General features: G+C 41.8%; 5 protein-coding genes across 9 annotated transcripts; 3 read left to right on the forward strand and 2 right to left on the reverse strand.

Moving 5' to 3' along the window:
• Positions 1-14,099: 14,099 nt before the first annotated feature.
• nid1a (nidogen 1a) lies at positions 14,100-27,554 on the reverse strand. Its single transcript, XM_070915736.1, has 20 exons — positions 27,313-27,554; positions 25,170-25,472; positions 24,869-25,095; positions 24,461-24,759; positions 24,235-24,375; positions 23,383-23,634; positions 22,879-23,079; positions 22,470-22,703; positions 22,134-22,271; positions 21,521-21,649; positions 20,928-21,071; positions 19,860-19,979; positions 19,125-19,343; positions 18,812-18,984; positions 18,028-18,154; positions 17,750-17,921; positions 17,126-17,283; positions 16,918-17,041; positions 16,086-16,198; positions 14,100-15,449 (listed from the first exon to the last, which is right to left on the reverse strand). The coding sequence occupies exons 1-20, from the start codon at positions 27,514-27,516 to the stop codon at positions 15,319-15,321; spliced, it is 3,609 nt and encodes a 1,202-aa protein (XP_070771837.1). The 5' UTR covers positions 27,517-27,554; the 3' UTR covers positions 14,100-15,318.
• A 4,944-nt stretch (positions 27,555-32,498) lies between these two features.
• Positions 32,499-36,469, forward strand: gpr137ba (G protein-coupled receptor 137Ba). The gene is made up of 7 exons (XM_070915979.1): positions 32,499-32,885; positions 34,193-34,242; positions 34,390-34,612; positions 34,915-35,061; positions 35,275-35,403; positions 35,775-35,896; positions 35,992-36,469. Exons 1-7 carry the CDS (start codon positions 32,499-32,501, stop codon positions 36,104-36,106), a joined length of 1,173 nt encoding a protein of 390 aa, XP_070772080.1. The 3' UTR covers positions 36,107-36,469.
• A 1,118-nt stretch (positions 36,470-37,587) lies between these two features.
• egln1a (egl-9 family hypoxia-inducible factor 1a) lies at positions 37,588-57,935 on the reverse strand. 5 transcript variants are annotated; one of them, XM_070915664.1, is made up of 6 exons: positions 57,372-57,935; positions 56,942-57,272; positions 44,754-44,873; positions 38,454-38,590; positions 38,300-38,367; positions 37,588-38,187 (listed from the first exon to the last, which is right to left on the reverse strand). In XM_070915664.1, exons 1-6 carry the CDS (start codon positions 57,644-57,646, stop codon positions 38,132-38,134), a joined length of 987 nt encoding a protein of 328 aa, XP_070771765.1. In that variant the 5' UTR covers positions 57,647-57,935; the 3' UTR covers positions 37,588-38,131. The 5 variants fall into 5 exon arrangements, with proteins under 5 accessions (XP_070771765.1, XP_070771764.1, XP_070771762.1 ...); XM_070915663.1 differs by having other exon boundaries at positions 57,354-57,935; XM_070915661.1 differs by having other exon boundaries at positions 37,588-38,181; positions 56,942-57,935.
• A 2,134-nt stretch (positions 57,936-60,069) lies between these two features.
• On the forward strand, positions 60,070-65,930 carry tsnax (translin-associated factor X). Its single transcript, XM_070916211.1, has 6 exons — positions 60,070-60,295; positions 61,238-61,327; positions 61,410-61,524; positions 61,730-61,860; positions 64,717-64,838; positions 65,319-65,930. The coding sequence occupies exons 1-6, from the start codon at positions 60,280-60,282 to the stop codon at positions 65,694-65,696; spliced, it is 852 nt and encodes a 283-aa protein (XP_070772312.1). The 5' UTR covers positions 60,070-60,279; the 3' UTR covers positions 65,697-65,930.
• Positions 65,931-69,854: 3,924 nt separating this feature from the next.
• disc1 (DISC1 scaffold protein) lies at positions 69,855-109,627 on the forward strand. The gene is made up of 14 exons (XM_070916394.1): positions 69,855-69,991; positions 73,822-74,753; positions 75,562-75,631; positions 77,269-77,425; positions 78,373-78,469; positions 79,007-79,239; positions 82,528-82,582; positions 83,990-84,092; positions 84,259-84,447; positions 92,500-92,560; positions 98,590-98,833; positions 101,203-101,247; positions 107,248-107,371; positions 109,362-109,627. Exons 1-14 carry the CDS (start codon positions 69,928-69,930, stop codon positions 109,547-109,549), a joined length of 2,562 nt encoding a protein of 853 aa, XP_070772495.1. The 5' UTR covers positions 69,855-69,927; the 3' UTR covers positions 109,550-109,627.
• Positions 109,628-136,979: the final 27,352 nt, after the last annotated feature.

A 136,979-nucleotide genomic window follows, 5' to 3' on the forward strand; every position in this document is an offset into this window, starting at 1 on the left:
ATTGAAGGACACTTTACGCAATGGATAATATTCAAATGTTGTCTGGGTTAGCATGGCTCCAGCTCATATAAGAGCACATCATACAGTGTCTTGAACCAGGACTCCTGTGTGTACAGTGCACTGTTAATAGAGTGTCAAGAGAGCTATAATTATGTCATGGAGGCAAACATGGTTTATCCACGTGATTAACTACGTCAATATATCTGGTTTTACGGCAAACAATGAAAAATTTAGAGTGCTCGAACAAGATGTATAATTGGAGTGATTTTATTCACTTTTGTCAGATCAATTTAAATTTAAACAGAGAGTCATATATATGTTCTGTTCATACAAATCAACATTGCTTTTAAAAGGTTTTATGCCCTAATTCAGATTAATAAGAAGCAAGTGTGAGGCTAATCTGTGGTCATGTTCCTCCAACATCTTAAGGGTAACACTACACTAACTCTCAATTTTACAAAGTACAAATTACAACATCATACATTTTAAAAATCTACAACCTAGAGTGAGATTTTTACATCTCTTAGCTAAGTGCTTAATTATTGCAGATAATACAAATGGAACATTGAATTGATCTCATAGAGTGAAACATTAAACAAGGACATTATTTCACTGTAACCAAAACACCATTCAAACTAATCACTTTTCAGCTGAGGGAACACATAGCTCACAAATGCTAATTCGTTCATTTAATTCTAGGTAGCGCGTGTGTATGTGACTTATTTACACTGAACAGAATACAAACAAGAGGCACTTGAGGTGGTAATGTCCCACAATTTTCCTCATCAATATGTAAATCTATGCATCAAGGTACTCCAAAAGCTAATGCACCATGATTACATAACATCTGCAACCTCTACTACTACTCTCTACTCATTCCTGCAGTTACTTACTTACTTACTAGAAATAGTTTCATACAACTATTCAGATATATGATGCCACCTTTCATTCATTCAAAGTTTCAAAACTGACCAATACTGTTTGATCACTAATGATTTATAGCATCACTGTACTGTTTAGCCTCTATACTACTGATGCAGTCCACTACCATCACTGAGGTGTTGATGTAACATTATGTGCTCTCTGAGGCTGCAGTTTGTGATGCTGCTGTGAGCTGAGGTGTTACCCACCTTTAGTGTGACAAAACCTCCGTCACAGTACAGTTAAAGATGTTAAAAGAATAACGAGACCTACCAGAATTTCAGGGCATCTTTGGTGCTGTGGCTGGGGTGATGCTGCACATAGTGGAAGAGGCAGAGGAAATTCTCCAGACCCTGAAGGCTGACCTGATAAGAGACAGAGAGATAATATAAACCCAGATTATTAGTGGGAGGAAAAAACAAGAGGACTTGAAATTTCACTTGCTAAATTGTGACATTAATCCAAATTACTTTAGAGTAATGTTTTGTCATCGTTATACTTGACGGTAGAGTCAATTAGATAGCACCTAATGTCATTATGTTGAACAATTACTCCAATATTGATTTATCAGGTCAGATGTAGTGCTGAAAGTGGGTATAATTTATTTCTCCTCTCTAACCTCCCAATGCAAAAGCACTGGAACAGAAAAGGCACCGTTTTATACTTTTGCATACTTTAGAAATCTAAATTATAGAAAGAATCCAGTCCCCAGAACCATAAGCCATATTATCGCCAAAGTAAAGGCTCATTATTTTGAACAATAGTCTGGTGGACAGCATAGCATTTCACAATTTAAAATCACTATGAGCAGTAAAAGAATAGTACTGGAGAATCCCCTGAATCTGGGAAGACCATAGACTGTATATAAAGATGAAATCAGCCTTGTCACAGTGCTGCGGTCAGAGACTGAACATAGAGCAAGAATCTCTCACCACCAGATCAGGCAAGGCAATTGGGACTTTCTTAACAGTGACACAAGCCACCTGACCACTTTTAACTGCATTAGTGCTTTCAGGGTAGTGTGTTAATATCTTCCCGGCAGACGTGCGATTCTCTAAGCCAGCGTCCTGGCTTCCCTTACACCACTCGGGAGCTAGTTTTACACCTCTGCTAATCTGACACCACTGACTGGATTCATTCAGGCAATGCTGATCCCTGACTGATGTGGCTGCACTGAGTGTCTGGGTCATAAAGCCAAAGAATAGATACCACACAGTACCAATCACATTACATACGGTCTGACCTACGATGGCATTGATAAGATACTGATAAAATGGATAATAATGATTATTATTTTAAAGGGATGGCAACAGTGGTGAAGTCTGTGGGTTCATTATAAATCTGGCCAGCTGCTGAGCTTAGTCAGTATGCACATTCAATGCACTCTCTTTTCAGTTAGCAAGATCAGAAATGTTTAAGTCCGATATTGATTGCCCCGACTTCTACAGTTAGTCCTTTTAATGTAAAGCAACATATGAATCTTTTAAATTAATGCAAAAAAATCCCTTTCTCATTCAACATGTTTTTAATTTACAACAAACGTGTTTGCTGAAAATTGTAAGACTATCCTTGAAACTTTTAGAAATGAACCAAATGAATCCAACTTTTTTACCTCTACCTTGAGATTCTTCTAAAATGTAGAAAGTTAGTTTGGTAAAAACAAAATGATATTTGGCAGATAAATACATACTCAATTATTATTGACCCCATTACAAAATATAGTATTTCCAAATTGTGCCCAACACACTTAAAAAAGAACCTATACTTAAAGGCACCCTGTGGAGTTTTTGACCACTAGTAGCGCTATGGAGCAATGTTTTTACAAGTGGATCCCAATGTTGCTTGTATCATGTATGCACACACAAAACACACATCGACAAGCACCCGGGCGATGTGGTGCACACTCTTGGCGATAGTTTCACACTACGCTACTGTACTATATCGACAGTTGGTGGCGGTAGCGCCCAAAGAAGTGTAGAAAGGCTGTGAAGAAGAAGACAGCTCATTACATCATAGTGGCAGCATTCAAATTTTGCATTTCTACTTAAGTTAATGAGGCGGACATGCCAATTCTTACTATAATCCATCATATTTCATTATGTGACGTTGAATAATGTTTTTCATCTAAATGTGCATGTTCGTTTACCTTGTTATTGTTAACGCTTTTAACTCCCAATTAATATAGGACGTCTCAACAGAGATATTGCTGACTAATGTTAGCTAAACAAAGTGCAAATGCTAACTTAGTTCATTGACGAACAAAGTAACAAGTACCGGTAAACTCCAAAGAGCACTTTTAACTGCTCTTGCTTTGAAATAAAATATGCATCAACTGACACTGACACTTAACAGTGAGCATATAACCAGCACTGGTCATCCACAAAGATTATAATGTAATTATTTTTATTAATTTAAGCGTACTTCTACTCCAGTATTACTTTGCACCCTTGGATTCACCACAAAAAAAACCCCGGTAGTATAACTCCATTAAAATTGGGATACAGTAATATCTTTGTACAACCGAGTCATGTCACAGTGACACCACAGCAAATCATTTAGGTGGATGCACACAGATTTCTACATAGACTCAATTCTGGAATCTATTAGCATTAGAGAGCAGGAAGTGACAAAAACCTAAAGTAAGTGAGGTAAAGAAGCCCTTTAAAGAGTGAATATGGCATCATTTATAGTTATCGTGTGTTTACCATTTCCTAAAATAACTAAGACAGCTATGCTTAGCCATGAAACTGATTTTCTCACTCTCTTACTAAAACACAACAACAAGAGGGAAACTTTCAAATCAGTTATTCAGGTGCCTGCAGTTTCGTCACACCTCGGCTTTTGCTGCTAACAGCCATGGTGAGGACAGGGACCAAGTCACAGTGAGGACACGGACCAGGGCTACTCTTCTGTTGTAGTTACGTCGTGAGTCAACTTCCTTCCTGTGTCAGGAACTGACAACTGTGAAAGCAAGTTTTGTTTTTATGTTACTTGTTACCACTATGAATGGCACTGAAAAAGATGTAATTAGCAAATACACAATATTGCATATTTGCACAGATAAACACATCTATGTCAAGCGCCCTAAAATCTTAAGCTACAGGTGATGAAGGTGCAGAGTTGCCTACACTCACCAGGGTCAAGGAGGGGCAGAGAGGGTTACACTTCAACAGCTGAGACAACAACCCACCCAAGCAGTGAGGGGGTGGGTGGGAAGGTAGGTGGATGAGTGGGGGTCATTGCACACCAGGGGGCTGGACAACATCACACACGGGAGACGGGAAGAGGAAGAAGAAAAAGATGCATGGATCATGAGAGAGACGGGAGAGGACAGGGGTAAAACATAAAAGCTGACAAGAACATAAAGGTGAAAGAAATAAATGCAGCAACAGATGAGAGCAAAGATAAACAGGGGGAGTGACTGGCAGGAAATCAAAGCTACAAGGTTGCCAAAACTATTATTAGTTAATAAATAAGCCCTGGAGCTACGATGGAGCTGTGCACTCAGTCTATTGAAATTAATCTCCCAAAATGAGCATCTAAAATGACTTGGTTTGTCCTTGCCTTATCAGTGTACCTGTTGTGGCCGTATTCCTCAAATGGGAAAGGGAAACTGAGTGGTTCACGATTAGACTAATTTCCCAGCAACAGGCTTGTTTTTCCCTCTGAGGCTCTAATCCAATATTACAATGCACTCCACACAAACCAGCCAGAGTGATTTGATAATGGAGAGACTGCCAATACTGATTAATACGGCTTGGAGGGGAAATCAACAGTTCACAAAGCTCAGAGAACACATTTCTGTAACGAAAAGAAAGCTTTGACCTTTCCTCTGCAGTGATGAGCTTCTTTATTTGCTCATTTGTCATACAGTAGACGTACACAGCCTATCTGGGTGGTTGAGACATACAGCTACGGATTTCACTTATTGCCACTTGTATGCTAGGAGCTATTTTTTTTAGCTATTTTATGATTTGTTGACAGAAGAATTAATTTAATATAATTACACCATATATAATTTTTGTGAAGCAGACCTTTCCTTTCATCTTTCCTGGTTAACTGTTGCTGTGGAAGTTCAAAGGCTGTCTGGCCAAAGGGAAATGAACTCGCTACATGAATACACATTTAAGTTGGGTGATAAGGGAGACACAAACAGCAAAGATTCATCAGAATTGTGGAAAACAACATCACTCTGGCATTTGATAATATTTAACTCTACTTATTACTCTTGTTCTTGCCTGGTCCAGCACACCTGATGCTGGCACTTGCTAAAAGACACCTTTGAAGGAAATTTCTTTCGTTTGCTCACACTTGCTTTGTTTGTACACCTTAAGTCTGTGTTATCCTTTTATCAGGGGGTGGCTTTACACGAGAGAAATACATGTTTGAATACTGAAAGCCTGAGTGAAGTTTCGGTAATTGCTCAGACATGGTGGCTGTAACCTGTGTCTTTTACACTGCCTTTATCCAACATGGCAATCATGGGAGGCCTAGTCATGGGAGTCTGACGGCTGAGTCATCCACTGGTACAGACATTCCTCTCAAGCTCTCTTTGGATAATTGGGTAGACCACAACTTGGCAGAGGCAGTGAAAGCGATGTGATCCTGTCCTCGTGAGAGAGGACGTGGCGCGTTGGTTATGCAATGTTTTTTTTCCGGTTTGAGATCCCCACTGATCTAATTTGACATTTGGGTGATGAGCATCATGAGGAGCCCCTAACGCTCCGCATTTCCTCACAAACTTCGAGTCAGAGAGCAGAGCCGCTTCACACAACATCACAATAATTATTTTTTTCCCATTAAGACACATGACAAAATGTCAAGAGGCTACTATTAAAAGGCATGTTTGTGTTGTTGTCAGTGTCAGGTCCACACTGTCACAAGCAGTGACCTTTACTTGAGCATAGCCACTGTGGAGGAAATGAAAATGTGTCGCTCTCTGCTTCATTGTTTTTATTACAGAGAGATAGCGTGCAGGCTAGTGTTGGTCAGAATTTCAATCCAAACAGCCTGCTCTGGCCTTTCTCTTCCCTAGTGGACTGAGAGACTGTGTTTTTGAGGGAGAGATCTGACTTAATAACATGCCACTGGGTGGAAAAAGCTGAGACAGAGCAGGTTGGACTCTGACTCAACCCAGACCCAGAGAGATGAATTATTCATCCATTCAGCCAATCGTTTGGAACAGCCCTGGGGACCTGGGCGAGTAGGAGTTAGTTTGAAACTAAGGGCGGAACAAGAAATGCAGATGTGAAAAAGGTCCTGTGGTCAACCAGCAAGCCTAAAAATGCAACTTCACTAAATCAGAATCAGAATCAGTCAGAAATACTTCATTGATCCCCGGGGGGAAATTGTACAACTGTAACAGGCTGCATGCACGGTCGGCGCATGCGCACTAATAAAGACATATTGGTGAACAATGTCAGAGCATACAAGAAATCATAAAAGTCACACCACATAAAATTAAAATGATCAACAACCTTTGGTCAAAGTAGTGTGATGATCACAAGACATCATGATCAGAGCCTGAGTGCACGCTTTTTATGTTTGGAAAATAGCACTTAAATTTCACTCACAATGATCTTAGTCATGATGAATTAGGGTTAGGGTTAGTGTAGGAGTATTAATGGCAAATTACTGTGAATTAAATGAATCAGATTCATCATGCTAATGTGTTGCCAGAAAAATTAGTAGGTTTATAATTTCTACTGTATGTTTTCTCAGGACAGTGGTACATGTGACTTTGACATAGTACGTAGACTGTGATTGCTCTGAGTTATGAAAGAAGAGCTTTTGTTGTGAAACTCCCTCATCACTTGAGGTTAGGCATTACGAATTTCGGAACCCATCGGCTATTGTTTGATATAGCCTCTGGCTGCAACAGCCAATGTTTCAGGGCTTCCAGTGTTGGGACAAAGACTTCCTCTTCCGTGTGCCAGTCATTGTTTACAGTCCGAACCCATCGACTATCGCCTGACGAAGATTTGAATGCAGATCAATTCAAAAAAGCTATAAAAAGCTAATCGCTATGGTTCCACGACTAATAAAAAGCTAAATGGTGGGTTCCGAGATTGCATTTCAGCCAACGTGCTGCGCCTCTTTTGCTCTCCACACAGACTGTTCACCAGCATTCAACCAAAGCCTGCTCAAACGTGATTTGTAAATATTACTCAGACTACAAACAGAAACCAGAACGCTTCCAATACCAAAATCTTGTCCCTTGCCTACAGATTCTGCATTCATATGCATTCATATACACATACTTATATGAATCAGTACCGTAATTCTGCAAAACGCACTTAAGTGATGCCCAACTGCTAAGACAGGTAACGCGCTGAACTGTATGCTGAGAAACAGTGCTTCCTTTCTGCTATACATTATAATACATATACGTATATAGTAACACATTACCTAGGTTTAAACTGATATAATTTATAAGATGTAATAAATGTGGAATAAAGGCTATTCAATGTCATCCACCCTCAAAATAAAAACAATATCACAAATATTTTTTCCGTTTTACTAGACTGCTGTATGAAAATGACCAAGAGAGACCAATTAATGTAGCAATTACTTCCCACTTTACAGAGCTCTAAGTTGCTCACATGGAATATGATCCATACACATTATCGAAAATTGCTTTAGATAGCTAGAGCAGTATTACAGCTGCCCTTAATGCCAGACAAACTACACAGCATAACGTCTCATAATACATTCATTGATTCATGCAATGAGCACAGCACAGTCTTATTACCAAAATATCACAGAAAGTGATATGGTGCATCTGACATTGTTCAGCCCTGACAAGCCAAATAATTACCTTTGGAGATGAAGGTGAACCAGCACTTTGTTAGCTCCTCAGTATTCACCACATTTTGCCTCATGCTTTGCTCGACAAGTTTAATCTTCTTTCGACAAGGATTCAGGGCTTTACCACAGAAAGAATGTAAAGCATAGAACTGAGCTTAGAAAGCTAATGACAAGTACTGTGGGTGGCACGAGTGACCAGGGTTGTCCTTATTCCTTATCCAGAAAACCACTCTATTTAATTGGCTTTACACACAAGTATCTGTTGTTAGAGATTAAGTGACAATGTACAGACAATGGACATTTACATTACAGTCCATCACAGTTATAAACTTTCAACCACACGACTGATGTTAGAGTAGCAACAGAGCGATACTTACAAAATGAGTCTGATCACCTGATCATGCAGGTCATCCATTTTTATGCAAAAAGTTAAATTCAGCCAAATTAACATTACTTTACAACTGACTGAGTTTAAAGCGATATAAGAGTATATATAAGCACAGCCAACAAAGATCTGCCCATGGGTACCAGAAGACCAAAAAAAGTGAAGTGTTCCAAACACCTCACTTGTGTTTTGAAACATCCTGTTAGTTCATAATGAAACTGAACAGTCCACAAGCAACAAAACCTGGTCTCTTGCTTGGCTCCTGGCCATGTAACCATTCTACTAAATTGACTCTGCTCATCAAGATTCATAGAGATTGCAAGTGTGTCCGAGGCAAATTTCCATTGTAGTGGGACACACTAATATGGTAGTTTTGGCTTCATAAAGGAAGGAATCCTAAAGATTGGAAAGAAAGACTTGATGCCAGTAATCCCATCATACTGAAGTTATAATACGAATGTGCTTACTTAAAGTAAAATACAAAAAATATATTTTGACTATTGTGGATTCCATACAGTAAATGCTGTTATCTAAGGAGCATTAATGTACAGTGAATACATAGCAAGGAGGAAAGGTGCAACAAGTGGGAAAATGAACCATTGCTGTCCTTTTAGGCAGACCCACCACAGTTGGCTCCATCCCTATTGAGACTGTGGTTCTTTTGATCCATATCAAAAGGCAGTAAACAAAATAGCTTAATCTTTTTATGGCATTTCTGCTTTCTCAGAGAAGTATTTGTTGAGAATGATAGTCACAATGAGAAACAAAAAGAGGACAATCAAACATCACATCACGGTGAGACCCCACCCAATAGCCATCAAGGCATGCCAGTTCTGTTACTGTCCTTGGTCATGGTGCTGTGAATACATGACAGAAATACCAGCGAGAGATTAATCCTGACAGAAATGCAGACGAAAAAGCAGAGAGATGAGAGATCAGAATGCAAAGAATAAAAGATGAGGCAGAGAAAAAGAGGGCGGCTGCAGCACCAGTACTTTCACACATCTTTTGTCGTGGTACCGTATTGATTGCTGCAGGAGATGGTGTCTTTTTGCCCTCCACATTTCACTGTAAAGTGTGATCACAGAAATGGATACAGAGCAGCAGGGCAGGGACCTTTCAGTTTCCATGATCACTTTGTCATGTTTACCTCTATACAGCAGACGCCACTTTAGGTGAGATGGTAGGAATGTACAGCATACACTTGTACATTGATATGACTGGCAGAATGAGCTGGAGAAAAATATCGTGTGCAAGCAGTGCAGCAGTATCCATTTGAGTGCTACAGCCTGTCACTGTGTGTCCCCATCAGATTCAATCAGGAGGGAAAGCTACGGTATCAGCAAACTAGAGAGTACAGCTGTGCTCACTTAACCATCTTTCTGCATCTCTCACACACACACACACACACACACACACACACACACACACACACACACACACACACACACACACACGCTTTGATCTCTGCGAAGGTGACAAGCAGAGGAGCAAACACAGTCGTCCCAAGAGAGTCGTCACAACAAAAACTGACATAAAAAGTTACCAGTAATAGAAAGGCAGAGCCTGCTTGGTGCAGTCCAAGTGTTAGTATTACTATGGCGACGGAGAACGGACCGGCACCATTTCCACAGCTGATATCCTAATGCACAACAACATGATTAACAAAGCAACGAAGCATAATACCACCACAGACATGATGACTGTAGAGAAAGGAAGTCACTATTTCCAAGAAACAAAAAAACCCTACAGGCACAGCACTCATTAGCTTTAAAAATGATAGCAGGTCTGTCTTTTAAAGGGGACTCGCACATGATAAATCAAAAATAATGGACTAACATAATGGCTAAATCAGCTCATCTGTGTGTGTGTGTGTGTGTGTGTGTGTGTGTGTGTGTGTGTGTGTGTGTGTGTGTGCAGAGATCACTCTTAGCCTGCAGTCCAATCTTAATCTAAGTCTCGTGATCAGGCTGCTGTTAGTTCTCTGACCGGGGGGGGCTGCAGTGGCCTCACAGAGATTTAGAACCACTGCAACTCACAACTGTGATACGCCGACACAGGAACAAAAGTGCACTTGCGAAACACTCATAATGAGCAGCAATCTGTGGTTTACACCTGCCTCCACCTCTGCGCAGTGACTCACGACTGGTCCTGCTTTGTGTTTGTGCATGTATCAGACACATTTCTGACTCTAAAAAGTGGCCTCTGGGGACCTCCAGGGTCCTAAAGAGGATTCAGGAGTTATTCTTACTGCTTACTCCTACCACAATAACAGAATCTCCACCCTGTGGTTACCCCCTCATGCAATCATATATATATAATCTATACAAAATAAGTCATATCTGACGACAAACAATCTTCTCAGATACTCAGGAGGAAAGCTTATAAACACAGACATCTGTAGTCTCCTGCACAGTGCAGATGTTTCATTTGAATGTTTTGGGGGTCTGAATTGATTTAATTTTCTGCAGCTGCAGAGAATTTTGCAGTAGGCTCGTGGTCACTCACTGTGGAACAGCTAAGGCAAGAACAGGAAAGTAATTTAGGCAGCTTTAATGGAAAGGAGCAGACTATAAGAATGTCTCTGAACAATGTTATGCTATTGTTGGATGATATTATCTTAATGAACATTTTATTTAGCTTGGAATCATGCAAATCTCATACCGACACCAGCAACCTACATTTGTTTAGATGCAGTGAGGACTGAATATTTAGATTATGGCATGTCAAAATAAAATTCAGAACAGACAAGAGACCTTCATCATTTCAGAGTGGGCAATAATAAATTGACTTATACTGTATTTACAAGTTTTACCAAACACAATTTCCTGTTTCCTGTATATGACCAGTTCTGCAACTTAAACAGGAATTAACAAGATATACCTAACTGTATTCAAGACTTTCCAAATAAAACGTCAGGTATCTTCAGGCTTTTTCTTGCAGACGTGGAAATTAAAGTAAGCAACACCACCACCCACAGAAAGACCCCTGAGCCGAGTGTCTGCCAGCAGCGCCTACCTGCAGATCCGCTCCTTGCAGTCTACAGTCCATGTACTTTTCCCACGCGAATGACAGCTCAGTCTGATGTGGACTGGCCATGTCGTCCACACATACAGGTACAACACCAGTCAGGGCGTCGAGGAAGTCAGGAATGACAAAATTCTCCTTTTGGTTTCCTTCCTAATCCTCCAGGTGGCTGAAAGTGTCCCGGGCAGCACCGACCGAAGCCCCAACTGTTCTCCTGAGTCATTCATAGCAGATTCATGATTCACTGCGCTGCTTTGCCACTTATAAAATGTGCTTCTGCAGAAAAATACAAAGTGTCAAGGGTTAGCAAAACAGAAGTAGCTGACAAAGCCACTTTCGCTTTTGCCCACGAATTCAGAGACACTGACAGTTGTAACGTCAACGTTATATGACGCACTTGAACTTGACTTTAACCTGAAACTTTAGCCAAACGAGCTTGACACACTGTAGCATAACCAAAACAAAACGGACTCAAGAAATACACTCAGCTAGCTAGCTAGGTATCTGACAGAGCCTGCGTCAAGTCCACATGCATGTTGAAGCGACTCATTTCCGATATCGGATTTTATTTTCAAAATAAAAGCATATACCTTGGTACTAAAGGTGATTATATTTAAGACTATAATTTCACTAGAAATCTCAATAAAAACATTTCAATTTGATGATTACTACATTCAAACAATGAAGGCTTACAATGCTCACAAATATGTGTACTTGAAAGGCAGTAATAATTTATGTGTACAAGTCTAATTTGAAGGGTGTTAAGGATAATTAGAATGGCCATTTTGTCTCTATAATTACAAACGACTCATAGTAAATAAAGCTAAAGCAAACAATATGCATATAAAAGTAATAGTAAAGCATTTACTCCCATAATTCAAAATGAGTCAGTAGTGAGGTGATTCCCACCATGCCAAACCTGTGAACAGGGCAATTTCTTAAAATGATTAACCCAATAAGCATGGCGTTATACTACTGGGTGGAAGCCACTTGTTAAATGCATTTATTTTCTCTGCTGTTAAATGACAAAATAACATATCTTTCAGATGCATGGTCAAACCATCAAATCAGCAGTCATCTCAAATATTCAAGGTTTCTATTAATATGACTCAAAACATATTTTCAACACTTAGATACCAAAGTCTACAGATAAAACATATTTATTGTATGTCATGTAGGATGAACTTTATTAAAGCGATAATTATGAGAATAATAATAGTAATTCACCCAAGGGTATCACTCTTAATGTAATCAAGCCATTGTTTTTGGGAATACATGCATTCTAGTCTTCAATAGCATAGTTTATTGTTATTGTTAGCAATTCATGTTTTATTTTGAAAGTTCTGCTCGATAGTTGTGTTTATTGTTCTAGCTACCTTGACCACAAGATGCAGCAAGAAAGCTCGATAATTTTAACCATATTATTTGCATAAATGCAACATTAGCCTCAGAGCAGCTATACATAATATTTTCTACAAGAACTAGATTCATTTTCCGAAATTTTAGTTATTTTGCTAACAAGCAAATGTTAGCTGTTATGCTGGTTGTTGTATCGCATCGCACTGTGTGTATGGCAGCTGTCAAAACTGTGTAGCAGAGGGAAACACATCGTTAACGGCCTTTATATAAGCACACGGCCCGGCTATAGCTACATCTTTCTTACATTCATAATATCCATTTCCGAATGGGAAAAAATAATTTCCATACATACCTTGGTTTCCCATAAATTAAAGCCAGCTAATGCTAGCCTTCGATCAGCAGGGACAACGTAGTGTGAGTTTGCCCTCAGCGCTGACTGCAAGACAACCCCGTACAATACCGCCCTTTGCTTGCCGTTAGAACCTCCCAAGAACGTCAACGGCTGAGTGAGGGAAGCAAATGTCTTGAACGTTTCAAGTTAAGTTTGTCGGTGACATTTTTCATTTGTATTGAAATTCCAAATTTCGACAGTAAGTAACTTGACCTACAATTATCGTATTTGAGTCCTCTAGATAAAGAAAATCTGAGCTTTTAGTCGTCTGGTGAATCTGACACGAATGTGATTCAGCATGTTAAAATGAAAGCGGACTCTGTCTCCCATTTATAAATTAATTAATCCATAAAACTAATTTATACTTTTTTTTTAAAATCTGTGCTGGCCAGGGCAAAATATTCCTCGCAGACAAGTTTGAGGGTCATGATTTCATAAATCCTAACAGGCGCTCACAGCCGGTGACATGCCCACTGACTCCTGTTTTGCTTCCCATTGGATAACACACAACTAATTCCCCAATCAATCAAAGCATTTCGTCCAGGGACGGTGGTGCGTTTGTTGAGTCTCTGTAAAGTGTCCATGCAGTTGTTGCTTGTTTAGATTGGAAGATGTTAAGACTCTTTCAGTCCCAGTCGGAATAATACAATTATATAAAAGAATTATTGTTTTGTCAATATGTGTAAGATGATTGATGAAACAAGGAGATATTTTAACATTTCACATACAACCCACCACACACAATGATTATTCACAAAGTACAGCGTGTAGTTATGATTGAGTTCTGTCCTCCATCTTTGGAGTAGCACACGTTTACTTCCTGTTTAATGAGACATTAAGCTGTAAGTCTTAATACGTACTGTACATACCTTTCAGTTTTGGTGTGGAGAATGGATTTCCCAAGTTTGTGTGTAAAATCATTTATGATTGCATATTAATTAGAGACAAAACAATTGCTGATTAATCATTTAGCTGAATGACCGAAAATTTACTGGCAACTATTTTGCTTCAAGGAAACATTCCCTAGGTCCACTTGTCAATAGTGAGGATTTGCTGCTTTTATTTGTCTTATAGTAAACTGAAAATCTTTAGATTTGGAGTGATAGTCACACAAAACAAGCAATTTGATGAAATCACATTGGGCTCTACAACATGTTTTACATTTTGTGGGCGACAATAATCAATAATAAAAATTAAGATTTCAGCTCATGAGGTAAATGTACCATATTCCGAGTTTATTTACAGCCCCTTAATGCACCACTGACGTAAGCAAGTGTCTCCCTTTTTGCGGCAACATACAGCCTGTTGGGGGTGGCAGCATTTTGTGTCCTTTATTTTAACAAAGCAGAAACGCCAGCCCATTGACACATTGCATGCATTTGGAAGCAGGCCACATGAGAACAACAAAGCACATGCCTCTTTTTTTCCGCACTTACAGGCAGGTTACAGGTTACTGTATTACTTTTTCAGCAACATGATAGGCCTGGCCGTCAGTCCAGTGTCCTGGGAAATTAAATCCACTCAGTGTAACGTTTCGTCCCTTCTTCCAGCGGTCCGTTATTCGGGCAAACTTCTACTTAATGAATTAGAAATAAATGACCTTGTGGGGGGTAAAAACTACATTAATGTATACCGTATAACAAAGGAGAGGGAAAGTACTATAATTTAAAAAGTAATTCATGCTGCTTCATGGGCCACACACACTTCTATGGAAATATTTGAATAATAGCAGGATTTAGGGACCGACAAACATTTAGATATTCTACATTTACATAAATGTTGCTGTAGACAGGTCATTTGTTCACCCATGGTAGGCACTGTACATGACAAGCTATCACCTATTCGCAAGGTTTACTTTGGCGGCACCTACCGCAACACAACAAATATGGATTTGTAATTAACTGTACCCAACACACGGTGTCGCTATAATTGCACTAAAGCCACAGACACAGCAGACCAACATGTTAGAAAAATGTGTATTCTTTTACTGCCCAGCATGTAAACTCATCCCACCAGCGTGTACAGACACTAGTCATACTCCACAATAATACTTCCACGAGATGAGCTAATCCAAACATGCCACAGTGTAACACAGCTGACATGAGATGATGTCATGCATTGCTGTGATGAATTTCACATTAAATTATGTATCCCTTGAGCTTTGTTCTCAGTTTATGTGCACTCAGGAAAAGACAAAATAATAGTGTTTATATTTACAATTCTCAAAGGCAGCTGTGGTTTTATAAAGGCAATGGGAAATGTAAAAATGTAGATAAGCGTAACACTGAGCGATAAAAGGCACAGTAAGTTCATCTCTGGTTTTCAGTGGCATTTTCAGCAGCTATAGTTTAGTAATGCTGAGTGGCTCCTAATTTTTGCGGTCACAACATCCAAACAGTGTCAACTCTCAGAGCGCAGCCGCCTCCTTTCAGTACCCGCTGTCTCTCTCCACGCAGCCCACAACCACTGCGTTGTCGGGACATTTGCAGGAGCGGCCGGTGGGGGTTGCTAAACAGAGGTGAGTACAGCCCCCGTTGTTCACAGCACAGTAGTTTTGTCCTGGCGGAAGGAAAACATAAACTCTTATTAATAAGGGACATTCCAGGACATTTGTATAAATCATAAGCCACCATAGCAGGGAAAAGCAGGAAACGGTCTCTTTGCTGTTTGTTCAACCGATATATACATACTTAAAGGAAACCCATAGCAAACTCCAGATGTTGGAGGCCCCCCTCTCCCTTGGCTCCACATTCCCTGGCTTTATGCATGCTGCCTTATCTAGAAGGGAGGATGAGGCCTGGTGCTGCACAGTAACATCAGTAATCCCTTCACGTAATGATGAATTCTAGCTGCAGAATTCAGGTCGAGGAGTGAACCTGCGATTTTTCTTGTTACACACGACGGTCACAAAACTGGGCTGCTAGGTCCCGAAGAGTGAAGGCAATGGATAGTAAGCCTGACTCAAAGGTAGCCCCCAAATGTACAAGGGTCAAGCTATTTCTAGAAATGGGTCTGAAGTGAGGCTGCACATCAGTGCTAGATGCAGTAAAAAGGTGACTTCAGCCGTGGAAAGAGTGTTTTCTCACCAGTTGCTTGGTAAATAAAAATTTCACTGAAGACTTCAAGAGGAAACATTTTAAGGGGAATTCACGAGAATACATGGCCCTGTTGCACCCTCACAACTGGCATATTTACCTGAAGGACACTGGGCATAGGCAGTGGCGATCCCATATAGCTTGGTCCGTTTCTGAGGCTGGAACTCGTCTGACTCCCTGCCGGTTGAACGGTCCACAGCCACCACGGCATCCCTGTTGTAAACACAAGCGGCACAAGAGTTTAGCAATCCGGGACTATCCCAGCTTGAGAAATGTTAGCATCCTGCCTCCTTGTGTTTTGTATAAAGTCTGTCAAGAGTGAGTAAGGGTTAGTGTAGATTTCTTGGCCATTACTAACATAGTTTGTGTCCCTCCCCCACCACCAACACCACCACCACCTCTCAACCTTCTCTAGCCCTGGCAAGATCAGAGGGAGGCCCTGAGCAGGTCACTCACAGACGCTGAGGCTGAGAAATTGCAAGCAGCTGCCACTTTTTAAGATGCTTCCTCACCCCACACACACACACACACACACAAATAGTCACACCAACCCCCGCCTTTTTGCAGTGGCTAACATACAGAATCAGCCGCATGGGAAGAAAGCTCCACAGTCTTCAGAGTGGGAGTGTCCGACATCAAGGGCCCGTGCTTGAAGTGTGGGGAGCTTTTTAACCTCTGACCTACCCTCTCCTTCCTCCACCTTGACAGATCTGGATTCTTACATTGCACAGTGGACCATGGATAAAGCCTGCACTATGTCCTTGATGCTATAAATTCCAGTGTGTAGTAATTTAGGACCATTTAGAACCAAGCTACACGAGAACTCTGGCTAAACCCCCAACCACAAAATTAGTTTTACTTACATCCCATGTGTTGTCATTGGATAAAAAGCTAGACTTCAAAAATGTTCATGATAATACAAAAAGACAAACCTCCGCCAGTCAGTGTAGTAGATGTTCTTCCCAAAAGACGTGATTCCAAAAGGGTACTGGATCCCCTCCATAACCTTTCTGCGGTCACCCCTGCCAGGATGCATGCACTCCATTTTATGTGTGCCTGCAGGCGAGAGATTACTCTTATTGCTGATCACAAGGCAGACATCGTTTCATAGATGAGTCATCTGTCTGAAATCTACAGTACCTGCATCTGCCCAACAAAGCAGAGAGCTCTGAAAGTCGTAAGTCAAGCCGTTTGGCAGGCTGAGATCGTCCTTCACCAGCACCCTTCTGTTGGATCCATCCATGTAAGAGGTCTCGATCTTGGGGGCATCGCGGTTCCAATCGGCCCAGTATAGATTACTGTTGTAAGGACAGGTGTGGAGTCAGTTCACTGTCATCCTGAACAGATTCAAATTACTGGTAGATTTTAACTTCTTCTGCCAACAAATCAGATTCATTAACAGCTGCTGTACCAGTATCAAACCTGTTGCTAAGCTCCTCGTGAGTACCAAAGACGGATGATTTTTTGATTAATGTATTACATATTCACATAAACTTATCCTATCTAGGTGTGTATTTACAAAGACTAGTTCATTTTGGGACATACACTTATTTGCTGTCTTGCCAGGAGTTATATGAGAAGATCCTTATCACTCTCTAACTCTTGTTGAACTACTCCTTTAAATGTGTACAGCCCAATCAGAACTGAGGGGGGATGGATTTGCTTATAACAAATTAACTAAAAAAAGTCCCTTATCTCACTTGCAGTATGCTAAAGAAAGTAAGTAAAGTAAAGCATATACGTTTTATGTGAAACAATACACACCCATTGGGAGAGTCAGTGATAATAGCACGGGGGTTGACAAGATCAGAGTCTACAATGACACGACGCTGAGACCCGTCCAAAGAGGCCACCTCGATGCGATCCTTCACAGAGTCCGTCCAGAACATAGTTCGTCCCAAGTGGTCGATGGCGATACCCTCTGGGCTATCCAAATCTGGTGAGAGGTTACATATTGCTTTACGAAAACCGCCTCCTGATTCACACATGGCTGAAAATGAAAGAGAACCAGCAGAGAGGGTAAAAGTGAACAGCCACGCTACCTGATCTAATGACCGCAATGGGCTCTCCCCCCTGGATGCTGGCCTTGCTGATTGAGGGAGATGTGATTTCAGTCCAGTAGACCATTTTCTCCACACAGTCATAGGCCACTCCGATGATTACCTTCTCCTGCGGAGGGGTCAGCAACCAACAATCTTTGTAGTGCACTTCACTTGTTCAAACACGAGAGATAAAAACAGATGCAGCAGATGTGTTTTTGTGGACATTAACGTCTAGACATAAATCCAAACAAACAGAGCCACACACTGAGCGTGGCCAGACATCAGACCAGCTGGTTTGGAAATCAGCGTAACAAGAAATGCAGATTGCAATACCAAAGATGTCGGACTGATGTTAGTAATTAGGCTGAATGTCTCCATGTGCCTCCAATAAAGCGCAGGCCTTGAATGCATGAAGCAGATGGGGAAATCGCAGAGCTAGAATGCAAGTACTATTACCAGCAAGGGAGCGACCTGTGTGAGAGGCTGATCTGAAATCCAAACATACTGTAGACTCTTTTGATTGATGTTGATTTCTCGAGAAAAATCCGAATGATCACACATCCCAAAAAATCCTGACTTGACATTGTGCCTTTACTCACAAGTGCTTATTGTACAGCTGCGATCTTCTGTTTCATGAACAAAAAAGCCCATTAAAATCTCTCAGAAAAATATTGGCATCAAGAGGAAATAAAATTCCTGGAAAATCTACAACCAAAATAAAAATGGATCACACTGCTCAGACTGCTTTTAGAAAGTCCTCTCAAGTTCATTTAAAGAAACTTACAGGGAGATGGAGGATAGGCTTGGCATCGTCCTTTTTCATATCGTAACCCTCCAGCGGGACATGCTCTATCCTGCCGCTCTGGGCAAATAACAGGTGTGTTCCTGGAGGCAGGGGATGGACATCAGGTCGAGGGGTGGGTCCAACAGGTGGTGGCACACCACCATGGTCGATACCTACGGGAGACAAACATGTTGTGGAGGGGAAACCGAGCGCAAATTTCACCAACAGAAACATTTTCTGGTCAACAAAACGACATATTTGGTCTTTTAATACACAGTGAGAGACACTGTGGTCTCTTGTTGTCCACACTCACACATTGGTCTGCTGCCAGGCCCAGATTGAGTCCCAGGGATCTCCTGTCCGTTTCGGTCCACGCACCAGCAGTGTCCCGTGCTGCCGTGGCACTGCATGGGTTCATAGGCACCGTTCTCGTCACACACAGGGATGTACTGTCCAACGGGAGGCCGGGGGCCCCGCGGTGACCCACCCACGAGATTGTCTCTGTGGGTCTCACATTGTGTTTTTGTCCTCTCTGAAGAGAAACATTAAAAATAAGCTCCGCAGCAAACACAGATGCCCTGCAACAATGTCACAACCTTAGTCATAAGCTCATTTATATTTCCTTTTGTCCTCTGCTTTCAATTCAGTCACACAAAAACTCCCTGATCCCTCGTAAGACATGACAAATTCCTTTTGCTATCCAGAAGAAAATGAAAAACAGGTTCCAGCTGGCACCCATATACTCTGGTGAGGAACTCATTTCCAAACACTCCTCTTCTCCAAATGGGTGGAATAAACAATGCTGAGAAGGGAAGTTATCCGTTTTCCATTCTTTTATTCATTTTCAATTCATTTATTTATTACTGAGTCTGCAACAAAATCAAAGAAAACTGTTACCAAAACTCCCCCGACAGATATCCAAAATAAACTTGTAGCAGCACAGAGTGAATGTTACCAGACTGAACATGGAGTCAAGTCAACTGACAGCGGTGTGCAGTAAGATGTTGGGTTTGCTTGTCAAAAAGTGATGGCATTCCAAAAGACTTACCTGGAGAGCAGTAGAAGCCGTCGCCATAGTAACCTGGCCTGCACTGGCAGGTAAATGATCCCTGGGTGTTGTAACACACGGCGTCCTGATGGCACCTGCCTGGCTGGCACTCATCTATGTCTTCAGGCAGGATAAAAGAGGGTGAGTGAGGACAGCGAAGAAGCCGTCTTCAACCGTACAGCTAAAATATTCTTTGTGTGTCCGTTTTGTTGTGTCCTTTTATGGTCAGGGATCTACAGTGTGATCTGGATCTGTCTGTGCCCAGAACTGTCCTCGGAGCACAGAGCAACAAGCAAAGGCGTGGAAAGAATGGAAACTATGAATGAGTGCTACTGAGGACCAGCCAGAAAAAACTATACGCCGACCTCCACACATGAAACACCCATCTGCTTTTCATGTTTCACTGTTCAACCACTGCAGATGTATTATGTAAGCAGTCTCACCTCCCCCTGCCCAGAGCAGATGGTTTAACAATTATACCCTTAAAGTCCATGTAATGGATTTGAAATCTGGACTATTTGTGTTAAAGGACTATCCTGTTGACTAGAAATACTTCACATTACTGCCAACCATTATCAAAACATGTCATATGATTTTGGACTGAGATATACCTTGCAGGCAGCCATTAGCTTCAGCAGACCTTTGTTGTCGTTGTCACATGATGAGGCAATTACAAGGAGGGGCTTTTTAAAACTCTCCTTGTAGGTGTAACAAAGGATGCTCAAGATTTCTGGATGAATGTCAATAATCATCGCCAGCAGCTACTAAAATCACAACTAGAAATATTTTTTTCCTTCCACTATGGTGATTCTCTGACAACACAGCTTATGAATGCTAAGCTTTCTGGCAGGAAACTCAGATTTCACACTCTCCTTGCACACATCAATACGTATAAAGGCTGGAGTGTGCCACAGGTAAAATGATACATTCATTAATGTTGTATGTTACGTAACCTTCGAATGAGGCCCATTTTGTAGATATTCTGACACCTACGAACTGAAAGCAGTGTATGCCTGTGATCATTCTTCAGCACAAGCATGTACTGTGTTTGGTGTCTCTATGCAGTACCTTGGCAGATTCTACCATCTCCCACGAACCCTGGCAGGCAGGAGCAGATGTAGGACGAGCCTCCAGTGTAGCTGCACTGAGCACGCTCAGGAATGTCACAGTTATGGGTGCCTTGTTCACAGGCGTCCACGGGTCGATTAACCTCTGAGGAGAAGAAGACCAGAGAAGTACTGTTAATTTACTTTGGTATTTCGTAGTGATTAAGATGAGATCCTGATCCTGAAGTGACATCACATTAAACTTTTAGACAGTTGTTCTCTAACTCAATGGTATTTCCAAAAATGTTGAACTATTCCTTTAATATATGCGGGTTACAGCTGGTGACAAACAGAAACAGGACACCAGAAAAGTGAGAAAGGAAAGTTGAGGCCAGGCAGTGTGATGGACAGACTCACACTTACAAACAATCACACCTAATTACACTTTCTACTAGATAATCCCTGAAATTATAATCACTACACCGCTCAATTCAAAGTTGTATGTGTGTACATATGGTTAGTAGGTATTTATGTCTTGTACCTGTAAATCCCAACTACCAGGTGAGATTTTCTGAAATATGTAATTGTACTTGGCAGTGCACAAACACCACTTACCAACGCAGGTCTGCCCGTCACTGGCAAACTGATATCCATCTTCACATTCACAGCGGAAGGTCCCAGGCTGATTGTTGCAGATAGCATGGGAGCCACAGATCTGAGGATTCTCTCTGCACTCATCAATGTCTGATGAAGGGAACAGCCAATTATCACATGCTAATCACTACAACATTAGGCCCAAGTTTGGAGTTTGGAGATCTGAAGTCTGGATTTGTCAAATCAGTGTCCGTCATTATCAGGATGTCGGGAGTTCAGAGGAGAGCGCTTAATTAGATTTCTTAATTACAAACATTCCCAGATAGCATCTGTCTGAAATGCTTCCTTCCCTTTTTCTACTGTATGTGCCTCAGAGCTCTTCCTGTCTGGTCTCCAATGCAAAAGATTCTTGGCTGTATAGAGCGCAGGCTGGGGATGAGGACCACACTGGACATGTTAACCTGGTCTGGGAGTATGGGAAACTTTGTTTACCATGTGAGACTGATTGGAAAGGCTGCATCATTTAAGTCTGATTTACTTAAAAGCAGAAATTACACAAGTAGTGAGAATCAAGTGGCCACTACACCCTGCGAATTGCCAAAACCAATGGCATTATATCATATGTCAGTCTTACCATAACATGTGCGGCCATCACCATTGAAACCGGCAGCACACTGGCAGGTGAACTGAGTTCCCTGCTCAGGTCGGCACACAGCGTTGGTGTCACAGCCGTGTCTTCCAGTGAAACATGGGTTCTCCTCTGGCTGTCCTCCTGTGAATTAAGGGAGTATTTCATGTTACTACTATCATATTCGTTTATGTGATTCGATGAGACAAACTTATTTACCATTCAACAACCGCCCTAACTTTGAGTAAAACTGTCCTTGGTCAGGATGTTATATGTTGTTCTCCGGGAAGGAAGTGAGCGCAGACCGAAACAGGAAGACCAAAATAATCTTCATGACCTCACCATTGATATCCCCGATCTTGTTGCTCATGGCGAACCGGATGAGTTCATTATTAGCGTCATACAGGACAAAGACCTGGTCCACGCTGAGCATCTGAGTCGGACGAATGTCTCTCAAAAGCTCGCCATGCTGGCAGCTCTGGAAGGTGATGGTCTGACGCCACTGATACGTCCTGGTGTCAGTGGAGCCATCGGGCAAGCTCACTACATAGTCCCGAGTGGAGGATGAGGTGATCACTGGAAGGTAAGAAACATGTAGATGATGATCTCTCAGTCTTGACTTCTTAAGCATTTAGTTGTGATTACAAAATCATAAAAAGACTTGGACATTATTTTGTATAAAGAGGTTGGGCCAAAAGCAAAAGACAGGAGAAACAACCGAGTGACATTCTCTGTTCAAGCTGGGTCTTACAGTTGTTGCTGTACTGGTAGATCTCAGAGTAAGGGTCGATCTGCACAGTGGAGCCACGAGGCACCTCAGGAACCCGGCCTTCCAGGGTGGTGCTCACCACCAGGTGGTCGTGCTCATCGATGCCTTTGAACTCCTGCCTGATGGTCAGCTTCTCATTCCCCGGCAGAAAGGTCACCTCAGCCTGCCGTGTGAACTCCCCCCCTACAGAGGACAGAGAAGAGGAGGTAGCTTTAAGACCCTGGCCCTGGATGAACTTTGGCTTACCGCCGTCTGTCTCAGCTGAGGTAATGTGAGGGGAATTCAGCTGGACAGAGTGAGTAAAACTGCAGCTGTGTGGCAAACTGCTTGCAGCGGCAGTAACATGTGTGTGCAGAGACGTATGCTTCCAGAATCTTCACTCTAGTTGTTTTCCAACCAAACGAAGCATGAGAAAATCACATGAGAAGCTGCTGGGCATCACATTATCCGATATTGTTAGTGCAGTTATAGGAGTGTTTCCCTCACCAATAATACTGAAGCCATTCTTGAAGCCAGGCTGCTCCAGAGCAAACGCCCACCCAATCACACCACCAAGGGCTGACAGGGGCTGCAGTGAGGGTCCCAGGCTGTAAGGGATGTCACTGATGGCCACGTAGGAACGGCCATCATTTACCACGACGTATGAGTGGAGATCGTTGCTGGTGAAATCCACTGGAGAAGGAGAGTTGCCCACATGCACTTTTCCATACACTTTACCGTTCATCCTCTGTGGCTTTCCTGCGAAAACAAAAAAACCCCATCATGGCTGAACCCACAGATTTGCAGGAGCAGTGTAATGGACAATAATTTCTGAACACAAAAAGTGAAATTGCTGAACTGCTAAAAGATTTTCCCCAACATCTCCACATCACAAGCAAGGCTAAACTGTTAACACTGTGGCATTGCTGTAACATCACTAGCTATGTTAGCTAGCCACGCTAGCAAATTATTTGCCTTTAAATTAGCAAGCGATGCCAGCCACTTTGATTATAATTTCCGCCCAGGTATTTCTGATTCTGATTCTGATTAGCTAAGCAAAGCTGCAATTTCACAAAATAGGAAAAACCACTGCAGCATTACTAGGCTTAGGCAGCATAATGACTAAACAGTATGTCACAGTTTTCTGTGTTTATTGTTATCAAAAGCTCAAATTTCATAACGTTAGCTCAGATCTCATAAAATGTAGCTAAGATGAAACGGTCTGAAGTTTGCCAAAGGCATATATTTCATGCATTTTAACCAAACCCATTCCTCTCCCTTTCCCTGAAGCAGTAACACTCTCAGTTTCAATCTTGTTTCAGAATGAAAAGTCCACTTAAAGCAGAAGAGTGACGTTACCCTCTGCCACACACTGTATCCCATTGCCATAGAAGCCAGGTCTGCAGTGGCAGCAGTATCCACTGGAGTAGTCCTTGCAGTCAGCAAACTGAGAGCACTTATTTCTGTTGTTCGCACAAGTCCCGAGGTTGTATGAGAATACTGAAAACATGGAAAAAGAACAGTAAGAATATGACAGGAACAGCTAATTGATTAAATATCTGTAGCCTTTCTCCTGTGGACTCACCATCTACATTTATATCTGTGTCGTCCACCACCACCACTTCCGGGTTCTCAGGCTGATGTGGCTGGTACTGAACTGGGTGGACTTCGATCTGCCCCCCTTCATAAGGAGGGTACTCTACTTGCTGTCCATCAGTATACACAGGCCTCCTTGCATCAGTGGCCTCCTCATAGCCTTCAGGGGCCGCCTGCTGTGTGGCCTCAGTGGGCAGGTCAGTGACCTCACCTGGAGCTACGTTGCTAAAATAGGGAGAAGTTCCAATCTCGTACACCCATACCCCCCGCAGGCCAGAGTTGGTCTCCCTAAAAGGAGAAAAGAGACTGTTACAGTCACTGTTCTTGAAACAGTATCCAAACAGCAACACTGGTCAGGAAGTGGTGTTCCTGTGCTGACAGCCATTGGTTGACTTACTCTGCTAAAGCCCTGACAGATGCCTCATCATCAGTGGTGGTGCGGTAGTATGGTCCCTGACTGGAAAACAGGAAACCCCGGACCAAACCCTTATTGAAGCCAGCATGCACGATCACATTACTGTCTTCTACAGGCGTGGAGGAAAACTGTACCCCATCCCTCACATACAGGACAATAGCATACGAGGCGGTCTCCAGGGATGCAATAACCAGCTGGAAGGTGTTCCTCTGTGGAATAAAACAGAGAGAACGTGAGTGACCAGTTCCACCACAGATCACTTGAAAAACCCCGTGATGCTTACCTTCTTGTCAATGCCATCTCCTCTGCTTTGAGGTTCACGGGTGGCGACATCAACCCAGGTGATCACCACAGCATGGGTAGGATTGACTTCATCGTCCTCAGGGAAGGCCCTGTTGATGTGCTCGGTTGCCCGACGCAGGACATCAGGACTGGAGTCTTGGCGGAAGAAAACTTTCCCCACGCCATCACTCGTGTCCAGGTCTCCTTGCAGAGCTGCAATCATTCCGAAGTTTGGGGGCATTTTGCCAAGATATGTCGACTCGCTCGTTGGCTCTGTTGTGGCAACAAAACCATTGGTGTTGATCTGAAATTAAAAGCTCAAGTTGGTAATGGGGATAACAAGAAACAAGATGACTGTAACACCATATGACTGCCTTTATAATAACTAGGATAACAACACACGAAGAACTGTTTCACAGCAGAGGCAAACCCAGTCCAAGTCTGACCCACTTTGATCTTTATTCCAAACTCATTAGACTAATGATCCAAGTCAGCTGCCATGTCCTACAAAAGCGATAATGAACAAACAAGATGCCATTTAACACAGATTTTTACACACTTTAGGTTTAACATGAACACATGCAGGGCTTTTAAAAAAGAAAAGCTGAGCTTGCGTTGAAAATACACACACAAACACACACACACACACACACACACACACACACACACACTCTACACATGGGGCTCCTTCACTTCCTGACCAGGGGAAAACAAGAGCACTATTCCTGGCCCGGGCCACACTGTTTCCTGTCCTTACCCCTGACGAGCAGCCCCAGAGAGCCCAGAGATTGCACACTAATCTTCATTACAGAAACTTCCTGCCAACGTGGAAGATAGAGCTGGGAAAATGATCAGTGATTCTGATCTCGCAGACGTAGTGCAGAGAGAGAGCGGGATCTTTAAGGTTAGTGGCTGCCCGGACATATGGGGAATATGAATCACACTCAGGAGCAGACAATAAAACCTCCTAATAATTATAGTGTTTTTTTTCTTCTGTTCACCTACAGGGCACAGACAGTTCAGGGTAGACTGTCTCATAGAAGAAAAACAACTCTTTAGGCCATCTTGACTGCTGAAGAAAATATGTTTGTGGTGAGCGGTGTAGATAACTTGGAGGCAGTCAGCAGTGGGGAAACCCCTCCTAGACTTATTGTTATAACAAGGAATTCAATATTCATTTTCAACCCTGGGCTCATGTGTTAACCACAACGTCTTGCCTCTGCACATCTCCTCAAATAGATGTGCTCCTCGGGGGAGACCAGGCATGTAATCCACTGATTAAAGATGAAGCTGTCTTTGTAACACAGATAAATAATGGTTACTGAATGGTTATAGACTATTTACTTTTCTTTAATAAAATATGGACGAAGCTTAGGCAAATGTTGAGTCCCTGTTTTTCAAGGGAAATACCTTTTGTATGTAATTACTCTCTGATGGTATATTATCCACATGCAGCACAATTAAAACAGAGATGCAGCACTTTGCTTTGAAAAGGAGCATCACAGGGAATAATGGGCTGTTTGTCCAACACAATGCTGCAGCTTTCAGCTAAATGTTGCTATTGCCCTTTGTAAACTCATTTAAACTAACAAACACATTAAGTGTTGAAGGTTACAGACTAACCTTCAAAGTCACTGGTTTGCACAGTTTACATACTGCATGCCATTTAGATATTGCAGGATGAGAACATTTTAAACATACATTTGGTTCATATGAGCTTCTCTCGTTGACCCCACGGTTATCAGTCATCAGTAGAGGTTTTGGGATGCATTGCGAAATAAGTTTCCTGGAGTACACTGGTCTTTGTGTCAACAGCAAAATGATAACCTCAGGGGAAGCCGTAAGAATGCGTGGACGCATGCATTCCACAAGATACAAGATACAGCAGCCTCTGTGATAAGTAAATCAATATTTACAAATACTCCAGAGCGGCAGAAAAAGTCTAACCCTGCCCCAGATGTATTTTGCAACTTCCAGGCATTGTTTAAGGTTGCAACCACTGACCCCTTTTCACGTATAACTGCCCGGGGTTTCTAGCTTATGCGCAATTGCGCAAGATCGATGGACAGTCCACCCCGACCAATAAATCCCACGCGTGAGTTTTAAAGTACCATGACAGTGTGCCAAGTTATGGCTTAACTTACAAAGACGCGGTCGAAAGTGCCATCATAAAACAACACTGGTTTGTCCAGTTCCAGTTGGTGCGTCTGGTCATTCCCTGCCTCCAGTAACTGGTCTCTTGCGCTTGGCCCGAAAGGAAAAAGCTCTCCCCGCGTTATGCTCTGCGCCGACGCCACAAGTCCAAGAAAACTCGCACAGACGAGCCATCCTCGCTCCTGCCAACCCATTGTTCGCGTTTCAGGAGCAGTCGAGCGGTCCTGTGGTCTTCCCGGGCCAGGTTAGTGGAGAGTGACTTCACTCCACGAGAGAGTTCAGTCAGAGTTTGGGAGACGTACGTGGGGCGGAGTTGAGTGGGGGCGCTGAAACACTGGAGAGAGAAATGAGAGGTAGCCTATACTTTTCTTTTCATGCTGTTACTAAAACACATTCCTGAAGTGATGTGGTACTGGCTGTAGGCCGGCATGCTGTGGGTCAGTTTATTGGCTCTGATTGCCCACTTTGAAAAACAAGAACACTGCATGACAGGACTTATAAGGGTTGGTTGAGGACATTAGTAGACTTTGACAAGCACTGAGGTCAGTTTCACAACATATCCTTTGATTTAAACCCTGACTTGCCACTCATTGTTCCAGTATTGCCAATACAGTAGACGGCAGCCATCTCTGTTTGGATGATAAGGTACTATAATGCAGGGGCCACTGTGTGGGAGGTCCAAGGGTCTCCAGAGGGACAACACTGGACCTGTATTGGCAGATTTGGACACAGGCCAAGGGGCCATCAGAGCATAGACATCAGAGCATGGACCAGTTACCAGCAACAGAGCCCCACGGCCAGTTTGATTGAAACATTATGTAAAGGACAATATCACAGAGCACTGTAGCATACACTAATCATTTGAGGCATGCCGCTGTGGCTATCAGACTCGACTCAAGCTGGGATAATGAGGTGCATGCTGGTAATATGGTTCCACTTGGAGCTGTTTCTGCACTGCTAACGGACGGCCAGTCATCCATCCAACACTTTGGTCCACTTATCTGAGCAACTGTTGGCCACATAGCCATGACGTTTTAATATGGGCATTCACGGCCTCCATGATGACCTCTGACCTTTTGTTTAGTGCTAACGTCAGCCTTAAAGGGCTTTGGCCAACACACTGATCCATATGTATTTTGAAACACAAGATAATAAATCACCTCCAAATGAATGCCAAGATTTCCACTAGATGTGTGGAAACTAAGTACATTTACTCAAGAACTGCACTTAAACACAAATTTGAGGTACTTGTACTTGAGTATGTAACTTTATACTGCTACTCCACTACATATCAGAGGCAAATACTGTACTTTGTACTCCACTGCATTTGTCTGACAGCTTTAGTTACTAGTTTTAAGTTACAAATTCCCCCCCGGGGATCAATAAAGTATTTCTGATTCTGATTCTGATTCCAATCCCTTCCTGTCCAGTGAAAACCACATATGTCCAAATTGGGTGATTTTGAATGTTTGTGATAAACTGAAGGATGAAATGTTCTTATAGAATATGATGCATGGCTATAGATTAAACTACCCGACAGTATATAAAGTAGTTAAAATGAGCTCAACCTTTCTTTTGAAACACTGGATATTTTCACCAACTCCAAATGAAATAATCTAAGACGAAAAACCGTATTGAATCTGGTCAAACTCTTCACAGCTCATGTCCAACCTGAGGCCATAACTTCCCATGGGTCCCAAGAGGATATTGATTTGTTTAAGGGGTTGCAAGGCAAATAGGTTGGGAATCACTGCCCTAGAGGATGAGCCTTTTGTGGATACTCAAAGAGCTACGCTCTTGCACCACCCTCAGGCCAAAACGTAATGGTCAGATTGCTGTGAAATTTAAAGGGCACATTTGTGCTTCAGATGGGATAAATCCTTGTGATTTTAATGATTCAACAGCCTTTTCTTTAGCATCACCCTCAAACTTTCCATTTTCAGCCCCTCTACTTGTAGGGCTTTGACAGTAGCGTGCTGTAATGAACATTTCACCATCTAGTGTGGCTTTATGTTGCTGCTTCTCCATCTGCTGCTAATGTTCTTAAATGGTTTGGTAATGTCAAGACTCCAAAATAAACAGACAAGATGCCACAGATAAAATGTAAGATTTTGTCTCAGTCACCATGTGAAAAGATTATTTTTCATTGCAGATTTTGAACCATACTAGTAGTAAATAGCAAATAGCTCTACAAAGCAGTTCATTTTTGACAGGTGAATCATTTTAAATTATTCCATACAGCAACATTTCTCTGGATTTTAAATAATGATAATTAGATATTTAACTGGATACCGTGGTATTTTGGAAAGAGACTATTCACAAGTGAATTCATGAATTAAACATTTTGGCCTCAAACATTTACTTCCTGTGGATCCTTTCTATCTTTGTACAGTTGAACGGTGCCACCCTCTGGTCATATTATGAAGTTTGTATTTGCGCTGTCAGACTATATTCTCCTTAAAATTAAAAGGTTTTCAGAGATTAATATAAATGTATATACACACAGCAGGTGCATTCATATCATAGATGTATGTGTATTTGTTTATTTTATCTAAAAAAGAGTATGTTAAAAATATTTTTTTCACGGATGTTAAATAGCAAGGGCTAATTTGTGTTTATCAAAACAGAAAACATATTCATGACTGCAGGACTTACCAATAATGCTTTTATGTATGAAAGTAAAACTACTTCACCCAATAACACTAGTTGTCTTTATATATACACACTATCTATTTTATAACACTGTCGATTTTCACTGCACTAAATGGTGACACACATTGGGCCCTTGTTGGACTCTCAGTGGCTGATGGGATATTTACCCCGGGGCCAGTGATGTCATTAGCTGTACTGTTTGAGTGGGTCTGTTGTCTCAGACTGTGTTGCCTAGGGAACCAGCAGAAGACTGAGATCTGATGTGTGTGTGTGTGCCTGATAATCAGACTGAAGTGCCATTTCATCACCTCTCTATTATTATTCTTTTTTATTCAGAGACAAAACTGGAGACGTGGGCGAGTTAAAGGGCTGGAGCCAGGCTGAGGGAACTCTGAACATAATAAATATCTCTGTAAATATCACATTTATCCTTTCATTATTAGACTAAATATTTGGTTCCATTTATAAAAGGCTTTAAGCTAGTTGTCTGCCATCTGATTAAGTCCTCAGATTTATCATAACACAATTATAGTGTGTCTTTACTCAAAACAAATATGTGAAACAAGGCACATGATGATGTAATTGATATTGTTTTTACATATTACGCATTAGAGGCCAAATGTTTGAAATCTTTAATGATGCGGCTATTCAAAGTGAAGCCAGGAGGGAAGTCCTGCTGACAGCATCCTGTTTGTTGTGGCGCCTGGGTGGTAGTGTCCCTGTGTGTGAAAAGATTAATGTATCACAGCAGTCAAAGGTGAGCAGGAGTGACCTCCATCCTTGGCCTTCCTCATGTTCACATGCCCCAGCCCTGTGAAACAAAAACCCTACTTCTACTAACCATAACATACTTCACTGATGTTTGTGTGCAGATTAGACATGTTTCTTCTCGGATCATAAACCAAATCCTGCTTCTATGACCAGACCTGAAGCATTCTTGGTTAAATTAATTGGGAACTTCTGTTTTTATTTTATACATAACGCTCAGTTTATTCGTTGTGAGGAGAATTACTATTAAACAGTTGTATAACGTCTTCCTTGGCCCTGGAGGAGCTTTCTAAAGTCCATGACAACAACCCTGATAGTGTCGTCTCAGCTCGACCTTGAGACCTCAAATTTACTACTGATTTGAATTTATAGGGTCCAGCATTTTTGAAGCTTGACTTGTATTCAAGACAATAAAAAGTCAGAATATGTGGGCCTCTGCTGCATTAATCTGACCATTGTTTGACCATCTCATGTCTTGTCAAGGCTGGATTACCAACTGCCCCGGGGCCCCAGACTGCCCCTTGTTTTCTGGTTGCTGCTCAGGCAGATCACGCCGGCTCCTTCTCACCACGCTGAACCTTAGAAACTTTGACCCTCAGGGGCCCCAAAGACTCCAGGTTCCCTCTGTGACAATTACATTACAGTCATTTGATTAATTGGTTAATAAAAAGTGAATGAATTAATAAAACATTTGTAAGAATACAATTTTAACATATAAAGTCATATGATTAAGGATCTTTTATGAATTAATTTGTGTAATTAATAAGTGTAAAGCTACTTCTGCAAACACTTCTGGTTTATTTTTTGGGCTTTCTGCCTTTATTTAATAGTTTACACTGCGTTTACAGCACATGGTACGTGTCTTAAACCACTAGGCCACCTTCATTTGCAGTTATCAGCACCTTTTGTTCTGTAGTAAAGGTTAAAGGCAAAAAGCTAATTTCTCTTTATCTCTAGTTTTAATATAGTATTTTCTGGGGAACAAGGGGTGGGGGGATGAATAGGGGCCCCAAGCAGCCAACCCCAGCTTCATTTAAGTACATGACTTATCGTTCAACGTAAATTGTAGCTATTTTATTTAGGTACAAACTAGATTTTATAGCCATAACTCTAAGATGTAAAGTTTGCAAGTAATGTAACATCTTGCACTGCTTCATGGTATCTTTGTAAGTGCTTTGATCATGATGTTTAGCTTGTGCCCCTTTTTGTGTAAAAATGAGTTTACCAGTGTGGCTGTGTTGTGTAGATTGTTTTACGAACTTCCCTGTGTGGAAGGATGTCTTCGTAAAGTGAAAGTAAATACATGTAGCAGCTCTGAGCTGCTCTCTTGGGATCAGTGCTGCGGTGGGAAGTCCCATCACAGGGTTAAAGGTACAGTAGCGTGCGTCAGCTGATGCGTAGCGTCACGTAATGCTTGCGGGAGGAGGAGGAGGAGGAGGGGGCGGGGGCTGGTCCTCTCTCTGAGCTCCTGGCTGCAGCTCTCGGCAGCTTCCTGCCCGCCGTCGCTGCTGACAAACGGCTCATTCTCATCACTGATCATGTGCCTCGCTCCCTGGCTGTCTCTGGCTCTGCAGCAGGAAGTTCGCCTTGTTTTCTTCCCCCTGCATTGTCTCTCTCCCTCTTCCTGACAGCCTTATCTTCTTCCTCTTTTCTTGCCGCGGCTCTCACCTCTCCTCTGCCGGGCGTGAGAGCCGAGAGAGACCCGGCTGCGAACACCGGCAGAGGGCCCCTCCGCTCCGGCCAGGGAGAGCAGGTCATGGAGGCCCCTGTGGAGGAGAAGGAGCCGTCGCCGATGGACGAGTCCTTGCCCGCGTCTCTGCCCACCTTGGGCCCGGCCGTGCCCCCCTACGTCACTTTGGGCCTGACTGTGGTCTACACAGTCTTCTACTCCCTCCTCTTCATCTTCATCTACGTCCAGCTCTGGCTGGTGCTGCGATACCGACACAAGCGCTTCAGCTACCAGACCGTGTTCCTGTCCCTGTGCCTGCTGTGGTCGGCCCTGCGCACCGTGCTCTTCTCCTTCTACTTCAAGAACTTTGTCACAGCCAACACTTTGGGGCCCTTCCCCTTCTGGCTGCTCTACTGCTTCCCTGTCTGCCTCCAGTTCTTCACACTCAGCCTCATGAACCTTTACTTTGCGCAGGTGAGTTAGCAGACCTGGGAGCTGTTGACACTATCACGTACCATCTGCACCTGTGTGTTTGTAATGTGAGGGCGGTATTGTGCTCAAACACGTGTTTAACTTGTTATTACTCCACTTGGGTGTTTGACCTTCACTGTGCAGGATGGTGTATGTGGAGAGTTTGTTTTCACGTTTGTATGCAGAGAGGGGACGTTTCTCTCTGTTCCCATCTTAAATCTCAGTTCATGATGCTTATGGAGGTTAGAGCAGGACTTTGTGACAAGGTTATACTTTTTTTTTTTTGCGGAAAAACCTTATTATACATTAATTATTATTCCGTGAAGAGTATTTTTATATGTCATAAAGCATGTCTGGAGTGGATCTTTAAACGTACACTGACCTCTTGTGCACTAGGGGATGCAACCTTTTGGTGTTGTGCTGCCATTGGACCAAATATAAAATGGCTTCTAGTACCAATATGAAGTTGTACAGTATAAGATCATTTAGAGGTAGAGTCATTCAAAATTAGGACTGGGCGTATGGTTGAAGTGAATATCACAACAATATGAAGAATAGGGTCACAACTAATGATTATTTACTGTTATTGATTAATCTGTCAGCATTTGTTTCACTTATCATGATATTAATGAAAGATAAGATTTGCTTTACATCCAAAAAAGGTTCAAACAAAACCTTTAACAACTACTTTTGTGACTTTTCAATTACAATTTGCTTTAAATCTATTTGAATGTTTGAATTTGAATTGTTTAAGAAATTTGTAAAACAATAACACAATATGATAACATAGATATCAACACTGAATTATCTGCCAGGCATACCGGCTGCAACAAATACATTTGATGTGACACTCTAATTATCACTAATATTAACAGAACCGGACAGCAAGTACCCTGTAATATTCACTGACTGTCCAGTGAATTTTACCTGTTGCTATCAGTGTGATACACTCTCATTCAGATCAGCCACACAGTGCAATGCAGTGAGCAATTCCTTCGTCTGCTTACTTAATCCAAATATCAAATAATAGCTTCTCTGGCCGCTGCCTGGAGCTTATTTTTAGCATAATCCTCTTGTGCTGATTTGAGTCACAGTTGACGAGATTGACGGTGAGGCACGAAGCACTCCGTGTGGAGCTGTGCTGTGTGACTGTTGTGTATCTGAAGTTCAGAACGCTGCTGTGTTCAGCTGCGTGGTTCCTGTTTCAAAGGAATGTCTTTGGTTTTGCCTCGAAGAGCGAGAATACAGAAGTGAGAATGGGGCTGCTGAAATAGCGTGATGAATTTGCATGATTTGTTTTCTTTTCACAGGTTGTTTTCAAGGCAAAGTCGAAGTATGCACCGGAGCTTTTGAGATACAGGTGAGATCAGGCAGTGACCTTTAGGAGAAGGGGGTCACGCATTTACTAGATTTCGTTTCCATTAAATGCATTTTAATTATAGCAGAAAAAACAAAATAAACGAGAAGTTTTGGGGGATTAATGTGTTTCTCGTTTCCTGACCCACAGGCTGCCTCTGTACCTGCTCTTCCTGTTCATCAGCCTGGTGTTTTTAGTTGTGAACTTAGTGTGTGCCCTGCTGGTGAGGATGTCCTCTGCGGATGCCCACACCGTCGTGCTGGTGAGGGTCGCAATCAACGACACACTTTTTGTTCTGTGCGCCGTCTCGCTCTCCGTGTGTCTTTACAAGATCGCTAAGATGTCACTGGCCAACATTTACCTGGAATCCAAGGTAAGAAATACTCCCCCGAGCCTGTGTGGTGCACAGAGATTAGACATCCAATATGAATAGTTCAACAGAATAAAAGTGATTTGTTTCATAGTGATCCATGTAATTTATGCTTTGTACATAGTAATTGTGTCCGAGCAGCACAGTGTCTCCTTGTGCATACAGCTGATGTGCAGCTGTTCTTACCTTCAGTTTCCATGTAGTTTTTATATGATTTCTCAAATGTTTTAATCAGATGATGTCTCATTTTCTCCTGAAGGTAGACGGAAATGTAATCTCTTAATGCAACTCTTCACACTGTGCAGGGGACGTCAGTGTGCCAGGTGACAGCTATCGGAGCCATCGTCATCCTCCTGTACTCATCCAGGGCCTGCTACAATCTGGTCGTCCTGGGACTCTCAAACAAGAGTATCAACTCCTTTGACTACGACTGGTACAACGTTTCAGACCAGGTGAACCACCAGAGGCCGTAATGTTTTCAGAGTTATTAGTTCATGTGAAAAGTTTTGCTCGAAGGCAGACAGTGAGTTTTGTCTTATGTGGGAGAATGGTGGAGAATAACTTTTTTGTTCTTGGCAAATGATGATGATTGTAATTAGGAAATATAGTTTCCTCCATCTTTGGGTAAAACTGCAGGCTGTTATGTTTTTCTTTTTGTTTTTCAGGCAGATCTACAGTCGACTCTGGGCAACGCTGGCTACATCGTCTTCGGAGTGGTGTTGTTTGTATGGGAGCTGCTCCCCACTTCTCTCGTAGTTTTCTTCTTCCGAGTTCGGCAGCCTAACCAAGACAGGGTGAGTCAGCAATTTACCCTAAGCCAGCCTCAGGCATCCTCCCAGGGGTCACAAGATGAATCTGAGATGATTTATAGGACAGAGTATTAGTAGTTCACCTACACAAAATGTCTGTATGTGTTATTTTTCTTAATACTGGACAGTTTGGTCGTTTCAAAAATGTAAAATGTATTCAAATTAAACAATCTGACAAAAAGACAATCTCTTTGGTGAAACTGCTCACAAGTCATACACAATGGCAACGTGTGACGAGGGGTTGCAAGTACATATTTCTTTATCTCACGGGGTCATAAGCAAATTATGTGGAATACAGTCTAAAGAAACTACCATTTTCGTTCACCATTATATCTGTTTATTGTCTTGTCCTGCAGAGTGGCTCTGGGCTTCCTGGGCACGTCTTCTCCTCTAGGTCTTATTTCTTCGACAACCCACGGCGTTATGACAGCGACGATGACCTGGCGTGGAGCGTCATGCCTCAGAACATCCAAGCCAGGTAAACTAAAGCACCACGATCTGATCTCTGAAATACTGTACATGAAGTAGGACTGGTGAAAGGGCAGAGTTTAATGGATGGATCTGATTCTCCAGTCTGGCCGCTGACAGCTACGAGTGGGGGAGCCAAAGCAGCAGCATCGGTGCCTACATTGGAGGGGACGACGGCTGCCACCTCCCTCCTCCTCCAGAGGAGCTCAGCCATTACTGACCAGAGTTCAGTGACTCCTGCTGACCTGTGGCATTGTTTTTTTACTGTATATTTTTGCACAGTCTCTCTTAGTGACAGAGGCACATGGGGCTGAAAGTCGCCCCTCTACTCGATACATTCACTTTTCTATTCAGTCTAGAGAAGAACTAACAGGCTTTCCTCTCTGCCAGTATATGAAGGTCCACTGATGGGACATTAATTTTGCACACTTCTTGTACAAAGTATGATCTAATTTTGACTGCTCTTAAGCATTTTCATTGTATTATAGTTTATATTGAATACTGCTTAATATATTTCCTGACTTTTATAATAATGTACTGTATTACTATTTTATGTACTATGTCCTTTTTCATACAAATGTTTATATAGAGGAGATATTCATTTGATTCATATTAAAACATTTTAAATGCTGTGAAAAATGCAGTTCATTTTTAACATCACACCAATACTGTATGATGAATTGACAGTAGTACACTGCAGCGCCCCCAACTGTTAGTTATAGAGACATTTCTTTGAAACAAATGTGACCATCAAAAGTATTTGTTGTTTTCATAATTGCGATAAAACTGTCTCCTTCTGAGAACGGGAGAGGAAAACAGTGAAAATGGTTCAACCATGTTAACTGGTTGTAACTGAGGACCGCTGAAACTGGTTCAGAGTTGGACATTAAAGGAACATTTATTAGAAAAACCTGCAGGCCGGACATGTTTTGCACTTCTCTCCATTTTACTGTGAAGATGGTTGAATTCTAAAAGCCTAAATACATACAAGTAGTTAATTATTAATTTACAAAATGGGAACATTCTCACAATACACTTGGTTTAAGTTTAGAGATTGACTTGTTGTCTTGATGTCTTGTTGTTAGATTAAATTAGTGACTAAGCACTGATTTGTGTCTAAAGCAGAAAGTAATTGATTGCCATTGATACATTTAATCAAAGACTGAAAACATACTCTGGCACATAGTGCAGAACAATATATGACCTTAGAGAAATCCATTTGCAAAGCCATTTATATAACAATTTACTGGTTGATTGTGTCATTTACCACTTGATCAATATACTAAAATGTTCATTACTGAAATCATCTAAATATTTTAATCACGTTATCTTATTTTCAGTTTCAGAGTAGGCTGTAGTTTTCAGAGCTGTAAAGACAATGCTACACATTATATTGATTGGGGGGAAAAAACTTGAATTTGCTGATGGTTGTCCTAAAGCTAAGAATGTTTTTCCTCTCACCAAGCAGGAAGAATTGAATTTGCGTCACATGAATGGAGTTGTATTTATCCTGGGGTCCAGAAAATTAGAAGAAATGAGGTGCAATGCAACATAGGCCTGCAGAGGGCAGCATGAAACTGCATATAATGCAAACAGGACACGGTAGTATACACACTGCACTGCCACATGCATGTAGTTTCTCCTTAAATCAGTGCCAAATCAAACAATGAATGAATTCAAACTAAGACCAACGCATTTCTGTCAGAAAAATGGTGTTTTTAATTCAGATCATTCCTCATATTATTGCAAACTCAAGCACATTTTGCCATACAGTAGCTTATAACAGCTGATTCCATGTGAAAAGCATAACACATTAAGCATATGCAGAACACTGTACCTTTAAGGAATTAACCGCAAAAACCAATATGCAAAAGATGTAGATTCTCTCTGAGCTTAGTTCCTGTTGAAGCGATTTTCTGAAAATGTCTGCTGTAACGTAAAGAGATGAAAGGGAAAATAAAACAAAAAAAACACAATCCCTTTCAGTACGATATGACATTCAACGTCCGCTGGGTTGCCCTGGTTTGCTGGAAATGAACAGAAATCACTGTGTATTTGTCTGTTTTGTCTCCATAAACATGGATCTTCCACCCACTCAGGCAAAAGTCTGCTGTTTTGCCATGGAGAACACACACACACACACACACACATACACACTCACACACACACTCACACACACTCTCTATAGGCCACTTTCTTAGGACAGAGCACTTAATGGCTGTTTGGAGGGGATGCAGGCTTTCCACTAGCTGGGATCTGATGGTTTGCCGAGTTCAACCTTTACTCCTTTTTCTCCTGCACCTGCACACAAAAGGAAACACAAACACACAAGAGATAATGTAAAAGAGGATAAAAAAAAAACACTCTGTGGGCCTGAAACTATAGAAGGAGGATTGTGTACATGAAAACCTACCCGTTAAGTATTTTTCTTTCGCTCTAGCTCGCTCATCTGCATCAAAATACCACACCGTGATGGCATACCTGAGGAGACAGAATTAGAACCATGAGTCACTACAAAGCAGACCGAATCATCTGAGCGTGTGCAGTGGACAGACTTGGATGCTGACCTGGTGGCGAAGGCGGGCTGAACCTCGTGAGGGTTCCGTCTGTCTGACCAGAACAGCAGCAGACGGTCAAATTTGGGCTCTATGTCAGCAAACTGGGCCTTTCCTTCTGGGAAGATTCGAAGAAGGCCACCGTGTTCCTGGAAGAGCAGAGCAAGAAGAAACAACCCAGTCATGTATACAAATCAGGCAATTGCAGGAAGGTAAAGAGAGACTGTAGGAAGCAAACACTAAGTGAAGCATCTGCAGTGATCATGTTTGTGGGTTGGAATCCTTTCATGTTCATCCACATTGAAATGGTAAACATTCAGGGAAAGAAGATCAAGTCTCCCACAAACTGCAGTTATTACTAATATAAAAGATCCATTTAAATCTCTCTTATGTGAGGCATTTTAAATTATCAACATAGGGCGACAATGTTAAGGAAAAGGGTTGTCCGACTAGGAGGAAAGCTCAGGATCGGAAGCAGCAGCGGGGGACGGCTTTCCTGTGGAGGGATAGGAAGAATAACCCACAGGAAAACTGCTCTGGCTGGATAAAGGACCTGGAGAGTGAAAAAGCAGATTGCTGCAAGCGTGCCGCTTAAACTCTCACACAGCTGATATGATAGGCCCCTCTCTTCACACGCAAACCTGCAGTGCAAAAAAGGTTCACTCCCTTTGTTGGAGTAACGCTATTCCCATTTATACTACTTTGAATGAGGGGGAATGCCGGTGGTGTGACAAAACTAAATAAAGCACAATAGGGTCAAAGAAGATGGGAGAAATGTGTTTTTTTCTGCAACACGTGAGCAGCTCAAGGATCACTGGTTATAACAGTTGTTTGACTGCATGTAAAACCAAATTGAGTGTGAGACATTCAGTGTGAGGGACTGTAAAAGATGTATGGAGCGAACACAGGATGACCCTCGCCTGCAGGACGACCTTCTGACCTACATCAAGGTGGACACTGACCTTTGACATTTGAATGTTTGTTTGAAGAAAAATGCACAATGGTTATAAAATTCAGGAGTAAAAATGCCTCAATTCAATAATGCTTTTGATCTGTAGTGTAGTCAGTGACTAACAGCAGGTTTTAATCTAGGAGAACACTGCTGTAGAGCTCATTAATATCAAGTTGCAATATATCCCATTTAACCAAAATCCGCTGCATGGATATGTGAATGTGTTTCCCTTTTAACTCTTTACAGTTATGGTCCTTTGGATTTTATGAAATCAAACCCAGTTTTTGATATTATTTATGGTCATCATTTTTTCTGCAATAGCCAATCAATGCCTTTCCATCCATTAATTACCTCTATATCATAGTTCTTATTGTTAATGGATTAAAATGACCTACTTACACACGGTTTTACATTTTATTGTATCGATATCAACCTCGCTGGTTACTGTTCAATCTCCTACAGCTGAATCAGAGCTGGATTAAGTTACTGCTCGTGCAAACCCAACATTTCCTACTGCTGCTAGTTAAAAACATTCAACTGGAAAAACACAGCGCAGCCTTTATTGTGAAGAAGCCACAGGAAACGCATTGTGTTTGTGACAGCAGTTAGTGCAGATGGTGAAAATGAATCTACAAACAAAGACAACGGTCATTTACGGCATTTTTTTGTCAGCGGATCCTCAGCAAGGTAACCAGCTCCTCTTACTGTGCCCTGCTGTGGAAAAGCTCTGGCATCATGCGCACCATGAAATCTGATCACACTTGCAATTATTATTGACTGACTATAAACAGATACACCAGTTGTTCTTCTTACAAAGTAGCTGCTCAAAGAGAGGTTGTTGTACTATTAAACAGAACGTGCTGTTAACATGGTAACCATGAGTGCCGTTACATCAACCAGGACTGAAATCTTAAGGATGGTAACTGTGCTGTGTTTCTAGAGGGCGGACGAGACAGTGGATGGAACAAGAAGTTTTTTGATATCCAACACCCTGTCCAAGTTAAACAAATAAAATCCAGCCAAACCTGACACCCCCATGCCTGCTAAGAAATCACATGGTGTATCCAAGATACCAGTATGAATGTTTATCATTCACAACAAACTTTCTTGTAAATCAGGCCTCATACTGGTGTAATCTTTGACACTTTTTTAGTTTGACTGTTGCTGAATTCAGATGAACCATGAGTTGGAGACAACCTCTGCAACTTGCTTGCATTGTAAAATATTGGTGTAACGATGTAAAACCTGGTACTTCCATAAATTTGATTCCTGTCATGTGTTGGTGTTGGCTGGACGGTTATGGCAAGAATGACAGGAATGATGACTACTGACTGCTGAATGCTGTAGCCACGACGCTGACGATGTTAAAGAGTGTTGTGAACCTGTCTCTAAGTCTCTACAGTATGTGTCCGCTGTGATAGACTGATGACCTGTCCTTGCTTCTCGCCCAAAGCATGCTGGGAAACGCTCTCTCCCCCCGCAACCCTGAGCAAGATAAGCAGTTTAGAAAATGGATGGATGAATATTGTACATCTTGGTGCAGCAGAAATGTTACCATATAGCCCTTTTGCCTCTTAACATATGGATTTTAATCCACCTTTTAGTGCAGTGTTTCTCAAAATAGCAGCAGTTACAGAGTCCTCTTATCTTATCAGGGTCCATATTTACTCATTTAAATACTGAATAGCATCTCTTTTTTTTTGTTGTTTTATTTTAAGAAGCTTAAACCTTAAAGCATACTTCATACACAATCTGTACTTGTGACAGAAATCAAAGTATGTCCAGTGGCTGATTCTTTTCCTTCCACTTTGATTTTTGCTTGCCTGCATCTCTTTCCTCCCACCAGAGCGACTTGTTTCTTTTACTTTTGTCACATGGGTGCACCTGGAACATTCAAAGGTTACGTGTGGTCATGCATAAGTGAAGTACATGATGCCACACCGGGACTTTCAGGAGACTTGAGAATGTAACAAACACTTCAGTATCTCAGACTTGAATGATTATTAAGCACTGATACTTGAAAGCACTTTATACAATGAACTGTATGGACCTACTGTGTAATCTGGGCTGAAATATTAAATATCAACTTTGGATTTACACTGTACATAGAGCCAACTTGACACCTGCATGTTGCAGCTCTTTCCTAATGATTTTGAATGGAAGTGAAGCAGTTGAAGAGACATGATGTTGAAAATTGGGGGTAAATAACTGGAACAACTGAACCTGAACATTCCAAAGCCATGTCATTCTCTCATGAAGCCCCGGTATCCAGGCAACCACATTCTATAAAAGACAGCTCATCACACGCCTAATAAACAGCCAATCAGAGACCAGATTGGAATTATTCACATGTTCAACGGGGTTCCATAACATGGCTCATTTAAAATAATTGAAGCTTGTGAATGAACATACCAATAGAAATCATGGAACAGCTTACTTGATTAACATAAGGGCAGTATGGCCCACCTGATGCACACTGTTACAACCATCTACAGGAAAACTGTGATTGGGTTGAGCAAGTGATGGGCATACACGTGATTGATAATATAAAGCAAAGCACTGCTAAAAAAGTGGGTCACAGGTTAGGCTGAATGCCACTTATCATCATCTGTTGGCTATAAAAAGGTGTGGTGTGGTGACACTTTGATGTGACACCTAATATACCCCAAACAGGCCAAGTCATTTTTGCCCAATTCGTAGGTACATTGGTCAAAAAAGAAACCTACTGTACCTGCTGATTATGTAATTTGTTCCAGGAGGAATCATCTTGAAAATCCTCAGCAACAAATGCAAAAGAAAGTGGATTAACAAAGAGGAGCAGCTGTCACAGGTTGAAACTAGTCAACCGGAACATGATGGACATGCAGTAGATCAGTGGACTGCAAAATACTCAGCCTTAGTAGTATTGTTTGAAATGGTGATTCAGTTACTTCACAGTTAAAGTACTGCTAAATTAGGTGTTTATGTTATTTAGTCTACCCACCCAGAGAAGAAGACACATCCCCAATAGTCATGCATTCAACTTGCCTTATTGCTTGTTTGATGACAGCTAATAATGGTCATCCTAGGTTTAGTGGCACTCATAGCCAGACAGACTCATGCAGGGCCTGCGTTCAAACTGCACAAACTAGCATCCACAGGCAAAACAGAGTTTCCTGTAATTACGTAATTTTCATATGAGGGTCTGGAGGTCAAGTATGTGAGGAAGTCTGGAATGCAATCTCTCGTCTACTTATTTGCCTTGTAAAGTCACCAGCTCCTCAGAGAAGCATGACAGCCATCCTTCCACCTTACAGCTGCTGCTTTCTATTATAAAGACTGCTGTTACTTTGTGATGTTCAGCATCCTGTTTATCTGTCTAATATTCAAGAGGCGAGCTCCTTAACTACTTGTCCAATAACATTTACGGCATTTTCTTATCAACTTATTGCAGCAATGGGAACTGAAGTTTCAGGGTGTTGTGGCTACTCTGGTCAATCAGCATGGAGCATCCAGAGCGTTAGCAGCAGGCTAACAGCTTCGTTTTGGCATTGTGGTTCCTTCAAATACTGAATTCATCCCTTCACATTAACATCTGTAGGTTAGGGTATCGCATACCCCTGGACACCCTTTCTTATACAGATGTGATACTACAACAGAAGTTGTTTCAGCAAAACTGGCCAGCTCAGTCAAAGTCACATGAAAGCCTGCTTGGCGTTTCCAAAAAAGCACCTAAAAAAATTTCAGACTGTGAGAAACACAATTCTCTGGTCTGATTAAACCAAGATTGAACCGTTTGGCGGCAACTCTATGCGTCATGTCTGGAGGAAACCAGGCACCCGTCATCACCTGTGCAACCATCCTAATGTGAAACATGGTGGAGGCAGCTATGGGGGTGTTTTTCCGTGGCAGGGACTGGGGGACTGGTCAGGGTTGAGGGAAAGCTAAATGGAGCAGGTACAGAGATATCCTTAATGAAAGCCTGGTCTAGAGTAATCAGAGAGGACCTCAGACTGGGCCGAAGGTTCACCTTCTAACGAGACAATGACCATTAAGCACACAGCCAAGACAATACAGGAGTGGCTTAGGGACAACTCTGAATGTCCCTGAGCGGCCCAGCCAGAGTGCGGACTTGAACATCTCTGGAGAGACCTGAAAATGGCTGTCCACCGACAGTCCCAATCCAACCTGACAGAGCTTGAGAGGAGCTGTAGAGAAGACTGGCAGAAAATCCCCAAATCTAGGTGTGCAAAGTGTGTCGCATCATACAACAGAAGACCCAAGGCTGTGGTCCCTGCCAAAGGTTCTTCAACTAAGCTGAGTTAAGGGTCTGAATACTTTTGTCAATGTGATATTTTCTAATACATTTGCAAAAATGTCTAAAATCCTGTTTTTGCTTTGTCATTATGGGGTATTGAGTCTAGATTTATGAGGGGAAAAAAATAATTTAAACGATTTTAGAATAACAAAATGTGAAAAAAATGAAGGGGTTGCTATATTTTACTGGTTAAACAAAGTTGTGATGTCTTTGTGCAGGACATTCCTTAAATATATGTTAAAACACAGTATATACAATATTTTACAATATTATATAATGTTATGTTTTAGTAATTTGTATGAATTGATTGTTAAATCAAGAGCATGAATGAAGTAATTTCAGAGCACAGATTTTTTTTGCTCCCCCCCATAATACCTGCTGATCTTCTAAAAAAATGTTATAAAAATTATTTAATCTGCACTTTGACTGACAGCATGTCTGTATTCAAACTTTTAAGCAGCAGGTGAGTAAACTCTGTAGCAGTTAATATTTTTTGACTTTGACTTTTATGAATATTCTTTCAGCAAAACACAACCAAACAATGCGCCAAGTTCACTGGAGTAACACCTCAATCTCTTCCTTCTGTCTCCCCTCCCCCCGTGAATCAACTCTCCTGCAGGAGGAACAAAGGATGTATGGAAGGTAGCATGGGGGTGCGCTTCTCCTTGATTGGGTGTGGCTGGATTACCAGGATCTCTAATGGGATTATAAACGGGGAGAGTGGCCGAACAGCACGTACTGACACGTAACCTCTATCACTGACTCTGCTCGGGTGTGGAGTGTGGAATAAAACAGGATGGAGGGTGACGACCCAGCCACGGAGACGAGAACTACGCTGACTATGCTTGTCACAGGAAGTGCAACTGGAATATGATGACCAGACACATGGCCTTTTTGCTCATTATTTTGTTTTGATGTTTTAGTGATAACTACAAATCACAATTGAATCAATGTTTATGACAAAAAAAGCAAATTAGAAACAAGAGAATTTAATAAAATCAAATTGGAATAATCATCATGTAGTAATAATGAACATTATTTCCTCCACACATCACTCACATACCTTGGCGGTCCAATCTTTATTAAGGTAATATATGCATGTGACACACCGTCCATCGCCGTTGGGGTTATCCACATGGCGCACGTATCCTGTGCCGTTTCCAGGGTAACATGCCACCATTGCCTGAAGACAGGAAAATGTAGGAGCACGATTAGTAAAAGCAGATACGCTGTGACGAAAACACAGAAAGTACGGATATAATGTCTACATCTCCTGTGTGTCATTAAACAAGTCAACAGAAGTACGGCACGGACATAAAGGAGAAACAGTCAGGGCTTCAATCAAATTGTGTGTCGGTGCAAATGCAACTGGCAGGGTAGATCCAGTTGGTCAGAACCAGGGATGTGGAGGCAGCTCAGATTGCCTTTGTTGGCCCGTGATGTGGATGCAGCAGACGGACTTGGCATAGCCAGGTCGCATTGTCCTTGCCTCACCTACACTAAGCCTGATACAAGTAGTGGCCGCTTACAATACAGCTGCCTCATTATAAACTTTAAACTAGCGAGAAAATAAACCGGAGATATCGTGCTGCGCGTCAACTTCCCCTTGCCTTTTCCTGCTCTATTAAGACTCACATGATCTGCTTGGGTGTTGGCAGTGAACCCCTATGAGCTCTTGTAAACTTCTTGGTGTAAACAGCGAGCGAACGCACTCATACAGCGCAGAAAGTCCCTCGGGAATAAGACACACACAAGTGGTGACTCGCACACTGCCGGGAAGACTGTGACAGAAACACAGAAATAAGACTTCCATGGAAGACACAATGTACATTTCAAAGCGTAGGAAAATCTGTCTTGATCGTTGTCAATCACTTCTCACACTGCCTGCGATATCACACTGAATACAATATATCAGATATCAGACCATGAGCACTGGAAATTACAACCAACACTTGCCGGACACCATGCAACTGCGTGTTTTCTGACTTGAAAGAGGAGCTGAGGTGAGCAGTGAACGTGCACACATGCAGAGGGCAGATTCAGCCCTCATACACCGTGTCTAAGCAGTGATATGACAAACAAAAGGCAAGTTCCTCCACATTCTTCCATGCACTTGGATCAACATAAACCATAGCAACATTATTATAAACACTCGCAGCAGACTAAACTCCTTCACCTGGTCTTGTGCCAAGTGAAATAATGTCACATTTTCTGTGTTTGAATCTTTGAAAAGCTATCATGGCCGCAGGGAAATGATAAGATACGCTATACTTCAAAATATTTGGACTTCAAGGAGTTGAACACAATCACTGAATTAAGACTATGGAAGCCTGTCGGTCCACATACATCTGGAAAGGTTCAATCATTGTACTATATCGTAACAGTATTGCAAAATTTTCACATGCAAATCTCTTGCAATGCTCAATGAGTGAAAAAAAAAAATCAACTACATCACTCATACGTCTGAATGTTGTTTTCCTGCGCATCTGACCATGGTTGCCTGCGTCAGTCCACATTGTGCTCACATCTTTTGAGTGATGCAGGTTACCACTGGAATGCACAGTATCAGGGCCTTCAAAACCGAAAAACAACAAAACTCAAACATACAGACAGGGGGTCTTGCTCTGGCTGCACGAAATGACTAACTACGCTATCGATTTTTAAAAAAGAAAAAGGAAGAAACAGCTGCTGGGAATCAAAGTGGGTGAGGGGCATGCAAACTGACAAAAGGGCTTCCTGTCAGTAAGATGTAATACAGTAAGCTTTTGTGTGTGTGTTTGTGTGTAAAAGACAGGGAGAGTGGCACAGACAGAGAGAGCTGAGGGGTAGCCCCACCCGTGAGGAAGAGAAGAGTGAACTGCTGTAAACTTTGACTCCTGGCCTCCCTCCAGAGGGAGCAGTATTTAATGGTCGTGCTACGTGCAGAGCGTGAGGAAGGTTGGCTGATCCTCGGCTATGTCACCCCTCCCACCCTTAACCACTCGGCTCACGCTGCAAGGCTGGAGATGGGTGAACACCCTCTGCTAGAAAAGTGTGTTTGTGTGGATTCAGATATGTAAGGGAAGGGTGGGTGTGTGGGCTGTGAAGGTGTGAGAGTCTTGGCACTTGGAAAGAACTCTGACACAGCTGCTCCGCCTTTCATTTCCTTGGACTGGACAGCTGTAGAAACTCTATGAAGCTTCATCTACTGCCAGAAAGCTGAACTCCATCACAAGCTCAATTACGCACCTGTGTAATGCCAGGTAAGGTCTGCTAAAATATACAAAGTCGTTAAAGCTGGAGTGTGGGACTTAGGATACTCCATACAAATGCCGTTGTCAAACAAATTCACACAATGCTGATTGAGCCCATCACCGCCAGGTTAATCTCTCTGTATTACTCAGTATATGGAGTTTTTAAATCTGGTGTCTGTGGAGACGTTCCCGCGCTGGTGCACCAGTAGTGATGCAATTTACTTCAACCAGCAATGATTGGTTTGCCAGAACTGAATGGGGGAGCAACCGTAGCAACAGAGTGGGCTGCCGCCACGGCCACAGCAGAGCCATGTAGAGACAGAGCTGCATCAAGGAAGTTCAAAAATGCATGACAGAACTGCGATTTTTGGACTTGACGCAACTCTCTCTACATGCCTCTGGGATACAGAAAAACCTGTAGGTATATGCCAGAAGGGGGAGACAAAAGTTCCACACTCCAGCTTTCCTCTTGTATATGCCATTTGGCCTGCGAGCACTCAAAACATTAACAAAAAGTATTCAATCGTAGCAGCAGGGTGAAATAATGTTCCTAGAACAATAATGAGCAGCAAAAGCTTAAAGAAAGTAGAAATTAAGGTCACACGGCATACACAAAAAAGTGTATACAAATCATCCACAGAAAACACATGCAAATGGAATGCAGATCACCTAGTATCTGCAAATTGCAACCTTGTATGAAGTGCTATTTAACTCCAGTTTGTCATGAGATCTGGTCATGAGGACCCAGCAAAATGAAACACAGTAGAAGAGACACCACTTTTGATCAAATCCTCAGTCAGAGGACCACAGATGGCTTGGAGCTGGAACCGGAGGTAGAAAAATTCTACATGTAGCAGCAACACTGACAGCATCAGAGCGCAGCAGTGGAGGAAAATCCCTAATTCTCAGGGACTCGCACAATAAAAAAAAGGCATGCATTATAACTGTATATGCTCATGCATGTTAATCCCTAATATTCCCTTTCTCTGACTGAACCACTCCAAACTCTAAAAGGCTCGATTCCACCGGGCATGGGTGCGTCGCGATGTGGCCGCCGGAGCTGATCGCAGCCACTGTAGACAATGCTTGTAACTCCACCAGATGCACCACAGGGCATTTCAGAAGCGGCTCTCTGCTCTGCTTAAAATACGCGCCTGGTCTATTTTTGATGGAAGCCACATCAAGCTGCACAGAGCAGATCGAGCCAGGCAGGAAGTCACACACGGGGACGGCATAGAGCATCCGGTCAATTTGTTTAGACTCCTGATCGTATATCAACAATAAAACAGACAAAAAAAAGAAACCATTTAACTACGTAGCATACGTTCCCCTGGTAGAAGCACAAAAATCAAGGAAAAATGACCAAATCAACTAAACCGGGCAGAACCAAACCCACTTCGCAGACGTGACGCCATGGAGCTGTGGCCGGTGGAATAAAGGTGTAAATGTGATATGGTCCTGACAGAACTAAATATTCTAATATAACCTAGTCTAAATTAACTACCAGTATCAAAAAACGTGATAATTTCTCCATCCCACTTCTACACTTTAGGAGGGTTTTCTTCCCTGTCATCTTTACCTCTGACCTTTATCCCTATTTGTGCTTCCTTTCTTCTCAGCCATTTATTCTTCCGCATTCCTCTGTGGCCCTCATTAGGAGGTTGACCTCGCTCACCATGCCGTTTATTTACATTCCACAGACGCAGCTTCGGAGGCCAACTGGCATTTACAGGCAAAGAGAGAACGAGAGGGAAGTAGAGGTCATCAAACTAGATCACAAGGCCAAATGAAAGGCAAATGTTATGCCAACAGTCTGCATCCACTATCAAGCCACTACGTCACTTATTAAAAAATATGTAATATTAGTATATAATATCATTTTTCATTAAAACAAGGTTGATATAATTTTCTGTACTGTGTGTTCTCTGTTCATTTGGCATGCCAACATACAGCCCATCTGTTCCAACAAGGAAGTTTTTAAAATGTTCATCTTTTATGTCCAGTTTCTCAATCTGCAACATTAAAGACCATTTCAGCATCATTAATGTAGATAAAAGAAAAAATACTGGCACGGAACATTACATCTTTACTTAAAAGTAAAGTTCTGACTGTTTTCATTTGGTGCTACATTAAACACTGTTCACTGCAGGTGCTGGTGTTAATTTCAGACAATTACCTTTTCATTTATTGTTATTAGACAATGTCTGACAGAGAGGCTACAATGACACTGAAACATTCCTGATCATAATAATGAAGTCAATAAATCAATAATAAAAAACAAAACTGACTTAATCCCTTTATAGCTGAGGTGGAGATTATAGACGGGGGATCCTTCTGTGCGGGAGACAGAAGGATCCTGTTCCATGCACCGTTTATTTTTCTTTGTCATTCTCAATTTGTCTCAGACAACAGCAACTGAAACCTCAAATAAATCAAGCCTGAACTAGATTAGATGCGACAAGCACGAGCAAGACTAACATTTCTTATGTGAGGCTAGACCCACAGATTTACAATAAACTAAAACACACACCTTTGCTCTTCTAAGTGTTGTATTTTTCTCCATGTATGCAGTTCAGTCAAGGATATGACATGTTATGGTGTTTCCACAGTAATATGAATGTAATGTTTTACTTAAGTAAAACTAAAAGCTTGTAACTAGAATGAACACACTGCGATGCCTACACCAACCAGTCAAGTTACAGTTTACATCCATGTCTGTCCGGACACATATGTAGTGAATACTTGGAAGGAAATGTATAAAAGATATAAAGTGTATTTCTTGGCTAAATGGAAGTTATGACTATATTGATGATACATATGCATGATTCCAGTGAATATACGTTATTGAACTGCTTAATGAATTATTATCTTAGATGTATTGGCTGAACAGGAGGCACAGTGACCTTAGAACACAACAGCTTCTGTTATGTTCTGGGATAACTGGGAAAATCTTGACCTGACACTTCAGTGCCGTCAGTGGAAAAAGCAGCAAAAAAAAAAAAAAAACAGCGCTCGGCAGGCATGCACAGTAACTGCAGGCCAAAAGCCATAAGAGCCAATAATGATGCTTTTTACACAATTAGTGTTTTTGATGTCAAAGTCAACTAAGAGTTTCCATCCCTTCCCCAAAATGCAAACCTCTACCATATGTTTACAGTTTTAGGTAGAACAGAAATGTGTTTGAGAACGATTGTATGGAGCCTGGACAGAACCTCAGTGTTTCTGCTTTATAGGGCCATTTGTGGGACACTTGCAGTTTTGTCACGACCGTCACAGAATCATAAATAATGAAAACTCTATAATGAAATCAAATGGATTTCTAAAGCCATGCCAAGTGATGGAACAGCCCTGTTGTGGCTCAAGTGAGTTAAGAAGAATCTGATCAGACAGAAAGCTTCAAAAACGTTTTACTGTCCTTATGGCCTATTTCCGTAAGTGAGTGGTTAAAGGTAGAAATGCTTTTCAGTGACTCAATAACTGTGTGCGTAGCAGATAATCTATTTGAAATAATTCTTTTCATTTATTTATTTCAATTATATTATTTGTCATGCATGTACTGTAATGCTGTACTGTGTCATCACATTTCCTTCTTGATAAAATAAATTGAGTAATTTGATCCAATGTTACTACACACACAAACACAAAAAAAGGTTTCTTAGTGGAGCTTTGATGCTCTAGTATTTAGAATCATTCAAATGTAGGTGGATAAATAATACGAATATTTCCTGTGAAGCCATGCTATCAAAGAATATTTCTGGTAACTGAAATACTTATGTAGACTTGCTTGTTTTGTTTGACTACCAGTCCAAGAAAAGCTGGAACCAGAGAATGTACATATTTTGTCTGATATACTAGTTCAATTAATAATTGGGTATCAAAATTGTTGTTAGTTTATTTTCTGTTGATTAACTAATTGGTAAATTGAGTAATCGTTTCAGCATAGTTCTCCCCTCATGTTCACCTGATCACTTGGAAGGATCCACTAGTGATACAATCAGTGCATCTCTGTTTCGCGCACAGATGTGAGCCATGAACTGGGGTGGAGCAAAAAAGGAAAAGCTGCAAGGGGTCTGCTCACTTCACAGAAGAGATGCTTATCCAAACACGAGTACAAACAGTTGGGATGGAGACCTTGTAGCGCAGGCGAGTGTGGGAACCAAGACAGTTTGGGCCCCAGCCGGGGATAGCTCACTGTTTTATCTGTCGGACAGTGGTGCTGCCTCCAGAGGAAATCCCTGTTTAAAGTAATGACCTAGTTTATTCTTTTCTTCTTTGCTGTAGGATGTTAACAATAGAGGGACGTATACAACAGCAGCGCTACCCTTCACCCTCGACATGTTGCAGCGGAAACACAAGCACAGTTTCTGCTATCATTACGCAAACACTCTGAAGGGGATTGTGTAAAGTCGTCGGCCTTGTAGATTTCAGCACACTCTGCTGGTGTCGCCCATTGACAAACAAAAGATAAATGCACAGGCTGAACTCTGAGCTGCTTAAAGCTTCATCTGAAATAAACTCAACGCTGGGATCCACTCACATCCACAGGCTGGCTGTTTCTACTCTTACACTTGGACAAGTCATGAAATCACATAGCATAAGCCGGCACGTTTGACAGAATCAGAGAGAGCATCAGCTCATCTTCTAAAACTGTCCTGCAATCAGTCAGGTGGAGTTCTGTAGATATCTACAGTGCTGTGTCTGTTTTGTGCAGTAACTTCTTAGCGACTGCACAGCCTAACTGAATGGCTCCATCGAGCCTGTGTGCGAGCCAAGCGAGCTCATGCAGTAATTGGATCAGTCACCGATACTTTCTTGTTGCCAGTGGCAGATGATTGAGCACAGCAAAAAAAACATCACTTGAAAAACAGAATATATAAAAGCCATTTTGAGTCAAAGTTCAAATAAGTTGGTAAAGAAAGAAAAGAGTTGCTGCTTTGGCCGCTTTGAACGAAGTACTAGAGACAGGTAATAAAAGCTCTACAGTTCATCAACCATCAGTACAGCCGCCTCTCATTCTGTATAGAAAGACAGGAACAATTATACTTATAAATATATCAAAGTGGCTAATTGTGATCATTAACTCAATTGATATCTTTCAAAAACATTTGATATTGAATTGATCCAAACTCTCCTGAACCACTTAAATTGTTTTTTAAAAGCACAATTATTTTGATGTCATGCTCCACCCACCATAAATCCTCCCCATCCTCAACTCTACAGCTGCAAACAGTCAAAAACAGAAGTCCTCTTTCTCAAAGCTCCACTTGGATCGCGGCCAGGTCCTGCTGAGACAGTCACAGCATAGTAAACTGAGAGTTAAACATGTGACAAAAGTTAGAATAAAAAGTATTTAATCAAATTCTATTAAATGCTTCTATTAGATAATCTGAGCACCTGTTCATATTATGTCCCCTGTAAAACATCTGAAACATATTACAACCACACGGCATGTCACATCCTACTACAGGCCTTCATTTGTCTCTCTGGTATGTCACACATACAACAAACAAAAGGTATTATATACTCGTCCATTGATGATGTTTTCTGTATGACGGTGAAACAATAAGCAGGAAAAAGGTGGCATGCAAGGTGCTGCCTCGGGCATGCTGGTACTGTAGGCGGAAGGAACAAGCGGCTCTCACAGCCTATAGCATAATGTACAGCTGGCTCCAACACTCAGACGACCACCACCACATGACTTCCTCCAGCCTACTTACTCTATAGAGCTTTAAGATTTAGGTCAACGGTCAACTTCCTTATGAAAACACACATGTCCACAGTCGCTCTGTGACATTACAAATGATGCAACAAATAGCTCAACATTCAACAATACAAAAACTGGGTTCATCTAGATTTATCCTGATTAGATTGAACTGCTCTCAGCATCTGTCAGCAGTTTTTCACTGCTGTGGGAAAGAGATGAATGACACGACAATATACTTGTATACTGTGAGACAATATGGATTGCAAATCAGCACAATAAATAAAGTGCCTTGATTTATCAGGTATTGAATTAACTGCAGTAACCAAAGACAGCCATATAGTTTTGTTTTTTATCCCAAAGGTTTTTTTTTTTTTTTTTTTTTTTTAATCAGAACAACTTTTTCTCAATATATCTTGCTTTTGCAATATATAAATCTGAATAGCTTTTATTCATATTGCCCATCCCTCTAATGTATATGGAGCTGTGACAAACAATTATTTTCTATTATTATTGATTAATCTGTTGACTAATTTCTCAATTAATCATTTGGTCAACGAAATGTCAGAAAGGACTGAAAGTGATTTTCATGACTTTCATATATCTTAATCTAAGCAAATTGTGGAGAAGCAGGTCTCTGTTAACAACTCATTTTGCAAGTCTTTTTCACCAATAAATGGATCTGTCAACATGGCACACAATACATGCATTTTGTTATGTTTATTATAGGGGAATTCATCTTTCCATGAATGTCCTTTTGTTCTTCACACTGGAGAGTCGTGCTTGAGACAATCAAAATGTGTGTAGTGTTGTCTTATTAGACGGGTATGTTGTAAGCTGCCTGTGCATCAGGTGCATGAAATAGTTCCAGTCCCTGCAGGACCAAACATTAGCGTATCTGAATCCAGTATTTAAATTCTATACTGAGCGACAAGACGGCATGTTAGAGTTATCATGTTTCATGTACAACAAAATAACTATATAAATGCTAGCCTTGTTCACTAGCAGTAAGAATGTTTATATGCAGCCTGGCTTTGTAAGCTACCATTTCAACATGCTGGACATACTTTATATGTAGAAGCTGATAATGCTATAACGGCAGCAGCCAGCATTCAACATGCCAGAGCGACAGAGAAACAAACATGTCCTGCTGCCTGCGACTACACACAATGTTATCAAGTGAAAGGGGGAAATGGAAACAATGACATTAAATAACTATTTGGGGAAAATCTTTTTCCTCTATCTTTCCCAATGCCAATTGTGCTTACATTGTGTTGTATCCCTTTGAGCCATTGATACTGGCGGCCTTCCATTTGTGCAAGTCATGCTGATTTTCGCTGGTCACAGTCCAGGCGTGTGTTTGCCAAGGCAACTAGGGCAGTAGGTGAGGAAGTCAAGTTCTCAACAGAGTTTGACTGAGTGGCCAGCTGCGTGGATCTACAGCACAACCTGACTCATTGAAACAACGCGCTTTCTGGAAAACGTTTCACGTCTGCTACGAAACAGCCAGGGAAAAAACACAACTGGACAGGCGGCGCAGCCTAAAAATAACAGTGAACAGAAATCAGAGCTCTGTGCCAGCACAGAAAACCAAGTGCTCTTTCACTGCTAGATCCCTTAAATGTCAAGCACTGATAACAGAACGTGATAAGGTAAGGTGACAAATATAAAAGTCACTACCCTGACTGAGGTTAGCATAGTGTTCAGGAGTATCGTTTATGTGCTAATCCTAATCCTTTTAGGGTCTGACTTTTAACTCTCTCAACAGTGACCTTCTACTCTGACCATGTCCCAGGGTCAAAGCTATGGCTTTATTCAAGAACTGCACATGCCCAGGTGTCCACAGAAATGTAAATTTTTAAACATCTTAACAACCAACTAACTCACAGAAATGATACAACTAATGTGAAAACAAAAACTGTAGACCCACTACAAATAAGTGCACAAATCAGCACAAGAAGCAACTCTTAAATTCCTCTAAAATTAGTCTGCCTTGTGAGGCAAAAAGATAGGCCACTTCAGACACAGCTCTTCAACAAAGCCCAACTTCAAGAAGGTTATAATGTTCAGCTTTTGTGAGTTGGCCTCCAAAATGACCATAAAGTTGACACCTCTCTCAAACAGTTTCTACAATAACTGATCACTATAAGCTTCATGAATGAAAGCTTTATTGCAGGACTGTTGTGTAAGACTGCATTACTTTTATCTAGGTGTACCTAATAAACTGGTTTGTATTAAAGAGAGCACAGGAAATGGAACTCAGCCTAACTTCTATTCAATGAAATAGTGACAGTCTACTTCAGAGTATTTCCCCCCAGGAGGGGAGGAAGAAGGAGAGGGGGGTTGAGAGCAGCTCATCTCCTCCTGGGTCAGTCTCATGCCACAAGGTCATGGTGACCAGGTCTGGTTAAAATAAGAGTCTTAGGTCGCACGCAACCCAACAGCCGCGCTGGAGTAAGGTTGACATTAGTCTGGGCTGACGTAGGCAGCACACAGCAGTTAGAAAAGAGTAGCTGTCAGAAATGACTACCAAGGTGACCAGGACGTTTAAAAGCTGCTCGGCGTCTCGGAAGGACCAGCCTGAAAACAAGACTACCCATCACTTAAGATGTTTTCTTAGAAAACCTGTCTCAGTGAAACAGATGCTGCCCACAGTTTCCTCTCCCCCGCACTGCCAATCCTGAAACATGGTCTTCTTCTCAACATAGGAATGCTGTGCCTAACCAATTATATATGTGTGATGCTAAACTGAATGTATCACTGCAGCAGAACTCTTTTAGTTTGCCACCTCTCTACAGTGAGGTCAGAGGCCGCAGTCAGCTAAAGAACGGTGTCCCTGTAGATGATTCAGCAGCACAGCTAGACTTCATACTGCCTTCATGGCTGCAGCTCCTTCACACACATCCTGTTATTTTACCATAAGAAGAATGAAAGCATAAATGTGTCATGTATATAATATGCACCATTGTGATTAAAAGTGAGTAGAAAGTCTTCTTTGTTTCTGTGTATTTAGCAGAAGCACGTGTTAATTAGAGCTGCATGATATGGAGAACATACGCAGTGTGTGATACAGTCTCATTGTGTCATATGCTGGTGCATGAAGCAAATATACACTCAAGTTTTAGATGGTATACTTGTAGTAGCAGAAACTAATGCAGTATAATCCAAGTCCTGTGGATCTCATGTCTGTGTATCTGACAGGTGTTTTGAATATATCCACATTTTTTTTTTTTATCAACGAGGGTAGACACCTTTCAAACTCAAGCCTCTGAAATGAGTATAAAGTTGAATCAAAACCTTTCTGAAATGGTTTCAATGAAATCTGAACATTATAACCTCCATGAAGGTAGGGTTTATTGAAGGACTGTTGTATTAGACTGCATTAGTTTTATATAATAAACTGGAAAGTGCAGACCCTGAAAACGAAATCTGGTATTGAGTACTGGAGTAGTAATACATCCTGAATATGCATTCAGCAATATCCTGTTCTGATCCGTGGAGAAAAGAACACTACAAATGTACAAACAGTGATTTATCTTACTTTTTAAATTAAGCAATGACTCACATATACCAGATGAAACACCTCTGTGTGCGTCACATACTTGCAGCAATATTAAGGAACTCCTCCTTGCTTTATGACTTGCTTTAATTGGATTTTGAATTGATGGACTGCTTTTACTGTGAAGCTGCTGCAGACACAATCTACACCAAAACCATAGCTTATTGCCCGTTCCTTCAGGCATATGTTTGACGTAATGCACAGAGGGGATTTGGTTCATTGCAACTGGCTTCATCAAGCTTGTCCCTTCTGGTGTCCTAGCCATTTGTGATGCGTTTATTGTGCCAATTCATTTTACATTAGCATCATGAAAGATTCAGCAGCCCTGGTATTTAAAATGGCACAAAATGCTTTGTGTCGAGGTAATAATCCACCTTTCTGACTCAGGGCATTAGCCAGGCTTTAACCTGGAGTAAGAGAGGACTCACCAGCCTCTTACACTAAAGTCAGGTCTAATTAGCAAACAGGAACAAGGTATTGAACGTAACGGCCCCTTAGTGGCAGATTGGATATGTCTGAAAGCTCCAGGATTGGGTGACTTAAGTCTGTCAGAAACCTACAAAATGTACTTTATCTTTGGTCCTGTAGAGCCAGAACACTACTGGGTGTATAACCCACCTTGTTGCTGGCAGGTGTGATTCAGCAGACCAGCAGGGCTGTGACTCCCGAGGGACAAGCACTGGAAACCACTGGCTTTCAGGCATGATAAATAAATTCAGAGGGCCTATTTGTGTGTTCCCACCTGCTGTAATACTTACTTTTGTCCTTCCATTTATTGTGTAGTTTCCCAGTTTGCCGTTACAATGTCTAATCAGGTCGTCCATTTGACTCATTAGGAAGCGGATCTTCTCGCAGCCGGACTCCCTCCCCTCTATCCACGTGATTTTGTCCCCTCGGATGTCTTTAGTGGAGTCGCTTTTTTGACTAACCAATTGTCCGTCTGTGAACTTGCCAGTTTTGTGCAGGGCTTTGACATTCTCCAAAATGCCTAGCCCAGTCTCTGCTCCTAAAAAGTTGTCCAGCACGCAGATACCGTGCTTGTTCATACACGGGACGATGTACTCCACGGCGAGTTTCTGAGGGGATGAGCTAGTTTGTCCGTTAGGTGTGGCGGTGTTGTTGGATCCGTCTTCTACCGCTCTGTCACCAACCCCAGGTGCTTCTGTGTACGTGGGTTGTGGTAAAGACGCACTGTCCGCCTGCTCGGGGCTTATCTTTTCTCGGCATTTCTCCGGTTCCTTGTCGTCCCCAGACGGCGGAGCCTGCTCGGGCTTCTGTTTGGGAAGCTGCGCCTTGTCTGCCTCTTTACAAATGAGCTTGTGTTCCTTCCAGTGCTGTTTCTGATGCTCCTTGCTGCAGTAGAAGGAGCTCCGGCACCTACCACATTTGAGGAGGTGCTCCATTTTCCCACAAAGTTCACAGTACTGTCGGTCTCGGTCCAAGTCGCTCTGCTGCTTCTCCATGTTTGAGGCTACGACTGGTGCCCTGCGCCTTTAATTTCGCTCCTTCACACGCGCCCTGCTAACCGACAACTTTGGAAACGATCCACTGCCTCTGCCACGCTACACCGAGCGAGACGGAAAAGTAAGACTCAAAACCTCGCCATTTTTCGCCACTTACCCCCTCTTTACATCTTGTATCAGTGAAATAATACGACAACGTGCGCCCTGTGCAGAGCATTTTGGGCTGGGTCGTTGTCTTCAGGAGGCATTTCTGCTGGCTAGCTGTCGGTCCGAGGGTGATGCATGGCGCCGCTCCGTGTGTGCTCAGTCTGTCTGTGGTCCAGCCCGCTCTGACGTCTACACACAGGCACCGCCCCTATGGCGCTGCTTTCACAGGCTGTCGGACACATGAAGATTGATAGAATGGCTCGAAACACGTGGAAGTAGTTCGATGTCATGCCACGGCAATAGGGAGCATGTCTGTTCCTATGTCTGCTAAAAAATTGATAAATGTCATCTTGACTAGACCCGTCGGCTCCAGTCGTGCAGGCTCAGCGATTATTCTCTATAATCACGTTTACTGACATACAGGCAGTGGTGGAAAGTTCCTTTCCTCAAATACTGTACTTGAGAACAATTTTGAGATATTTGTACTTTACTTGAGCATTTCCATTTCATGCTACATTATACTTTATCATTGCTATAAATTAAACTTCCCAACATTATAAAATATATAAAATTAGCTCCACCAACTAGCTACTTCGTCACAATGCTAGTTACACATTATAATGCATCAGCATTTATGCAATATTAACATTTGAAAATAATAAATAATATGCATACTTGTACAACAATCTGAAAGGGAATATCCTGAGTGATGAATACTTATTTTTGATACAGAACATTTAGCTGATAACGCCTCTGTATTTACACATAAGTAAACTTTTGAATGCAGCACTTTCACTTGTAATGTAATGTAAAGTATTTTTCCAATCTGGTATTGCTACTTTCACTTAAGTAAATGATCTAAATATTTGATCCACCACTGCATTAAGGGTTGGTAGAAATAAAAGTTCCGATATAGTCTTTCTGTCTTTGCCACCTCGTCTATGTAGCGCTAGAGGCAGGAAGCATATTTTGGCGGGGAAACCATCGTGAACATGGAAAGTGTGTTGGCAGCTCAAGAATAAATGATTGGAGCCTTTAGCAGTTTTTGGTTAGAGCATCACTGACATGTGTGGTACACATTTTCTTCCTGCAGTACCACAAAGTAGCTCCCTGCAGCTTAGTCAATAAAACAATACAACAGCTTTGGAAAAGCATTACGCCAACAGCTGTGTTGTTATAATTATTCCATAACAGAGGCATTGGAAAACCCCAGCAGGTCGAAAGCTCGAATGTAGGAGCTTTAAGGGGGCACCTGAAGGCATCATCAGTCAACGTCACTGTCAGTGTGTTTTGCCCTCATTCCTGGTTGCATGTGTAAAATTCCTTTCACAGAACAAAAGAATATTTTGTATAAAGATGTTGCTGCTGTTATGATAGACTGATTGGTTAGTTAGTGGGCGCTTAATGAAGTTCATGATTGCGGTTGTGAGGGACTGAAATCGACTATCGGAATGCATATTGAAACACATTGTGATTAGATTTTTATGAAGCATAAACTTACGTTCAGATGAATGTCATAATGTCCAGTCATCACTCATCACACTAATAAGTGAAACGGGCTTTTGAATGACAGGGAGTGTGCTGTGCAGAGGCAAAGCGCAAGCTCAAGTTGGCACCAGTCGTGCGGCACGTACACAGTCTGCAGGAGTCCCTGGAGGAGGGGTTACTGGAGAGAAGCGAGTAATCTGATCAAGAAAGGTTGGATGAAACATACTTTAATAGCAACAAATGACACAGGCCAGTCTAGGATGGCAGTCTGGAGATGACTAGTTGCTCAATCTGGGTTTGGACTGGAAACAGAAAGTACTCTGGCTGTGAAGGCGGGCCTGTGTCACTCCTTATTGAAGACATTTAACACAGGGATATGCCTATAATTAGTATCTGCAACAATCAACCATGCACGACACTGAATGCTTCATAACAATCAACCTCAGGTACAAACATATAATTGGTTATATTCCAGGATGAACTCTACATCATAAAACAAACAATTCATTGTTTAGTTTAAATTATGTTTCGATTATTTGTTACAGTTTTTAATTATTTTAAAATAAAAATAAAAATCAACAAATGTGATTTATGTAAATTGGGGAAATGCTGTAATAAACCATAATGCCACATTCTGCTGTGTTACTACATCTCCCATGACGCACTTCTCCTCACTTCCTGCTACGCGTGTAAATAGCGCAAAAGCCCCGCGATGAACGAGGTCGACATGAATGCCTGTTTTTAAAAACAAGTAAACAGGATTTATTTCGCATTGTGGGATATTTAGACATTATCCAGTCTGTTTATTATTGGTCAGCGATGGTAACTTTTATGTGTAAATCGAGCTGTTTTGTTTAGTGACCTTAATAATCCCTGACAGATGTAAAGAACTCAGCAGCACAGACTTCAGCGGCTACAGCAGTTAGCGTTCAAACATCACGTTAACCGAGCTGAAAGTACTCACGTTTACTAAAAGGATAAATTACAACACTGACGGCATGAATAAGCGAGAAGGTAAGTTCAGCGTTTGAGACTCAACTAAGAAAAACAACGTTTTAATGGAAGTTGTATTGTTGGTTGTTCTCACCAGCATGGGATACCTCTGTTACTGTTAACTAACTAGTTAGCTAAAAAATAAAGATACTAAGACATGCGGTATGATTACTGTTGAGATTGGACTGCAGTGAAATTATTCGTATATTGATGTTTAAACTGTCAGTCTGCCATTCATTAACGTTGTTGGTCAGTCAGCACATAATTCTCCCGATTCATTGATCATAATTTAGTCTATAAGATGTGAGAATAGAAAAAAAAATGTCCCTCACCATTTCCCAGAGCCAAGGTTACGTCTTCATGTAACTTGATTTACCAGCAATCCAAACTCACGGATAGTCACTTTACCATCTTAGAAAACTAAGAAAATCAGCAAATACACATATTTGAGAAGCTGGAACCAGTAATCTTTTTTTTTTGTTGTTGGCATTTTTGATTTAAAAGTGCCATAAACAATTAATCCATTATCGTAATTATTGCAGGTGATTTGGTCGATTGGCTAATAATTTCAGCTCTAGCTCAAATCAATCAATCAATCAATCAGTCAATCCAGCAGAGGCCAAAGTATCTTGATTTTAAGTCCCTAAAACGAGTCAAGCCCGAAAAAATGCCAAATCCTACAATTCCCACAACACAGCTCTATAGTGTCTTTTGTTAGAATCCCATGCCACATGAACGCCCTTGTCTTGACTGTCTATTAAATATAATATATAAAGTCTTCAGCCCAAGTGAAAATAACCCTGATGACATCAGGATGAACGACTAAACTGATCTTCATGTGCAAAATGGGCGGCGTGCCTCTTTAATTTGACAAGGCCAGTTGAGAGAAAATGTCAGTAACTAGAGGCATTTGTTATTGAACACAAACTGCAGTATCACTGGACTTTTTCTGCTTCATGTCAGGTGAAGGATGTCCCCGGAAAAATGCTGATGCACTGCAGGATCGAGATGTGAGTGCCAACCCATCCTCACCTGTCATCGCTGCTTTCAAAGGTAACTGATTGCATTTTCACCCACGTGGTATTTCATTAGTGTTAAGACATCAATCTAACTTTTTTTTCTTCTGTCTTTTAAGTGTTCCAGCAGGAGCTTGACACCAAACACGACAAATATGAGCGTCTTGTTAAGATCAGTCGAGACGTTACCATCGAAAGCAAGAGGACCATTTTTCTTTTACACAGAGTGACCAGGTATGTGCTATTGTAGACAGTCATGTTAGAAGGTGCAGTTTAGTGTAGAAAGGAGAATATAATTCTTCACTTTATTCAGGTTTTGTGGCAGAATGCTGCACAGATTGATGATTTACATGTTATTACGGTGGCTTTAGATTTAATTGTTCTGTTTTTCTGGGTACATTTCTAACTTTCATTCTGTGTGTTTTCTCTGGGTTGGAAGTGTACCAGATGCAGAGGACGTTCTGAATGACGCAGAAGGGAAACTAGATGGAGTCCGGCTGAAAATCGGTCTCATTGCTGAAGAGCTGAGAGGAGAGGACATCTATCAGTTTCACAGAGCTTTCACGCCAGGTGAGTTTCCGCTGACCTGGTTTAGGACGGCAAACAAGCCCTAAAATAAACTGTAGGTGGTTGTTTCAATATTTTATGAAATTGCAGTTTTGCATGAAAAAATACTTCTGCAAAGATACCATGCCATCAACATAACAAGTACAAGAAAATCCTTTGTTTATTTTTCTTCGGCTCATTCATGAAGCAAAACAAGAGGCATTTTATTACAAATTGGAAATGTTTAACTTCCCAGATCAGTGCCTGTATAGTTGTATTTAAAAAATGTTATCGTAGATGTGTCAAGCAGTATTTTTTCCCGATCTTAGTAATTGACTGTTTTAACGATCCTGATTTAATACATTAAAATCACCTTAGTCAAAGTGTGAGATTTTCTCAGAGAGATCTGTCTCCCCACCATTATATTTCTTTCAATATAGTAATGCATTTCTGAATTGAGAAACAAACTCCAGCAAAAGGCACAAGTTAAAAACTTAATTACACAGAAGCTTTCAGAAGAAATGATTTTGCTGTGCTGCTATCACCTCAGTCTTCCTCTTTGTGCTTTAGATTTATTGTGAAGTCACTGATAGTGTGAGAGCGCGACCTTGATGCAGGCCTGGATATGATCGACACACCCTCTGATAAAAGTTGTTTTCCCACTAGCATCAATATCAGTTTTTGTTAGAGTAGCCAAAATGTCTGCAGAGTTTGGAGGAAAACATTACTGGGAGCGAGGGTGAGCTGTTATCTGGCAGCTGGGGAAGTCATTTTTAGATTGTGGTCAATCAGGAATCACTGCATCCTCCGCGACGTGACCAGTGGCAGTTCCCACCAATTAGACGCTTCATTTTTTTCCCCCATTTTTATCGTCTTTATTAGATTGAGACTGGGCTCGCTGCACGGGCTCTCCAGATAATCTTGGCTGGACGAGAAGTCTCCAGGCATGTGTAATGGGTCTGCTTTTTTACATAAGGACCATTAAAGATATTGTGGCCTAAATCTGAACGTAATTGCCACTGATAACAGGGCCGGAGCGGCTCTTTGATAAGCTCTTTAGCTCGACCCGTACAGCAGCTATGAGACAGAGCAAACACAAGTGTTCTGGTGGGGCATTTCCCACGATTCACCTGCAGCTGAGTGAGCATTAAGCTCAATTCATCTGTTAAATCACCAGCGGCCATTCATACATATTTGTTGAATTGAATTTTTTGAAAACTATTAAAACCACTGATCCAGTCAGGCTATGCACACACTCAACTTTTCCAACTGCTGTGCCAGTAAAATGTGTCTAATTTCCACTCTGTTTTCCTTGAGTCATTGTTTAGACATCATCTTCAGTATAAAAAACAATTCTGGGTCTCAGTGAACCAAGGTAACTGCTGCTTCAGCGTAAATAACATGAGCAGCTCCTGGCAGTAAACTCAGGAACTGAGCTCCGCCTGCCTGCCTGCCTCAAAGCCTGTGTAACCTTTTCATGTCGTATCCTGTCCGCCTCAGATTGTGTTGTATCCTCTCTGAGCCAGTGTCACAGCTGTGGTAATGTTTAGATGTTTGTAGTGTTTTTTGTTAATAAATGTCATGTAAAATTTGCCAAATAAACACTGGAGGCTGGGCCTAAACTGTAGGACTGCTAGTACTTCCTACATGAGAATAGGATGTAGTCCCTCTAGTAAGAAGTTCATTTAAAGCCCTTGATAATGAAAGTATATCTATAACATTATATAGTCTTGACTAAATAAGCAAAAGTCGAAGTTAAATCTTTGGTGTAATGAACCATCTCTGGGATCAGAGCATGTATCCGTATGGCCAAGTATACATTTTCTTCCTCACTGCTTCTTCATAGAACATTACATACCTCGCTCTGCTCACAAAGGGTGCAGAGTTGTTCGCGTGACGAACACACTTCTCTCTCCGAGCTAAAAATAGCACAGGGATGCTGCAGACATAAAGCCAAGTTCACACACATCCACAACTGGAGAAATGACTCTGAAATAACTGGAATAACCAAGCTGTTCTAACTTTTTGTTGATGTTATGTAAGAAGCGGATTGAGACCCCCCCCCCCCCCCCCAAGGCCTTTACTAGTTCAGGAAACCATTAAAGTCAAGTCAAGGTTAAAGACAATTGATATGTGTGATATGGGATAGCCACCTCTCTACACAAGAGAGGTTTGTGGTTAACAGGGCGTCAGCTAAAAGTGCATGTTTCCTTCTTCTTGCATGTGATTTTGGGAAAATGTGAAGTCGCAGGGGACGTCACGGAAGCACATTCAGTACCAACTGTTCTGAATGCAGTGCAGCTGCTCGGCCTGCTGGCTTTTGCCCATGTAACCCTAACAAGAGAAAGTTATTCAGAGTGAGGTGGAGATGAACCACATTCTCCTCTCGACTCTCTCGGCTGTGGTCGGCTTCGGGGAGATAGGAGGCCCTTTGAAGTTCAATTGCCGCTCCAAAAGTAAACTTCAGACACAAAGTCTTCCGTCCTGTGATTATTTGATTGTTGTTTACACAGGGCCAGAAAACAAATGAGGGGTCATCTCAGCCCTCCGCAAAAAATGGCCACTGTTGTTCAATCAAAAGACAGCGACAGGAAACAGGTTTTATTTGAATCATTATCTACATCTGTGATCTATACTGTGCAGATACCGTGTAGTGTTTATACACACTCGCCGTGCTATGCTCAGTTGATACACAATTGACTTTCTTTTCAGTGATTGTAGTCATTTTTAGTAAATCACAAATTAAAATAAATGGAGAAAATAAAGGCACCCACCATCCCTTAATATCCCATTTAGATTCAACAGCTGGAGCAGTGAAATATTTGGATGTACCTACCAGTGTCTTGTGGTGATCCATCTCAATGTCACTTCATGCATTAGGGATCCAGGAGTATGTGGAGGCCGTCTCTTTCCTGCACTATATCCGTCACCGCAACCTGATCAGCCTGGAGGAGATCAACGCCAGACTGGTGTTCATGAGAACCGAGAAGGTCGATCCTGAGGTAAGTTAAAGAGGTTAAGCTGCATGTTTATTTTGTCTTTGTTTTTTGTTGTTATGTGTCATTTTACAAAAGCCAAATTTAACACGATTTAAAGGAGTAGTTCGACATTTTGGGAAATACACTTTTGCTTTCTTGCAGGTGCTTAGCCTTAGCATAAAGCCTGGCTTTGTCCGAAGGTAAAATAGCTTCATATTCATCGTACAGACATGAGAATGTAACTATCGATTGAATTCCACAAACTGTCCAACGGTTTCTTTCAGAATATGATCGTGTTGTACGTTCATTTTACATTATACAAGGCTTCTACTAGAAGCACAGCCTCACCGCTTAACAATCACATCTTGTAAATATTGTTGTCACCATCAATCTTGTGTGTAAATCCTGCTGGGATAAGGATGTCTGTGCTGAAAATCTGTGTCTTTTGTTGACATTTGTGTGTAATATTTTTTTATATCCTTTCTCATCCTGTTTTCATCTCAGGGCTCAGCTGAAGCCCTGCAGCCAGGGGCTCAGGTCCTGACCTTCCAGGTGACGCCCTCAGACTACCTGCTCGGCGTGGCCGACCTGACTGGAGAGCTGATGAGGATGTGCATCAGCAGCGTGGGCAACGGCGACATCGACACACCCTTCCAGCTGAGCCAGTTCCTGCGGCAGATCCACGACGGGTTCTCCTACATTGGCAACACGGGCCCCTACGAGGTGTCCAAGAAGCTGCACACGCTGCGACAGAGCCTGGGCAAAGTGGAGGACGCCTGCTACGCCCTGCGCGTCCGCGGCTCAGAAATCCCCAAACATATGTTAGCCGACGTGTTCTCCAGTAGGACCACACTCATCGACCCTGAGGAAGGAGTGGTTTGAGTCCTGCACAGCTTCAACAACAGTGTTTATGTTCTCTGTGGAGTCATTGTCTGCTTCAGTTTTGCTCCAGTTGGATGATTGTGTGTATTTTTAATGGGGTTTGACAGATGTTTCGTCACATTCTTGTTAATTTTATTGTTATTGTTACAATAAAAAAACGCTTTACAATAGACAATGTCATTTTTTTCTTTGATAAAGATCTGATGACTTCACTTGTTTTGCATGAATAAAGGTTCTGTGCCAAATATGCCAAGCTCTCCCAGTCTTTAAGCTGCTTTGATAATGTGTGTGTGTTTATTTTATTTTTCTCTCTCTGCCCTCCCCTCTCTCTATCACACACAGATAATCTAAGGTAGGTTGGCTGCCTGCACTGACTCCATACTGTGTGGAAGAGGAACATGTGACCTTTGTACATTGTACGTGCAGGCCCACTGGCGCGCGCACACACACACACACACACACTCCCTGTTGCCTCTTCATTCTACCGTCTTCAAACAATCCTCACCACACTGCAGTGACATAAATTCAAAGAAAGGTTTGGAGCACGTTGAGAAATATTCCTGATTATCCTCCTGCTGTTTCTCTCATCACCTGATTATTAGCACCCACACGGAGTGAGAAGCAATCCAGCTGTGTTCATGGGTGGCCACAGAGTAACGTCTGTGTAATCTATAATCAGTGAGGACACAAGATTCTATCGTCAGATTTAAGGAGAAAGTGTGAGTCTGATTATTCAAAGCACAACAGGACTGCCTCTGTGCAGGTTTCTGTCCTGGACAGCAGCTGCAATTGCTCATCTGTGAGACGTCAGCTGGAGCTTCAGGATGAAATGTATCCGTCTCTGATTAAATCTACTTCATGTATAAAAATGTAAGATATTTGGTATTTTGTTGGCTAATACTTTTGTATTTATCTACAAATAAGATCATCTTTTATTTCGTTCCCCTTGATGTTATGTCTTTAAGTCTGCCTCCTGGTGGCAAATATCAGTACTACATAAGGACAACCTGAATCCTGTCTTCTGTAAGAGCGAAAACTGAAAAATATTTAATAGAAAAAAGCTGTAATTTAATGAAGCACAACACATTTTCTGCCTTTTTGCTCATGTTTAATTTTATTTGGCCTGTTTTTAAGGTGTTGGTTTTTATTGAGGGGGTCTGAGAGACAGAAAGACAACTGGTTGTGCTGTTTGTTTTGTTTGATGTGTAAACCAATCAATGAACATATAAATTAGATGTTATACTGTATATACGTAATGTTATATTTAAATACTATTCAAACGGTTGAAATCAATTTCTGGTTAGGGTCTGTCTACGAAGGCTCTGTGCTCATGCTAACTTCCCAGTGTTCTCAGAGCTACCACTGGGCCTGACACAGACTGTATAAATCAACAAATAAAAAGTTCTCATGACCTACACATTGAGTTATAGCAATAAGTGATAGGGAGCAGCAACGTGGAAATCAAATGATTATTACTTTAAAATGTTTCAAACAAAAGAAAACCAACACAGCGTTTTATTAGAAATTTGCAGTGAATGATGTCTTCTGAAGGCCGACAACATGGCTGTATTAGCAGGATTTATATAAAGGAGATTGTTAACCTAGACGACTTGAACAAATTGTAAAAAACCCTCTATAATCTTTGACTAGTAACTAAACGAAAGCAGTGTGTGGAGTGAAACCTAACATCTAAATCTGTGTGAAGCCTGACATCTACTGGTAAAAGCCAGGTATACTCTGTGAAGCACAGCCATGGATGGATTAAACAACACATGACGGTGGCACATTCATCCCCGGTGACACCCACTCTCCCAATGCATACCCCAATATTCTAACTTTCATTTGAGTTGATACAAGCAGACATGTCGACATGCCGTTGTAGGAAAAGCTCAGGTGTAATTGGTGTAACACTATTGTGCATCTCCTAAGTCAAAAAATAGTGAGGTGAATTTCAGTGTTGCTATTTTCTCTTTTATTACCTGCCAGAAATCTGTTCATCTTGTGCTTTATATGTCTCTCTGAATAAATCTTTTCTCTTTTTGCGTCTTTTTTTGTAACAGGTGGCTCTGTTCAGCAATACACCTATTTTCACGGCAGACATTTTGACTTGTCATAGCAGGAAAAGCACAGTTGAAACAACATTAGCTAATGATGGTTCAGTTCCATCAAGTGTCCTGGTAAGCCATGCACAATTGGCTCACCTAAATGGAATGCAGCTGTTTTTTAATGTTATCAATTACACCTGTGCTTTTCCTGCTGTGACAAGCCAAATTGTCTGCTGAGGAAAGGTCTGTTGTCGCAGTGCAATACAGCAATTAGCAACAGTTAATGTCGAGAAACGTTGTCAATATGTCTGCCTTAGAAATCTCTCTGTACAAATCTGTTTTAATGTTTTAAAGGTCAATGTGACGAGAGTAAAAGTGACATTACAGTTAGTTACAGTCACAAAGGTAATCCAGAGATTTGGTGAGTCATCATCATCATCATCATCTTCTTATTATCTTCCCCATCACTCTGACTGACGCCTCTCACGTGCATCAGAGAATGAAAAGTGTAGTGAAGTAAAGATAAAATAACAAGTACTTATAAAACATTTGTTGCTTGATGTATGAGTTGTACTTTGGATGAAGATAGAGAAGAGAGAAGCCACCAGTGTTAAAATACAATTATTATTTGCTTGAGGAAACACTCTGCGGCCATGGGTTGTTCTCCAGAGACACGCAGTTAGCTGACATTAAGTACCTCTAATCTTTAATACTGGACAGGTGATCTCACTCTACAGTACATACTGGCAGTGGATTTCATCCCCTCTCTCTTACACAGCCCACACAGCTCTCTTTCCCTCCATAGTGCAGCCTAACTAAGTAAAGGCTGCACTCTGTTGTGTCGGCTGAACTGAGCTCTTCATCACTGAGTCTTGTCCATCAGCCAGGAAGCCAAATGAAAGGAACACTTGGATGTGTGGGAAGGAGGATGAAAAGACTCTATGTGGGGTCTCTTCTCATTCATTCCCATAAACAAAGGAGCACTTTTGTATTTACACCAGGATGTGCATGTCCAAAACTGCATGTTATTTTTTGCATATTTTTAGACACCCCGACCACAGTGACTTGATCTACATATTTAATGGCCTGAATACACTAGTCTGCCAACATATAGTGTCAACAGTGCAGGGACATGTGTGTCCAAATACATGTAGAACTATTCAATTTACAAAATACAAATGGCAATCTATATTTGATACGACAAAATGGGCACTAGAGTCATTTTATTGAAACAATGTGTATTATGGCTCTCTTTGCATAACAAAATACCATAAAGCATAACTAACATCATCATGGTCCACAACAATTACAGTTATTTTTAGCCAATTGTAGATGTCTTTTAGTGTAATGTTGATTGCCATAGTAATCACCTTTACACTGTGCTACACAAAACACAACATTGATTATACTAATGGTCATGACTTCATCCTTATATATGAGCATTTGAACTTTAACATTGTTTATGTGACTTTAAAAGAGTTGAAGGTGGTAGGACAGCTTGTGTTTTTCATCATATTCCTCTTGTCCTCCACCAGCTGCAGTCCTACAATGAAGCCTGTCAGCATACAAACAGCGGCATGAGAGCCGGTGATGTGTCTGCAGCACTCTCAGGCTGCCTGCTGTGGTTTTGAGGCGGGCTGAAAATTCCTGAACACGTAGGAGCTGCGCGCGTTGCTCCAGCGCGACGCACGACGCAGGGGCGCAGCGAGTAACGGATTACTGATCGACTGATCGATGAGACACAGATTTATCTCGGCTATCACTTCTGCCATTACAGCGCTTCATCGGAGGGGTTTTTTCCACCCCCCATGAGAAATATGACATGAGGACCATCTTTTTTCTCCAGACCGCTGGTTTATGCGCAACTGGAGCCACTTGTTTGCCGCAGAGGAGACGCGTAAGAATGTGGAGGACAATCATCAATACTTGTGTCAACAAATATATATAATATTATAATGGACAAAGAAGCGCGTTTAAAAAAAGCCGGTTTTTATTCCAAAGCGAGGGGAGGTGGGGGGGGGGGGGGGGGGGGTAACAGTCTGGGTTCACTTTTCCACAACGGAAATGAGATCAGTCCCACTGCTTGGCTCCACTTCTGCTAAAACATGGTCGATGTGACTCCGTGTAGCACCGGGATCTGACACTGTTTGACTTCTGGACTCAAACAGCTTGTTGCTAATGGAAAGATGTTCGCTGGACTGATGGGGCTGGAGTGTAACTCTCTGCTTCACCACTGCGAAGTCATGGAAGGTAAAGATGCATCTTTTCTTTCAACTATCAGCTGCTGTTTCTCACATGAACCCAACAACGAGCGGCGGACCCTCTGCAGGAGGGACAATAACGGTGAACAATATGGCTTCACCTTACTTTGAATACATACAAAAATGATCTTTTCGAAGGAAAATAAGGGGTAAGTCAGTGTGGATGAGATTAAGCTGAAGAAAAATCAATACAACAGTAGCAGTGCTTACATGAGAGTGTGCGGTGGGCGTAGAGTGGGTCTAAATATTGTATTCACTCCAGTAAAACAAGACCTGCAGGTCAACATGCTGTTTTGTGTCTGACTGAAGGAGGAGGATCTGTGTGTTTCCGAGGCCTTCAGCTGGTTCTCCACACTGTCACTCACTCCCTGCTAGTTCTCTTAAATGAACTGTCTTTGCATCATTCAGGTCGTAGAGGTCAAAGGCTCCCTACCACGAGTACTACTGGAAGGCTCCCGCTGAATATGGAGACAGTATGGAGACATACCTTTCATGACTTACTTTTTGCATACAGAGTTGTCTGTGACATATTTGTGTTTCTGACAGGATCCTTTCTTGTCTTCCTTCAAATCTGGGCAAACTCCATAACGCGGTTACTGCCTTGATTCTTTACAGTTTTAGTTTAAGGAGTAAGTAAGGAGGTAAGGATGTGGCACTTAGTTTTAGTACAAATATTCTTTTCAATCAGGTAACCAGTGTTTTATACCAAGCTACAAAAGCGGTGTGGTGTATGCGTTTATGCACACTGTCAGTCCTCTCCATTCAGTGCAGCCATATTCAGCTGGTTTATGATCCTCATGGGACCATTCAGGAAGTGTGGAGCTGTTTTCTTTTAAAAGTCTCACCAGAGCAGAGATTGTCATACATTATAGTTAACTTTCCTGTTAACCATTATAGGCTTTTTTCCCCAGATAGATGGATTCACTTCTCGGTCACCATTTGTCGTATTTATGGTCAAAAGGAAAAATATACAGAATCGTCGCTGACTTTCACTTCCCTATTTCTGTTGCTGTGGTCAGTCACAAGTGACGAGGAGTTGCACATCTGTCGAGCAGCGCTGCTTCTCAGGAGGCTGCTGACATGCAGATCTGCTGGTGTGTGTGTGTCTGTCCGAGGGTGCTGAGCTTGTTCCTCAAACGTTTGTGTTTTTATGAGATCCTCTACATTCCTCTGCTCTTTGGCTGAAGCACTTTCAGCAACCAATGGGATGCAGTGTTTAACCTACGGGCTCTGAGGAGGGCCTCTTTAATCTCCAAAGGTAAATAATCTTGCCTCTTCTGGCTGAGATGCTTTGTTTTCTCAGACTTTGTGCGGAGCTTCTTTAACATTAGCAACAAGTTGCAATGAGGAAGCAGTGGGACGGTTTGGTCCTCGGTGTTGAACCACTTCAAGTCTCCGTTTGCTTATTTGCTGTTTGTATTTGTTGCCTGAATTCCTGGCAAACTATTTTAGCACAAAGCCTGGCAGGAAGCAGCAAATGACATACCTCTGAAGGGCTTCAACCGGGATGTAGATGCCCCCCAACACACACAGACACACACAGAAACACACACACACACACACACACACACACACACACACACACACACACACAATGGGCCCTGAGGCATTTCCTTCCCCTTTACTGAGAAGAGCCGTCTTTGTGTAATCGAAGCATGAGAGGATACAGTAACACTTTCTATCAAGTCCTTCTCCTTTCAGCTCCTGAGCTCTTTGACTCTCCGGAGTGGGCTCTCTGTTATATCTTGACCACGCCAGATGGTGGATGGTGTGCGGTTGTATTTGGTGCCTACGGTGAGTGTTGGGTTTCTTAAATTGGTTGTGGAACAGTGGCCACGTCTGCAAAGAAACACTAATGGAGCTGTATGTAACCTGAGCTTCAGTGTGGTGGTCCCAGTGGATATAAGGCTCTTATTGAAGACCGTCCTCTGCTCTACACACATACATGTCCACAGCCTGGGTACAATGGCAACAGCACTATGTTACTCTCACTGCAAACCCTGCCTTCCCATCAGTCGAACATCCCAACTCTCCCTTAAGTAGTGTGTCTCTTCCTCTCTGGTCACATGGGATGGTTTAGGAGTGACATCACTGGAGGTCATGGGGGGTTGAGCAGGGAGCTGTGGTGGCTTTGTAGTGGTCGTGGTTTGTTTGATGCCCCGCATGACATACAGCCACAGACACAGAATTTGTATAACTGTGCTCCCATTGTAGAAAAAAAAAATCACAGATTTTAACAGATGATACATTTGATATTAATCTAATGTCCTTACCAGGCACAGATGTGTTTGATTGTTACAAATGACAGTCTGAAACTGCATGTCTTATTATGCTTTTTTGAAATAGTGTAACAGGGTTTTACAATGGCAGTAGTGTGAATGCTCCCACTGTTCAGCACAAACGTCTATGTGTCAGTGTGTCTCTGTGTGTGCGAGTGGGAAGAGAAAATTGAGAGCCACAAGTGAAGGAGAGAGAGCAGCGCAGCTGTACACAAAGGGGCTGTTGATTCCCAACATGTCAGCCTGTCTCCCTCTCTGAATCCTACACATTATGAGTATTAATCATGTGAAGCTGCGCAGGTGTCCAGCTCTGAACACAAACTGGTCTTTATTGGTCTGCTCCACATTCAGACCAAATACTGTTTACACTGGTGTTTTATCACTTCTCACTGCTTGGGTTGACGATGTCTGTCTGCAGTGGTTGTGTCATGAACCCCGCCCCCATATAAACCTTTAAAATTGTTAAAAAACATTATTCAAAACATGAACTGCATGTTTCTTTATACCTTTACACAAGTTTCTGCTGTGCAAATGACAGAAGATAGGCTTCATCATATATTGATTTTAAATGACTAATCTGCACTAATCATATGTATCAAATGAATTAACAATGAACCAAATGACTACAATTACATATGTGAAAGGAGTCGCTAATAGTCACAAACAAAGAGAATCATCACCTTCCTCTGCACTTCTCCGTAGTTCCCCTCAGGTCTGCAAAGCGTTTTAACATCTATGACCTCATTGTTTATGTTTTATGGCCCGCAACTTCACTGTTTTGCTTGGTTTCCAGTCATAGTAGGCAGCTGTTTTTAGAAAAAGAAAAAAAAAAAAAAAACCTCAGATGAACCCACAGTTACCTGCTCAGCACCTAACATCAGTCAGACAAAGTTAGCCACTAGCTGTTGAACGTAATGAGGAGCCAGATATTTCCTTCAAGGGTCGAGGGAGATGAGAGTGGAGCTAAAAGAGAGGGACTATTGGACTTATCAGTTGGACACAAACACAACTTCAGCTGGTTTGCTAACATGTCAGCCGTACTAACTTTATAGAGTGATACAGTGACACACACACACACACATACAGGAGGACCTCTGGTTTGGGGCAACATGGCCGTGTTTTCAAAGATAAAGATAAACCAATTCAAATGTAACTTCAGGAAATACTGTTCATTTAGTCAACTCTTCCACTGAGAGGCGTGTCCTAACTCAAAATGACTGTGTGGCTTTGGTATTTCCCAACAGCTGGAGCAGAACTCTGGGAAATGTCACACAGCTGCCCAAGTTGTTTTTCATTCACTTAGCGATGCTAGCTGTAAGGGCAGAGGGCTGGGACTGGGTGAAAGTCGTTTTGGTTACATCACATTCAGAGTATTAACGATGTGATGTTTAAACATTCCTGTGTAATTAGCACATTTAGCGTCACATTTTCCTGAAGTACTCCATGATGGCACAGTTAATCCTGCCAGTTCTATGAGAGCACTCGTTATCTCCCTCATGACCGTGTTGTCCAGCTTAATGGTTAATCTCTGCATCGACAGGTGGCAGAGCATCAGGGACAGCTGGCAGCTCCTGTCGTAAGAGGCTCCACCGAAGACCAGGGTACATGAGAGGAGAGCAGTCCAGACCACAGAGCACTACTCATGGACACGAGGACGAGGAGGAGGAGGAGGAGGAGGAGGAGGAGGAAGGGAGGACCACTTGCATTAGAAATGGAAATTCTGGACGTCATACTGACATCACTGAGGCAACCAGTCCAACAACTGCTGTCAAAGTGTCCTTAGTGAATCAGCAACAGACTGATAAACTTACATGTAGCTCCTGGAAGAGTAAAAGTTTTCTCTGCTCTGTCACCGGTCCTCTTCATCCCCCTGTGGACTGCAGTCCCATTAAGGGTTTATCCAGCCACCAGGGTCCGTCCTCTTTGCTGCAGAATGAACTCATCTTAACCCCGACCCTCCAGTCCTCACCACAGGACTCCTTTAACTCCAGCTTCAGTTTCATCCAACAGTCCCTCAGCTCCAGCCAGAGGAGGGACACAACCACTGCCACACCATCCCGGGAACCAGAACCACTAAATCAGTCAACTAAAGCACCTAATTTGCCTCAAACAAAACCAGCAACCTTATCCATTGAGCACAATATCTCAAAGCAGTCAACTCCTGTCCAATCACTGCCCTCCTCCACCCCAGGCAGCCAGGCAGAGGAGCTGTCATTAGGTGGGAGGTTTTGGCGGGAATGTCTGTGGGGTGGCAGGGAGGTTGCGTCCGACCTGCCGAACTGTGACTCCCGATCTCTGGACATAGAGGTCACGTCCTCGCTGTCTGTGGACTCAGACACTGCCTCCGCCTCTTCTGTCACCTCCGGCTACGAGAGCGCCACGCCTGCCTCCGACCAAGGCTGGGACAACCAGGTGAAGAAGTACGAGGGTGTGCTGCAAGATTGCCTCCAAAACAACCGGACTCACACTAAGGTGGGCATGATTGGCTCCTGATGTGAGGATGAGATGAAGGGCTGTAGTCACAATCACCTTTTATTCAGTTTAGGTCAATTCCAAGACCAGGTTCAGAGTCAAGACTGAGACCAAAGCACATCAAAATATTCTTTGTAAAGGAATAGTTCAACATTTTGGGAAATATGCTTATTTGCTTTCTTGCAAAGAGTAGTAGAAGATTGATACCACTCTTATGCATGTACAGTAAATATGAAGCTACAGCCAGCAGTCCGTTAGCTTAGCTTAGCACAAGGAAACAAGGGGAAACAACTAGCCTGGCTCTGACTCTGGCACTAACTAACTAACTCTAAAGCTCAAGTGTAAAAAGTTGTGTTTTTTGGGGTGGGTTATGTGCTGGACTATTCATAGTTTCCCCCCTGTTTCCAGTCTTTGTGCTAAGCTAAGCTAGCCAGATGCTGGTTTCGTTTAGCGTACAGACATGAGAGTGCTATTGATCTTCTCATATAAGTTGGGAACTCATTCATTAATGCATCAGAGTTTACATGCTAAACTAAACAGGTGAAATGCCTTAAATAGTCTGCGACAGACAAACGTTGAGAGGGTAAACAGTTGTTGTTTAGTCTTCCCTGATACAGTCTGAGTGGCAATACTTAATGTAATGATAATGGTGATGTGGCTTTAAACTTCATACTCAGTCCTCAACTTGCTGACCCAGTGTCACTTTGAAATGACGGTCATTGCACCCACACATTTTTTCTTTCTGTTTAAAGAGCATTGCCCTCTGGGTAATCTGTCCTGTTGTCTGTGTATTGTGTCTCCCTCTCAGATTGAGTCCATGATGTTGAAGCTGCAGAGACTTCAGCAGAGAGCCATTTTGGATGACGACTATGACGCAGGTGAACTAAGACTTTCAGTTGAGCCGTTGCTTTGATAAGTAGGTCATCACAGCTTTTGTTGATGAGACACTGCAGCTGTGGATGGATTGTAGAGAGCTGACATTGAACTAACCTGAGTTTCTGACATGTTATATGCCTTTCTTTTGATAGTTTTACAAATGTAAATTTCTCTCAAGAACTTTGTTTTGTTTTTAAATGTAGTATAATGGAAAGAAGACAGTGAACAGTGAAGTGGGGCTGAAAGTTGCAGCAGCTTAACATACAGTAACTCTGCGGGATTCCCCATATATATCCAGGTTTCACTGCCGTGTTCAGTCAGGATCCAGACATTTATTAGTTTGACATTTGAAGATAAGGGAAGCCACCCAGTTGCCTTTATTGGATTTCTTGCTAACTGAATTAATTTTGGATCATACTGAGGTGTTTGATGAAGCATATGAGGGCAGAAGGGCACACATTGATTAGAGCTGAATAACTGGTTTGTTGTTTACTGACATACATTTCACATCAAACTTACTGGAGAGTTCCAGTGACACTGACCTTATTAATAGTGTATTATAAACTGAAGGGTTGAGTCTGTCTGGTATTGCTTAGCTTTCCTGATGTGTACACGTTAGTTCTCACCACATCAGATCAGTCAGCCAAGTAAAACTGAAAACTGGACATTGTGAAACTACTGAAGGAAGTCCCGAGAGTAGGTAAAGCTGAATCAAATTCCACATTCATTTACAAGAACAACCCGGAGCTTCTGGGGCTTTGTGAACACTAATTCATGTTTCATCACCCACATTTAGCTTTTGATGTTTTAACTTTGAAGACTGCATGGGAAAGAACCAGCAAGTCCTCAAACCTAACACATTTAATTTGGACACTTTATTTTGAGTCTTTTTTTCTAGCTGGCTCCAAGAAAGTTTATTTTCAAAAGAGGGCAGTATTCTGACCCATTTCTCGGACCTTGTGACAGAAATAAAAACCAACATCTGCCGTCATTGTGCCCTGTAGACCTTGAACTATTTAAGTGGAGTGATTATTTGGGTCAGTATGTCTTGTCAAACCATGTCAGGTTTTCTGTTTGCCTTTTGATATCACAAACCTCACTTTTCCAGGGAAGTTCTTTTCCAGCAGTTAACTGTTTTTCTGTCAGCGGGACGCCTGAAAAGCTTAAGAACAGCTTTCTAAGAAATGTTATAAACAAGAACTTGCTGGTGAAGATCTGGATGTTTTACCCATAGAAAGTTATCATTTTTAAACCTAACCATGAACCCAACAGAGAGGGTTGATTCCAGACATGATGTGTGTTTAAAGAAATGAAGGATTCTTAAAATTTAAATGACAGGAATTATGACTTCTTGGAAACGGCAAGCTGAGAATTGTACAGTTCTGTTCAGAAGTGCGCTCTAGTGAAGGGATAATTTGGTAATTGAATAAGGAGTGATGTGTGTGCAGCCATGTTATTTCAGTGAATATAGGCCACATAGACGTTGTGACCTAGAGAGAGTAATCTGTTTAGTCACAACACAGCAGCACTACATGGACTTTCTCACTTGAACCTAGTTACTAATAAATTACATTTTTAGCATTTGATGCTGCATGTTATTCATGTTATTCAGTGTGTGTGTGTGTGTGTGTGTGTCCAGCTGAGCGTTTTGGGAAGAAGCTGGAGGAACTGTGCAGGGAGCGAGGTGCTCTGAAGCTGGGTTTACCCTCCAGACAGCCCAACGTGGCTCTGTTCCTTGAGCGGCTCAGACAGGTGGTGCACAGCGCCCTCCAGAGGGCAGACTGCAGTCAGTGCAGGTCAGTCACACAACAACATGAAGCATTACGAGTGTATACACAACTCACACTCTCCTGTGGTCACACCCAGCAGAAATGAGCATCATGTTCTGTAGTTACTGTCATGCTAATTTATGAGCCAAAACTGTGCTAAGTCTTCTGATGTTATTACTATTATTAATATCACAGTGATCATAAGCTACTGTTTTGATACTGAAGTATAATGTTTCTCCTTATTGACATATGTTTGATAATGTTGAAATGTTTAAATTGATGTTAATTGCAGTGAAGTGAAACCTATATTTTCCTATTTTCAGATTTCACTTTATGACAGACTTTGATTAGTTTTGTGTCATTTATTTAGACCACAAAAACCTTATATTATAATTTAATCACAATCTGATACTATTATATGGTGATTAACAATAGCATAGCATTGCTACGTAGCCCTACTGAGTTTTCAGTGTTGAAGTTGACAGGTTCTTCAGCTCTTGGTGAAATGTGCATTTTCACAGCTTTATGTGGTGAAATTGAGTTCATAAGCTCTCTTCTTGTGATCATGATCACTCTCTAACTTCCATTATAATGTTGTAGGACAGAGCGGTTAGGGAGGGATGTCCAAAATAGCTCTTGTAACAGGAAGGAAATCAGGTGGGGCCTCTCTCTCCAAAGGGTATCCTGAACAAACGTAAACTAAAGCTTACATAGCAATGCGCTAATGTGTTTTCCATACATACCCGTGTAAAATGCTAAAGAAAATAGGAAAAAACATTAAGGGTCACCTTTGTTCGCCACAGTATTTCCTTCCATCTCAGTGAGTAACACAGTGCACATATCAACTCACTTTAAGGGCCCCTGATAGAGGCCAGAAAGACCCTGAAATGTGGCTATGAAAAATGACTCAAGACGTTAAAACACCATTGCTGAGGCTTTTGTCGTGACTGTGTTTTTTTGTGACTGGTCGTCAGGGAGGGCGTAGAGCCTGATGCAGGGGAGCGCTCCGACTCATTGCGGGGTCCACTGCTCCGAAGAGATCGCCTGATCCAGGAGAAACGGCTGGTCGAGGTAAATTCAGCTCACATTATGTCACTGAGAGTCATTTCTGGCACTTTGTGTCACGTGTGTGTCCCCGACCTGTGTGATGTGCCCCGCGTTTAAGAACTACTATTGCATTTTCTTTCCTCACTCATGAAAAATGAATGAAGCTTCTAAAATATCTATAGTTGTTTTCAATATTTAATTTAGAGTGGCTTAATAGTGAAGTACCTAATGTCATTGTTAATACTTCCAATATGAAACAAATAATTTATAGAAATGTCTAGTTGTAATCATATTTGCTGCTCTCTTTTTGTAAGTGAATTTACAGAATTTGCAAAGTTTGGTTCTGTTTCATGTTATGTACTTGAATATAGCTGATAATTGTACTGGTTTGGATATTTAAAGTGCTGCTGATTAATTTGATTTAATTGAATTTATTAGGATCCTGATTAGCTTCATCAAAACAGGGAGAACACATAGAGAACAATAACAATGTCTGAAATTGGTCAGTAACGCCTGAAATGAATGCAAGGATCATAAGTCAAACCCCTGAAACCTGCGCAGGATGAGATAGCTGAGCTGCAGCAGAGGCTGATGGAGCTGAAGGACCGCGGTCGGCGCCTGGAGCAGCAGATCCAGCAGGAGGAGCAGCAGGTGGAGGCTGAGGAACTGGAGGGCTCTGTGCTGAGGAGCTGCACCGTGGCCCAGCTCCGCAACATGAGCCGAACCCTGCAGGACCTCGTCGCGTCTGAAAACCGCACGCAGATCTCCGTCTCTCCTCCACCCTCCATGCTCAGGTCGGAGTCATGTACATACAGAATATTTGACCAGTTTCTTCTCACACCAAATCATTTTGTATCACATTGTAGGTGTTACATTGCACCAATGTGCAATGTCGAAAGGCTGTCATAGACTTGTATGTTAAGTACTTGATTACATTATCACATAACTACTCGCTGTTCTGAGTAAAGATATAAAGGCTCATACCAAAGTTTGCCCTTTCAAACATATTTCATATAAATGCTTTATTTGCATTAGAATGACTACATCAGACATTTTCAGATTTAAATTAGTCAGTTTTTCTAATTATTAATGAAATATGAGACTCCATAAAAAAAGCTCTAGGTAATTAGTGAATCAAACCTACTGTTCCGTGGCACAGGACATGATTTAGGGAAATCTACTTATCATTTTCATGTGATCAGTACAAGAGTCAAATCCAAATGAGGAATGAGATCTTTGGACATATCACTGGCTTGTGCTTCCGCTCTCCAATATAGTTGAGAAAATGTGCAAATGTATGTGGAAAATGTAAATGTCAAATAGCACCTTGGAGTGTTCTGTGAAGAAACATTTTGACACCTGATACATTTGCATGTCACACCTCATTGTGATGGTTTTTCCTTTTAGTCAAACTTTGATTGGTCGAGCCTGAACATTATCGAACACCATAACTGTGAAAATAATTTGCTGACTGGGCCATCACATGCATTGCCTTTACTCAGGAGTGATATTATTGGCTGTAGGTTGCACTTACCATTATCATTTCATGCTATTTGTGTTTATATATATATATATATATATATATATATATATATATATATATATAGCATATAGATTATATGAGACACAAAATAAACCTCAAATATATTCTCACAATCAGGGATATTTTGACATTTTGTAAATGGCAGGAAACTCAGAAACCTTACTGTTGCCCCTCTATCTTCCTGTTCATAAAAAATGTGCTTAGCATAAGTTTACAAACCCCATATCAGATTCATTCACCTGCCATCATGCTGTGGATAGTGCTCACAGTTCCTGCAGTACTTTCAGTCACCAGGTGGGGCTGCTAGAGAGCTGTGAGTGGCAGTGACACTGCAACAATCGTCAGTCCACGGACGTTTTCCCTGTATCATGTCACATATTTTCTTATCATTGAATGAGCCTGTTTGGAAGAGGATGTGTCGGTGCAGATCCTCTATTTCACTAAATCTTTGCTTCCCAGCTTCATTCATCCTCTGACAAACAAAGTGGAATTGTGAATAAATCTTACAGCAGGATTGTCTCTCATCTCGTGCCAACAAAGTACAAGTCTGTCAAAATCACACCATCGTGTTTCGACCCAATTAATATCTCAAATAACTGCATATGAGAGCTTGACAACTGAAGATGGAAATACACTTACAGTATTTTAACATACAAAAAAATAACTAACATAAGCTAACTCTTGTTCTTACGGAGGTTGAATGCACTTATTGTAAGTTGCTTTGGGCAAAAGCGCCTGCCAAATGAATGTAATGCAATGCAATCATTTGTAAGACTTTACGAGGAATGATTGATTTATTTTCAGGTTCAGAGAGGATGTATCAAACAACTTCTTTTTCTTCATTCCTCGCATCCCCTGTGCCCTCAATCCTCTTCTCTCATACCTGCTCTGAATTGTAATGGTTTTTGTCAGATGCAAATGATTACTTTGCATCATATCCTCTGAAGTTAATAGCTTGCAAGGGAGCACTGTGGAAAGCCTCTCTGTCTTGCCACTCGTTAGAAAGACATGTAAATTGTACTTATCGCCTCCTCAGTGGCGTGACCCACCATCACTGGCATAATTTGATATCTGACATGTTCTCACCCCAACTGGAATGCATTTATACCTGCTACTGATTGAAATTGCGACCTCAGATCGGATATTCAGCTGCACATCTCCGGGTGGTGTGCTTAGGGTCATCATGATGATGGTGTTGCAGTTCCCTTTCCAAATAACACAGGACATTTCTTTCTCGCATCAAGGTTTATTCCCTCATGTGTACTGGATTGAAGAAATCCACATGATCCAGAGTAGCTGCATTGCTAAAAAAAAAAAAAAAAAAAGGTGCTGTAACATTGAAGTTCAGAGACAACATTTTACTCTGACTCACCCTGAACATCAGCTTGAATAACATGAAAAGGGCATGCTGAGTTTTGTGATATGAGGCGGTTGAGACAATCTCAAGGTGACTGTGCTGTGCATAATGAATTTCATGCTCCTTTTGTCCAGCTACTAATTGATTTATATCTCTGTCACCAAATAATGGGATCTTAATGGTTTGTCCTGTTTGCATGTTTACATACATGCACAGTAATAACATTACTAATATGATGTTTACCCTTGATATCTGAAATATTCATCTAGACAGTTAAATCTAATGTGCCAGTCAATGAAAACACATACATTAGTCTGTCTTTGTTATCTTGGAAGTTGCTTTACAGGCTGCCATTATTGCAAGCCAACTAAATACTGTATGTCACAGGCCAATTTGAAATGACGGATTTAAACTGTCATGAAGAAACAAATCATCTCACAGCCTAGTTTTGAGCTCAGCTGCTTTTCCCAGATTTTCATTTACGTGATTTCAAGAACCACAGCAAAATAACTTTAAAAATAGCTTTTGGAAACAGTAGTATCTCAGTTCCTTATGTGGCATTTTGCATTTAGAAATGAAAAGTGACAGGCAAGATTACTACCTAAAAGATTTAGTAGGTATCTAAACTAGAACAGTTACTGGAGAATAAACAACATGCCCTCCCCTGTAGCTTTACTACAGTCTGGAACTGGTGAATGTTGAAGAACGCTTCATTTTTGCTAGAGATAAAACAATAAGTTGATTAAAGGCCGCTAGATACAAAACAACAGCCAGCAGTTAAGTCAGAGCGTCATAATGTGGTAATTGGTGAGCTTTTGAGGTGCTGGTAGATGAATTTTGTTACCTTCGGACAGAGCCAGGCTAGCTGTTTCCCCCTGTTTCCAGTCTTGATGCTAAGCTAAGCTAACCGGCTGCTGGCTTGAGCTTCATATTAAACGGACAGATAAAAGAGTGGTATCAATCTTGTCATCTAACTCTCAAAAAAACAAATAAGCATATTTTCTACTCCTTTAATCAATTAGCTGATCATCAGAAATCAGCAACAATCAGTAACAATTTTGATAATCGTTGAATCATTTGTAATTCTTTTAAGCACAAATGCCCTAGATTCCCTGTTAGAGCTTTGATTCCACATGCGAATCACAGTATCAGTCCAAATCAATTTTTATTTCCTTTTTGCAGACTCCAGGAGCAGGAGCAGGCATTGAATCTGTCCATCAAGGAAGCCACTGCTAAAGTAAGCCACTTTTCCTCTTCCTCTGGATTTCAAGGGCGTATGTGTACTATGTGAAATATCTGCTGAGCTAGCATGGATTTGGTGGGTTTTTCATGCGTGTCACTGGTGTATTCCTGTGAGTAAATGGCTTTGCATGCATCCTTTGTATGTGCTCTGTCTCTGGAGTTCCCTTCTTCCTTCTCAGGGGTTTGCTTGTCCCCCTCACTGATATCTACACGTGGATCTCTGCAGCTGGAAAAAGCCAGAAGCAGCAGAAGTCTGTAAGAAGTGGTGGTTCAAGGATTGAGGGAGAGAGGCACACCAGGGGGCAGGGGGCTCAGAAAAGACCTCTTGACTGTACTGTGTCCTTTGGAAACCCATCATCAAATGCTGCAACTGCACCTCAAAGGAATATATAGGCTTTCCACAAAGAGACACTTTTACCACAATCACAAGATTGTCCATTGTTAAGTTGAAATGAAAAGTTTTGTTCCTAAATGAGATATCCACCATGTGGAAAATGGCACACCTGCTGTGACAAAATGATTGCTGGCATGAAAGTAACTTTCACTTTCTCTATTGACTTTTTCAAAATTGACAAATAGCCTGATGTTTTCAAAATTAAATCACCAATGTCAGAAATTTCTACAGTTTGAAAAGCACTTCAGAGCAGTTTCCAGCCCATGTAACGCGTGAAATAAAATTATGCAAGCCTGTTTGAAAAAACTGTTTTCTATATTTCTTCTGGGAAGAAAACTCCCTGGAGATGTTCTGCCTCAGAAATACCAACCTATTTGACAGCCTTTTCAAAGTGTTGCACAAAACTGTGTCAGATTCAAGAAGAAAATGCGTCAGAAAATCCGGCTCAACATCCCTTTGAGTGGTGAAAATAGTTCCTCAAAAGAAGGAAGCGCGTCATGGGGATTGTATCTGGCTGTAACTCAAAGTGAATACATTGGAAAGAACAGAGGTTTAAAGGGCAGAGTGAGGGCAGATGGGGGCCAGACAGGCTGTATCTGAAGCCATCAACTCCTCTGTGAATACTGCAGAGCTGAGGTGCTGCATCCCCATCAGGCCCGTGACATTCAGGGCCTTTTTTCCTCTGACATTCTAATGGCATCTTTTATGGAGATTTCACATTTCCCTGTCTGTCCACGTGAAAGGAGACGCACTCGCTTTCTTTCTAAAGGTTATAGACAAGGTAACACATCAGCGTTGATGCTCTGCTGTGTATTCAAAGCAGGGCGAGCACAGAAAGACGGAAATGAATCTGTAAGGTCTTGTAAGAATGAGTGTCAAAAAGTAAATGAAAGCGGAATTGGAAATGAGCTATGCATCCTGTGGGATCCATGTGTCTGCAAAGGTTTTGTTAGTTACCACCCTCCCCCCTCTCTCTCCTCCGCCTCTTCTTCTCCTTCTTTTCCCCAGGTGGTCATGAGTCAGAGGCTGGGCAGCAGCTTGAGGAGGAAAGTCAGCGAGACCGAAACTCAGCTTTTGGCGCTGCATGAGGCCAAGTTGGCGGCCATCTCAGGTACCTCTCCACTCCACCACACCCCAATGCAACCCTTCCCGTCTTTTATTTATCTCATTTACTGCAATCGCCCACCATTAGCCTCACTTAATTACGCTATTAATGATTGAGGCGCTCATTAATGGGCGGTGTAAGCTTAATGTCCTCCTGTGGTGCACCGGCGCAGGTAATGACTTCAGCAGTGCCAAGGAGCTGAGAGCTGAGATGAAGGCGGTGTACCTGGAGCGGGACCGGCTGGAGGCTCTGGCCAAGAGGCTGCACAGCCTCAGCTCGGGGAGCAGCCAGGAGCTGGCCAGGATGAAGGAGCAGCAGCAGCATCTCAGGCAGGAGCTGGAGCAGAAGGAGGCCCAGCACGGTGAGTCCACATCAAGATAACATGAAGTGTTCTCATCCCAAAGGAGAAACTGGGCTGCTGTAGGCAATATGATAGAACTCAAAGCAACAAATCATCCTCATTACTGGCTATCGACAGCTGTACAGATGTTTGTAGCTACATTAACATAGCTTAAAGAAATAGTTTGACAGTTTGGGAAATATGCTTTGCTTTCTTGCTGAGAGTTCAAGGAGATGATCAATCCCACTCTCATATTTGTCCATTAGATATAAAGCTACCACTAGCAGCCGATTAGCTTAGCTAGCACAGAGACTTGAAACAGGGTGAAACAGCAAGTCTGCTGGTGTTCAAAGTAACAAAATCTGCCTACCGACACCTCTAAAGCTCACTAATTAACACGTTATATCTTGTTTGTTTTATCAGTACAAAAATGTTGTGTAAAAAACAATTTGCGGTTTGATGGGGCGTTATGTGCCCTATTCTTTGGCCACTATGCCGTTTGGTGCTGAGCGGGTAGTGTACAGTGGGTTTATTAGCTGCATCTGGAAACAACGATGATGAGAGCGAAGATAAGAGTGACTGACAGTAAAGTTGTGGATGTAAAACCAAAACAATGTGCTCAAAGATGCTAAAATGCTCTTTAGAGCTGAGGAAAACAGTAATGTAAGAGTCTTGTAATAAATCTCTGTGTTCATCACTATGAGTGACCCCTTTCACATTACTAAATCATTTATTCCATTGTTAATATTAAAACATGGATTATAGCAGCTTTAAGAAATTTTAAATGAAATAAATGCACCTTTATCTGAAAGAACACTCACTTATTTCACCTGCCCACTGAGACAAGAAAACTTTTGTTGTATTTTTGAAAGGCACCTCTCTTTCTTTGAATACATCTTTTAAATATCAATTCAAATGTGAAACATGAGAGCTCTTTGAAAGAGAAGTCCTCTCTTGATGTTGCTCCACGCTGGGAGGACATCAATGGACAACGACTTTTCTCCCAAATGAAGGAGAAATGTTCTGCTGTCAGTGGGGACTCGGCATCAAATGAGTTACCAGCAGGATTGGCAGTTGTTAAGAGGAGGGGGAAGGGAGGTGGGGGGATGTTCAGGGGAAATGAGTTTTAGATTGTGTGAAGTAGCCAATTACCTCCAAGCCACTCAGTGCAGACATGATGTATCAGCGCTCGCACACTCTCCAACTAGAGGAGATCTGAATGCTGCTTAAAGAAGGGGCTTGCTTTTTGGGGGGAGAAAGGGGAGCAAGATTGCTGTGGCCTCCTGGCTCCGGCAGAGAGATAAATGGATTTTGACGGCACCACCTGCAGTGCTACTCTCTCTAGTCCATCAGTCACAGGGAGATTTCTAAAAAAGGTCACTTCACTCTCTGAGGCACTGAGACGGGAGCGCAGGGAGTGAATTGACGGGGCCAGGGCAGGTAGTGAAAGACCAGTGACTGGAGCTCTGCATCGGGCTCCTTCTGCAACCCCAAGGCGTGCAATCAGCCATCTAACATGCGCTGTTATCTACATACATTTAGGCCTGTGGCTGCAGCCTCGCCATTAGTGTCGACCCATTGTCTTGTCTTGAATGCACCCTCTGCTGTCACTAGGGGGCACCCTTTCATTGTTGCAGTCAGGCTAGGTTGCATTGAGTTTTTATGGAGTATATGGTAATGCATGGACTTGGTATTTTTGTTGACGTAAGGTCCATGGTTTTATATTATTGTGGTAGATACCAATTCCTTTTACTGGCAAAAGCGATTATGTTTCTTTTCCTTTCGCCTATGTGCATAACTCTCAGTCACCTGCCTGACTTTTGCTTCTGAAATACAGTCCTGAACACCTTGACTTGCTGAACAGCCAGGGATAACATTAATCTCTCCCCTGACAACCACCAAAGACATGTTCAAGTTCACCTCAGTATCTGAAATACACTGCGTGCCTCACACAGAGTAATGCAGCTCTCTCTCACGGAGGCTGGGAAACCAGTGACATGCAAGTGCTCTGGGTAAACAAAGGAACGGGAATCAGGTGAGTAACACGTCACAAATGTGGGAAGAGACGGCAAGTTAATGATTGGTTGTGCGGCTTGCTGAAATGCTCAAGTGGGCGCGCACAATATGGCAGCAGGCGCAATTTCACAATGTGTTGCTGACACCAAGCAAGGGGCTCATTAAACTGTCATCCTATTTGGTAATAAGGGGCTGGCACACGCAAGCTGGAAACTGATAGCCCACAAACAGCACATTACCATTTCTTTAGCTGGAGGGGATTAGAAATTACAGTCTACTTCAAAGTCAAGATGGCCATCCTCTTGGTTTCTGAGGCATTTCTAGCAAATGCTAATGCTGCTAGTGTCATCTTATGACAAGAAAACCATAGCCTGTTCTTGAAAAGGCCCATTGTCATGGCATGAGCTCCTCAGCGACGCATAGCTCAGCTGATAGCTCGACAAATCTATACGCATACATTCACTTAAGCTATACAGCTTCAGCTTGTTGAGCATCTCCGCCCAGCGTACTTTGTGGTGTGGGGGTTTTTGGCCTGGGAGCCATTACATCCCTAATTGCCATTGGCATGAGTGCTGATGAATACCAAACCCATTATAGCCGGAGGTTTGATTCCCTGCTGAGAGTATAATTTTGTACCCAAGAGAGATCTGGAGTGATACTAAATTTACAAGTAAATAATTGAAGAGCTGACTAACATGAGTAAATGACCCCCAGGAGTGAGGACATTCAAATGTGGAGGGAGTGTCAGTGTGTGTTCCTCTTGATTTATCCAAGTATTGTGGTAATGCTTATTTAATGCTGTTGTTAGTATGCAGGCGGTATATTCTGTAGCAGTCAGGTAATTTGGCTATCTGTGATAAAGACAGTAGGTTGTCTTCTCCACATGGCTCCACTGGAACACATTTAATTTGTGTTTTGCTGTATCGCCACCATCTAGTCTTTCCTCATGCAGCTCCCACTCCAGTGTCGCCTTTTCCTTGGCTGAATTCGGGAGCCCGTCCAGGCCAAACTCAACTGTGCATACCCGTCCAGCAGCTGAAGTGTACATCAAAATACTGTCACTCTGTGTTATTAAACAAATGCAACAGTAAAGGCGAGGACATATATGATTTATTCATGACTGCCTCTTTTATGGTGCTTCTGTTGAGAACATGATGGAACGTATGACAGCTCTTCTCCTAAAGAGTGTCTGAATGATTGAGAGCGGTGTAGTGGTTAAGTGGACCTGGGAGAATGTTTCCTGGTTTTTGTCTGTGAAGTTTTGGCAGTATTCATTTTTCCTGTGATTCAGTAGAGGATGTCATTCCATTGTGAATTTGTCAGGAGTTTTATTGCGTCAATACCCATAAGAATTACTTCAAAAAACAAAGGGAAGTTGATTGAGGTACCACTATAATAGCTCCCATCACTGCATCAATCACTTTCTTTTCTTTAACTTCATGCTACTCTAAAGGAGGTTGAGCTTCATAGTGCTGGTTTAATCACCTCTAGCTGCACTGCAAACAAAGTAAAGCCAAAATTCATTTTTGTTTTTAGCCATGCTAGCAGCATGACTAGGGAAGGCAATGTCCGTCTGTTAGTCTACCGCTTTGGTCCAGACTGAAGTAACTCACCAACTACTGGATGGATTGATTTTCCATCTAATACCATCACCTGGTAGTCCAATATTTGGTTTATGACCTAATGACCTTTTTATCACCCTCAGGTGTACTAATTAGCTAATTAGCAAATATTAGCATACTAACGCACTATTCTAAGATGGTAAACGTGGTAAACATTATGCTCATACAGCTAACATTGGAACGTTAGTATTGTCATTGTGAGCATGTTAGCATGCTGACATTAGCATTTAGCTTAAAGCGCCACTTTGGACAGCCTCTCAGAGCGGCTAGCGTGGCTGTGGACTTTTAGTCTGGTTTATGCAAAACTCTTTGGAGGGAGGTGACAAATTCAGGAAAGGGTTTTTTTCTGAAAATTATAAGATGCCAGTTTAATGGAGCAGGAATGTGAGTAGGTGAGCTGTTGAGAGAGTGTTGTAGAGCTGTTATGGCCTCACATTTTGGGAGAGGTCCTCTTTGTTGGGCCTCATAGTGCTTCCCAGATTCAGTCAACAGAAAATGTTTTATTTTGCAGCCCGCAGCAAAGTAAGTTTATAGTCTCCGCTAAACAAACTCTGTTTACTGAGTTTGACTTGAGTTATAATGACAGTGAGCATGTCTAACATTTCTGTCGGAGCAATTCAGCACCAAGAAATAGAAATATATATATATATATATATATAGCACAGATTTTGCACACACAGCCAATTTTTTATCAAATGATTCCTTTTGTTGTGCGTCCTTGCATAGCCTCACAATATGTTACGCCATGCCAGCTGCAATCTGTGTACTGCTATGCTTTGTGATCCCACAGCCTTAAAGCATCATGGGTTATTGAGAGCCTGTCTGAGATATCAACCCGTCCCTCTTCCTTCATTAGCTATGATACTGGGCTGCTGTTAACTTTAGATGCATCCATACAATGTAAGTGTCTGCATATGCTGACTGTGTGTTTGTGTTACCTGCAGTGCTGTTGCACTCAAACAGCCTGAGCCGAGCTTAAACACATTAATCACAGTCGGTGCCTTCAACTCAATTACAAAGACACACAATTTCTCTTCTGCCTTATTATGCGCAGGCTTTTACACGCATATTGGTGGCGCTGCGTTAGCACGGAGCCGCCTCTAATTTGTTAGACGGCACGAAGGCCTCACAGATGTTGGGTGCTTTTATTGTTACAAGGCAATGAAGAAATTACTGCATTATTCACTTTCAATTAGAGAGCTATTCAAATGCTCATAATGCAGCAGCAAATCCAAACACCTTGCCGTTGTTAACTTCTGCAGGCTCATTAAAGCTCACAACTTCATCATCGGGAATTGTGCATCACTGTGAGATATGTCTGCTCCATTTGCTTTGTCTGTCTACACGACTAATTGTAATCAGATTCATCATTTTCTATCAACTTTACATCTATTTAGATGAAGTAATTATTTCTTCATTAGACTAATGAATGTGTATTTTGTCCTATATGAAGCAAATGGCCTCTTTGCAACATCCAGTAACACATTCTCTTCATCTTTCAATAGTGTCTCAGTTCTGTTTGTATTATGAATGACTGGCCTCTTCGATTTAGGCCTCGGTCCTTGGCAGCAATCAGTGATGTTTAGCGCCTGCTGAGATCACTGTGTGACGGGCGGCTGAGCTCATGAATTCTCCAATGCAGGCTCTGTGAACGCCTTTGTGAGGTTCCTTCAACACCAAATACACTGCCGCATGTATCAGGGACTAACAGAGTGTCTCTCTTCTTTATGGGCTTTTTAGTGCTGATTTTATTCGCATGGCCTGCCAATGGCAGCAGCCTCCCACAGACTTACAGGAAGTGGTAATATCATCCAGTGCTCTGGTTCCACTGAGCGCAGGAGGGGGCTCTGGTGCTTGATGTCTTGTCCCATTCTATAAAGAAAAGATTATTTTCATCTGTCACGCCCGAAAAGACTCCCTAGTTTTGCTACCGGTTGGCATGGCGACAGGATGGCACACTGGCTCTCCTCTGCGTATAACGGTATCAGCACAGAAAGAAATATTAAGTTAACAGTTAATACACTCATGTCTGTGTCTCCCATCTTCACCTGCCTTTTTATATTGACTTATATTCCTAACAGTATATTATTTCTAAATCTCGCTCTTGCTCTTCTTAGAGCCGCAGCCCACTTTGTCATCTCGCATCTGTACATGCTCGGTGCCATCCGAAGTCAGGCTTAATGCCCCCCATGTATTATTCAGTGGCTATCTCCTTGCACGCTGCTTAACGGAGCCGGCATGAATGGAAGTTGACAAGGGAAAACTCTGTAGGTAGGATAGGATCTCACATAGCAATTAGAGGGGTGGTAAGTGAGCTGTCTGGTCCACGTACACCAGATCTGCTCACCAGATATGTGATAGCTACGCCAGCGGCCTCCCTCTTCTTCCTCTCCTCTTGAGCAGATTTGGCCACTTTGAATGAAAACGACTCTCAGGCAAGATCTTTCTTTCAGGGACACACATGCAAACCCCATAAATAGCTTGACTATCATGTCTTCTCAGAAGTATGGACAGACAATGTGTGTGTGTGTGTGTGTGTGTGTGTGTGTGTGTGTGTGTGTGTGTGTGTGTGTGTCACACAGCCACTTATCTCAGACATTTTCTTTTTCTCCCTGCTGTGCCAGCCCCCCAGCATGTCTCATCCTGGAGCTGATGCTGTCTAATAACCACCATCAAGACAATGATACAAATTATATTTCAAACTTCAGTGTGATTCAGAACACCCAATTAGGCGACTCTCTCTCTCTCTGGGTTCTAGTCAAGGTGAGCAAGCTAAGTGGAATTACATTAGAGTAGTTTCCAACCATTTTTGGCTTGTGTTTCCTTAAAATGAAGCAAAGCCTACTTGTGACTCTTCATCATAAGTTTTTAACGTATGTACTCTATTTGACATTTTGGGACATATGTTTATTAGCTTTCTTGCAGAGAGCTAAATAAAAAGCTTGATAATGCTCTCATGTCTGTACAGTAAATATGAAGCTACCACCAGCAGCCGGTTAGCTTAGTTTAGCATAAAGACTGGAAACGGGTCGAAACAGCTTCACAATTCACTTGTTTGTTTAAGGTGTTACTGCAGTGTGCTGGTTTATTTCTTGGGGGGGACGCAGTAACTTCCTGGGGTCTCCACCGGTTGGAAGTAACTGTTAACGGCCAAGAAGTAGTTGCATAACCCCCCCGTAAAACCAGAACGTGTCATTTTTACACTTCAATTTTTGTACAATTTAAGCAAACAAGATATAAATTAGTCAGCTGTAGAGGTGCTGGTCGGTGGATTTTGTTCTATGTTTTCAGCCTTTCTGCTAAGCTAAGATAACCAGCTGCTGGCTGGCTGTAGCTTCATATTTAGTGAACAGATGTGAGAGTGGTATCGAGCTTCTCATCTCACTCTCTGCAAGAAAGCGTGTTTCCCGAATGCGGAACTATGTCTTTAAGCAATTATGTCCCTTCTGAGATTGTTTAATATTGATTTTTTTTTTTACAGGTGTGGGTATCCAGAACTATCCTGTAAAATAGAAATAGAAAATAGCAATGACTATAGAAAAGTCTGAAAGATATACACAATTTTGTGTAGCAGAGTGCATTATGTTTTTTGATTGTTTCCCATCCTGTTAATCATTTCATCACCTGTTTATCTTGTGATGTCTTTGGGGGTCCTGACCCCAAGGTAGGAACCACTGCACCAGAGTGTGAGAAAGCACAGATTTTTCTGACTGGTTGTTGAGTTGCACAGATGTTGGGATGGGCAGATATATGAGTCCAGCTTTGTGTATGTGTGTTTTTCAGTGGGGAGGAGGAGGGATGTGCGTTATAGCTTGTGTGCACATATATATGTGGTGCAATTTGATATAAGTGCATCCTATTGTGTTCAAAGATCTGCTGCTGCGGGGGGCATATTCTCATGTTTCATACATGAGCTCATTATCGGCGCTCAGATTGCCCTCCTCTCGATCCTGACTAACGCTCAGCCAGCCTGCGTCTGCCTCCTCAGGCATTGCTCACTGCTGGCAGAAGGGCACAGGAAGCAACATAAGCTATCCATCCCACTTTATGCCCCACAGAAAATCTGGCACGATATAAGGACCTATGCCATGATAAAATCCCCTTTTATCCTCAGGCCGTCTCCTATTTTATCCCTTCTTAGAGCAGCGGGAATGATCTTTCCTCGATTGTGTGTAGTCTTAAAAGAGAGCCAGCTGGGCCTTTGTGCTGAACTGTACTGTTGCAGTTTCTCAGGACAATGCCGTCACCAACTGTAATGACTACTACCTTTCCTGACAGAGCCCATGTAAAATACAGCTAATGACAAATCAGTTTTAATGGTATTAGAATGGTAATTTGTTGCTAGGATACCCCATCATGGCTAATAAAAGTAATGAATAAAGTGCAAGTAACATGCTGTTGTTCTCTCTCTCTCTCTGCTTCTCTCTCCACACAGAAAGCCGGCTGAAAGACAACACTACCAAGTATATCAAGCTATTGGAGGACAGATTGCACGGGTAAGAGTGTTTTGTGCCGTCTCTCTCTTATTATAAGACTCAATATTCCGAAGGAGTACAAAAAATACAAGGAGGCATAAAGAGAGCAACAGTCTCCAAGGAATTTCCTCTCACCTCCATCGTCCTCTAACGAGAGCACCGTCTCCCCAATACATCACCTCACCCACCACATCATGCACTCACACCTTTTTCTCATGCTGTTGTCTCCCAGAGCCCCTTTCTCACATTTCACTCTGTCTCTCACCTGCACAGTTTGTCATCCTCTTCCCACCTTCTCACTTTTTTTTCTATACCTTTATATTTTTTATACCTCTACATCAGCTCAGTTTCCACCCCATCCCTCCTCCGTGTAAACCGTTTTAGACAAAACAATATCTTTTTCTGTCCGTTTCGTTTCTGCCTGCGTCTCGGAGCTCCTAAATCACTGAAGACAGGTCTGTTGTGTTGCGGGTGGTCGCCCAGCCCGCCTGATGGTTACACAACAGCATTGTGATGTGCTGAGTGGCTGACTTTTTCGAGCAGAGGGTGTGGAACCCAGTCAACTGTTGACACCATACGCCTGCTTATGCTTCCTTATGGAGATTAGAGCTGCTTTGCTCGTCTCCTTAGCAGACAGACAGCACTGAGCAGCTGCGATGCGGCTCTTATTCTGCAGCATTTTGGAACCATTTGTATTTTACAGATGGATGAATAGAGCTGGTAATGTTTTTGTGTACACCATATGAACTGCGCTTTCCACTCACTCTCTTTTTTTAAGTGTTCACAGGAGGAAGGTTAGGCCGCCTGGGCTTACTTTGAGCCAGGAAAAGCCTATATTGTCAGAGAGACTGTGTGTCTGCTTGACCCATGTCTCTGTGTGTGGTGTGTGAGAGGGGGTAGCTTTCTGTGTTGCATCCTTGGAGAGGCAGGGTCACCTCTTTGGATGGGAGCCAGGAGTCAGTCACACAGTGCAGGGCTGTTTGTTGTTGAAGGATGCTCAGGCTGGGGGGCTCTGCGTGGTCAAGGAGCAACATGGCTGCGATCTCAGTGCCCAGCGGGGAAGCATGCCTCTGGACCTTTTCTGTCAATAGGGCAGATGGCCGCTTTGTGTTTTGTTTGTTTGATTTTTCAGAGAGAGAGATAGAGAGGGGAGTACCTGTCTGTGCCATGTATCTAATGAGAAAAATGTGAAAACACTAGCTGACTTACTGGAAGAGGCATTGTCAGGGTATTTTACAAAATGGGCAAAATCACAGCCTATATCCAGTATATCTACAACAAGAAGGCAGAACTAGACACAAATAGTAGGTGGCAAGCCCTTAAAGGATGCTGCCCCTCCTACACAGAAACTTCAAAATAAGGTGCACAACAAAAAGTGACGTAAACAGCAGAAAATCCTCACAGTCACAAAATCCCCAAAACAAGAGCAGAATTAAGACCTTAGTGAAAAACTGCTTTGTGCAAAAACCTTTAAGTTAGGTTAGGGGACTCACATGAGGCAAATAAAAAGAAGAATGATCTAAAGCAAAGACTTTTAGTTTGTACTATGGGTCAAGATCAACTGAACTTCATGTGTACATCAGTGCCCCTTTAAATAACTATAAAAATAACTATATAAAAACTATTTAATGCTATATCTCCACTTATCCTCCTCTGATGTAAGCGTCTGAGATTATAGGTCCAGACAGTCTCTTTCCGTTTCCTAAGGACAGGCTCTTTCAGTCCCAAACTACCAATAACAATTTAAAAAAAAGACATCATTGAATGCTTGACCTCCAAATATAAGTCTGGCTACTGGGTTCTTTATCAGCCTCCATTTAATGGAGCTCCTATTCTCTGCAATCCTATCTTCGTTCACCAGTAGATACTATATCGCTGATTATATAGATCAAGTGTCAAACCACATCACCATTGAAAGAAAAATCACATTAAAGGACACCTTCTTGGGTATTGGGCACTGTAAACTAATTTCTCTGCTCATCACAGTCTATATTGATTGATTGGCCTTGGACCAGCGTCCATGACCAGAGGCGGTCCTGATGAAATCACAAGCACAGCTTTGGCTTCAGACGAGGACCAGTAGCTTCCTCTCAGCTCCAGTTTGGCACAGTGACACATATTTGGCTTGATTGAATGGGCAGTTGTCCCCACATACACACCAAACACACACACACACACACACACAGATACACACATGCACCCATCATCCACTGTAAATTTTATCAGTCAGCTCTAATGTACATTATCGCTGATGGAGTGCACTGGTGATGGGAGGTGAGGAGAAGGAGGGGGGGGTTGGGGGAGGCAGATTAGTACTGGTGAGATGTCTGGTCTCCGTGGAGACGGATGGTGTTGAAAAAACCAATTATCTCTTCCTTGCTAAAGACTAGAACAGGATGTTAGAGCAGTGTAGATGCTGTAAGTGTGTCACCAGAACAAAAAACATTTTATTCAGATTAGCAGCACAGCACAGTTGTTCAATACATTATGTAGATGTTTCATTAGGGAATGCTTCTCGTATTTTTGCTACATTTATGCATTTTTCTGTTGAGATTTGGATGTCATTTGTCAAATTTAATGGATACAATGCAACTGGTGTAGATGAAAATACTCAGGGCATGTTCTCTTAGTTAAATCGAGGACATGCTGAGAGCGGCTAAGCAGAGAAACGGAGTGAGAAAAAACTATCACTAATATCACTTTTAATGTACAAAATGGTGAATGCACATGAGAGAAATGTAAAGTGGTTGAAACAAAGGGACCTTGGTTACTCAGCTGTCTGCTGTATAAACCTCCCCAGACATCAAGCCACCCACCTTACAAACAGCTCAATTCATCCACCCACCATCACACCTCACCCAGTAGTCCCCACCTTGTATTTCACCATATTATTAGCACCTCTCTACAGCTGGTGTTATGTGAGATGTTGCTGCGTGATTACGGTGAAACATTACCATCTCCTTTTTTCCTTTCTAATGTGTGAATTCTCATTGCGTTTATGGATCCTAAACATCAGAGATGCTGACATGAGACTGCAGGTGAAAGTCACATTGATTTTATTTTCTTAGAGTTGGTGCTTACTTGACCCAGAATACACTCACAGCCTGATCTGTAGATAGCCAGAGACTCCAGCTGTGACTGAAGATAGGAGCCGCTTATCGGTATTCATGTGTGGCAGAATGTGGGACTGAACGTATGGCCTGATGCTGGGTGGAGTTCAGAATATTGGCCAGACAGTGCATTGGACCCGCTTTTGTGCTCTTTCACTCTGGAGAGGACTAACTGAACCTACTGCTACCAGCAGGACCAGACCGCTGCTCCTCGGCTTAACAGTTATATTTATAATCCTTCCTCTGTGGCTGGCTGTGTGCGTACATAATGCCTTGAGGAGAAAGAGCAGTCCTGTCAGTCAGCAGTCCCACAGGGGGGCCGCAAGACTGTAGAAGGAGTGTGCCTGCCTGTCTCTCCTTCTTATTACTGGGCCATCAGCAGAGCAGCACACCCACACCCTGCCACTGTCAGATGGCAGGCCGAGCGGCTGCCACCAATTAACCCCCGGGCGAGGAGTTCATACCGGCGGGCACCAGGACGCCGCCATCACAGGGTTAGGAGCTGTCGTGTTGTCTGAATTTTCAGTACAAAGAGCCCTAATGCCGATGCCAGTTGTTTGTAATGAGCTGTGGCTGTCATTGAAGAGAAGCTTTTGTGATAGATGAGGCCGGCTTTGACATTTTTAAGGGAATTTATGATTGTATAACACTGAATCCCCACAGAGAATGATTTATGGGTATGTGTGTAAGTTAACACACGTGTGCCCACCCATGTCTGTGTGTGTGTGTGTGTGTGTGTGTGTGTGTGTGTGTGTGTGTGTCCCTCTCCACTTCAGAAGAGACAAATAACAATGGCATGGCTCACTGGGTGCGTCCCCACTATAGCAGAATTCAGGAGCAGTGGCGTTGAGTAGCGAATTGGCGAGGGCAGGGGGGCTGGGCTGAACAATTTTTCTATTGTCTGTGTGCCAAATGAAGGTTAGAGAACGGCTGAGAGGCGTGCGTTGGCAGGGTACAGAGGTTGGCAGCCTTTTCAGGCAGGCGATGGGCTGGAAAACAAGTGGCATTCAATTTTCAGGGGGCCTCATCACTGACAGAGAGGAAGGAACAGAGGGAGAGATTAAACAATATTGTCTGAGTGCATTTTGCCTTTGAGTTTGTTTATGTATTATGGAGAAATGAACAATTTCTCAAATCTAACTGCGCAGCAGGGAGGTGAAAACACTGAATATATTATAGAGGCTTATATGTAAGTATATATTTGTGCTTAGAGTAGGAAATTGTTGTGCTTTTATCACTCTGAGTCATTCAATGTGAGAATTAGTGTTCGTGACAGAGAAAGCGGGCACATACAGAGAGATTGAGGACATTTCTTCCTTCAAGATGTTTGATGCATCTCATACTGCATGTAAAAAACCTGCATCCTGTCAGCTTTAGTTTGTTTTCCAGACAAGATGGATTCCTGGAAACACAGGTTGTTATCGAGGAGTAAAGTAGAGGCAGACTTGTTTTCTTACTTTGAAATATTTGTGCTCTGTAGTGTGGAACTTTTGCATTTTTGTGCATTAAAGTTAGAATTTCTAACAAGATCAATGGATTTGGTTCCTAAAATGTCACCTGGGACCACAATTATTTGGGAATGATTTGTTACCCAAAGGCCACTGAAAGAAGACGGGGAATAAATATGAATATTTTAAAGGTCGAAGGTCTCAAATGTTTTAAAGGAAATGGAAAACAATTATTTGGAAAGCCAAAAAAAGCCTGCTTATAATTGAACATCAATACTCTGAGTGTTTGGTAGTCGACTATGAGGACACCATGAAGTGTCTGGTGTTACTGTGAGACACAAACAGTGGCCAGCTTAACCTAAATAAGGGAACAATGGACAGATTACTCCACTGGACCATAATATATTCAATCAGATATAGCCGCTTTAATTGTCTCCTCTTCTGTTTTTACACCAGGAGCTTGCAATTGAGATGTCACCAAGGTCAGGGTGAGGGAGAGTGAAAAAGGATGACCGATTGTAACTCAATGAGTAGATAAACAAAAAGCAATCTTCTTGTCCTCCCCCTGAACTCCTGCTCGGTGACCCCAGCAGAGATGAACACATCCAGGCTCTCTTTTCTCTCTCTGCTGCGGCTCTTTGAAGCAAAGGGCAGCCCACCAGGAGGACACTCACTCTCATTACATTTTGTCAATGGAATTACAATCTTTGAATGATTCATTTCTCCCCTGTCACTCCTTTGTCAGTGCTTTATTAGAGAGATGCTATTAAAGATGTCCTTTACTGTGCCTGTACAACTGCAGTGCTCAGTTATCATGCAGCAGTTCACAGTCATGACATGCATACCGTTCCTCAAGTGTTGTATTAAATGATTCTGCACGTGCTGTTGTACTGTAGGTCACAAATTAACATGTTATGGCCTTTTTGTTGTTTAAATTGTGATTATACAAGGGGTTAAGCGCTGTTTCCGCCTGCTTCCAAGTCTTTATGCTATGCTAAGCTAATCATCCCCTGGCTCCAGGTCAACTTAACGGACAGAAATCAAAGAAAGCGAATAAGTTTCCCAAAATATCAAACTGATCCTTTAATACATGACATATGAAATATGTACTATTTACAGTATATGGCCTTTGTATTTTCTTGTGTCCAAATGTTTTATAGTAGATATAAAATTTTAAAAGATTGAAATATTTTTTAAGATATTTAAGTAACGTGACCATATAAGTAAATATATATTAATATATCTACTGCTATCTAGCATGGTTAGAGTATCATATTTAACTGTACCATATTATTAATTGACTGTATTGTGTCACATTGTACCATATCGCACGACATCATGTTGTATCCTACAGCATGGTGTTGTTTTCCTAATGTTTATCATATCATATATCATACGTTATACCATGTTGTATGTCAGACAGTTTATCATATCACATTTTATCTTGTATTGCATTGTATGGTATAACATACTGGTCTGTTCCTCTCTGCAGCTGTGGCTGTCCAGGCTTGGAGCGGATCTGGGAAGCCGACCTGGAAGCCTGTCACCTGTTCTTGCGAGGTCTTCAGTTGCGGACTCCCAGCTGCAGCGGAGCAGACATCGACGACCTCCCCACTGCAGCAGTTTCTCTTCCAAGCCAGCCGTGCACCAAAGAAGAAGAAGACTGCGCTATGCTGACTGCGTTAGGAGGGCGCTGGTGTCCCGAGGCCGACTTACAGCACTCAGAGTTCACTAAGGTACCGCAGCGATGTCTTGTTAACAACACACAATGTGTTATTCATAACTGATTGATGTGTGCAGACTGAGATTTAGAGTATCTTATATATAAAAGATGCCCTTTCCATTGCTAAGGTCTCACATATTTTCTACATTCAACCCATCTTTGCCACTTTTTTAGGTTCACTTGCTTTTTCACTGTGGTGTGAAACATAACCTCAAATAGTGTGTCCCTGCTCAGTCGGTCTTACCACTTGACTGGAGAGGACATTTTCAGTTTGTACATTCAGCTGTTGTCGGACTATAAAAGTCTGTCGACTACAGTTAGATGAGCAGCAGTCTATTAGCACGTTTGCTCGAAGGTATTTCTAAACGAGGAAAATGTGGGCGTGAGGGAGGCAACCATTTGGAAATATTTTGGCTTCCTTAAAGAGTTTCATTCTACAGAGCGCAGATTTCAGAGTCTCTTTCTGCATGATTACATGCGTTCAGTGAGAATGCATGTGTGTGGTGTGTGTGCATGTGTGTGTGTCTGTTTGAGTGCTCTGTGCTGGTCTATCCCACAGTGAGTTGAGGTCCACTGCCTCAGGGCACAGTCCAACTTATTCTCTCCACTCCTCACACTTTCCTCCACCCACGTAGTCTGACAGACTCGCCTGAGATAGGAACAAAGCCAACACAGCCAGCGTTAATAAAAAAATAGCACACTTGCCAGACATGTTTTTGTGAGACTATATTTTGTTACTTTGGCTCACAGATTGTGATTTAACACATTGTTTGCTGTTTTTCAACAGTAGTTGATCATTTAAATTTTCAATTGACTTATTTCAGTGTGCATTTATTGGACTGTGGCCATAAGCAAATATTTGTCAATGATCTTTACTGGTGCTGTTGGCAGAATTTCCACTTGCCTGTATTAAAAGTGGAAACTGTGGATTTTCATTGTCATGTTTAATTCTCCTACTGTTGCACCCTCTTTACTTTCTCTCTCATAAATATACACTTTGCATTAATGTCTTCTTTCCCTGTCCTGCCTGACCGCATTCTACAAACTGCATGGATCTATTTTCTGCTTTCCCTTTGTTTCTCTCTGCTTTTCTTTCTCCTCCTAAAGCCTGGCCCCTCCTAACATTTCTCCAAGAACTAAAAGGTGAGACAGCCAACCATTTCTCTCCTTTGTCTCCGTCCTGTGCACTTTATTTTCTGTGTCCTCAAAGCTAGAAGCTGAACTGAAGCTCAGTGTGGCTAAATGTTCTCTGAATTTACCTTAAGCTGCAAAAATACATTTTATAAGTTTTAGATGTTTGTATAAATCCATTCAGAGCAAAGAAAGACATTTTCTTTGGAAATGAGTCACAGTTTTTCTTTGAATTTGTTTGCACAAAATGCATTAAAAAGAATGTATGACGTTCATGGACAGAGAAGCAAAAACACATCTGTGCTGTAAAACACTATAATTGAACTAACCAGAAAACATAAGAACATTTTCATAAGAACAAGCACCTTGTAATCTCTTATCAAAGACAAGAGATGGATAACAGCACATTCAGTGGATTCAATTTAATTTTAAAATGGGATAGTGTAGTCCTGCAGCTCTGGCTTTTTCTCAGGGGGAAACAAACACCGCAGGAAAATACAAGACATCTTTTAGTATTAGTCTTATATACCAGCCATTTTATATCTTCCTGCATATGTCCTGCATATACTATTCAAGGACCCACGTATATATACACCTATTTGGTAGATATGAGTGTTTTCATCTCAAGGTAACCGACAATAGAAGAGTATTCTATCAGCTGGATGCCAGAAAGCCTTTGCAACCTGTACCTTAAAACACTGCATGTGACAGAATATATGTTGCTGTGAGACGGACGAGAGCAAAGACAATCCAGTTTGTGTGACTGGTTCACAATTGTAGCGTTTAAACGATCTGATCTCAGATACCCTATGAAGGGTTATAGATGGTCAACCGTGCCTGTACTTGCTGGAGAGTGAGGCGACGAAGGCTGTTGCACGTTACACAATTTGTGATTACAAAATAATAATTAAAACTTTGCTGATTATTATTTGTTGTTACCCTGCCTTCTTACGTACTTACCCTAAAGACACAAACATTATGTTAGCCTCCAGTAGGTACAGTAATTACCTCCCTCCTTAGAGAAGAATGTACAATTATACACTTTGAATACTAACAAAGGAAACCTGCAGTACAGATGAGCCAGTTAATCTATTTTCTCCTTGTCAGTTTTGGTGATGAATAATTACAACCTCTTCTCATTATGATGATGCTGCACACATACAGTACACAGCCGACATAATTACATTTTCAATAATTCATGAGCAAGTTTATGACTGTGTGGCCTCAACAAATGCTTCTCTTTTGTTGCAGAAATTGGAGGAGTTTTTGTTCTGCATGGAGGATAATCACCCAGAGGTTGGTAACGCTAACACTGTCACTGTATGGTTGAATGTTATCAGTAGTGTAATTAAAGTGCCAGTTACATTGACGCTGGGCTTACTGGAACACAGAAGAATCAATTAGTTGACCTTAACTTAAACATGACCTCTGTCGCCTATCTGTCTCTCTGATCAATACTAATCTACATGAGAAGCCTCGGCTGACCGTCTGACACTGCCTTTAACCAGACCTTTCTTTATACAGGGAGGGTTTTGCTGAGCATGCATTCTCCTTTCAGCACCTTCCTGCTTTAAATTCATACATTTATACACTTTCACACCTGGTAGCGCAACAGTAAAAATGCACATGTGTACCTTTTGTTACATGTGTATGCTCTAACAGATTGTAATTTAGCGCCTAAAGTTGTCAAACTTAAAGAGAATTACGGCAGTATCTCAGAGAACGAGTCATGTCCGGCACTGCAGGTTGTTGAACTTTGGATTTCTCCATATGTTGAAGCGATGTGCACGAAGCTGTAGTGAGAGCAATACTGCTTGTGGAGTCTGGAGGGTGGTGCCTTTCCAAAACCAAAAATACAAGAGAAAAATTGTAAGAAATGATTAAATAGTGAGTTTATCTCTTCTAATGTAAGCTACAAACATTAGCATGTCTGGCTAACTGGCTAACCAGGCAGTACTCAAACTCAACAGTTAGTGCTCATCCTCAGAGCTTTTTCTACTGTAACGTTAAAAATGAAAACATACCGTTTGAAAGTACAAACAATGAAGCATAAATCTAACGTCTGTCTTGACTATAAACTAATGCCTACCATGAACTAGAAGACTTAGAAAAGAGTCTGACACCCTCTCACGTCTAAAGAGTTTAAGAGATTATGACCAATAAAGCTGCTTTCACTATAAAGCTCAGTTTATACTATTATATATATAAAATATTTGTTTTTCACTGTGCTCTGCTACTTTCAGCAGTGAGTGACATATAAAATGTTACCTAGTGTTTCTGTAGTGGTGACAAAGCATTAAAAAATATACATATTAGCAGTTTGAATTAAAATAAAGCTCCCTGCGCTCTCTGGGCAAAAGATTACGCCTTTACCTTAAGTGTCTGTAAAAACACATCACTCTCGAAATACAAGATGAAGTGCTTTGTATTTCGACAGTCTTCTTGTCAATTCCGCATCAATATAATCGATAAAGACAAACTTTATTTCCGTACAAACTTTACATTTTGAATTTTGCCACCTCAACTCGCTACCAGCCGCCATTGGTTAGCTGCGCTATTTTAGTGGAAGAGGATCGTGGAAATGAGAGGCGAACCGTTTTAAGGATTAAAATTTCTCACTAAAATAAGGGTTGGTTGATGGGTCAGATACATGCCGAATTTAACACCGACTCATAACACTGTTAATTCACCATCTATCATGTGTGTGTGTGTGTGTGTGACGGTGTTTGAGTTTTTCTGGCCAAAACCAAAGTAACTACCTGGTTTGCTGCTGTTTGGTGCTGGAGAGAGTTTGTTGTTGACAATGCTCACGCCAGTTAACTTAACTATTTGCATGAGCCAAGACTTTCAGCCGTCCAAATCTACGGACGGCAGCTGGAAATTAGAAGTTTTTTTTAAAAATGACCAAGAATTTTAATGGTAAATCTTCCAGCGTTATTATAAACTTCACGTGTGCTGTGCGAGAGTGGAAAGCAACGGTAACTAAGGTTGGAACGGTCAGTTTATGCTCATGCACAAGGTGTATATGACAGTGACTTTGAACTATGCAACTTTGAATCACATTGAATGATTGAAAACCTAGCTGAGATAAGATGCCTCAATCTCAATAAAGTATGATGTATCACTGAGTCAAATGATTTGATGGATGTTAAATGGTATTGGTATCTTTGTCTTGATGGTGTTGTGATAGCATTGTGGAGGAGTTGGATTCTCTGCCTCGCAGAGCGTCTGACCTCTTTCTCCTTTCCATAATGACTTTAAGTAAATGATTTCCACTTAGCTGCTGCCAAGCTGCTGCCCTGCTGCCACAATGGAGATTGATTGGTGTGTGTGCGGGTGTGCAAGTGTGTGTTTTAGCACTACTCTTTTTTCTTCTAATCTCTACTAATTGTTCTTTTATCCTCTCAAGGTCCTTACATTCCCCTCTTCATACTGACCCATGGTACCAAACAAGAATAGACACATTATTAAACTGAAATGTCGGCGGCTTTTGATTAGCTTTGTTAATCAGGTAACTTCTGGTGATAATATCACAGAATTTACACAAGCCCTGTTAGAATTGTGTTGATAAGAGATGATTGCTGTGCCACAATAGCTTACTCCATACTAATTGGGAACAGTAGCTACTACATTAATCGTCACAGTATACTGTGACACTGCATTTAGTATGCAGGAAATATGTGCTTTTTTCCCTTTTGTACTGCAGAAAATTATTTTAAAGATTTAATACTATTTTTTTAATCCTGGTACTTTTTACTAAAGCTCTCTTTTTTGTTCTCCTTTCACATTTTGTTTCTTGAGCTGTGTCCCAATTCCATACACCATACTAATTGTAGGCTATCTTCATATATAGTTATGCAGTGTGTATCTGTGAAATCAACTTAACCATTTTGTACTAACAGGTAATTAGGTGCGGTACATGTGCCAATCATACTGCAACTTGAGAGTGTCACTGCCAATCAAACGTCTCAAAGAGAAAGCTAGATGTTTTTCCCAAATATTGTGGACAGTTGTGGAGGTAATTGTGCACTGTGGGACAGAAGTGTGCACCAACAGCACACTCAAAAACTGAAGCTGCATCCCAAATTCTATTACACACTTGAATAGTGACAAAATTAAGTATACTCAAAACTGTCAGTATGCAGACAAAAACAAATGTTTTTGATTTTTTAGTGTACTGTTGATGGACACTATTGTCCCACAGTGAAATGCAAAACATTAAAGCAAACTGTGCATTGTGGTGAGACAGCTTCAGGACTTTCTTGGAAAACAAACAAAAAGTATTAAATAAGTAATCTCTTAAGTATCTCTTTGTGAAGTTTAATTGTCCGTTACATTCCAAAGTTGCAGTTTGATTGATGTCTAAAGGTGCACATATGGTATTATTAGTATAAAACAGTTACGTTTGTTGATTTCTTGAATACTAACTAATACAAGACTAATAGAGTAGAAACTGTATACAATGAATATATAGTATGGAACTGAAACACAGCTTGAAAAACAATGCAGGTGGTGGTAGAAAACAAAAAGGAATTCTTGTTGTTGAATATACTTAATGTTGTCACTTTTCCAGTGTAAAAACACACTCAAAAGCTGCTGAGAATGAGTCTGCACTAAGGAAGTGTGGCACAGCTAGAGACTGACACCTCACATTGTCACTGCACATATTTGTAGATGATCTCGGAGATGGTCTGTGGAAACATAGTATTTAGATAGTATTTCTATTTGTGTAACTTACAAACAACCCATCAGTGATAACAAAGACACTAGTCAATCATAAGCTAGTTAATTTCCTTTTGAGTTCGAAATGAATTCAGCTACTTTATTGTTTGTAAAAGCAATTATGGCCTTGAGTGTAATACCAGTGCAATATTATTGCTTTGTATTGCCCGCACGGCACAAAGTGTCGGGCCTAACAGCGCCCATGGGAACATGCACAATTACCTGCTGCCTCTCACTCATTATTGCTTAAATAACCATACCACTGTATACATGAGTCTGAATATTGAATTTCTAAATAACTTCCTCAAGTGCACGCTTCTGCAGTCTGCATTGTTTACATTTGGTCTAATAATATCAGTGCTAATGTGCATCAGCAATCAACACGCCAATACATGTATGCCTGGGATTCTGTCACGCAAATGGACATGATGTTGAAATCTCATTTCCCGTGTTTTCTTGTTTGTCAAAGGCAGAGGCAGCAGAGAAAGTCATTTGTATTGTTTTGATCACCGCCAGGAGAAAAGATAAGCTGACATTTGTTAGCAAATAAGTAAAGGGATGAGGGATGTTTTCAACAGTGTCTTCTGCAGTGTCATTCTGAGCAGCGAGCCTTTGTTTTCTATCCTGTGGCTGTATTGACTTTACAAATGCTGACTGGAGGCTGTAAAGTATAGAATCAATCAGCTACACAAACACAGGGCTCTTATCTGCTAAAGAAGCTCTTAACCTTGACAAACAAACAGCTCAGTGAATTTATAAGTTGACTGTCTGGCCTCTTGGTATCGGTAGACAGAGATCCCAGCATCACATACGCTGACACCTGAGGACCGACCTTTGTTAGTGATTGTTTGTTCATTACACAAACACACAGTGTCTTCTTGGGCTGCTCTGCCTTTACGTCTTATTTTATTTCTTAATTGCATCAGGGATCGCTTGTACGTATCATCGCGCCTCAGGCCTGTTGTTGTACATTTGTTTTGGGGAGTTACATCATCCGGAGAAGGAGAGCTATTCCAGGACAGAGACCAGAGACACGACTTTCCAGTGATTGTTCTGACACCTCTGGGCTGCAGGGAGTTAATATTTCCTACCTGCAGCTATGAGTCACATTTGACTTTCTATGTGTTGTTTGACGGGTCTGCGTGTGTGTGTGTGTGTGTGTGTGTGTGTGTGTGTGTGTGTGTGTGTGTGTGTGTGTGTGTGTGTGTGTGTGTGTGTGTGTGTGTGTGTGTGTGTGTGTGTGTGTGTGTGTGTGTGTGTGTGTGTGTGTGTGTGTGTGTGTGTATTTGCTCCAAGTCCGTCTGTGCACTCTTGCATGTGTTTGTGTTCTCTATGCTTGATAAGTGTGAAGAAACTAGGACACGATGTCTGCAAAGGGGCCTGTTCTAATTATGGCCAGCTCTCTGAATGCTCTGCCCTACTGCACTGTGCTCCTCCACCACCCTGACAACCCCACCACCCTCCAATACACACTCAGCCTCGCAGCACCCTCAGGTGACCTGCAGATACGCCACTGAATGTTGTCCACACAGTCCCCGTGTGTATTGTTCATCTGGCCAGCTGTTCGCCACTTCAGACTTGTATCTGGTTGAAACTGTGTCGAGGATTCGGTGTGAAAGAGAAGCTCCACGCAGAGCTCTGACTCATGGTTAAGAGCACACATGCAATCGTTATTAAAACTAAATTTAAAGAGTGAACGAAACCACTCGAGTCAAGAAGTGCTGGAAAGAAAAGACTATGAACCCTCTTAATGCTTGTGTAACAGCAATCACTGCAACTAAAGTAGGCCTCCAAACAGTAACTTTAATCAATCATATCTTCAATTATAACATATACTCACCATTCTTGGGTATGAAAGTGGCTCAATATGTCATCAGTCCCCAGTACGTTCTTTGTTGGTGTGATGGTATATATAAGACTAAACACAACAGATGACACAATAATGCTACAGGTGTTAACTCTGTAGCACTGTTCAACATGAAGTTAACTATAAGCACAAGTGTGTTATGGTTTTGATTATTGTCTTATGAGACATCACAGGGTTGTAAGGCAGTATTTTCCTGCATTACATCTCAGTCCATGCGACGAATGAACCTCATATTGAATCACAAGATACTCATATCATAATATAACATAACGCTTGTTTTAGAGCCTCTGTGAATAACTAGGCACTGATAATTTACACTATCCAGCTGCGTAATTGGAAATGTAGAATCCAGTGTTTTTGGAGCTTGATCCATACTAGAGACTAAAAGTCAGGATATCTTGGTCTCCACTGCTTCGATTTTGACTTGTCCATCTTCAGCTTAATTTGTGGTATTAATTGACAACATGACTATTCTTTGCCAGATGACTTTTTTGCCAGATTACTTTTCAATATTCTTGTTGCACCAGTACTAAAAACCCTTAATTTTTCTTTTTAGCCTGGTAGGTTACTTGTTGTTATTGTTAGACTTTTGTGTTTATTCATTTCCAATATCACAGCCATATATTTGAACCATTGCAGGTTCAATTGTTGATCCTCCCTTCCTTTCCTCACCCATCATTTCATCCCTTGTTTCCTTTTCCTGGCAGGATGGGTGCAGCGAGGCTGAGGCTGCAGACCTGACGGACCGCTGCGAGCTGATCAGTGACAGACTAATGACCTTGGAAGATGAATTGCAGACGGCCATACTGAACCGGGATCAGGCCCTCACTCATATCCTTTCACTGCTCTCTAAATATACATATATCATGTAAACTGTATACTATCTGTGTGTGTGTGGTTCTGTCTCTGTCTATCCATCTTAAGGACCTAGTTTCCTTGAGGCCTTCCAACTCTCAAAGCTACACATCCAAACTACCTTTAGGCTGACTGATGTGCGCTTTCTGTGACTTTACCTTTCGAGGAAGAAAAATCAACCTGTCTTATCTGACATTATGGGTCCATTCAGGGAGGGAATTGAAGATAAACTGGGATCAGAGGATTTTTCTTGACAGGCTAGACGTGCCAACTGGAAAATGAAATGGTAAAAGTCCAAGTGAGGTTATTAGAGGGTCCTTGATGTGGGCTGCCAGTCACCACGACCTGAGATTAAAGTCAGCCGACAGGGGCAGCGCCACGGCAGATAGAGGAATGTCACTGTAATGACTCCGCGACGTCATATCTTAATGTCCATCCTCCTGCTGACCCTCCCTTCCTCTCCTCGCCCCCCCCCACTCCCCTCTCCTCCTCCGTCTGCCCACTTCCACTTGCTGGATCTGGCTCGGAGGAAATTACAATATCCATGATAATGACTCAAATGAAACTGTTGAAGCTGATTACAGGTCACAATACATCATTTTCCGCGCTAATTAGAAAACTGATTGGAAATAGATTAGTGTGTTTTTCTCGCTCCAGTTTTCCCCTCTGCACTGTGGGCTCATTAAGACAGATAGGAAAAGGCAATATTTCAACATTGGGGATGGAGAAAATTTGCCACGTAACCTGCTACTTTTTTATTTATTTATTTAGTGTTGCACCTCATTTCCCTTGTTTGAACATGGGCTGCCAGTAACACTCCTAATCTGATGAAGATGCTTATTTAGTTTTAGGATCTCTAAAAGCAGCGTGTTATACAGTGTGTCCTTCACTCTCTGTTGGAGTGTGGCCAAACTGTTTTCCCATCTGATTAGAGATTCTTGTCCCCCGCTGGGCTGTCAGGGGTCAGTACAGGCTCCTCCACTGTTTGCATGATATGCAATGCAGTCTGGCAGTCGGAGATAGACACAGATTGGCCCACTTCTCTTCACCTCTCTGTTTTCGTGTCCTTGCATGTCATTCATCTCAGTCCATGCACTCATGCAAAAGCGCCGCAGACACTTGAGGACACTAAAGACACAGGACAATACTGTTGTTTGGTTGCAGAAATTGAACGGAAACTGAAGTCGGGATGATGCTGCTGTTTCCATAGCGACGGGAAGATCAAACCTCCAGTCTCTAAGGGTCTTAATTGAGTCCCTGCTCTCAATACAAGGAGGTGGATGGACAACTGCAGAGACTGGAATTGAAAAGAAAGAGATGGATGGGCAAAATGATGTCTGTCTCTGTGGTTAGTTTTAAAGGTCTTCGACATAATGCTGAACTCCATTCGTCCCATTTGGACCATGCTGCCTTAAAAGTCTCGTCGAACCTTCTGCAGTATTCATGAAAAGCTCTTTAATGGTTGGTTAATTATGAATGAGGACAATCTGTGTCCATTCAGACAGTAAAACGAGCCATCAGGCCCCATCTGCCATCAAAGCCATCCCTTTGATTTGCCACTTAAACTGGACACTCACACGATTAATTTGAGTTTCTAAGCAGGTTAAACAATCCCCCCACTGATGACAGCCTCTATCCCGTTTCATTGATGGTTTATGAATAATTTAGAGGGGCGGTCTGTTTGCTTGGGTCCCCACACTGCCACCCGGCTGCACTGGCGAGATGAGCTCATGAATAGTGAATTGGATGGGGTTAAATTGGGTATGACTTGATGATCTGTCCCAGTAATCCGTTTGGTGGCCAAATTGAAGATTGATGACTTCATCAGGTTATGGCTGCCCTCTGCTATTACCATTAACCATCAAGTGTCACATTTTCCCCGATATTTGTCTGCTGGCATGCTTTTTCCTTTACATGTTAATGCTTGTGTCTGTAGCATCAGATTCTTCCTTAACTCTCACTGCACAGTCGTTAGAGAAGGAGGTTCAGGAAGTAAAAGCCACTTTACAAACCATGCTCGCACAGCTTAAAGAGGAGGAAGAGGAAGTGTGTGAGTTACTAGATGACGACCTCATGAAAAATGGGACTGAGGAAGAAGAAGAGGAAGAGGAGGAAGAAGAGGACCAGTACTTCAGTGACAGTTGGGGCATTTGAAATTGATGCTTGTAGTGTTTTATGACCACTCACACACAGACCAGCTCTCTGAGAGCCTGACCTCAGCTTTGCAGTCGGTGTGACCCCATATCCATTTACTGTAAAGCCTCGCTCAAAGGCCTTTACAGCCAGCCTCTGTGGTACTGCTGAAAGTTTCCAGTACAAAGCCTTGGAAAGTCTGTGTAACATTGTATTCATCTACAAATGGAAAAACATATGAAGGATTTTGATCTAAATGTAAAGTACAAGACACTTTAATGCAAAAGTTCCTCAGATCTTGCCAGCCTAATTTAACCAGGTAAAGAGTGCCTTAGGCCCCCGAGCCGACATAGTGATTATTTCTTCAATTCTTCAATCAACAAAGACGTTTTTGGATACAGTTTTGAATGTCATGTCTTACTAGTGCTGAGCAATTCGGTGACATTTAGTTTTTACTGTAAAAACATAAAAACCTTTAGGCAATTGTTTGGTTAATTGAGGGTTTTTCAGTTGCTCTGATTTGACCAGTTGAGTCTAAGAAGTTAGAAAGTATCAGTCTGTGTAATTATTTCTGAACAACAGCAACTTGTGGCCACAAGTGAAAGTTAATGAATTAAGTGGTAAAACGTAGATACAGTCAGTGAACTGACTCAGTAGTGTCAGTCACACGGCAATATCTACACAGTGTTTGCTAATATTAGCTAACATTAGCCTACATAAGTTACAGTAAAGCTGTATCACCAAACCCCACCTGAGTGTATTGACTTGAATCATGAATATTTTACATTTGAGTTTGTAAGAGAATGTGTTATTTCTTCTTTCAAAAGTTACAAAGAATCACTTTAAAATTCAATGACAAAGCCAGTGAAATTAGCAAGCCTGAAACCAAACTAAAGCTGAAAAATCATGAGTCGCTCAGCACAACCACCTGTTTGAATTTCGGCTGAGGACAAGTGGACAATCTTAACGTGTTTTACAGGTTACAGTCTTGCACATAAACTAAAATGTATGCTTCGTTTTTAGGTCAGCTTGCCACTGTGTTTTCCGTACGACTGGACTCCAATTACATGTAATTTTGTCCATGAAATAACTCATTTGTGGTGCTACAGAATGTGAGTTAACTTGAACACTTTATTATTTTTCTTTGTGTGGAAAATGCAATATTTAGATTTTCTCCCCTCCCTGTCTTAAAGCAGTGCATGCTTGGAGAGATACTCTGTATTTTGAAATACATGTGTCACAGTAGTCAAATTGTGTCTTATGCTTGTAGTAAATATTGAAGGATAAAATAGCGGACACATAAAATAAGTATTTGCAACTGCTGTTTTTATTTTAGTTGCCACTGATGATGTGTTGTTTTTATTGTATTTCATGTCCGCTCAGAATATTCGTGTTCATTCCACTGGGTGTCACAGAAACAGTTATGTACTTTCACCTATTAATCAGGTTTTTAATTTACTGTGCAGTTTGAACTTGCTGTATCATATTTCATATTTATTCCTTATAAATCTCACTAATTACAGCATGTACCATTCAGCCTAATGTTGTGTCCTGCTGTTTTCTTCTTGTATTGAGTTACAACCCCTCTGGTGATTTTCCCTCATATAAAATGTGCGGGCATGCTGCCAGGCAAGTGAGGGCAGTGGTGACATGTAGGAGATATCAATACGGTAATAAAGGTCCTCTAGTGAGGTCTTTAGGGGATACATGGGCTTCTATTGTTATCTTGCCTCAGCAGTGGCAGTGTGGCTAATTGGGAGGCAGCCTCACCGAGGACATGGCAGGGGAAATGGGATGGTGTCGCTTTGTCTCCATCTGATTCTGCCCTGTGTTTTTAGAGCAGGGGGCTGTTGAGGGATCCTCAGAGGCGTGTCTGCAGTCCCGCGCTCTGGCCTGTAAACACAGCTGAGTGCTCAGGGTTTTTCCACAGCAGCACAATGGGCCTTTCTCACATTACAGACAGGTTGCAAACCACTTGCCAGGCCAGAAGTCTCCACATCTATCAACTTCAGGCAGTGTACATACAGAGCCTGGCACACACACCTTCCTGCCAAACACCCCCACCTCATAATTGAATCTGCGCTTGCACCATACTGTGCCCTGCGTGGCAGCTCTGCTTATAAAATGGCCACAGAGAAAAACCCAGATGGTTTTCAGCAGGCAGATATAGCAGGGTGAGATGTTTCCTGATGTAAAATGAAGCACCATGTGGTGTAAGGTCCTTTGTCTCTGCAATTTGGTTGCTATGACATTGTACAATGTTATTATATAGTATTATTGTATTATTCAAATCTGTTTTCTTTCCATACTTCTTCTATGCAATCCAGTCAGATCCGCCTCTCAGGTCCTGTTTCTGTTCTGTTCCTGCTTCTCATTTCTAGCCGGAATTACCATCGCTGCTTTCAGATTTTATCAGCTGCAGCTAGCTAGAAAATTACACGTGAGTTGATTTTAAACATCACCTCCGACTTGATGTTTCTAGCTGACTTTAGTCTGAGTCACTGCATGTAGGCTGTTGGGATAAGGCTGCCATTGGTTTAGCGCTCTCCGAAGTGTGGCGATAGTTCTGACTATATGAGACTAAACTGACTTAGTGATTAGATTAGAAGCACACTGTTTAATCCATTCCTTACACTTCTGCTCTTGTATTTTTGTTTTTGGACAGGGTGAAAAATGAAATAAAAGAAAGACAGGTGAAAAAAGAAAAATTCATTAAGCATCTGAAAATGACATGCAAATGCAAGTGATGTTGTTCCAACCCTTGTTCGAATGCTTCTCTGGATTTATGAAGAATATTTCATGATTGAATATGAATGAATGAGTGATTTTAGGAGTCTGTATCAGGGGATTTGGGTCTGGGATCTGGATTTGTTGATTTGATTCCCTGCTGAGTTGTTATGTTGTCTGACAGGTACATGTACAAACTCTCTGAACCATGGGAGAATCATAGATCGTGTTGCTGATTTTCCTCTCGCATCGCTTCAACCGGCGTCACAGACACCACTAATGAATGCAAATTGGGCTCTTTTTCTGTATTCGTGCCTTTCACATCCTCAGAGACTTCTGTATGCTCCTCTGAAAACTGACACCTTTTGTTATGTGTGAGCGACTGCATGTCAGTTCTGGTCATTGAGTCAGTGAAGTTAACTCTCCTGAGAGGTGTTTTAGTAAAGAGCAAAACTGGACACTGAACTCTCCGCTGTCTGCAAGTGGCCCTTTGTTCGACTCTTTCGAGTGGTTTTAGGGGGAGCTCATTCAAATTCACACTGCACTTTACTCAACTGTTGAATAAATTCAACTGAGCAATTAAATGGGGAGGAAATTCCTGCAGAATTAATAAGCATTTCAAATCATTTGATTGCACGTCTTCCCAACTCCAAATCTGCATATTTCTCTGTCAAAGCAGAAAAGGAAGTATGGTACAAATGAAAAACAGAGCAGACTGAGCAGAGACAACAGGAGATGGCCTGCCTCATTCTTTTTCCTGTGGTCTGATCCTGACGTTGAAAATCACACTTAATTATAAACACTGTGCCAGTGGGAGCTGCAGTCTCCTCAGAAACAGACCTATTTCCATCACTTATGGCTGTATAGGAAATCACAGGTTTGGAAGAAATGCACTCAGAGACGCAAGAACACATCTATTTTCATCTTCATTTCTGATATATCCAATTTACATGCTGCCCCTTTCAGAAATGACACGTGAAAAACGGAGAGCCTTTCTGAGAAACACAGGAGTTTGAGAGAACAGAAGTGGAAGGTGTGTGTGCAACACGTGTCTGTGCAAGTGCAGAGAGAGATTTACTGATCCTGCAGGAACCCAATCAGAAATATTACTCATTTACATATTTAATCATTCAGGCTGAATTTGGAATAATTAGCCTGCATGTGATCTATCTGAACAGTAAGACCCCGAGGAAAAAATAACAGAAAGCCACATTAAAAGATATTTAAATCTGTGATGATTCAAGCATCTGATATCTAATATGCCTTAGTAATGAAAGAGTCTGCAAGTGCTGTGAACCACTGGGACTGGACTGATAGTGGTAGCTGTATGATGATGATACTTTACTGAGTATATGACCAGTGAAGAACGGGACTGTTTAATAGCACCACTGTGACAGTAATAAGCTTTGACAGCCCCATCTTCACAAAAGTGATTGGACAAATCCATGTCTCATCTCCCATTTTTTTGCAGCTCTTTCCAGGGGACAACAAAATGTGTCACACAATAAGTGATGCATTTTTTAGTTTCAGTTGTTTGGAATAAATCAAGGAAGTACTGGGCAGTTAGCAGACTAGCCATAGCTACCATTGAGGACTTGAGGACATTCATTATATTCCCCACATTCATTGTGTTTTCATTCTGTTATGAACTTTGTGAGGTTGGCTGTGGGCTACACATGTACTTATAGCACTGGTTTAACATCCAGGTAACTTCTATTTGAGTTTTTGCTCAATAGGAGACTGCTGGCCTGCAGTTGTTGTGTTTACATTCTTCTACTCACTGCGATAAAGAGTGCTGATCGCTGATACCGTGATGCTGAAAAGGAGATGATTACAGATTCAAATTCCTTAATGCTGTCTTCTTTATCAACAATCAGCAACAAAAAAACACAAGCAGCCTGAGCCGATCACAATTCTTTTTGTAGCCTCAACATTTAGTCACATTTTAGCCTATATCTAAAATCCTAGCAACGGCCCAAATTACAAAATTGTCTGTATTATATAAAGACAACACGCCCTGAAGAAACACACTGACCGCATTTTGATTGAATTTGATCAATAGACAAATATTTCTGAATAATGTCACATACTGTGTATTTAATCCCAGTTAGAAGTATAACAAGTGCTCATGTCAGACTGCTCCAAAATGTTGTTTTCAAAAGGCAATCGCTTTAAAAGCTTAAGCTTGCTTCTCTGCCCAAAAACCACCAGAGTAATAAGATCAAAGCCAAGAGGAACTCAGTGTGACACACCATCAAATCTCTGTAAGAAGATTTACAGTATCCACGTTCCTTTGTGAAACATCACTGTCAAGCCTTAAACAACAGTTATGACAGTGTTTTTGAAAAAAAGAAAAAAGGGTTTGTTTTGTTTGGAGCAAAGAGATGTTTTGTGCTGGTATCTCATGTGTACCATCAAGAGGAATGGGATACTCTTTTTTTTGGCGGAAACAGCAGCGGAAGCAACAGAGAATTGATTATTACTCCGATGTGCAAGCCGGAAAAACATATTGTTAGTAATTCCTCCAGGGAGAGTTCCTTCATTTAGATCTACGGTGGAGCACTTCCTCCAAGAAGCCCAGACACTGGTTCACCTTGTAACATCCCTCAGGGACGTGGCTGTCACTGGAAAGCTGAAATATCATGCCAGCTCTGCCATCCTTCCCACTTAGTCTCAAAAACAGGCAGGTACCACACCAGGGGGAGACAGGATCGATAGATCTGATGGATGGAGCTGGCTGCCTTTAGGAGAAGTGCTGGGGGACGGAGGGAAGGGGAGAGAAGTAATGAGAGCTCCTGTGAGCAATGGGGAGGTTTTTGCCATGGGAGGCTGGGCGCGTGGCCCTCTTTCCTTTCACTTGAGTCTGGCCTAATGAGACTTAGAGGAGCTCCTGTCCTGGGGAGGGAGCTGGTGATGTGAGATGCTGCTTCTCAGCAGCTGTCAGTCTGTAAGTCTGTCTACCCCAGCCTGCACCCACAGAGAACGAGGAGCACGAGATATGAGACACCAGCACTGTATGTGAAGTTCACTTTTTGGGTGTGGTTCTGGACGGCGGGTTGTTTATCTTCCGAGCTAAATAACTGTAGCCACTTGGTGCTCCAGATGTAAAACAGTCCTGATTAATGCTTAAAGCTGCACTAATCAATATCATATTAACAATGGATTGAATATGTGTAAATGTGAAAGGGGTTGCTCGTAGTGATGATCACAGATCACAGATTCTGCCATTCCCCTTTGCTTAATGGAGCTTCATAGTGTCTTTTGGCCTACAACTTTACTGTTTTGGTTCACTCCCGGTGGCAGGTTTAAGGACTAGGATTTTGAACCACTGTGTTATGGTGTAGGATGTGACGCATGTGGGTTTTTGAGGGGGTATGCTAAAGCTGCTGGTTTTATGATGAAGTTGCAAATTGAAGTGTTTCATTCAGAATTTGTTTGTAATGAACCCCTTTTAGGTCAGGAAGAAGGTCCTTAAAGTGACACTCCAACCAAAATCAATCTTTAAACCCCTGTAACGTGTTAGTTTGCTCCTTCGTGAAGAACAGCAGCTCTGTTCGTGTTGGATTCATGTCACTTACAATGGCTTCTAATAGGGACACATTTTCTTATATCAACCCTGCAGCATAGTCCATTTGTACAGTATGCTTCTTCAAACTCCATCGCATCAGAACTGGACCCCACTGACTGCTTGATATATTAAATATTGGGTCAATATTGGGCCAATATATCACCAGTGTGGGGGCGATATTATTACACTGTGTAACAATACTCACATCTCTCAATTCTGCCATATTTCTAAAATACCTCCTTTGCTGACCTCTGTGACCTGATGTTAATGTTATTACTGTGAGGTCTTTTTACATACAACAGATTACTGAGTTGACCCGTGGTTGACACCTCGGTTTGTGTTGCCTATCCAGTTGAAAGAGGTCACTGTCTAGGTCATGCTGATCTGACACTGGAGATTTAAACAGTCAGATAGTAACCATAAATTCCCTTCGTGTGTATTCAGTTAAAACGTTACCAACCAATCTTTGTTTTTTCAGTTTTCAGTTTGTGTGATAAACACTTATCACACAGAACCAGTAGGTTTCTACTGCACGATGGTCAACATGTGTTCACTCATCCCACAAATGTGTACACACACACACACACACACACACACAGTCACATACGCACAATTCAGTATATTTGACAAGAGCCCAACATACTATTTATAGTGATTTAGCCTTGAGATGAGCAACATTTGAAATAAATGTGTCAAGAGCAGCTATATGGGCCCTCTTAAACTCTCCCATCCTTTTCAGCACTAACACACTAACGCAGCAAACAGATGATGAAGAGCAGCCCAAGGACATTAGTGCCATTTGGAATTTAAAATGGAAGCAGGGTGAAAAACAGAGGAAGAAATGGAGAATGACAGACAAAACAGATAGCGATGTGAGTATTCCTGTAGGGGAGGATGCATATCTATAAAAGATGCAGGCTGTAACACACATCTGCGAACAGCAACAACAACACAAAGTAGTTCTGAAATGTTTTGCTGTTTCACAGGAACGCTTGTCCCTTTATGCATTATTTATCATATTGTACAGCTACAAATGTTTGGAATTACTGCTGCCTACATGTGCGTGACAATCATACAGCATGAATTATCTAAATGAAATGGAAGTGGTAAACCTAGATAAGCAGACTTACAGCTACAGGAGACAAGATACATTTAAATGGAAACATCAATATTCATCACAGAGCCTGAGAGTTTGATTAAAGCCCCATAGTGTGTCATGACACCAGGAAAAACGTGTGTGTATTTGCAGAGGGATGGTTCTGGACAGTAGGTTTCTTAAATCGACTTTAGATCTGTCTGATGTTTGGAGATATGCGCTGACTGACACCAGGGCTCAGTATGTTTACATACAACGTCCTGTTTTAATATCCTGCTCTGATTTTACCTCAGGCAGAGGCTTTGGTTGAAAAGGCGAACTCAAGCACTAGGTGTTTTTTTCTTTGCCTTACAAAAATAACTTGTGAATCTCTATTTGTGTGTCTCAAAAAATCAATACAGGGCCTCACATAGTATAAAACACCAACACCAAAAAAAAGTGCAAAGCTTCAAACCTGGTTTATTTACCTAATTTAGTCAAGTTTAATTTAATCATCATGACAGTGTTTTTTGTCCTGCAGTGGTTCCTCTTCAGATATTAGTTTTTCTCCAGTGACTTTCACAGCTGTATAAATGGCCACAGGAGCACTGAAATGCAAGAAACACTGACTGTTAGCATGATCTGTTAAAACTGTGACAGGTGGAAGCCCCCTCAGTCAACAGGCAAATCAGAAACATGCCTACTGGATATCAATTGATTAGAGTGGCACTCATTTATAGATTAAATTCAGAAAATAATCCCAACCCATGTCAAATACCATAACGCATATCTTAAATCATCTTAATCTGAATTAACCCCAGTTTAACCTCACAGTCACATACTGTATCATGAGTTGGTTGCATGTCACACTTACATATTAATCCGGGAGTTTATGGATATTTTGTTGTATTGCCAAGGCTTTTATCACCCATCTATTTATCTTTTTTAATCTCTGCATAATGCATTCAAGTATTACATATAACATTCAAGAGAGACAAGGAAAGTAAATGTGCATGCTATTTCAAATGTGACCTTTTTGTGAAAGTGAAGATACATTTATGGCAGAATCAGCTTTATAGGAAAAGTACTTTTATATTTGAAATTTCACATACATGAATAACTGTAATAACATCTGGAGATGTTAGAATTAGGACGGTCAGCTCCTGAATTTACAAGCGTTTAGTTCTGTTTTGTTTTCTTCATTCAGTTAAATAAAACCGTCAATTTTATACTGAATAATAAGCTTCCCTCTCGCTTCTTTTCCTGAATTCAACTTAAACCATGTTACAAAGGGTATTACATATGTTCTTCTGCAATTAATTCATAATTTTATGCTGTGTTTATGGTATGTTTAATATGTGGAAATTACCCGCAAAAACCTTTACTTGGTTCTTACTGTATCATAGTTAAAAGTATATGGGCCTTTAATGAAACAGTCTCTAATTTATAAGTGGAAGCTCGGTGTGGATCTCAACACATAAGCTGCTTAGCATCATAGCATGTATATAGGAGACTGTGTGTGTGTGTCTTTATACCGGTATGTGTGTCTAGATGTCATTTTTATGCTCTATGGATTGTAATGTCGACCTGTCAGTCAGTTAATCCACCACTTTGGTCCAGAATTAAATATCTCAACAACTATTTGATGAATTGGCAGGACATCTGGTGCAGACATTCATGTTCTGCTCGGCATGATTATTTTAAACCTGCTCAGGTTAAAATTTAAATTTGTCCAATACTCTGGGACCAAATACCTGCAAAACAACAATCCCATCAGCCTGAGCTGTACCTGCTAATTGGCAAATGTTAGCATGCAAACACGCTAAAGCAAGATGGTGAGCATGGTAAACATTATACCTGCTAAACATCAGCATGTTAGCATTGTCATTGTGGGCATGTTAGCATACTGAAATTAGCATTTGGCATCACGGAGCCGGTATTGTGGCTGTAAACAGATTACAGCCTAACCCTATAAAATGTTTGCCACAAAATAAAAGCAAAGTTGTGTGTCACAATGACAAAAGACAAGACCAGAAAACAGCATAATTATATGTATCTCTATAAATGAAAAGATTGACAACACTAAATTGGATTTTACTAAAGGTGACGTCCTTTTGGTGATTATCGTTCAATTGGCAGTGTCCATCGTTTGGTAATTAAATTTTGGTTATTAAAAAACAGAAGTAAAAAAGGATGGCAACATTACATGCGATGGCATGGTTTCTTAGTGCTCCAGGAGTGCCCCTCGTGTCTATACAGAAAGGTAGAGCAGAGGTAATGGTTGTGTTTATGCTTTTGAGAATCCCAAAAGACAAATACGTCTCATTTTATTGTTCTTCAAAAAACCCCGAATGATCTATTGATACAACTATTAAGGCTTTGAGGAACTCTTTATGGCAGAAAACGAAAAAAAAGTCTCTTTAAAATGACCTGAGTTTGACCCCCTCCAAATATCTGCAGCAGCATGAAAAAATACAAACTGCATTTGGCCTCATTTTGGCCTTACTGACCTTGTCCAGTCTGGAACATCGTATAACATTATGAATTAAGACCATGGCAGTTTCAAGGGCAGAACAAGCAAACCGCAAACATGCAGTGGCACTGCAAGTTGAGGTCTTTGAGGTTTATTAATATACAGCTGGCAGAGGGACAGAGGAGTGAGCTGCCATATCCTGCTCTGCAGCCGGTCCACTGCAGAGCCATGAGGTCACTTTGTTGTGTCTCCCCAGGAGGTTTCCAAAAGCAGACATTCCTCCCGCAGTGTAGGAAGTGAACTTGAGGAGCCCTTTGTAAACACCCAGGGGAATCTGTCTCTGTGTGACCCCGAGGTCAAGGACACAGTGAGAACGGCTACAACTGAACTGTACCTCTGTCGGAAAATTGGGTATCCTCTTTTTTCTCATTTCTGTTCTCTGTTCGCTATTAGTTGTTTCTAAATCTTTTGCTTGTATGTCTTCCACTGGGCTTCATTTATTACAAAGTGAGAGGGAGAAAGGCATTTTTTTAATTGAAAAAATGTAAAAACTATTTCAGGCGAGCGTACACTCACACACATGGAAGTTCATTATTGAAGCAGAATCTAATTAATTTCGCATCCAACAGAAGTTGTATCTGATTTGGGACTTATCTGCAATGGGAAAAATGGTCAAATTGCAGCTTCTGTGTTGTTTTTCTCATTTATTCTGGCAGCATATTTACAATTTTAGTACAGAAATCAATTGAACCCTCCAGTATTCATGAACTGTCAGCCCCAGTGAACATCTTGTTATTGGTGATAAGGGAAATCCAGGAAAAAGAGCATGAACAGTCGCCTTGGGAGTCTTAGCTATGCAGCCTTCCCTTTGTTTTTGTTGCCATGGCGCTGGCTCATCCATTCCTCACATTTCTCCCTGGCATTTCACAGTCCGGATAGAGCTACTATTACTCATACACTGTAAGACCCCCCCCCCCTCCTCTGCACGTCCCTGTGCAGTCTCCAGTACACCAGAGTGCCCCATCAGCACCACCGTGCCATCTGCAGGCACAAGCCTCAGAGCAAGCCCACTGGGTTTATCAGTCACTGAGCAGACTGCGGGACAGGTGAGGTGGCGAGGTGAACAATAACCTTCTGGCTGGTTGCCAGAAAAAGAAGAACCTCCATGAGTAGAGAGAATGAATTGAAAAAGGGAGGTGCATCGCTCTTTCTCTTTTTGATTGGTGCTCTCATTTCAACGGCCTGCTGCTCGTGTGTGTAATGCTTTTGACAAAACAATCAGGGAAGCTATAATAGCTCATTGTGTGAAGGCTCCCTGGCTGGGTCAACAATAGAGACTCTGTGATCTCTGATATTGATGCCGTGCATACTGAGGAAATGATACAGTACATCTTTCAATTCTATCTATTTTTTCTCTCTCTATTCATGCATAAATGCATTAAATGCTGTAATGAGATTTGGGGTTTGGCAGCACCTGTAAGGTAAAATGTGATGAGAAAATGGTTTGTTGCTAAAAATGTGTCCCGTTACCGCCATCCACAGACGTGGCAGCTTTGCCAAAAATAGTCTTGTCGTCTCCTTCCATCCATCAGCGATGTGGTTGACTGCCTTGCTATAAGCAATTACCGTTCCAATTGGGCTTAATGACACTGAGAGGGAGGCAGATCTAGCAACTCGGGAGCAGCTCTGTGCTATTTATAAATCTTTTGAAAAGACACCTGACGCTGCTCCATCAAAGCTGTAGGGCTCCAGCAAGTGTACCTTTATCCTGTTTGCCAGCCAGTGATTGGCTCAGGTGTTTCTCTACCACACTATGACCTACTTCTGTAGCTGGTGGACCTAAACCTGCATGGAGTCAACTAACAAAGTTATCATCGTCATCACTTTTATCTGCAGCATCACTCTTAAAATTCATGTCTGTGTCATACTGATGAAACACCTCAGAGATGGACATTTCCTCAGAGCTTTATCAGGTTTTTCCCCAGCATCCCATGCAAACTCCAATGTTGAGTCCTGCTTGAACAGCATTCAGATAATTATTCTCCTGTTGAGGATATTCCCTCTGTCGGGATGTGTCATCCATCTTTGTCTGTCACAGCTCACTCCAGCATGGTGGCACATGACAGCTTCAGCATGAGTATCCGCAGACTGATTGATATCTCCATTGGCACTCCCACTCAGGGATAATGGGAATGAATGACAGCACGTGCAGAACGTCTCTCAGGCTCTACATGCTACATTAGCTACCACCAGCGGAGGTTTTTGCCAGAAGCCCAACTCCACTTCCTCTCCATGTGCACGTCCCAGAGGACGCATTTTGGCAGCTACACTACCTTTAACATGACCACACTTGCACTTGGATTTTTATGAATACACTTTGTGGAGGGTGTGATGAACCAGCCAGCTGGGGTCTAAACAACGTGCTTATTATGTTGTTGGTTTGACACCTTGTAATCCCACTTTCTTTCTTCTTTCATGGACTGCATTCAGTAATATAGAAACTGTACAGTTCGTAATATTAAATGAAAGCTGATACAATCAATATTTTATGATAACAATCGATCTTGTATGTGAAAGGAGTCTCTCATGGTGACGAACCCACGGAATATAATTACCTGACACTGCAGTTCCCCTCACCTCTACAGAGCATTTTAGCGTCTTGCAGTTCAGTGGGGATTTTTTTACGGGCTGCAACTTTAATGTTTTGGTTCATTCTCACAGCTCTCATGGACCTAATTTCCAGCAGCAGCAGACAGCTGTTCTCAGCGAAAAAGCTCAGATAAACCCACTGGAAGGAAAGTAACTATTGGAGTTACATTCATCAGGTGACCAGAAACACGACTCCTAATAAATGCTAATGGTACTCCATAAAAGGTGGTAAGGTATGATCTTGCAATGATATTGTTCTGGTATGATGTTTCCCTTATTTTATACAGCCCAACCATGATTGGAAAGTAAAACATATAATTAAGGAAAAACAGGCCATTTCAAGCGTAGACTTTCATAATACAGTAATTATACTATAGCTGTGTGAATTTTGTACTCGTCAATCATCAAATCTAGGCAATTGCCAGCCATGACCTACAGTGTCCATGGAAACAAGAAAACTATCAAATAATGCAGCGAGAATTAAAACTGTATAAAAAATCTTTACAGGCTGTAAATTTTTACAGCCATTTCCCAGAGGCCTGGGGCAATTTACCTCTCTCCAGTTTTGAAAGGCTAAGCTGTCAACAGTCTTTGATCCTTTAAATATCTGTAATTAGCTTGTAAGTATGAAAAACAGCAGAAAAACCTATAAGGAAGGGCTGCATCATCTATCATCATATGGTATGATTATAGAAACATGTCCAAAGAAGCTGTCTCACTTTCAATACAATAAGGCTGATGTTTCTTGCACATCATTGTAAAGCATTATAATATTGGGTAAATTCAGATTCTTGCCTGACCATTAAAACCACAACAGACCGCAGATTGCAGATTTTCCAATATGCTCAGAGGACTGTTGCTTGTCTTTCACACTTCCAGTTCACACACTCCAATTCTTTCTGCCAATTACACATTGCATTTCACCCACACACTTTATCTGGAATCAACTGCCAACCATGTCACACCGCTATGTTCTTATCAGTCCTGTGTATTTCATCTAAATCCAGTCATTTTTAAGAGAGAGCATGAGAGACATGAGTTGGAGGACCTGTTCTGTGAAATACCAGCACAAATGGCGATGACACTGTGGCATTTGGCTAGAAAGATGAGTGCAGCTCTGGAAGGCTTCTTACTGCGAAGTCTAACTGGCTGCAGCCCCAGCCGTCAGGAGAACAGGAGCCATATCTGATTGGTCATAAAGACATTGAATCGAGGGAATAGGAAGTAAAGAGACTGTTTACAAATGTCAGGCTGGTCCTGCCACACTTGTGAAAGATAACATTACAGAGCTCAAAGAACACCCACCTCCCACAATTGGAAGATAATGGAAGGTGACTTTTACAAATGTGAAGAGGTGGCCTTTTCAGAAGGCATTTCATCAAGTGCGTCTATGGCTGCGCTGATTGCCCAAGCCACTAGTGCATGCCAGATGTTTCTATCTGGAGGCCAAATGGCACTGCCAGTAATGAATCCAGGTATACATAGACTGATATTTATTCCGTGATGATTCTCTCCCTGTGCCAAAAGGAATGCTTGGAAATATGGTTCTCCTTTTGGACAAACTAAAAATATACTCCACATTTAATAGAGGCATTAAATGATCTGGCTCATTTTTACTGAGAACATACAAAGAAATCCTCAGCATTCAAGTCATTGGCAGGCTTGCATGTGTATGGAGGACCACAAGTGTCAAATAGTAATAAAGCATTGCATTAATTACTAACTAATTGAGCAATACATAAATAGGCAATAATACATTTGTTTACAAATGTATTTATTTATCTATAAATAAATCGACTAAATTACAAAGTAATTCATTTTTTGATATTTAATGGGCTATAAAAAAGGGATTATAAAAAAATATATAATCCTTCAATAAATTTAAAATACATTTAAAAAATAAAACAAAAGGGATTTTCAAAAACAACATGAGACAGTCAATAGGTACGTAATTGAAAATTCAGTTTAAAAAGAGAAATACATAACTATATTCACAAATGGAATTAAGACACAAAGTAATTCAATTGATTAACTCAAATAACTTAAATTGACTTTTATAAATTTTTTATAAACTCAAATAAATCCAACTCAGTAATCTCAAATAAATATAATTGATTCAATTCAAATACATTAAATTGAATCAAACTGAATAAATGAAATCGAATTAACTCAAATAAATTCCAGGCTATTTCATATTTATTACGTACTCATTCCATCGTAATTACTCAAAATTGTGTGCACCGTATCTAGCATTGCGAAACGTGTTGGGGGAAACGTGTTTTGTGATCAAAAATGATATTACCTCCAACATGACTACTCATCCATCTAGCATTACTCTTGGCTGCCTCTCTGTTTCAGACTCGGAGAATAACAGCTACTAATGCACTGACCTCTCAACCTGTGTTCCTGCAGTCCATTGAGAAAGTAAGGCTGATGCCCTCGGGCAGAGCGCCGGATGGAACAAACCTCCATACAGCTCAGAAAAAAGCCTTTTCTTTCAGTGGAGGAACATGACTACACATAAGAGAGCTCACTTTTTTTCTAGCTGAGTGAATCATTTTCCGTTTCCTCTGGGAGTTGGTCATTTTAGTGAGTGTGCAGTGTGGAGTTCACTGAATCAAGATTAAATTAGTTTTAACATAAATAGGGGGTTAGAGCAAAAACAGCTATAATTGGTGAAAAGGCATTTCATTTGATTGACATGAATGCTTGGTATTTCTTTCCGTCTCCTCTCGTCAGGCTGGTGGATTAGTCCTGAGGCAGGAACTGTACTCCCTGCGACCTGTTACTACTGCAGAAGGTCAGTGGACCACTGGTGGCAATGGCAACACTTATGTATTGTTGCTCGACACTCTCCCTGGGGCGGGTAGGCGTGAAGAAAGCAGCCTGTATGATGTATAGGCTATCCTGGTTCTGCTGACAACTCTGGATGTTTGTCCCATAATACAGTATATTCTGTATCTATGTTTGGTCCCGCAAGGCAGTGTCTCTAACATTTATTACAGTATATTCTCTGGAGTAAGCTGCACTGTGTGGATTTCAAGCTGCCATATACAAAATTATATTTGTCAGGTTCTCCAGTTCTGTAAGTCTTGAGACAATGGCTAAATAAGCACCCATACCAGCCACTTATATTCTGAATTAAACTACTAAAGCACATTATAAACCATACTCACAGTAAGAGTAACTAGCAGACATTTTGACAGTAAAAGAAAAATGAAAGTGACAGACAGCTCAAATGAACCAGCAAATGTCATGTCTTTTCCAGACAGGCAGAGGATTCCAGCAGATGGTCTTTTTATGTTCAGCATGTGCACAGTCACCGGGACTTCCTTTTTGCTCAGTGGTTTCCATCCAGAACACAAAATTTGCCTGATTTTAACATCAGGAGGCAAATGTGCAGCATTCACATTCATCAGTGACAATGGTAGTTTGGAGGCAAGGTCATTTGGGCGCCAATTTAATTCAATCACAAAGTCACAAATTTTCTTCACAATCCAAAAACTGGAAGCTTTTTTGCAATAAGAAACATTTTGTTCTTTTTCTTAAGACATATTGAGAAAGTGGGCTCTGTAGTCTCTGACAGTTTCCTCGTCATAATTACACCAATTGGTGCTTGAATGCTGCATGTGTCAAAAAGGCCAAGCAGACAAGAAAAACCTCTCAGATAGCTTTAAGTTACACATTACTGAATAGCTGTTCTTCATACTTTGCTGAATTTCCTTGAACATCCAGCATGTGTTTGAACTTGTTGATTTGGAATATTGAGCGACACTTTGACTGGATAAAACCAAACCCGCATCATCCAACACACAAATACCACATGTACTGTATGAGTAATTTCAGCCGCCCAATGTGTGAGGGACAAAAGGTTGGGGTATGCTTGAAATTAACTAACTAACTTGTACAAAGTGTCGTTCAACCACGTTTAAAGTCCAAAAATGACACAGACAGCATGCTTCTATGTATTCTACATTGGGTGTTGACTCTGGATAGATGGCGAAATGTACGTCTCGTGAAACCTGATGGAGACATGATAATTGTTTACATTGGAATATCCACGCACACAGGATGTTATTTCTGTGGAGATTTATGATACAGTATCTTTATGGTGACCGTATGTTTACACCAGCGGTGGGCCAAAAGTATACTTGAGTCTATTCTGCACTATGTATTCCCAGTATTTATATACAAGTACCATTAAGCTACAAGATGCCCATTGCTCAGGTGTTCTGTAAAGTGAAGAAAAGTATTGAAATAGAGAAGAAAGTGTTGAGGGAGAGAACCTGAAAAGAAGCAGGTGCAGGTGAAGAAAACGGAACAAAAAGTGTTCAAGTGCAATCAAAGGAAAAACAGCTGACAGAGTTTATTTAGTTTCATCGTGCCCTGTCAGGGCTTTTCTTGCTACAGTAGGTACCCGGGCTTCTGGGTTTGGGGGCAGCCTTGTTTTGCCGGCTGAGGGGCGGCGATGGAGGAAGGCAGATGGAGGATTATAGCTGGCCTAATTGCCTCTGCCCTGCTAACACACCCCATCTGCTGAAAGGGGATCCTTGAGGCTTTCTCCTCCTCAGCCGAAGCCAGCGCTCTCCAGTGCTGCCATTGTCTGGATAAGACTGATGCACCCATCTCTGACCTTCCCCTCTTACAGATCCATCCAGTATCTCTTTATTCCATACCATATATTTGCTTGCCATGGCAGAATCATTCATTGTGATATCATAATGGAGCACAAGACATACAAAGTCAATATAAATCTTTCAATATTTAATTTGGATTCTGCAGCCGTGCAATAAGGCACGTCATTAAAGGTAGTTTGAGACACTGAATCTTGGGGTGTTAAATGTTTTGATGAGAAAATATCTTCTTCTATTTTCTCCTTGTATTTAAAGGTTGGCTGGACTGCTGGGCTGAGACATTGAGAGTGACAGCAGATCAGCTAGAACTATCAGAACACATCACCATATTAACTCACGGTTGCTGATAGCATTCTTGGCTTCAACTGCAGACAGTTGTCAATGAGACGGCATCTTGGTTCAAATCCTGCACCTTTTCCATTCTTAAAGGAAGAGTGGGGCATTTTGTGAAATACACTTATTTCTTTCTCACAAAGAGTTACATGACAAGATTGATAGCACTCCCATGTCTGTAAGACAAATATAAAGCTACGGCCAGCAGCCGGTTACCTTTGTTTAGCATAAAGACTGAAAACAGGGGGACATGTCTAGCATCTGGCTCTGTCCAAAGGTAACAAAATCTGCCTACCAGCACCTCTAAAGCTTGCTAATTAACATGTTTTGTCTTGCCTGTTAAATCCGTACAAAACCAGAAGTGTGAAAACAACTAAGAAATACAATTTCTTGGTACACTGGGAGCCTACAGGTGGGTGCTGGGGTGGAGGTGTGCCTTTTGAAATGCTATATGAACAGCAGCAGTGTCTGTGGCAGCCATAGCAGCAAGCAGGCAGCACAGCTTTCAGGTGAGTGGTGTGGCTGCCTGAACTGTTTCACAATGTCAAAGCCCCCTCCTCCACTCAAAAATCAGTTTTCCCATATTGTAGGAGACATCTTGTGTCAAGTAGTTAACTTTTTAAAAGAACAACATTTGCATATTATATATATTGCATGATCAAGAACCACAACTGAAGTTAACTTTGAGTTGGTGAGGTAACCTCATTTAGTGTCGCTTCAGAGAGCGCACACCTGAACCACGAACACCGAGCTCTCGACTGTGAGCAGCAGTCTGTCCATGCTGGCCCAACGCTCTGTCTTCTGTGTGTGTGTGTGTGTGTGTGTGTGTGTGTGTGTGTGTGTGTGTGTGTGTGTGTGTGTGTGTGTGTGACACTTGGAGGGCTTTCATCAGTAAAGCCTGTCGGGTGAGCAAATCTAGGGCTTTCCTCCTCCCTGAGCCTTTTGGGCTTCAGTCTCTCCCTTTCTCTTTCTGTGTGTGTGTGTGTGTGTGTGTGTGTGTGTGTGTGTGTGTGTGTGTGTGTGTGTGGTGTGTGTGTGTGTGTGTGTGTGTGTGCTCATATCAGGGAAAACTATTATCAAAAAACCCTTTGAGAAACATATGGTGCTCCAATTTTGCTACAAATACCTCCTGCTCTTGTTCCGTATGGTGATTTGCCTCAGGGTTGAACAGTGGCAACACTATTGTCCTGTGAAATTGCTGAAGGCATCTGATTTAGAGGTGATTAGTGGTGCCTAGGGAAAAGGGGGATTGCATGGTGTTCTACCCTGTGGACATATTGGTACCAGCCTTGAGGGAGGATTTGGAGCCACATTTCATTCAGTTTGAGATAAAGGGAACTGTGACCACAACAGACAATTTTGTAGCCCTAAAGCATCCTGAGGAACAAAATCTAAACACAAAGGCGGTTTTAAATGATTAATTGTATTAAATTAAATAGCCACTGATCACTGACATATTACTCTTAACTGTACTGTTGCTCCAGTATGGACAGTAGATGTCCTGGGGGGCACAGAGGGCTCATGAGCTCATAGACTGATGCACAATGGACCACTTCACTAAAGGCCAAACCATAAAGACGCACTCGGGTGTGGATGATGACAGACGAGGAGGGGAGAGGAGGTCCCTCTGCTACCCACTAGTAGGCCTGGAGTGAGGGGGGATCTATCTATCTATCTATCTATCTATCTATCTATCTATCTATCTATCTGTCTGTCTGTCTGTCTGTCTACTTCAAAATACTGTACAACAATAACAATACAGGCTAGGCCTAATCAACAAGAATATAATTGGTCACGCGATGGACCACTGAGCAACTGGTCCAGTTCACGAGGACCATGGACAGACTAATGGTAGCAACCAGTGACCTGTAGAGACCATGGCCTGTGGACAGACTGGACAGACCACTGAATTGGCTACAACCCCTGCTGCTGCATGTCCACATGAGACTGCACTTTGACAAAACTGCACAGGAACAACTAGACACAGACTGACCTACATATAACAACCATTATCATCTGAGTAAACACTTTTCTCATTTTCAATGAAGATGGATTCTAATCAAGTCTTGTAAAGAAAATGCGCTCTGGTCCCTGGCACACTGATTGCATCTAAGTGCTATGAATGAATGAATGCCCAGTGGAAGAACATTTTAATAAAGTGGCCGACATGTCCACGTGAGCTCCACATGTGATATTGATGTGCTGGATTCTGAGTCCCATAACAATATGTCCATCATCTCAATGAGTGTGTCTGCTAATGTGGGCCACTAATGGGGCCAAGGTGGGCTGCAAGTGGGTCCATGAGAGCAGTCATCCTCGACCACTACACCCTTTGTGTGTCCACTTTGTCTTACTTACTTAGTTAACTTACTTAACAGCTAGCTAGTTTCAGACTAAGGTTGTTTTTGAGGTACGTTGTGTTTTGTATTTTGTTTTGTGGATCTGATGTGTTGACCATATTCCACAACACTTATTTTACTCCACTCTGAAGGCGCCATTTATTGGCATGCTAACGTTAGCTTTGTCAGTTAATTCAGTGAGCTGCACAACAGACTTAGGAATCACTTATGTTATACCTAGGCAACCTTTTAAACTGGCGCAGCTGACTCCAGCACTTTACTGGACGGCATGTGGTCTAACAATTGAACCAATTATTATTATTTTTGGACAAATATGGCTTGCAAGCAGGATTATTTGTTGGTTACTATATGGGCTAAACATACATTGCCACAGGCAAGTGTGTAATTTCCCCCCTAATCCCACCTCCTGACATTTGGGAAACAAATTGGGCCCCATTTGGCTTGCCAAAATGTCAGGGGACTGTGGTTGTCCACTGTCAGCCCCTCACTGCCGATGTAAGGCCCACATACAACATACAACAATGGCTGAGACAACAATGCTCAAAACATGGCTGATATAGCACTTCTAGCTTGTTATGTTTCTTTCTTTGTGATGGTTTCTGCATAGCAACCTGAATTATTAGAGTCTTGATAGCTGTGGCTCATAAGCCTGCACTGACAGTAGGCATCATCAGAGAGAAAGCTTCTGGACTTTGACACGCTGACACCAGGCTGCTAATCTCCATGAGTCGGCAGCATCAGAGGAGAGTGTCCAAGGTTATTCTCACAGAGCTGAGTTTTGGCTAAAGGCTACGGCTTATCTGAGGTGCTCTCCACGATGACATACTGTGTTATAAAAGTGAGATGAAAAGGATTTGTCAGTCTGAAGTGTCACTATTGTCCGTATGGATTAATGTCACACGAGGCCTCACACAGTTAACAAAATGTATTACACCACGTTCACCACAGACACACAAACAACACTGGAAGATTTTTGATGTTCAATAGTAAAACTAGACATGTCAGTACTTGTTAATGAAATGGAGAGGATCGCATGGTGAATTTGAACAGTGTTGTGTGATGGAAAGATCAATAGAGCTCTGCCCAGTAAAATTTGATTTTTGCTGTGCATTAATGAGGCTCAACAAGAAAGACAAAACCCACCAGAGGGTAGAGTTTGATCGATAAAGTCATTTTAGTAATCTTGATACCTTCAATGTAGAGGCTGAGGTATCAGATATCAGATAACCTGATGTTAAACAATAAAACATGTCACTTAGAAGTAATGGACTACATGATTTCATTGAGGCAACATAAATCGTCATAGAACATTTTCAAAGGGGATTTAAGAAACTGGCACTCATCAAATATTCTTTATTCTTGATGTAAAATGCCTTCTAAAAATGCCTTCCTCTTTAGAAATGTAAGCTTTGAGTTGAATCTACAATGCAGTTAGTTGCTAACAAATGTCCATGCTACAGATAATTCATATTTAAAAAGAATCAAGACCTGAAAATACATACAATAAAAGACAGAGCAGTACAAATACACCTTTTCAAACAGCAATGAGGCTCCTAAAGATTGCTTAACAACTGGATTTGAGTCGTCTCTTCTGAGCCTGGGAACATTGACACGGCAGAACACACCACTGAGTTTGACTGGGAGCACTGGGTACACTGTCCAGTGTAGAGCAGACAGTGCTGGGCGTCACACCAGAAGGGGTCACTCTGCCACCACCACTGTGATGTTAATGCCCTCTTTGTGTGGCCTGATATGAGAGCCAGCGTACAGACACTGAACAAACTGAAATTCATACTGATGAATGCAGAATGGATTTGGTGTGAGTCGTGTTCACGTTTTTACATCCAGGAGAAAATGAATGCCTTTACATTTTTTGTTTGCTTTTAACAAGGTTTCTACTAATTCGTTGTCTGGAATAGGTTTTGATCAAAATGACAGCTAAGGATCAAACATCTGTCCAGATGCATAACCAAGACATACAGTACAGTACAGATCTATATTAACACAGGTGTCAGCAGCAAAACTGGAACACCATATGTTTTTGCAAGGTTTTGTGATAATAGTTTTTTATATCTGCTCTTCATCTGATCTCTCTCTCTCTCTCTCTCACTCTCTCTCTCTCTCTCTCTCACACACACACACACACACACACACATTGTCTTTCAAGCACAAAGCACTCACTCACTGATATTCCAATCATTTCTCTTCCGATTGCTCTGCACTTGGCTGCACCTGCTCCATCGTCCTCTCTCCTTTTTCCTACCTGGGGGGAAGGTGAGCAACGAGGCTTGAGCAGAGAAGAGGGCTCTGATTTGTATTAATTTCTGGCCGATCTCTGGGGAGAGAGAAAGAGAGACAGCGTGTACCCCCACCTCTCTCTCCACCATCACAACCACTGCAGCTATACAGAAACAGGAACCATCCAATCAATCCAACTCTCCCCAAAGGCTTGTCCAATCAGCCCAAGACCTGACACAGAAATTAATCACTTCACCATCTCTAACAATTGATGGCACCAAGCCGTGCGTGGCGCTTTCAAAGGAAGTACATGTGGAGAGGCGCATGCATGAGTGCAAAAGCCCTCTTCACCCTTCAACCTCACTCACACACTCCCCCACTTTACACACACCATCCCCACAGTTGTGGACATTTTAAATTCTATTTCATTTAATTGTTCATTACGGTTTATTACAACTTGGGTAATATTTTCGTTGCTTTGGCAACCGTTCCTATTGGTTATGATAACATTGTACTCACCAAGGCAACATTGCTACTATTAAGCTTGACAGGGTATAAAACACATATTCAGGTGATCAGATAGGTTCTGAACAAACCAACAGTTTACCAGATTATCTAAACCACTTTATTTGGTGATAAAACCGTGAACAAGTACACCCGGAATGTCAGTAAGTCCTCATTGCATACAGTTTGAGCACAACTACAGAAAGTACAGTAGACAGAAGTTTAAGAAGCAACTCAGTTTGTAAACTGTGATGGGTGTTTATAATGGACATATTGGGCAATAATTAGGGATGTCCCAAGCCGATGCTAACGGTTGGTATCGGTGCCGATACCAGTATATTTTAATGGATCGGTAAAATAAAGCCTGATGAACACATACGGAGCATTTCGCTCCTAGTGTTTCTTTGCCCTACAGACTTATTTTTAGTGATGTAGCTGCGTCCCCAGCTCTCTAGAACATGGGCGGTGCAAGGGTCAGTGGAGATCTTAGCCCTGAGATCTTTGAATGAGTCGGGGGTCACACATCGTTTGATGAATCGTTCCGTCAGGACCATTCTGTTTAAAACACACTGGTTACACAGCTAGGATCTGGGTTTAGTATTAAAACTGCTGAAAATCTTCGGGGCTTAAGGCCCGTAAGCCTGCCCCTGGCGCTGCCTATGCTCTACTATTAACTTAGGGAGTGCAATGAGTGTAGTGTTACTATAATCAATAGTTCAATCAGAGACACGTCAAGAAATGTATCATAAATTACAGTTAGGCTTTGCTCTCAGGGAAAAGGCTCTCTCAAAGAATTCAAATAGCAACAAGGATTGTGCTGGGAGAACTAATCCCCCTAACACATAATGGTACCGATTCAGAGATAGCTGTAAACATACACCAACAACGACACGAGACAACAATACCAAGGCTTATAGCACATAAGGTGGAGGATACAGCACATAGTGTTGGCATTAGAAATCAGCAGGGAACTGACCGTTTTAGAGGGCCTCCTTGCACTCTTGTATGAATGTAATTGAATGTTGGTAGTCAGCTGGTAGTCAGTCAATAGGCCAGTGATAGATGAACTTGTCTTCAGTGCTCTTCCTGAACTCACACAAAGCTTCATAACTCATAATTGATAAACAGCAAGTTTGAATTTGTAATAAACCGGAATTACCCTTCATTTGGATAGATCGTCCTGCCATCCTGAAAAACAAAGCCTCACAGCAGGCGACGGTCATAAGGACCTGGCTCAGTAAAACAAGAAGAGTTCAAAGCCATACTAGCAGCTCCGTGAGGCTGTATTTAGACGCAGCAGTGCTTTGAGCTAAATGCTAATGTCATCATGCTAACATTTTTACAGTTACAACACTAACATGATGATGTTTAGCAGGTATAATGTTTATCATGTTCACCACCTTAATTCAACATGTTAGCATGCAACATTTGCTAAATAACACTAAACACAAAGTACAGCTACAAAATAAATAAATAAATAACTGCAGATCTTCAAAGAGACTTTGATCACAGTGTGGTCTTTCCAACCGGGAGACAGCACAAAGGGTAGTGTTACTAACTCAACACTCCTCACCCCTACACACACACACACACACACACATGCCATCAACGACCATTCCACACATTATTGCAATACCATGTGTTGCTCTGCTAAGGAGCGAAGGTAATTGTGCTTGGGAGCAGCTTAAAGGGTAATTGCGTGTGGTGTGCAGGGTGTCCGCAGACGGCCCGCAGGCACCAGAGGGGGTTTAAGGGGTTTGGGGAGGGGATGACTGATCAGAGCTTTGAGGCTGCTTCAGATCTCCTCTTCATCACCAACGCACCCCGCTGGCATTTGACAGTCTGTGAATCTGGAAGTTGACCTGCTCCAGATCTTCCAGATGCTCTTTGGTGGTGAGGAAGGAGCCTCCTGCGAGATCTCAACTCATTAATCTGACAGTCGTCTATCTCCTGCAACGGCCGCATCGATTCAGCGTTGCTGCCGAGCAGGTGTGAAGCCGTTTGCTCTTAACATTGCTCGGTTAGTAAGGGCAGCGGGCTCAATGACATCAGCACTGGACTCAGATGAAAGCTTGATGAGACGCGGCAGCTAAATCTGTCCCTGTGAGGGATTAGCCTTCCGACAAGAGGACTCAGTTACACCTTCTCAGCATCAACATGGAGACGGATCCGGGTGGAGGTGTCCCTGTACCCTGTGGCATGCCATTGCTGATGTTTTTCTGACCTACATGCATAGATAAGTCTATGATCTGCATTCATTTTAGTCTGACTGTGAAATGCGTTTGCCCTTGCTCCTACTGACTGACAGTCTGATTATACTTGCCGTCTTTGAGTGGGTGGACAGCAGTCATTTTGATGTGAAATAACTGCCTTTCTGTCTGCTTTCTGTTCCCCTCCACCTCCTGAGAACATCTGATGGCTTTAGGAAATGCGCATTTCCAAACCTCTTTAAAGATACATCAGGAGAGGATCCTTTTGAGGGAGGCTGTTTATCAATTGTTTGTCTTTTGTTTGAAAGAATGGAAATGAATTGCAAGCTTCAAGGAGACATAAACCAGTCGCTGTTGACATAGACAAAAACCATACACCCCATTTACATAGTCATACCAAAATATTAATGACAGAATTACGATGACAGATGGCTCTGAAAGGGGAGTTCTGGGGTTCCTTTGATGCCCAGTTGCAGAAAACAATAAAGACATGAAATGTATCTTTAGGGTTCTGTGTCTGTTCTGGGATCATACACTGTATTGTATATGCCACTAATGATTTTCATTTGCCAGCTCTGTGAAGAGTCAGTTTATTAATATCTGCCAATAAAAGGGCATTTTGGATGACAGCTATGTTTTACAAACAGAAAAAATGAAATCATAACTATAGACAACAAACATTTTACATTAGGTTTTTCAACCACTTGGTGACGAGCGTACAGAAAACAGAAACAGAAACTTGATATGAACAAAAGCTAGATGTTATCAAAAATTGGAAGCGCATCCCTCTCAAACGAGCAACTGAAAGAGTGCTACAGTGCAAGTGCCTTTTAAAATCCAAGTAAATGTGCAGTGAAGACTCAAGCAAAGAATTTAAAAGCAGTTTTGCTTAAAATGCAAAATATAAAAAGCAGATGCATACAGATTTTGGCAATGAGTGATGAGACTCTCTCCTGAGGGGAGCAACAGTAGGCTGGATGGGAGGGAAGAATCTAAAGATCTCTGTGTAACGTAGACAAGAGATTATAGGTTGAATGAAAAAGTCTTTTAAGCTGCTTTTTCTCAAGCTGCAGGGTCATGTAACCAGACAGTGAAGAGGTGAGTGTGGACACTGCCTGGTAGAACTGAAATATCCTCTCCCTGGATACCTCAAACTTTCTTTATTGTCTCAGAAAAAGTCTTTGGTGAAATAACAGTGGTGTTCACTTCGGAGAGTAAGAGATGGCGATGTCCAGAAAACGAAACCTGCTCCACCTTCATGCCCACAACAACCACTAGTTAAATGTCCTTAGTTTAACATCTGCATTTACAACAACTGTATTTGGTTGAAGCACCACATTTGGCTCTAATCATAGCAGTGAGCATAACTTTACAATCTGTACAGCATACAGATTACAAAAGTGAGGACATGGACACCGTATTTCTACTGTTTGCCTCGTGATGGTTCCGTGATAACTTTCCAGAGCTGTAAAATCCTGTCTGTGAGTATTACAAAACGTTGTGCTGTGTCTTGGCGTCTGGACTTCAGAATCGTATTTCATGCCTCAGCGGTACCTTTACTACTACCCCCTGCACTGTTTCAACACAGGGTTGTTTTCGGTCTGAATGCCCGCTGAGAGTGGGGAGGTCACCACCCTGACGCATACACTGCAATTAAAGTTTGCCTTTTTATTAACTGCAACCCCGATCTGTCCCTAACCCTTAACCATGATTTATTTGCCTAGTGATCTTTCCCTAATCTCAATTATACTGTAGTTGCCATGCACATATATTGCAGAAAGGAAGAATCGTAAAAACGTTGACATTGGAGGAAAAAAGCTTTGTAGTTGAACGGAATCCAAGGTATACCCATCATCAGTGTTATTATTAGGAGCCTCTGATTCATCACAAACCGGCGATGTAGAAAAGTTTTAAAGACTGTGCATGAATAAAAGAAGTACCATAGACCTTTGTTTCCCTCTCTGCAGGTATCAATTCACAGTGGTCGGTACACACACACACACACACACACGTACGTCCACCTACACACTCACACTAGATTAATCGAGAGAGGTCCATTTGTTCAAGGTTAGTGACCTGATGTTCTGATACATCTGAACCTTCCTGACCTAAATAGGATGTGACATAAAGGTGAGTGCATCGTACCTGTGGGCCTCCTCTGCCATTTGTGTCATCAAAGAAAAACAAGAGACAAAAGTTTACATAAGAAAACAACATTTGTTGTTGTCACATATGATCATTCTATTCCTGGATGGATCTATTCCTCATCCATCAGTTACTGCCCTCTGTGGTGATACCTGTATTTTTTGACCTCCATAATTATGAAACACATGTTGGGATGACATTTTTTGATGAGCAGCAGTAGTAAGACTTTTAAGTATCAGGGGCCCTTGGCAAAACGTCTGCCATCTAGGAATGTACCATCAATGACAGAGCAGGAATGCTACCATGAGTGCTTTTTTTTTTTCATTTAGTTTTTTTTTTTTTTTTTACAATTCTCCAAACAACTCATCCTCTTTCCGTTCCCTTCATTATTCTGTTTTTGCAGTTTTTTCTTTCTTTGCTGGTTCAAGAACACACAAGGCCTGGGGTCATTGTGTTTGTGCAGACATCAGCTGATTTCTGCTTTGCCTCCGGCAGAGTGAGGAGCCAGGAGAGACAAAGACAAAGAGGGAAAGAA

Source organism: Enoplosus armatus, chromosome 12, assembly GCF_043641665.1.
Source record: "Enoplosus armatus isolate fEnoArm2 chromosome 12, fEnoArm2.hap1, whole genome shotgun sequence".
NCBI lineage: Eukaryota > Metazoa > Chordata > Actinopteri > Centrarchiformes > Enoplosidae > Enoplosus > Enoplosus armatus.

Bases quoted from the DNA above. Each gene is read 5' to 3' on its own strand.
- nid1a (XM_070915736.1), bottom strand. From the start codon at position 27,516: ATGGGTTGGCAGGAGCGAGGATGGCTCGTCTGTGCGAGTTTTCTTGGA. The intron at 19,344-19,859 runs GTAAGTCTTTTG...GTTTCTCTTCAG, and splicing joins CGGCTTCTACTGCTCTCCAG to AGAGGACAAAAACACAATGT. The intron at 18,155-18,811 runs GTAAGTTTCTTT...ACCCCTCCGCAG, and splicing joins AGCCTATCCTCCATCTCCCT to GAGAAGGTAATCATCGGAGT.
- gpr137ba (XM_070915979.1), top strand. From the start codon at position 32,499: ATGGAGGCCCCTGTGGAGGAGAAGGAGCCGTCGCCGATGGACGAGTCC. The intron at 34,243-34,389 runs GTGAGATCAGGC...CCTGACCCACAG, and splicing joins CCGGAGCTTTTGAGATACAG to GCTGCCTCTGTACCTGCTCT. The intron at 34,613-34,914 runs GTAAGAAATACT...CACACTGTGCAG, and splicing joins ACATTTACCTGGAATCCAAG to GGGACGTCAGTGTGCCAGGT.
- egln1a (XM_070915660.1), bottom strand. From the start codon at position 57,646: ATGGAGAAGCAGCAGAGCGACTTGGACCGAGACCGACAGTACTGTGAA. The intron at 44,874-56,941 runs GTAAGTATTACA...TCCTGTCTTCAG, and splicing joins CAATAAATGGAAGGACAAAA to GCAATGGTGGCATGTTACCC. The intron at 38,188-38,299 runs GTAGGTTTTCAT...TTTTGTGTGCAG, and splicing joins GAAAGAAAAATACTTAACGG to GTGCAGGAGAAAAAGGAGTA.
- tsnax (XM_070916211.1), top strand. The intron at 61,861-64,716 runs GTGAGTTTCCGC...TTCATGCATTAG, and splicing joins TCACAGAGCTTTCACGCCAG to GGATCCAGGAGTATGTGGAG. The intron at 64,839-65,318 runs GTAAGTTAAAGA...TTTTCATCTCAG, and splicing joins CCGAGAAGGTCGATCCTGAG to GGCTCAGCTGAAGCCCTGCA.
- disc1 (XM_070916394.1), top strand. From the start codon at position 69,928: ATGTTCGCTGGACTGATGGGGCTGGAGTGTAACTCTCTGCTTCACCAC. The intron at 75,632-77,268 runs GTGAACTAAGAC...GTGTGTGTCCAG, and splicing joins GGATGACGACTATGACGCAG to CTGAGCGTTTTGGGAAGAAG. The intron at 77,426-78,372 runs GTCAGTCACACA...ACTGGTCGTCAG, and splicing joins GCAGACTGCAGTCAGTGCAG to GGAGGGCGTAGAGCCTGATG.